This window comes from Rattus norvegicus, chromosome 3, assembly GCF_036323735.1.
Source record: "Rattus norvegicus strain BN/NHsdMcwi chromosome 3, GRCr8, whole genome shotgun sequence".
Taxonomy (NCBI): domain Eukaryota; kingdom Metazoa; phylum Chordata; class Mammalia; order Rodentia; family Muridae; genus Rattus; species Rattus norvegicus.
In genome coordinates, this window is record NC_086021.1 from 111,947,684 (window position 1) to 112,091,862 (window position 144,179).

General features: G+C 45.3%; 1 protein-coding gene, 1 long non-coding RNA gene and 1 pseudogene across 15 annotated transcripts; all 3 read left to right on the top strand.

The window, feature by feature from the left end:
• The first annotated feature begins 35,031 nt into the window (after nt 1-35,031).
• LOC103691852 (gamma-aminobutyric acid receptor-associated protein-like 2 pseudogene) lies at nt 35,032-47,151 on the top strand (annotated as a pseudogene).
• Nucleotides 47,152-57,308: 10,157 nt separating this feature from the next.
• Nucleotides 57,309-67,257, top strand: LOC134486416 (uncharacterized). 3 transcript variants are annotated; one of them, XR_010065282.1, is made up of 3 exons: nt 57,309-57,521; nt 57,666-66,531; nt 67,077-67,257. It is a non-coding gene; the product is annotated as an uncharacterized LOC134486416 (long non-coding RNA). The 3 variants fall into 3 exon arrangements; XR_010065280.1 differs by having other exon boundaries at nt 66,450-66,531; XR_010065281.1 differs by having other exon boundaries at nt 57,309-66,531.
• Nucleotides 67,258-72,037: 4,780 nt separating this feature from the next.
• Nucleotides 72,038-120,771, top strand: Wt1 (WT1 transcription factor). Of its 12 annotated transcripts, none has more exons than XM_006234621.5 (10): nt 72,103-74,779; nt 80,269-80,391; nt 80,782-80,884; nt 90,531-90,608; nt 91,556-91,606; nt 110,993-111,089; nt 114,382-114,532; nt 116,563-116,652; nt 117,454-117,537; nt 119,381-120,771. In XM_006234621.5, exons 1-10 carry the CDS (start codon nt 74,341-74,343, stop codon nt 119,500-119,502), a joined length of 1,338 nt encoding a protein of 445 aa, XP_006234683.1. In that variant the 5' UTR covers nt 72,103-74,340; the 3' UTR covers nt 119,503-120,771. The 12 variants fall into 12 exon arrangements, with proteins under 12 accessions (XP_006234684.1, XP_006234682.1, XP_006234683.1 ...); NM_031534.2 differs by having other exon boundaries at nt 74,326-74,779; nt 117,454-117,546; XM_063283110.1 differs by lacking the exon at nt 72,103-74,779 and adding an exon at nt 74,789-78,084.
• The last annotated feature ends 23,408 nt before the right edge of the window (nt 120,772-144,179 follow it).

Sequence of the window (144,179 nt, forward strand, 5' to 3'; positions counted from 1 at the left end):
AGTTTGTACACCCACACACATATATGAAAAAAATTAAGTGTGTAACCTTTTTGCATAAACACAGAAATCTTGAGTTAAGCATTAAGTTCAAAGACTTAGCTGCTGGGCTGAGGAAATGACTCAGTCAGTAAAGTGTTTCCTGGACAAGCATGAAGACCAAATGCCAGACATGGTGGCAGATATCTGCAATTCCAGCATTGGGGAAAGGGGGTGTGCAGATCTCTGGAGTTCACTGGTCAGCTGAATCAATGAACCTGGTGGAATCAATAAACTCCAGGTCTAACTCTGCCTCAAAAAAACGTGGAGTGGTGGAGGAAGACAGTTGATGCCAACCTCTGGCCTCCACTTGCACTCAATCCTATGAACACACACATACACACTTACTACTCACACTTCGTACACACACTCTTTCTAACATGCACAGGGATTTAGCAGAGAAAATGACTTTATTCTGTAGTCTCCCAAGAGCACAGGTTAGACATTTCTAGGGTTGCTACAGAAGCCTTTGAGTTTAAACAATCAATTCAAATCCAGCGCAAGTTTGGAATCTCTGTTGGCACACGGAGCTGCTGACTTTTTAACCTAATATAACTGTGACCCGTGAAACTCAGATCAGCTTCTTTGCAAAGTGGATGGAGGTTAACACAGAGAACCACAGTCCTTCAAAGTGAGGAGAATTAGTGATTGCAGAGAGCCCATCCCTAAACAAGACCTCCCTGCCCCGAGGCTCAGGCAACATCTACAGAGAGGGTAGACAGTGTAAGAGCCAGAGGTCAGGGAGGAAGCTATGAACAGTGTCTCCTGGGCGTGACAGGCAACCGTGCTCGTGAAGTCCCTGCAGCTGTGGTTGCCTGCAAACCTGCACAAGATCAGTCCAGCTGCTGTCCACCATGGACGGTGAGCACTCACAGAACCCCACTCTTAGGAAAAGCTCTAGGCAGTTGTGGTTGTTAGTAGAGAGAAGGTCAGATATCCACAGGGTTGGAGCCCCAGGTAGGTGGCCCAGGCTAATTTACCTCAGTATGTTTTCCACACTCATGCACACTCACACACACGCACATGGGCACAGACACATGAAACTAGGAGGGGACTATGAAGAGGAGATCTTGGGAGAATCGGAGTAGAATGAGGCAGGGATTTGATCAAAAAATGTATTAATGTGTGAAAGAAATAAAACTATGTATATAATACGTCAGTCAGGCACCTTTAACTGTTAAACTCAGCCTAACTGGCCGGAAGTGGTTGTTTACACATTCAACCCTCCTAGTCTGCTCACATTAACTAACATCTTCTATTAATATAGAGGACTCGCGTGTGTAGTTACTGAGGAGACCTTGTAAATTAGCTGCTGACCCTTGGAAGTTTGTGTTGGTTGACTGTCTGTCAGACTGACAGCAATCTCCTCCAACATAGTGTGCACCGAGACCACACTATTGGGCCGTGACAACACCTGGCACATTTTACTGTGCATTTCGGTTTTCTTCTGGCTTTGTTGGTTCTAGTGACATCAGTGAAGGACAGACATGCGTTCATTCAAGGTTACAAGGTATAAATAATATTCTCCAGCTCCGGGCTTTAGCAACCTTCTGTTGCCTGAACATCCAGGTGACTGCGAATGTGGACAGCCCCGATACACGCTTCATGTCTGTTTTCCCAGATTCTTATCTAAAATTTGACCAGGTGGCTCATGTTTTAAGGGCATAGTTTTATCAGTTGTGGCACGGAAAGATGAGAGGTTTGGGCCAGACCTCTACTTGGAACAGCTAGAGCTGCTGTGGTTTTCCATGAGCATGAGATGCGAATGCGATCAGTGGATTCCTCCCGCTAGCACCTGTTTGAGTCTGAAAGACTGATGCTCCTCTTGTAGGAGACCCTGTCAGCGTGCAAAGACAATCAGTGCTTGCCCTTCAAGGACTGTGCAGGTCACTTGATGATAAAAATCACCCTTGCTCTTGGACAGAACAGTAGTTACAGACAATTATTGCTGTCTGTAGTAATGGTGAGACAGGGACCGTGCTGCTCCCTCTGGTCTCTTACCTGCCTGGCCAGCTGGGCTCAGAAGAAATGGGAATGATTAGCCCGGGAGGGAAGCTGAGCATTGCCTCCCAAAACGTGTAATCATCAGTAATCATGAAAACTGCATTTAATCACTTCATTGTTTGATAATCCTCTTTATTAATTAATTTCTTTGTGTGTGTGAGAGGGCCTCACTATGAACACCTGATTGCCCTAAAACTTACCACCATCCAATGTCAGCTTTCTAGTGCTGGAATTCTAGGTGTGTGCCACAATATATGTTTTTGATCATGGTGTATTTGTGTGTGAGTACATGTTCACATGTGTCTATGTGGGTAGGCATATGTACATATGTGTGTGTCAAACCAGAGGTCAATGTGTCTTCCTCAATTGCTCTCCTATATTTTTGAGGAGACAAGGTTTCTCACTCAGTCTGGAACTCATCAGTTTAACTAGACCAATTGGTCAACGAGCCCTAGGGATTCTCTAGCCTTTGCCTTCCCAGCACTCTGATTACAGATCTACACTGCTGAGCTTGAATTCTTCCTTGGTTGTGGAGATCTGAACTCAGGGCCTCATGCTTCTGTGGCAAGCACTTTATTCACTGAACCATCTCCCTAGACCCTGGTCAAGCTGTTCTGTTTTGTTTTAAAGATGTGTCAATAAACAGCAGCTGTCTTAGATGGGATTTCCAAGAAACTGGCTCTGAATTGATATTTTTCCTGCAGGCTTTCTTTGGAGAAAGTTCTCAAGAACGTATCCTCAAGGGAGGATGGACTGGGTCTAGTGAGAAATGGAAGCTGGATATTGGTGCAGCCAAGCCTCCTCTGAGTCCACGGCAGTCTTCGAGCTGGGCTGAACTTTGCAGGGTTGCACTGAAATGAGGCTTTATATTTCATCCTGACTTCTGCCTTTGCCATCCACCCATTAGAGGACAAAGTCATCCCCAGGGAGGGAGCCTAACTTGGAAAGGGCAGCTTTCTGGAGATGGAGCCTACTGTGAGTTGTGAAACACTGTCAACAGCTCGGGCAACCAGGACACACCCTGAAGGTGGAACCAGGAAGTAACCCATAATTCATTATAGCAGCAATGGAGAGGGAGAGAAGCAGAGGGAGGAGTGAGGAGGAGGAGGGAGGAAGGAGGGAAGAAGGAGGAGGAAGACTCACTAAAAAAAAAGTTACGGGGCTGGGGATTTAGCTCAGTGGTAGAGCGCTTGCCTAGGAAGCGCAAGTCCCTGGGTTCGGTCCCCAGCTCCGAAAAAAAAAGAACCAAAAAAAGAAAAAAAAGTTACTACTTTTTACAGCTCAAACAAAAAAGGGTTTATTTTGGTTTACAGTTCCAGGGGGTACAGTCTAAAGCATTAAACATGTTGCCTGTACTCTGTGACTGGCAGACAGATTGATTATCAGACAAACAGACAGATATATTGGACTTTCCTTCCCTTCTCCTACCTCTCCCCCTCCTATCCTCCTCTTCCCCTCTGACCGATCTTCCTTCCTTCCTTCCTTTCTTTCTTTCTTTCTTTCTTTCTTTCTTTCTTTCTTTCTTTCTTTCTTTCTTCCTTCCTTCCTTCCTTCCTTCCTTCCTTTCTTTCTTTCCATTTTTTTTCTCTTGATATTGACTCTCACTGTATATTTCTGGTTGGTCTAGAACTTGCTATGTAGACCAGACTGGCATCAAATACACAGAGACCAGCTGCTGGGAATAAAGGTGAGTACCAGCGCACAGGTACCGTTGTTTCTCTTTTATGAGAATTGTGAGCCTACGGCCCACACACTGTGTTAGTGAGCATTTGCTGTGCGTTATTAACCTCATCGTGATATCGCTAACGAAAACTAAAGCACATATAGAGTGAAGAAAACATAGGTTACTTAATCATGAGGTTATATTTCTGTGTTATTCACAAAATAATGACTTTAAAAGTAATTCTAGGGCTGGAGAGACAGCACCCACATCAGGAAGCTCACAACTGCCAAACTCCAGCACCAAGGGATTTGTTGCCCTTTTCTGGTCTCCTTCATTACTTGCAAGTACCTAGCGCACATACAGACAATCAGACATGCACGCACACACATCAATAAAAAGAAATAACTTTGAAATTAATAAGTAGTAAATAAAAACTCCTAAATTGCCTACTCACTAAATTAAGATTAAAGGCAGATCAGTCCAAGAGCCTGACTCAAATATGTGAGTAGTCACCAAGAATGATTGTTTTATCTTGTTTGTAAATATTCACTTGATCAACATAACAAGTGATTAATTTTTGTTTGCTTCAGCATCCCTGGATATCTAAATATATATGAATACTTTTCAGTATTTTCTGAAAGTAATTTTAATAGAACTTTGAAAAAGACTTCCCTGTATACTAGAGATATGTTGGTCAGTAAATATTTCAAAAATAATATAGTTTCAATGATTTTTCTACTCACTTCCATTCTGTAATGTGCTCTGACATGGATGACAAATTGTTTGGTGACTTCTGTTAGGTATGCGTGACAGCAAATAGAGCCACATGCAAGGAACTGGTTCTACCGGGTTAGCCTGTGAAGCCTTCTTTGGCAGGGGTGGGGGTTGTTTGTTTGCTTTGGTTTTGTTATTCTTTGTATTGTTCTGCTTTGACTTGATTGCTGGTTGGTGTAGGGAATCCAGTTCATTGTGGGCGGTGCCACGGATGGCTTGGCAGATGGTCCTGGATGGTGGGCTACAGACAGCAGGCTAGTAAGCAATGTTCCTTTGTGGTCTCTGCTTCAGTTCCTGCCCTGACTTCTCTTGATGGTGGACTCTACCCTGTAAGATGTAATGACTCCTTTTCTCCCCAAGATGCTTTTGGTTATGGGACTGTCACAGCAAACGAATACAGCATATTATCCAACTCTTCCTAACTGGGTAGCCATACGTCTCCACTTCTGTTTCTGCTCCCACAAAATGGAATTGTTCACATTTCACATCCACACTTTGGATGCTTCCTCCTCTGGAAAAAAATTATGTTAATTCCCAGTTCTCCTTCTCACACCCAGGTATTCCCAGGAGCTGACTTCCCATCCTTCTCCAAGCCTTCTTCCCCATGAAGCCATTCCCTCTAGCCAGATCTCTGGACTACCCCACTTTAATCTCTTGGGCAGTTGACAACATTTTTATCTGCAGTTTTTAAATGCTTGCTTTATCTCTTCTTTCCCCCAAAGACTCGTTAGGCCAGAGGTTACAGTGAATCTTCACCCCACCCAGAATACCTACAACAAGGCATTACTCATTAAACGTCTGCCAAGTAACTATGTGAAAGGATCAATAAGCCAGTGAAGGAATGAATGAGACAATGAATTGTCAGCTCAGCATCAGTATTGAGCACACTCCCACCCATTACATTGGAGTCGTTGGCGTGCATGGTGTGCAGTAAAGCAGATTTGACCTTGACTTTTTAAATGTGATTAGGATCATTGACATTTCCAGGTTAATTTTAGGATGAGGTCTGTGTATGAAGCTCTTACAGATCCTTGCTTCCTACCCCTGAAAACAAGGAAGAGGAGAGTTCTAGAGAGCCTAGATTTAAGGTCCTATCCATAGCTTCTTTTCTCACCGGGACGGGTGGGTCTAGCTGGTAGTCAGGACACCCATGTAAACTGCCCATTGTTAGCAGATCCTGACCCCAAGGCTCTTCCAAGAGGAGGACCTTATCTTCCAAGAGCCAGGATCTTATCTGATGGTGATTCCACTGAACCTGGGTACTGGCACTGCAAGTCTAGGACTTTCTGTGTGTCTCCTCCATGCCACCTTACTCAGGGCACATGTTCATGGCTCAGAAGAATTCACTGTGTTAACAAATGAGCAAGCAATCTAATCATCGAAAAGTAAACAGGAAGGGCTGCCCTTTTGTCCAGAATTGTGAAATTGTGCCTTCCAGGGATGTGGGAGTGCTGTCGTGGGCAGCCTCCCAGCTTCCTAACTTTAGCTAACACTACATTTAGCTTCGGCCCCATGTATCTACCAACTAAGACTACCCTTTCCACACACACCCACACTAATGGCTCAAACTTACAGTTTAATTAAATCAGTGATGCAGCAGTCAACAGGCATGGATCAGGTACCAAGTAGATGTGTGTGCCATACTCCTAAGACTGACAATGAGTGGCTGGGGAGGTGTTTGAGTGGGTAAAGAGCTTGCTATTTAAGCATGAGGACATAAGTTCAGATCTCCAGAATCCACAGGAAAGCCAGATAGGGTAGCGCACTGTAATCCCAATACTCCTATGGACAAAGTGAAGACAGCTTGGAAGCTTACAGGGTAGCTGGCCTGACATGTGAAGGAGTGATGAAACTCTGTCTCCTAGAAGGTAGAAAGCCGGGAGTGACATTGAGAGATGTTCTCTGACCTCTGCAGGCTCCCTGTAGCACGTGTACATCCTCAATGTCCGGGAACACTCATGCCCCAACCCCTGCATGTGGACACACACACACACACACACACACTAAACCTGAAAAAATGTGAATGAAAAACAGGACGCCATATTTTGCTCTTTGTGTGTGCATGCGCACGTGCATGCATAGTATTGAAATCTTTGCAGAAACAAGACAAAAGAATTACAAAAACAGCACGATTTAAAATTGTGTGGCTTGAAAACATGGAGATGCAGAATTCAGAGAAAGAATAAATGGAGTTAAAGAAAGATTTGTTATGAGGTAGTTGGTGCTTTTTGGAGAATGCTGTGTAGATTGTTTCTACAGAGACGATTCAGATGTCACAGCCTCAGTTTCTCATTGTGGCCTCGGGGATGTATCCTTTTGAATCTTGCCACCTGTCTGAAACACAGGACGGGAAGTGAGCTCCTGGTGTGAAGCTCTCTGTCAGGAGAGGTTATCTAGAGGGCAGGACCAGCAAAGACCTTACCTACTGTAGGCGAAGGTATGGGGTGAGTCAGACAGGAACAGAGTGGAGACCGGACAATGTAGAGAAGAACAGTCTGGGGATAAGGAGAGGCCACAACCATGAGGATGTCCTGCAAGCCATCAGGAGATGCTTTGGCAGGTCAGCAGGGAGGTCGGGATAGCGTTGGACTATGGAAATTGTGGGGCTGCTAGAAGCCCGAGGTGGACAAAGGTGGAGAGAGAGGCAGGGTTTGGATGACGAGGGAATTAGTAAGAGAATGGGAATAATTTACACCAAAAAATAAAAAATCAAACAAAAAACCCACAAAAAAACCAACCAAACAAACAAAAAGATAGGAGTTAGTTGCTCAGTCAATGATCCTGAAAGAAGTGAGGATATTTAAAAACAAAACAAAACAAAACAAAACAAAACAAAACAAAACAAAACCCAGCAGCAAAGGGCTGACAGATGGTGGGACAACAATCTGCCAAGGGACTCTTCTGATGCATGGTGCAGTGTCTCAGGTTCAGTTTAGGAGCTCAAGAGGCCTTTGCAAGTGCCATGGGCATTTATCAGCAGACAGTGGGATGGCACCCAAGAATGTGGATGTAACCTTGAAGACGCTATAGACAATAAGCACTGGGGTGCACTAGTATATGGTCTCTAGAACAGTGGTCCTCAACCTGTGGGTCCTGACCCTTTGAGGACATGGAATAGCCCTTTCATAAGGCTCATGTATCAGAGGTTCTTCAGATCAGATATTCATGTTTCAATTCGTAACAGTAGCAAGACTATAGGTGTGAAGTAGTAACAAAATCATATTATGGTTGGGGGTCGCCACAACATGAGCAACTGTAGTAAGAGGTTGCAGAAGGAAGGTTGAGAACCACCGCTCTGGAAGATCCTCAACTCTGTTACTTTTTCAAAGATCTGTTTGCTTTTGTTTTACCTCTGTGAGTCCTCTGCCTCAAGTACCTATGTGCACCGTGTGCATACAGTGCCTATAGAGGTCGGAAGGTAGCATTTCGTCCCCTGAAGCTGAAGCTACAATGGGCTGTGAGCCACCATGTAGGTAGGTGCTGGGAACTGGAGCTGGGCATCGGCAAGAGCAGTCAGTGCTCTGCACTGCTGAGCCACCCCAGCACCAGCACCAGCACCAGCACCGGGGTTTTCTTACTTCTACAGCTCTCGTGATTTAGTTAAGTGACAAGTCCACAATTTCTGAAGCCCACCATAGGGTAAGGGACCTAAGCACAAGGGCCTGACCCTAGGATTCTGTCAGTTTTTATGACTTAGTTATCTAATCTCAATTTGTTTGTTTTTAGCAACTCAGGCCTGAGCGACTGTGCCAATGAGTGCCAATGCCAACTCAGGCCTGAGCGACTGTGCCAATGAGTGCCAATGCCAAAAGGTGGACCCACCTTCCATTTCATTCCTGTCTTGGCCCAAAGTTTGAAAAAACACAAAGCTTTTGTTAGGAACCCAAAGCATCACAGTTCTTTTCAAAGCCGTGCATCTGTAACCTTAATTTTTTCCAACCTTAATTTTAAGGATGGGTCTTAAACACTTTAACCTCCCTTTTGGCCCATCACCCACCAGGGGCAGTGGGAAAGAAAGGATATGGGGGCGGGGTGGGCCTGTTTAGAAAGGTTCTTTGGAGCAACTCCCATCTGAGTTGTCTGGAAATTGGCAGTTCAGTTCAACAGTCAGCAGAGGCAGCTCGATCCACTCGCAAACACTTCAGAGACACCAGCAACCCAGTTCGGTAGAGTCAGAATAGCAAACATGAATCAGCATCAGTTACACTACCCAGCAGAGGCAGCCAGGCCTCAGTCAGCAGGAAGGACCAGCAAGAAAGCCAGGAGAAGTTCTCAGCTGTGTCTCTCTTAGGGAAGCAAAGATCAGAGAAGACTTGAGGCCCACAAGCATTGCACAGCTAGCTCTAGAAGCAAGCCAAGCTCTCACTCTGTCACTGTCCATGGAGTCCTATTTGTACACTCCAAACACCACGTGATCTCCATGTGTCTTGCCTCAGCACGTGCGTCTGTCTCAGCTGACATTATTCTATCTGATGTCACCCTGAGTCTGCAGAAGTGGTGAGAAACTGCAGCACCCACCAGAAGGTTTTTGGTGCATTTCTCTCTATGGAGTCCTGACAAATGCAGCTCAACTCTGCAATGTAAGGTGGACCAGTATGTGAGTGTTGTTAACAAAGAATCCTTTACCATGTGTCCTTGCATGTGCTTGCTTTAGTGGAACATTCTTTCTCCTGTGTCTGCTTCAGTGAACATTCCTTCACGAGTCTGCCATAGTCTTTCACCTGTGTCCACTCACGTGTTTACCTCAGCAAAGCATCATCCAACCGACTTTCCAAAGAACCTTTAAGTTTCTACTTCATGCATTGCAGCAGTATTTGATCCAGAATTTAAAAACACGAGGAAAATGAGTCAGGAGGCCTAGGTGGAACTCTAAGCCAAGTCTATGTTCAACAACCGCCCTTCGTGTTTACTTTGTGTGAGGCACGCACATACATACAAAAATGGGGAGTAATCTTAAAGTTTCAGAGTCTGTGTGGCTTACAGGCCCATCTTACCACATGCTCCAGACTCTGTCAGCGTCTTTAGAGGTAAGATTAAAGCTTGGTTGCTCTTTGGGTGGGGAGATGGCTCATGTGGTAAAGTATTTGCTGTGTAGACATGGGGACCTGAGTCTGATCCTAGTGTTACACACATGCAGGCACAGGTACACACATCACACATGCCCTCAAGCTTGAGTATGTACACACACACACACACACACACACACACACACACACACACACACGCATTCACACATACACACACACATACGCACACACTACTTTACTACTTTTCTCTGTAGTTCTAGGCCATCTCTTTGTCTGTATTAGTAAACTCCTGATTTTAAAAGGCTCACCCTCTGCTTGTCTACAACAGGGTAGAGACCTAGAGGTAGGCCCGAGCCCGTGCTCTGAAGCCACTCTTCTGAGGCCACTTTGGGTTCCATTTCAGGGCCTCAAGCCAAAGTGGCCATGTGTGTGCTGCTGTTCACGGCTCTTCAAGTTCAAGGACAGGCCTGACTCTCTTTTGTAAGCTCTCTCAGATCTCTAGCCAGCTTACACACTTAGGAAGTCGCCCTGCCCTTGTGAAGATCAAACATTTACAAAGGATAACCTGGAATGCTGTTTAGGGAGGCCAGTTCTGATGAAGACGCCCTATCAACAGTGGAGAGGGAGGCGGGCAGTTCTTCCTAGCAAGAAGAACCTTGGATCTTCTGCAGGGATGACGGTCCCTGATGATCTAGTTAGCAATGCAAATGAGGTTGGTCTTTTCCCTTTCTCTTCTGTAGAAACAAGACCCACAGTCTTTCCCTCATGAGTGTAGTTGGTAGGGAATGTGTTCTTTACCAAAGTTCACAGCGCCATTCATCTTCATGTCCAGGGGTTCCCTTCAGAGCCTCAGTGATCCCAAGATGTGTCAGGAATGCACTCAATTATCAAACCCCAGTGAATCTGAAACCTGATTCTGTCTTCTCAGGATCCGATAAAAGCATGGGTTTTTATTAGGGTCACTAAAGAAATAGTTAACTCTCAGTGCGCGAGGTTGCCTGGATAGTTATTTTCTTCTCGTGACTGGGTATCTGCCGAGCCTCTCAAGTGGATCAGGGGGCTGGTGTTCCTCATGTGTCTTCAGGGGTTAAGATCTGACCATGAAAAACATTCCTTGTAACACTTGGCATGCACATTCCAAAAAAAAAAAAAAAATCCCATCAAGGGACTGGCAGTTTTAAAATTAATTATTTGAGCTTGAACAATTCAAAAGCACCATCCAATTAAAAAAGGTAATTCAGGACAGAGGTTATTGCCCATCATGCCTTCTAATTACTTTTCTGTATTTTGAAAAAACAAAAACAAAGCATTAAGTGCTGAGATAATGAACTTGGGAGCAGTGCTCTGCAGCAAATCCCTGGGAGATGGGAAAACAGCGTGACTTCCAAACAGGAGCATCAGGGCATTCCCAGAGAAACCTGGGCGGAAGTAGACAGCAACTCCAACAGCAGGCTCCTCAGAACCCCGTCACAACACAGCAGCCAGACCCACATCAGGTCAATACAGAGGAAAACAACACAAAGGCACTTCAAAAGAACCAGCTTTATTATGTTTTAATTTACACATTTAACAGCACCCACCTAAGGTGTATCCTTTAAATAATGCTTTTTACATTTTAAAAATTTCATTTAGTGTGTGTGTGTGTGTGTGTGTGTGTGTGTGTGTGTGTGTGTGTGTGTACACATTAGGCTCATGCATGTTGCAACACACTTTTGGAGGCAAGAAGACAACTTTCAGGAGTCGGTTCTCTCTCTTTCCATCTTGTGGGTTCTGGGGACCAAACTCAGATCCCCAGGCTTGACTTGCAGAAAGCTCCTTACCCACTGAGCCATCTTGCCAGCCTCTTGAGTGAGTTTTGATGAATACACTCAGTTGTGTATCCATCTCACCGCATGACCAGGATAATGTCGTATTTCTGTCATAAGAGTCGTCTAGTCTCCACCAGCATCCCATTTTCTCAGCCTCTGACAAACACAGGTCTGTCTTCTGTCACCTTAGACTAGAATTTCATATCAATGGAACCCTGCAGCCTGGATGCTCTTGTAGCAGAATTTCTCTCTTTCTTTCTTTCTTTCTTTCTTTCTTTCTTTCTTTCTTTCTTTCTTTCTTTCTTTCTTTCCTCCTCCTCCTCTTCCTCCTCCTCCTCCTCTTCCTCCTCCTCCTCCTCTTCCTCCTCCTCCTCCTTGTCTTCTTCTTCTTCTTCTTCTTCTTCTTCTTCTTCTTCTTCTTCTTCTTCTTCTTCTTCTTCTTCTTCTTCTTCTTCTTCTTCGATCCAATTGATAGATATAATTGCCCACTTAAACATACAAAGCCTGGTACCATCCATCCCTTAAGAACATTGATAACAACCTGTAAATACACAGAGCGAGATCTTTACATCAGCCCTTTACACCAGCCCATGGCTTCTTTCTCTCTCCCTCTCCTCCTTTCTGTTCCAGTCTCCTCCTCTTCCTTCAAACTTCTCTCCCACCCATCCTTCCTTCTCCTCCAATGACAGGCCTCCTTCTATCCTGTACCTGCCCCTCACCTGTATTTTCTTACTCAGCAAATTATTTTCTAAAATCCCTCCACAGTGCCCTGTGTTCTTACTGGGGACTGAGTCGCATGCCAGTGCATGGATAAACTGAGTTTGCTTAACTGTTCACTGACGATGAGTACTTGTAGGCTTTTTCCAGGAAAAAAAATCTTTTTGAGTGTACTGAATTTGCTTTAATTCACTGCATTTGTGTGGATAACAAAGTCTTTTAAAGACTTATTTATTTTATTATACGTTAGTACGCTGTAGCTGTCTTCAGACACAGCAGAAGAGGGCATCAGATCTCATTTCAGATGACTGTGAGCCACCATGTGGTTGCTGGGATTTGAACCTAGGACCTCTAGAAGAGCAGTCAGTGCCCTTAACCACCGAGCCATCTCTCCAGCAACAATGTCTTTTAAAACAGAATAAATATAACAAATCTAAAACACTTATCCCAAGGTCATATACTCAGGTGTCAAAAGAGTAGCAGCTGTCTCCTGGGGTGGCAGCACAGAATGCACACGATGAAGCCAGAGTCAGAGTTAGCCTGAGTATTTCAGAAATAAATGCCGACTGTCCAATATTCTGCATGGACTGCACATGGACATATTTCTTCCTTAACTCTCGTGAGTATGGCACCTGTACACACACAGGCGTGTACATGTTCATGTGTGTGAATGTGGGGACATGAACAAGTTAGGAGACAGATGGTCTTCTAAAATGCAATGAGCAGGGGTGGAGAGATGGCTCAGTGGCTAAGAGTCCTCGCAGTGCTTGTAACTGAACGCGGAGGTTCCCAGAATCCCCACCAGGTAGGCCACTTGGAATTCTAGTTCCCATGTCCACTGGCATCTGCAGGCACCTTCACGCGTGTGGTGCACATAACATATGCAGACATATATCTGTGTACATGAATTTAAAAAATAACGAAGCTTTTTAAGAAAGCAATAAACTTAGCCGGATCCTTCCAGGCCTCTACATGACTCACCTGTCCCAGTGCACACTAATTAATGGTTGAATTATGCTTATTGGACTTAACGCAGACAAGACTCAGACCATAGACTTTAAGACAGCACCTCTAGGATGAGCAGCCAGTCTTTCAGTGGAATCCTTAGACCCACTCCACACTGTGGTGATCCCTATTTCTTCTATCCACATTGTTGTTATTATATCTTTCCCACTTTACTCTTTTTTTTTTAAAAAATAAAAACATTTGGGTTTTTTCCTTGGACTAATAGAAAAATATGTCTGCTCAATTTAGTTCCTCTCCTGCTGATCTGATCAGAGTAACCAAGGGTCTTGAGAACCTGAGGAAAAACTGGCAGTGAGTTCTCAGATGATGTATTGTGAGGAGGTTCTCATTGGCTGTGCTTGCCCTCTGACCTCTCAAACAGATTGATTTATGAGGTGAACTGGCCATCAAGTGTTAGAACAATTGATAGCAAAATGGAATGGAGATGGTAGGAGATTCAAGTTGTTTGAATAGAGCCTGAAAAATATTATTGCCATCCCTATTCCCACTCCCACCCCCCAATTCCTCCCCTGGTTCCCTGAGACTGTGACTAGGCCCTTAGATGGTCCTGGAGGTTCTGTGTGAAGTCAGACAAACATTGCTAGTGCCAATCTGCAGGGGAGAAGGAAGACAGTAAGTCAATAAGCTGCATGATGTCTTATTTCTTCCCAGTTGTTCTCAAATCCACTATAGGAGTATGCATAGGAAAATTTCCTCTTTATCAGGAAAGTGATTTGTTCTCAACCTGCCTCCCAACACTTTTTGTTTATTGTGTGGTTATCAGGGTGGTTCTTGTGGGAGATGACTTCTACTTTAGAACTGCTGTCCTGGAGAGGTCAGAAAATCTCTGGGGTAGCAGTTCCCCTTCCCCCCGATCCCAAGAAGGGAGTTGGACTTAGAGGCATCATATGGGACATACGGTGTAATGTGCCAAGGCAAAGCGGTACAACTCCGTGGTAATCTATGGGGCTGGCCCTCTGTGCAGTCAGAATGACAGGCAGCCTATACTTGGTGATATTTTTTTCCGCTTCATATTACTTGTGAGATGTAAGTCATAATTCAAGCCCAGTGATCCATTCATAGGCAATGGTCTAGAAACAAGCGGAATGTTTCTTTGTACAAACTGCTACAGCTAGAGCGCTATTCCGGCTATGTGGCCAACCTACTAAAAACTCCCACCGTCTGTCTCTCAGCTAGGCAGAGTCACTGCCCAACAAGTTTCAATTATCCTTGGTCGTTAATGTATTAGTCTAATCAAAAGATATTGATTGAGAGTCTTCCATGAGCAGCTCCTCAGTAGGTGTCTGGATATGGTGGTTCTCAAACAGATGTGGGTCTCCCCCTCATGGAGCCTCAACGCTGTGGGAAAACAGGTGAACAACAGCCCAAACACCCGGGATTATATATTCTCACAAGAGTGACATGTGTGGAAAGAGAAAGAGACCAGGATACACTGCAAAAGGACAGGAAAGGGCGATTTACATACATGTAGCATGTAGTCACGGAAGGGGCCCCAGAGGATGTGACAAGTAAGCTGAGACCCCAATGTGCAGTTCCATAGGAACAGGTTTGAGTGAGTACAGTTCATGAAATGAAAAGATGGCTGAGTACACTTTCAACACATTTTCAGTGCATATCATATACTCTGAATGTACACCACATAGTCGGGGTGGTGCCCACCTGCATTTACTAAATAGGTGTGCCCCATCGTTAAATATTCTACTACATGATTTTTAATGACTTCGTAAAATTTCTAATATGGACATACTATAATGAATTTAGCTTCTCTACTTGAGATATTTCAGCCACCTATTGAAGCCAGACATGGTGGCACACACCTTTAATCCCAGCACTCAGGAGGTAGACACAGGCTCATGACACGGGATTAAGAAGTTTGAAGGCTGGCTTCGTCACCCACAGGCTCGGAGCTTGTGGCTCTAACTCTCTGAGCTCTTTCTTTCCTGTTGTAATAGAATAATATCACCTCTTAGAGGGGTCACAAGGACTCCAGGCACTAACACAGCAAGGGCGCATGACCTTTGCAGTATAGGAGGTTGGTAAACATCACCGAACCCGGGCCCTGGGTCCACACCCCAAGTAACTAGTGAGGAGCTGGTCACATAAAACACCAAGCCCTGATGAGAAAAGACATCTGCTTTGAGGAATAGCCCTCTCTTTTATTCCTATAACGATCAATCGCCTCTCCCTTTCATATGCTGTCTAAAAACGCACAGTGACCCTGACTTATAGCCAAGATAAGAAAACACAAATGATAAGGACACTCAGGAATCTCCTGACACGTCACAAGGTTACAAGAGTGATTAGCTTGACTCCCCATCTTCCACCTTTATCAGCCCAGAGAAACTCTGAACTGGTCAAGAGGTCCAGGGGCATTGGCAGCCCAGCAGACTGGGATCGAGGGAGTGTCTGAGTTCACGGTAGTTCTCAGAAGGTGTCAGTAGGCGGAGAGCCACAGCTTCTGTGGAACCAGCTGGGAGTGGTACATTCATCCTACTGGGAGCAGTGACCTTGTCATTGTGCCAGAAACCTCCACTTTGGTTTTAGATTTTTCCTGGGCTCACGTTAGGCAAGTTTCCCCCACTAAGCTGCACGCCAAGCCCTTAGTTTATAAAGAAAGTCTCACCAGCCACCAGGCTGGCTTTGAACTCTGTCACCTATCAAGTGCTGTGGTCAGGGGTGTGTAATTAGGTGACTAGCAAAGATTCTATTTGCAACATGAGAAGGAAGCAGCCAGGACTGGAAAGGGTCCAGATCATGAGGAAATAAGAAAAAGCTTGGGGGAATCAGAAGCAAAAATTCATAGGAAAACAAGATTGTGTAATTCCTTCACGATCATTTTCTAGCTCCCTTCTAGCAGAAAAGAAAATTATTTCATTCCCCTGCTTCTAAAGTAGGGACAAATCCAGTTATCGTGTTCTGAAGCCAATAGCTGGCACTGAAGCTTTGATCGTATTAATACCTATATCCAGTTGGTCCCGATTCTAGATTCTAACAGGCACTCGGGGCCTTCCACCTGGGAGCACCATCTCTATTGCACTGACTGGAACTGAAAACCCAGATATTCCTCATGTCTTCTTGTTTGCTTGTTTGTTTAGTTTCTTTTCTTTCCTCACACCTTGTTCATTTTGCTGGACAATTCTACTGATTACACCTTCATATCGATATGATCTTTGTGTGTGTGTTTACTTTGGGTGGTAAGAATTAAACCCAAGGCCTCATACACACTGCTTTTTCTCTCCTCTCTCCCCTTCCCACCTCTCTCCCACTAAGCTACACTTCCAGCCCACATGTATGACCTTTTATGACTTCACTCCCAAATCCTTTGTATTTATCTTGTACCTAATTAACACTTCCTCTTTGCCTTCCTTGGTCTGTGGCTGTCCCTCCCATCTCTTTCCAACAGCAGACAGAGGACCAGCCTAGTGTAGAAGAGATCATGGTAAAACTCTCTGCTCCATCCCTCTCCTTTGAGAAGGGACATGTGATCTCCAGCCCATTGTCCCGCCTTTCCTCAGGCTCACACCGAACTCTTCAAAGCTTTGTTCAACACCTACACTTTCTCCGGATAAAGCCTTCTCTCTTGCTTGTCTGTCTACCTGGAAGGTCCTCTCCACAATTGCATTCCTACCCATTCTCCTGAGTCCTTCCTAAGGTTTTCAGTTTTTCAGTGAAATCTTTCCTAGTTATGGCTTCAAACACTATCCCCAATCCTTTAATCACAGAAACAGAACAAATGGGTTAATGCTGGAGTCTGAGGGAGATTTTATTATTAGAGGTGAATTGTGTGATTATGAAGGACAGTCAGTTCCCTGATCTGCTGGCCACAAGCTACAGCCCAGGAAACCTGGTAGTATAATCAGTAAAAGTCCAAAGACCTTACCACAAGGAGCCGCAGTATCCCACAGCAAAGGATGCTCAGTTCATACAGGACGTAAACCCCTCTTTCTTTCTGTTGTTCTATTTAGGCTTTTGGGGTCGGGGGTGCATGATGCCCATTCACTCTCGGGAGGAGCTCTTCCTTTCTTCGACTATAAACTCAGATGCTAATCTCTTCTAGATATCTGGGATCCTGCAGCTTCGCCAAGTTAACATTAAAATAGTATCACATAGCTGGAGAAGCTGGCACATATCTGGACTCCCAGAGCTGGAGAGGCCAAAGAAATGGAAATTTCTGGTTTCTTTGGAGACTCAATTGGGTCATGTGATGATTTTCTGGAAAGTGTCTTATGAGAGGATGTATATAAGAGGATGTTTTGCTGAAGCAGACATGTGGGAGAATGTTTTGCTGAGAACAGACACATGGTAGTTTTCTGGAAGCTTCCTGGAAAAGGGGCATGTGATGTTTTGCTACAGCGGATGCTTGAGAGGACACGTGATATTTGGAAAGGGTATAAGTCTGACCCAACAGACAGTGGATGATGCTGTGGCATTGGTTTGCCTTGCCATTCTTTGCTGGTCTTTATTTGGGCTTTGCTGATGCTGGTCTTCACCGACAACACCATGGCTTTGGTTCCCCTTACCTTCTTCCCTAATCATTGTTTGGTGTGACTTTGTGGAGAGAAACACACCAAAGAACTCATGATATTCCAGTGGCTTCTTGCTACTTTCAGGGACTTAGGCCATTTGGCAGAGCCTTGCAGTTTCTACTGGATTGAACTGCCATTGCTGATTCATGAACGGTGTTTGCAAGTGAATCAGCTGCCACTGATGATCTGTGTGACCTGAATTGCTGATATCCTGACAATGAAGATTGGACTCACCCCAAACAGCTATTTCTAAACAGGTCTACATCTCCCTTGGCCTACTAACCTTTTCTTTCTACTACCTCTGTAGGGCTAGAAGAGAGGTTAAATTGTTTTTGAAAAATTGAAGCCTACAGGCCAAGGCGGGAAGATGGAGTGTTCAGTTAGACTTGATTACATAGTATGTTCAAGGGCAGGCTGAGCTACATAGTGAGACTCCGCCCCCTCACCAAAAAGTAGGCAGGGTGTTAGGGATATAACTCAGTGATGGAATGCCCATAGCACCACCTAAAATTTAAATAAGTAATTAAAAACATAAAATGTGTTGTCATAGAAACTAAGGTTTAAGTGGTGAGGACTAATTGGAAGAATGCATGACAAGTTCTATGGGGGAAGGCTACCACTCAGCAAGAGTTCAAGGAATGGCATCTATATCCAATATATCAGATATGTATACACACACACATATACATATCAGATATATACACACACATACATATACATATCAGATATATACACATACATACATGTATATCAGATATATCAGATATATACACACACACACATATATATCAGATATGTACACACACATACATATATATATCATATATATATACACACCCATACATATATATCAATATATATACACATGCATGTATATCAGATATATACACACATACATATATGTATATCAGATATATATATATCAGATATATATCAGATATATATACACACACATATATATAACACACATATATACACACATACATATATATGTATCAGATACATACACACATACATATATATCATATATACACACATACATATATATATCTATATCAGATATATACACACACATACACACATATATATGTATTTATTTTCTCTTGTCTCTAAGCTTCAGATTTTATACCACGGAAAATGGATTTTTGGAATGTGTTTTCTGTGGAATGCTGTCTATGGACCACTGTTCCTACATGTCTACAAAAACTTATAGTAAATTTGATGGTAGTGCTTTCAAATCTTTAAAGATATGAAAGAATACTTTTACAATGTTAAGGGTTCTAGGACAAATGGATGGATTTTGGCAGAAGTGATTAAGAAAAGCTTTTGATCAGTTTCCAAAAATTCCTGGGTGTTCATTATTCTCTTCTCTGTCCTTTCCCTCAAATCCCAAAGTCTTATCATAGAGTGAAGGAAACTGTGAGCACAATTAGGTTATTTGCTTATAGATAGATCTAGAAACACTCAAGTCTTTAATGTTCAAAACGTAAGTTTAATGTCCTTACTAAATATTAGTGGTCACTCCTGTGGGCTCTCTATTTTTAGCTTGTACTATGCACTTCATAGTTGTAGCATGACACAGGACCTTATGTTAAGATACTGACTGTCCTGCCAACCTTCCAGATGTGGGTTCTTAGATGTTGTATTATAATTGTTGAGGTTGTAAGTCAATATATGACTAGTGACCTAAAGGTCAACTCTTGGTTTTTGTGTATACATGCATATGCATTAAACATGTGAGTGCACACATGCATGTGTGTCACACACATACACACACAGTGTGTATAGGTGTTTTGCCTACATGTTTATCTATGCACTAAATGTGTGCTTGGTGCCTGCACAAGCCAGAAGAAGCCATCAGACCCCCTGGAACTAGAGTTGTAGGTCGTTGTAAACCAATATGAGTTTGCTAGGAATTGAATCTAGGTCCTCTGCCAGAGCAGCAAGTGTTCCTGACAGCCAAGGCATTGTTTCCAGCCTCCCTTTGGATATTTTATTGTTATTTTACTTATTGATGTCCAGTGATTGTTAGAATACTGTCCTTATTAAGACTCTGGAGAAATTGCCACCTAAAAGGGGTGTTTGCTTATATCTATATGTGTATATATGAATATATATGTATATACATTCATTTCTCACAAATACTTTTGGGAGATTTAAACTACCTTCGACTGTAGTTCTCATCTCTTGCTTACAGTTTGGGAAGCTGTGTTTATTTTGGTTTCATATGGTTTCATCTTTAAAAGTTAAGATTAAACTTTTGGCTTAGCACACAAAGGCTTTTCCTGTGGCTTTTCATCCATGTATGTCATTTTGTTCATGTTTGTCTCCCTCCCCGTTCTTCTTCCCCATTCCCTCTATTTTTTTTAACTTTATGTGTGCGAGTGTTTTGCTTGTGTGCACATTGGTGCAGCACATATGTGCCTGGTGTCAGCAGAGCTCAGAAGAAGGTGTTGGATTCTTTGGAGCTGAGATGGCTGTCGTCTGCCCTGTGGGTGCTAAGTCCTCAACCCTGGGTCTTCTGAACCGGCAGCCAAGGGTTCTTAACCACTGAGCCATCTCTCCAGCCCCTCCAGCCCCTTCTTGCTGATTCCCTTTCTCTCCATAAGCCATGCCCCCATTCTGGGTTCACATCAGTTCTATTACCCTCCCCTCTTCTGCCTCTCTCCTGTTAGCTTCCTTTCTTCCCTCTCATGGTTCCCTTTCATGTAACACACACACACACACACACACACACACACACACACACACACACACACACACACCTCTAGATTCCTCATATGGGAAAACAAGTGACATTTATTGTTTTGGGAGTGGCTTAGTTTACTTAAAATAATAATCTCCATTTCTATCATTTCTCCCAAAGTTGTGATTTCTATTTTTCTTATTAATTAGTTTGTTTTACAGATGAATCAAGTTCCAGTGTGTGTCTGTGTCACATTTTATCCATTCATCTATTGATGGGCCTCTAGTTCTTGGGTACATACCCAAGAGTGGGGCAGCCGGGGCATGGCAGTTCTATTTTTAGTTATGTTGAGGAAATGCTTCCATATGTTCCCCTTAGCAGTGAACAAGAGTTTCTCTCTCCCCACACCCTTACCAGCAAGGTATACAAATGATGAGAGCCACTTTTACTAGGGTAAAAATCAGTGTTTAATTAGCATTTCCTTAAGTTTTTTTTAAATGTTTTGTAGTGCTGGGTTGTAGTTAAAGGTCATTAAAATAGTAAAGTTAATTGGGTAAAATAATCTAAACTTTTAATCCCAGCACCCAAAACAGGGTTGTCACAGTTGGAGATTAGCCCAGGCTCCAGTGTGAAACTATATCTTAGGAAGGATTTTTTGTTGGGCTACAGTGCTAGCAATGAGATTGCTCAGTAAGTAGCACTTGTTCACAAGCCTGTTGGTGTGAATTTGATCCCTGGATCCCACAAGGTGGCAGGAGAGAACAGATTGCCTAGAGTTGACCTTCACATATGTACTGGGGCACTCTGTCCCCACCCCCCTTATACACAAAAATAATTTGATAAATTAAAAAAAACACACCAAAACATTTTAAAGTGAACTCCCGGGCCTCGAAGAGCATTACAACCTTTATATGTTGTAGCAGACTTTAATAACTAATATTTGCCAAGTGTTTTCTTGTGAAACTCAATAAACCTACTGGAAAATTTAAAGACTCTTTTTTGGCCCATAATGGAAGACATTTTTATCTAACTATGGTATTCTTCTCTGTAGGGCTGGGGACAGAATCAGAACATGAACAGTTATGCAAGTTCTCAATCATCACTGAGCAGGGGCTCAGACCTACTTCATAGTCGTTTTTCTCTAGGTGACCCATGTCACTCACAGGTGTGAATGAAGGCTAATGATCTCCTCAGCTTCATCTGTTACTTATATTTGCGGGGTTACTTTTGTGTCCTGTAGAACAGAGCTTCTCAGCGCCAGGGATCTCGATTTTGGGCTGGATGATTCTTTGTGTGCACCACAGTGGTGTATCACATCCCTGCCCCTCCCACACCAGACCGGCAGCACTCGCCACTCCAGAGGGGACAACCGAAGCCGGCTCTGGAGACTGCACAGTCTCTACCAAGAAGTGGGATCTCCACCAGTTGTGAGCGGGACTCTAGAATTTCAGGACATTTTAATCCTAACAGGGAAATATGTATTCTTAATCTGTTCCAAACTTTATGGGGAGTGATGCTTCTGATTTTTTTCCAGAAAAATAATCTATAAGTTTAGGTAGTTTTTATGACATCCAGAAAATAGAATTTTACTAAATAATATATAACAGCAACAATTATTGTTTTGTAGTGATGTAGAATACATTCTGAAAGAATTCCTATGACTCAGTGGCTCTCTTAGGACCAAGCCTACTAGATGGTGGTGGTGGTCGCGGTGAGGGTGGGGGGCGTGTGTGTGTGTGTGTGTGTGTGTGTGAAGAAGCAGGCTAGAAGTGTATAACCCTGAATCTGGCTCATAGAAGGTTAGTAAACAGCCCAGGGTTTTCTCCTCGAAGACAAGGAACCTAATACTAGACTGGCTACAGCTGAGGAATTGCCCTGAGGTATTCTGGGTAGATGGATTCTTCAGCACTCTTTCAGATGACAATTTATTTTTCTCTTGTTTTCCTTCGCCCACTTAGGCTCCTGCTCTCAACATCAAATACGATAGTTAAGAGCCCCTCCTCTGAGCTTCCCGTGGCCTTGAGAAACCAGGCTTTGAGGATAGAGGTGAGGATGGAGGCTTGGTAAGAAGCTAGGAGATTATGTTTGGACCTCCGCAGACACACTGGGGTCCAAGATCCCAGACAGGTGGGTCAGGTGAGGAAAAGGGAAGTGGACATTCCACACTGGAGCTGCTCAGACCCCAACAGTCTGCATGGGCCAGTGGACGGGGCTTGAGGCCCCTGGGTCTGGTAGATTTATGTCAGGGAAGCAGTGCAGTAGGAAGAGATTAGGAGTGATTTCAAAGGGTGTTTGAGGGGTCGCTTCTCCATCTGAGTGTCTGGGACACTGAGCTCTGTCTGTGAGGACCTGGGTAGGTGCCAGCAGAGGGAGTTGGAGAAGCCTGAGGAATGGAAGGTCACCGGCAAAGAGGGCGTTTGATAATTATATCCCTGTTTCCTTGAAGGTACCAATGTCCTTGGTTCTCCAGCTTCAAAGTGAGCTGCCTCTGAAGTGGGGGGGACACTCACACCTGCTGTGCTGCTGTGTGGCTGCAGACTCAACAAGACAATAAGTCTGTTGACATTTCCAAGGCCACATTCATAACACCGGCCCTGGGAAGTTTCTCATCTTTGTTTCTTTCTGAAAGAACATGAAGACATTGGTGTGCCCAGGACTGTCTCTGTACAGGATCCCATGGAAAGGTTTTACCTTACATCCCCATTCTCTGTGGGTTGTACAGTCCAAGCTACCACTTCACCCTTCTGCTTTACCATAAAGGGACACCATGGTGCCTTATAATGAATGACCCAAGGGTCTGTAAACACCATAACTGCCATAGCTACTCCTTTTCCTCCACGTCTTCCTCTTTGGAGATGCTACATCAATCATGTTAAGAAGGACCCATGAGGTTCTCTTGGCTGTTCATACTCCCCTCCTAGCCCTTGATTCTGATAGGCCTTTATAGAGAGGACGGAGGATCCTGTTTGTCTACTGTACAATGAATATGATCTCAAAGTAGACTTCCAGGGCTTAGGAAATGACTTGGTTGGTAAAGTGCTTGTCACACAAGCATGACGAACTGAGTTCAGATGTCCAGCACTCATGTAAAAAGCTGGGTGAGATGCACCTATGACCCTACTGCTGGGGAGGCAGAGGCTGGTGGATTCCAGGACCTCACTGGCCAGCTGGCCTAGCTGAATTGATGCCTTCAGTGAGAGAACTCCAGTGAGAGATCTCCAGTGAGAGATCTGCCCCAAAATATAGGCTGAAGAGCAGTTGAGGAAGACACCACATGTTACCCTGTGGCCTCCACCCGATCCACATTCATATGCCATATACACAGACCACATACAGATAACAGAATGCAAACAGAAGTTCTACTGACTAAATAAATGCCTGTGTTGCCTCCTCTTCCCAACATTCCACTGGCTGCCTGAACTCTCCCAGGGTGAAGTGGATACATTCAAAAACCATACTCTAATTTTAGAGCTCCATTTGCTCCAAGAGCAGATGACCAAGGACTGGGTCCCTGCCCCCTGAAGCTGTCCACAAAGTGAACTGAATAAATGGAGCCTGAACACAGATGTTTTCATGTGTGTGTGTGTGTGTGTTTTTAACACCCTTGTAGACCAAGACTTCTCCAGAAAACTCAGGTGTTAACCAACACGTGGGGGGGGGGGGGAGAAAATGTTTACTGTGTTTCTCTGGCCTGAAAGTGATAAATATTGGATCCATAGACAAAATGCCCCTGTGACACTGAGTTTTTCTCTGATATGGTGAAAATCTAGTGTTTTACAGATGACACTAAAGTAGTGGATCTTCTCATATTGAAGGGAGATTCCCGCACTCCCCTTCCCCCTCTACTCTCTTTATTGTTCTAAGAGTTTCTGCTCCCTCCAACAAGATGGGTGAAAACTATGTCACCTAGAACAAGATGAGTGCTCCCCACATTGGCTCCTGAGTCTCTTGGGATACTGGGATTCTGAGCTCTTGGCTGTGATTTAATGAGGGGACCCATGGGGACAGCCCCAGGTGCTATATCTCATACCCTTGCTGACTGCCAAGGGAACTAGTCTGTTGACTTTATTCAGTTATGCTAGTCTGGCAACGGTACCTGGGACTGTATATTACTCGGATACTTAATTTATTTGGTGTAGAAGGCGCTCTCTTTCACTTTAGCTGTCTCATAGCAGAAGATGAAAAACAATTTCATTTGCAAGTCGTAAAAACTTTAACAGACTTGAGCCTTAAAGAGCAAGGGACTCCTCTGACTTACAGAGTATTAACAGGGGCCCATACAAGCGTTGTTGATGTAGTTTTCCCTAGGAGGGAAATTATGGTGCAAACCTGATTGCAGTAAAGTCAGCAAGGGAAATAATGGCTTTCTCTGCGTGCTAACCAGTCTGAAGGGAACACAATAATGAACTGTAATTAGGGGAGGGGAGGAGGGAGTGATGGGGCCTTTGTCACAGCTCCCCTTCCCTTCCCCAAGTCCTTCCCAATAATCCTTGGGAGATAGAAGTATAACATTATAGGCAGAGATAGAGTATGAACCCTCTACTACATGAAATTACTATCAAATTAGTGAAACGTTTTTGTTTCATTTATCGACCTTACATTCAGTAGTGTTCACAAAGAAAGAAACCCAGCCCAAGTTTTGTTAGAACAGAAACGAACAACAAAAGTAAGTTCTGTATTGATTCTAGTGGTCTGATGGTCAACCTGGAGTCACTAGCTAACTAACTAACTAACTAACTAACTAACTAACTAACTAACTAACTAGGTACCAAGATGTGGGCCCAAGCAGCCTCCTGCTGTTTCACTCACCCTTCGTATCAAGGGTTGATCTGAAGCAAAACTAAGCACCACAACCCATAGAACATACAGGATAAAAATTCACGCTTCTTCTTTTGCTTAATGTCAGGCAAAATGTATTTATTTTAAATTTTCTTTCTTTGCTGGGAGGCAGTAGAGTTTTAATGAAGAACGTTGGTTCTGCAGTCTGGCTGCTTGGTTTGTTTTCTTGACTATGATTTACTAGCTGTGTGATCTTCATGAAGTTACTTATCTGTGCCTTGGTTCTTCTCCTCTGTGAACTAAGGATGTCATTGTCCTCACGGAGACCCTTGTGGCAATGTCCTTAAACTAGAACCTGGTACATGGTGACTGTCCCATGGGTATGAACTTTAACTGGTCATTTAGTATGTACTTGGTATTAGTTACCATATCTCGTTATAATAAACAATCCCACTAGGTAGTCATCCCTATGCCTATTTTGCTAAAACAAATTCCAGGTCTCCCTCTAGAAACGTAGAGAACCCAATTTAGAATTCAGGTCCATATGTGGCATGAATAGGACAAAACCTCCAGGAAGCAGGCTAAGGCTAGACCATCACGCAGGGAGTTTACTGGGGCATGCTGTGGGAGAAGCTGACCTGTAACAGCAGTAGCTATGCCTACAGTGAAAGCCTCAGCTCTCCTTTCATTGACGTGGTCCTTTATAGCTAGATCCATTGGGGCACAGGCCTGAGCACAGGGTGTGGCTTCAGGCAAAGCAGCCCCTTCATGTCAGGGTCTCAGTGGAAGGCTAGCAGCCCTCACATCACCAGCAGTGAGGAGGTGTAAGCACCTGGGCAGAATGAGCAGTGTCCATACCGGCCCTCGGCTTGGGGAAAGATGCTCACAGTTATCTTGTGGGTGGTGGACACATAGATATTTGCTATTTTTGCCATTTTTGTCTAAAATCTGAGTCAATTTGGGGAACTCTGAATTAATTGTTGATTTAAAACAAACATGGCTTGTGCTGGGGAGGTAGCGTAACCATTAAAATACCTGTCACGATGATATGGGGACCTTCGTTTGGTACTGGAATCTACATAGAAATCTGTATCTGGTGCATTTGTAATCCCAGCACATGGGAGGTGAGACAAGCAGAACCCTGGGCCTTGCTGAACAGCAAGTCTAGCCTAACTAGTGTGTCCCAGGTCCCAGGGGAAGGCTATCTCAAGATACAATATAACCACCCAAGGTTGATCTCTGGCTTACACATATAAACACAGCCACACACAAGCACCCTGTTCCCCCTCCAAAAAAACCCTGAACAAACAAACAAGTAATGCACATCAGCTGCTAACTAGCACCAAAACAAGCCCCCAACTGGCCATAGGCATCACAGTTAGGTGTACTTCACAGCTGGCTCTGACTGTGTACTGAACGCTAAAACATCTCAAGATTTTAAGAAACCTGATCCTGGTGAGAATTTTTTATGGTGTCTTCATGAACCATAAGCTAGAGTCACAGATTTTAAAGGTAGAAGGAACTTGGGAGAGCTGAGCCTTCCCTTTGGGTTGGAGTCAGGGCAGTGAATCAGTTCAGGTCACCCAGCGGGCCAACAGTTACACATGACAGGGTTGGACCTTCCGCACGAAAATGGATTTCTCAAGCGGAGGGTAGCTGTTTGCCAATGGCAAAGAAATTATAAAAACAAATTCTTGGCTGGAAACTTGAAAGGATAGGTTTGGAATGTTATCTTAATGCACATTTCAGTCTTGAAGTCTCTTGTCATGTCCAAGATAAAGCGCTCTGTTTATATTTTATTCATTTCTACGCAAAATGACTTCTGAAGCTACATGCCAAGAATCCTCACTGACAGAGTGTAGTTCACGTTCCTTTGACTATATTTCTTTTTTTCTTCCAACAATACCCTGTTTTATGATTAAAATACTGCTCTCCTGTGGTTGTAATTTCTCATCATATAACTGATACAATTACAGAAACACGGGATTGAGTTCAAAATTCTTAAGGAAACAATTTTCAGATTTGAGAGAAAAGTCTTATTATCGAAATACTTCCAGAAAACATTATCAGACACATGGAACCACTGGGTCATCAAACGTATTTCACGTTAACTTATTGTCTAAAGTGTAGTGTTCTCTGGCATATGACTGGATCCACGGCTGTGAAGATTAGTACTGGGGCAAAAAGCAATAAAATGCTTAATTTGTCATTGTCTCCTCAGCCCATTGTCTCCACCTAGCCGGAGTTAGACACTTAGAAACCCCAAGAGTTTATCTCTTCTAGTCCTGATAGTCTGAGATACACATGAGTGACCAGCCGGTGGCATCAAGCAGTTAACCCCCACTGCATGCAAGGGTCATGACTGCACAGAAAGAAAGCAATCAGAATTAGTCAAGTGTCCCGAGACTATAGAATGTTGCAGGCAGAAGGGATAAAAAAAGGGGTAAAGCTCACATAACTTTAACAGCACATGAACCTCATAAATGTTGTAGAGAAAGCAAGGCTCAAGTAAAATGCTACCGGGGTTCCAAAAGGGAGACTGCAGGCATAGTTGCTTGTGAAATAAATGCTATTTTAGATGAATCCCGAAGACCGTGTGTGAGATTCTTTAGTGAGGGTCTGAAGAGTTTTGTTAGCTTTAAATATCTGTGTTGCTCACCTTTATGCAATGCAGCATCTCTGGATGGGCAGTGGGCAGTCATTTTCCTTCCCCCCTGTGGACACTTGGTTTCCCTGTCCTGCCTTCTTCATGGATGTTTTCAGGAAATCTGTGGATGGTCAGGTCAGGTCCTGAATGGTCCTTCTTGTCTGGCCGGCTGTTCTGAGTGGTTCCCCTGTTTCTCTTTGTTCAGTTTCTCTCCAGCATGTCCAGGGTCTAACTTTCTTTTGTCTTATCTGTGGGCTTAGATATTTCACTCAGTTCAGAAAAACTCTCAGCTACTTCAAAGATCCTCTCCTACACTCTTTCCTTTCTATACAAAACTCCAATTAAATGACTACTGGGCAACCTCTTATTCTATTTCCATATCTTTGGCAGTTCCCTGTTCATCCCTTTGGGGTTTTTTTCTATTTCTTTTTATCTTGCCTTTCAAGATATTTTCTTCAGGTGGCTCTTCAGTTCACTAATTGCCTTCATTAAATTAGTTTTACTTTTCAATCTCTATCTCTCTCAAAATTCAGGTCTACCTGCGTACCCCAGAGGTTCTTTCATTGTTTGCTTTTTATAGGTTTTCAATCCTCATTTATTAAACTATTTTACTATTCCTTATTAGAAAGGCAGAAAAAATATAAGGTGAAGACTTTAAAGATTTAAATATTTTATTTTTTAATAATATGGATATATCGCTATCTGAGTATTTATACATGTAGATATCTATTGCATAACTAAATATCTATACACACATCTATGTATCTCCACACATATATGTATATATATGTATGTATGTGCCATGTGCACGCCTGGTGCCCACAGAGGCCAAAAGTGGGTGCCAGATTCTCTGGAGCTGAGGGAACCGATGGCTGGAAGCCACTGTGTGGGGGCTGGGAATGGAACCTGGGTCCTCTGCAAGAACAGAAGTGCTCTTAGCTGCCCCGTCTCTCCAGCCCCAGAGATGAAGACTTCAAGCCCTGAATTCACTCAGTAGCTCTCCACACGGAAGCTGATGGGAGACAAGTGACTCACTGACCCGTGCTTCAGCACCCGCCTGCCTCAGCCTGCTCCGCCTGCCTTTTAACTACACTTTCCCTGCTTCGAGGAGCAAGTTCAGACACGCCTTTTCATCTGTAAAGTTGGACAGCAATAGTACGTACTACTTGTTTTACAGAATGCTTATGAAAATTAAGTCGAAATTAGAAGACTCTTAACAGCAGTGCCCAGTACATAGCAACCACTGTGCACTTTATAAAACATTATATCTAATGATTCCAATATTTGCATACGTTGGAGTCTCAGCCAGATGCTGGTTTTCTGTCTGTGCTTAGTGAGCTTTGATTTGAACTCAGACTTGATGAAATACTCCAGACTTTCCCCTTTTGTTACATGGGCCTATTTCCAGAGTCTGGAGCCCGGTTCTCCACCTTCCCAGTGCTTTGACCCTTTAATACAGTTCCTCATGTGGCGAGCCCTGGCCATGAAATTGCTTTTGTTACTACTTCAGAACTGTGACTGCAACTGCTAGACGCAACTTTAATTTTTTAAAGTCTACTTTTAATGATGGTTCTTAAATGCTTTAATCTCTCCTTTAGCCCACCACCCACCAGAAGTAATGGGAAAGAAAGGATATGGAATAGGCGGTGGGGTGAGGAAGTGGACCTGTTTAGTTGTTCTTTGGAACAACCCTCATCTGTGCTGTCTATGTCAGCAGTTCAATTCACAGGTCAGCTGTGGCAGCCCAATCCACTTACAAATACTTCATGGATATATCAGCCGTCCAGCTTGATAGACTCTGGATAGCAAACACAGCACTACCTAGCAAAGACAGCTAGGCCTCAGCCTCAGCCCCTGCACTAGTCAGTAGGAGGGACCAGGAGGGACACTAGGAGGGGCTGGGCCTCTCTCAGGGAGGCAAAGATCATAGCTAGCTCTATAAGCAAGCCAAGCTCAGCCTCTGTCCATTGAGCCCTTTTTATACTCCCTCCAAACATCGCAGGTCCTCTTCGGGTCTTGCCTCAGCACACGTCTTGACTGAGTACGTTTGTCTGTCTCAGCTGACATCACTGGGTCAATCAGTCAGAGTCTGTGAAAGCAGCAAGAAACTGCGGCACACCACGAGAAGTGTTTTGATGTGTTTCTTTCTATGGAGTCCCTACAAGTGTAGCTCAACTACGCAATGTAAGGTGGACCAATACATGTCTGTCACTAGCGAGGAATCCTCATGTGTCCTTCTATGTGCTTGCTTCAGCAGAAAAACCTTTCGCCTGTGTCTGCTTCAGCAAAACGTTCCTTCTCGACACGAGTCTGCCTTAGTCTTTCACCTGTGTCCTCTTCAATGAAACGCTCCTTCATGTGTTTGTCCCAGCCAAACACCATCCAACACGACCGATTTTCCCAAGAACCCTGAAGTTTTGTAATGTAATTGTAATGTAAATGTCTCGCGTGCAGATTATCTGATATTTGGTCTCTGTGAGTCACAACCTATAGGTTGAGAACCGCTGGTCTAGTACACTGTGTCTGGATGGCGGATCTCTGTGGTTTTCCACCTGTGAAGATGTTTCTACTTCTGCTGGGAGATACGGGTGCCCTTCAACTGTTTGGGAGTGCCTGACCTAGTGGGAAGTCTCAGAATCTTCCTTTCCCACCTTGCAGACACTCAGGCCTGATGTGTTGCTCTGAAAGTTTTTCTCTCTGGGCAACCTAATTCCCTAACACTCTGCTCTTCACTCCGGTTTCAGCTGGTTTTCTTGAGGGACTGTTCTTACACTGTTTTGTTACAAACTACAATGCAGTTAAAAATGATCCCGGTCTTTTGTAACTGGCAAGGTCTTCCAGTATTTCGTGATCAGTACTGCTTGAAGCTACCTTCTGCTCGTATCGGTGGTCACACGCTGCAGCAACAAACAATCCCAGTCTTTAGCTACAGCTCAGAGGTAAAGGTGTTTCCTACTCATGCTCTGAGTTACAGGAGAGAGAAGGTAAGATTCCTCACACACTGGCCAGGAAAGACGTTTATCTGGAAGTAGGAGCACATGTATCTTTTCTGCTGACTGTTGGTTGGTCAAAGCAAGAGTGACGGGGCCACGGATTTGCCTAGGAAGAAGGGAGCCGGGACGTCAGTGAACGCTGCCAACAGCTCCTACATTCTTTTTTCACCCAGCCTCAGGAGCAGTTCTGTGTTTTGACATATTGTAGGTAACCACACATTTAAAATTATCATATAATGCTCAACCATCGCTGTCATTGTAAAATGCCAGTTTAATGGATCATGACCCAGCTTGGTGGGGGTTAAAACTAACTTTTATCATTCACGGTTTCCAAACAAACCAATTTGAAAATGCTCAGCGCTTTCCTGACTGTAGAACTGACACACGCTTATCATTCACAAGCTTTTCAATTTAGAAAGTGAGTAAAGTGTGAGCGGAGCTTTAATGGATGTGCACTCCACAGGGGAGAAGGATGCAGCAGTAAAGGGGTTGGAAGGTGTGGGAAATAGTCACAGAAGTGGTTGTGTTTCCCAGCACATGGCAAATGAGAAGAACAGGGTTTCAATGCCAACCAAACATGGAGGGCTCCTTACACGCCTGGAGAGAATGCCATTTAGTGGAGAATAAAAAGCCCCTGAAAACTCCTGGGGGGGGAGGGGAAGATAGAAGGGCAATCCAGTATTTATTGCATATTTCTTTGGGCACTACTTTAAGAATTAGGATTATGAAAGTGAACAAAACAGTTTGTTCCTTTACTTAGCCCGCTCTCCAGTAAGAGAATTGAAATGAACCTAGGAAGACTGACCCAGACATCAGAGAGATCAGATACATACCTGAAGAAACTACATTATGGCGTTCCCAGCCAGAGCTCAGGGCATCCTGAAGCAGCAGATTGGGGATGGAGATGACAGGGAAGGATTGTGTCAAGAGGTCTTTGGGGATGGCATTATAGAAGGCGCCAACTTCCAGATATGGAGACAAGGGAAAAGAAAGACAAAGACCATCTGAAGGTTGTGGATGTAACCATCAGGTAAAATAGCGCCGCTAAGTTTAATTAAAATGTCAGGAGGAGCACGTAGCTTGGGATGGAGAGCAGAAGGTGATGTCTGGTTCAATGTGTGCTGACTGTGAAGTTCCTCGAGTAGAAGGGATCCAGCAACAAGCGGATGCATGGAATCAAAACTCAGAAGATCTGTGGTCAGAAACCAGAGTCCTTGGCACAGCACTGATAGCTTCTTCCTGTCCCCTTTGAGAAGGGTTTGCGGATAGGTGCTGACAAGCTATGCTTCGAAACTGTAGAATAACCACATGCAAATGACAAAGCTTGTCTCTATAGGAGTACAACTATAAAACCATCCCTGCATGTAAGCTTCATCATAGTGAACAAAACCCTGTCCATCCAGATCTGGTTTTTCATGTCTTCAAGGCTTGTTAGTTTCTGGGGTCCTTGCTATGAACTAGTCACCCTTTGAACAGACAGTGCCACACCTGGCATGCTCTGGGGAATGCTCTGACTGGCTGGCAAAGGTGGCATCCAAAGCAGTCATCAGGCTGGAATGTGGTGGGGGTTGAGGTCTAATTAGATCAGGAAAGAGGGCTCTGAGCAGAAAGCACAGAGTCTGGCACCAGACCAAATGACTGAGGTCTTCAAGGGTTGCTAAGCTTTAGGATGGATATCCCTTCTTGTTTGTTTGTTTTGCTTTTGTGTTTGTGTTTTTGTTTTTGTTTTTGTTTTGAGACGGGATTTCTTTGTGTAATCTTGGCTGTCCTAGAACTCCATCTGTAGACCAGGCTGGCATTAAACTCATAGATACCTGCCTGCCTCTGCCTCCTGAGTGCTAGGATTAAAGGCCTGTGCCACCGCCTCCCACCTAGCATGGGTATTCTTACGTACAACACGTGCGCCAAAATTTAGTATGGACAAGTCAGTCTTCATTGGGAATGATAGTTAGAAAGTTGGTGTAGCAGTACAATTGGCCGAAATATTAAATTAATACCCTTTCTCTTCACATCAGCCAGGCATCCATACTATGTAATGCTTGGCATGGAGTTTTTAAGCGGGCAAAAATATCAGATGCAGCCACCTTTCTTTGTGAAAGTTTTGCCTTTGGTATCTTATGGCACAAGACCTAAAAATTGCTCAGGTGGGCAACTCTTATATTTGTAAATTTAACAAAAGAAAGTTTGAGTTAGATGCATTAATCATTCTGAGTATTGGTACGTGCATGTTCAACAAGAACTAATCACAGCACTCACATTATCATTTTAAAGAAATGTTGAGCCTTGAGGGACCATGCCATGGAAAGGGAGGGCCAAGGGAGGATGCCAGAAATGATAAGTCTTTTAAGGCAGGGCCTCACTGTGTAGCCCTGGATGTCCTGGAATTCACTATATAGACCAGGTCAGCCTTGAACTCACAGAGAGCAGCCTGCCTCTGCCTCCTGAGTGTTGGAATTTGAGACTGGTAGCACCACATAGGGCCTAATAATGACATTTCTTGTATAGCTGAGAGCCTAAAACAAACAAACAAACAACAACAACAACAAACTAGTCCCATGGAGTTTTACCAGGACCGTCTGTGTGACCACGGGGTTGGAACTATCAGTTGGAGCCTGTGGCAAGGACACAAGGACTGCCTCTTCCTCTGAGTCCATCAGTAGCCAAGAGTTCAGCACCACAACTCCCCTGGAATCCACCATTACCTGCTGACAGGCCCAGTCTTGTCTTGATGCAGGCAGCCTAGCTGTGGTGAGATTGCCATTGTGACAGCTTCGCGATGGCCTGAAGACAGCATTCCTCAGTGCTTCTCTGTGTCTTCAGCGGGGTATTTCCTTCCTTCTCCCTCTTCGGTGACAGTCCTTGAGCCCCATGGAGGGTGGTATAAATGTCCCATTTAGTCACTCAACAGCCCTGAATCTCTACCTTTATTGTCCTTGACAGGAAGGTAGGGAAGGAACTCCAGACATGAGGTGATTACGGGGCAATTTCAGGCAAGAGGGAGATAGATGGGAAAGAGTAAGTGAACTAAACAGGCTTTCTGCATATACGTAATCAATCAAAGAACAAATTTAATCAATGGAAACGGGAACCTTGATTCTACAAAAATCTGAAAAGCTATCCTGTGGCATCCATCACGTTATATCACTTAGTCTTATAAGCACATAGCAGGCATTTATTGACCAATGGAGAAAGCATTTTCAAGGCTAACTCTTGAAGAAAAATGGGAGATCTAATTCTGAGTGGAAGCACAAGGACTTGTGTCCTTGTGTCAAGCAAGACTGAAACACCATCCCCAGGGGCAGTCACCCCGGGGGGCGTGAGCAAGACCTAGGATAGACCTAGTCTATCCTAACATAGACTTCAAGGCCATGCCTTGCTCTGGGCAGAGTTGGAGCAGGAACTTTCTCCCTGCAACAAACAATGGGTTGGGTTTGGTGTCAGCTAAGAGCCTGGCCAACCCCTAATGTCTCTGAACATTGTCATTTCTGATTGGCACAATGGTTAAATGTTTTAACTATAGTCCTGCCCTTGGGTTTCTTCTACAGGAAGACAAGTCCTTAAAAGTGTTTAGAAGACAGGGGTAATTTGGTTTGGGAGAACAGAAGATTCACACAAATTCACTCACACTGTAGTTGTTTATTGTTTCTAAATATCCTCCTGGTTACTTCAGGTGCAGTTGCTGTGTGTGAATAAAGCCATCTTCCTCTCACTGGCTCTCTGTTTTGGTTCCCATTTGCTAACCTTCTCTGAACCTTCTCTCCCTCTACTCTAAATCATGAGCTGTGACCAATTTCCTTATCAGTGGGGAAAATAAGAAGGTTTTTATTCTTCTTCTTAGTGTCCAGGATTCTTTCCTGCTCCCTCCCTGTTCCTCCTTGGAAGAAAGCTGGACGTGAAGGGATGCCAAGCTCCCAAAGCTGGAAGTGGTAGGTATCCTCTCACTTCCCTGTTTTCCCTACACTCATTCTCTCTCCCACTCTTTAGCACCTCATCCTGCAGTTCTTCTGCTACTATTAGACTCCAGTGTTTGTGCAAAATCAAGTTATCATTTCATAAGTATTATTGTACCTCTCCCTCTTAAGGCCGGGAGATGGATTTTGCTTTCTTATGCACCACATTGTCCAGCACAGCACCTGACACAGAGAAGCCTGGTGGGCTCTAGCTGTCAATCATGTTCTACACAGCACTAGCTCTCCCTGACCCACCTCAAGGAACAACTGCATGAACCAGAGGATGCACATGTAACCCTTGATCTGGGAAGTAAGACTTCCATGCACAATTCTGACCAAAGAGTCTTAGGGACTAGGAGTCAGAAAGTTTGGTCACTGGAGAATCACATGGAACTATGGCCTCTAATTGTGACCTTGGGACCATGTCAGTGCAGGAAGTTCATCTCAGTCACTTGATGACTTCTAACCTGTGCTGGTTGTGGCTGCAGGTGCCTGCAGCCCAGCAAGAGAAATCGAGCAGAGAAACAGAAAGAGGTGAACATGTGAGGCATGTGATGACTGATCTTCACTGTCATCTTGACTGCATCTGGAAACAACTAAGCCCCAAGCAGCTGGGCATGCTCATGAAGGATTTGCTTGACTAGATTATTTGAGGTGAGTAGACACACCCTAATCTGGGCCACCGCTTCTGGGAGCAGCCTACATAAAAGGACACAGAACTTCTTGCTTTTTGCCTGCTTATTCTCATTCTCCATGACAAGTTCATCCTGTTCCTCAGGTTCCATTACTGGTGTTGGAACCTATGTCTTTGGGTCACAATGAAGATGGAAGGCTGGGACTGTGGTACCAGATGAGACATCCAGTCCTGTAGGATGAACAACTACCAGATCTTTAGCCTTCCGGCAGGAGACAGCATTGCTAGACTACCCAGCTCACAGCTTGTAAGTCACTCTAATAAATCAGTTCTGTTCCTTTAGAGAACCCTAACTAATCCCTAACAGTGCCCAAGGCAAGACAGAGGATCTAGGCAGCACACTGACAATGCTGTGCCTGCTGCAGTAACTCAAGGTCAACCCTAAGCCCAAATTCTGCTGTGGCCTAACTTGCAGAACCAAGCTTGCATCAGAGGAAAATGTGGTGGAGAAGCTGAAGCAACAGAGGACAGACTAAAGACCCAGGGACAGAGCAGAGGCCTGGCCATCACACCACTGTGTTTATCAGCAGCCACATGAGCCAGTTGGTATAGTCACCATGGAGACATGACCCAGGATTGGTCCATATCATAATGACTCTTCAGTTCTATGGCTATAGTTTGTCCCAGCTCCTGTTCATACAATTGATGGTCAAATCCTGAGCTGCTCTGACATGTATGAAACCCTTCATGATATCAAGACTCTCCTGTCCCCATATCTGCTTTTCCATGTCTTTGAAATGTCTGATTCTAAGTTTCAATGTATGTGCGCACACCCACACACACACAGGCATGCATATGCATACACGCACATACATGCACTTTCATGCACATGTGCATATATGCATGTACTCTTGTGCATACACACATTTTCCTTTATTTCTCTCCAGTAGTTCTGCTATCATCACACATACTAGTCTTGGGTCAAAACTGCTTATCCAAACAAAAACATGGTATCAGACCAGGAGGCTAGAGTAGAACAATGTGAATCACAGTGTGTCCTTGGCATGGTGTAAAGTGCTCTGTTCACTGGCTGGGAACTGCTGCAGGACTGTGTAGAAATGCTGAATGGCGGGGCTGGGGATTTAGCTCAGTGGTAGAGCGCTTACCTAGGAAGCGGAAGGCCCTGGGTTTGGTCCCCAGCTCCGAAAAAAAAAAAAAAAAAAAAAGAACCAAAAAAAAAAAAAAAAAAAAAAAGAAATGCCGAATGGCTAAGAGTAGCCAGTGTATTGTCTTTGCTGTATTCGTGTCTGAGTTCATTCTGCATTACTGTGATAAAATAGCTGAGGCAGACTCACTTTAGAGAGTAAAATGGTTTGCTTAACTCACAGTTCTGGAGTACCAAGAGCATGACTCATCAGCTGGTCCTTGCTGAGGATGCCAATGGTGGACAACAGTACCACTTGTCACAGGGTGAGGTCACATCCCTAGAACAGGAGGCCAGAGCCACTAGGGTTCCACAATCCCCTTTGAAAGATGCACCACTGAATGATCTAAAGACTTCCCACTGGGCCCTATCTCTTAAAGTTCCCGCCCATCTCAGTGTTCACACATAATGCACAGGGTATGTGTGTGTGGTTTCTTTCTCATATGAACTTTTGGTCATCACCTACATCCAGTCATAGGAAGCTATCATCTACCAAGGGTATTCGAAAGTTAAAACGATTTCCTTTAAATGTATCCCAGTGCTTAAATGAGAGACTTTCCATTTCTGTACTACCGGCCAATCATCACCTGTATGTCTCTGACTGGGGAGTGGAAGAGAGACTGATTAAGGAATTGGCTCACACACTTAAAGAGGCTAGCAAATCCTAAATCGGAACGGTAGACATACGGCTAGAGACACAGCTCAAATCTAAAGGCACTTGCTGACAGAATTCTGTTTCTTGGGGGGAGGTCAGTCCTTCTGCTACTAGAGACTTCAATTGATTGGATGAGCTCACCCATGTCATGGAGGGTGATCCATTTCCCTCAAAGGCTGCTAAGTTAAATGTTAATTTTATCTTCAATGCCTTCATGGGAGTATCTAGGATAATGTTTGATCATATATCTGGCTTCTAAGGCTTCGCCAGCTTGACACATAAAAATATCTATGGTACCAGCCATCTCTGATCCTAGCAGCAGTTTCTTGGTTTGTGTTTGTTTAATGAGCGAACAAGGGGCAAATCTTGCTGACTTTGTCCTTAAATTTAGGGATAGCCTTGACCTTTTGCTCAACAGACATGCTGAACTCTCACGTGCACCTTCACACACGTCCAAGAATGTTCTTCTGAGTCTCACCAGCAACACCCCCAAGCTAGAAGCACCCAGAATGCCTGTCAGCACTGTGGCTCCAAACACCAGCGTTACAATGAACAGGTGCTACGCTTGCATCCGGGCACCCAGGCCGGGAGGGCCTCACATTTACAGATGGAGACAAAGAAGCAAACGCAAGAAGAACGAGCTCTTAGTTCCATTTATATAAAGTTTCAAACAGATGTGTTGAACCTTATTCTGTCCATTAGTAACGTAGAACTGGCTCCCACTCAACTCAGGAGAATGATTTTTCTCTCAGGTACCAAAGAAACACTGACACCTCCTGACACTATACTGGCTAAGCTTCACATTTCTGTATGAGTGTCACACTTCAGGTAAAAAGACTGAACAGTTTTCTCCAAGGGTCCTCCATATCAAGTCCTAAAAATAAGACTGACCTACGCATCAAAGGACTTGTGGCTAAGGGTCTTCACTCTGGTCTTGCTGCCCAACAGCTTCTACTTGAGACTCTTTTCCATCTCACCTCTTCCTCCAGGACAGATGTCTCCATTTCAGCACTGTGGCTAGATTTACAATGTAACCAGTTTAACAGTTGGGAGTCCTGAAATTCAGCCCCAGCGGAACTTGCAAAACAGCTGCAAAAAAGATGAATGTCTCTCCTGGGATCAAAAGCCTGGAGGGTTTTCAGGGAAAAGTTCAGTAGTGTGTGCATGCAATGCCTATTTTAAGCAGAAGGCCCCATTAGGGTTGAAGCATCCGTCTATCTCATCATTAGCTGGGAGAGCCTTAGGCTCTGAAAGACTCCCCATTGCTGGTCAGAAACCTGGAGACAGAGGGCAGGCTGTTGGGATTCAGAGCTTCTGGGATTCTGAGATGGCAGCAGCTTGCAGGGCAGGTGTTCCCTTGAGCCTCTTTTCATACCTGTAAGTTAGTGCTTGAAAACGTGCAGTTAAATTCACTTTCTACACACTCCCCATCCACACACCCCCTCATTGACCAGAGATTAACAACTATCCCAGGGAAACCCAAAGAGAAGCTCTAGACAGCTCACATCAGATTGACTGTCACGGATACTGTCTTCACTGAGGCTGTTTAAACTCTTTTGGAGTAACATTTATCTACAATGGGGTCATTTTATAGATTCATTAAACCTACATTTTCTCTTAGGCTCCTTTCCCCCAGCTCCCCTCAAACCCTTCTTCTAGTCACACACTCTAAAAAACCCCTTAAGCCCCAGAAATAAATCTCTATAAACTGCCAAGCATTCAATCAGGCTTTTACTCTATCTCTTTGCAATTAGAATAAATTTACTGCTTGGAGAGATGAGGGGAAATATGTAAGGTACTCCTTGGATAAATATACTCCAGTGAGAAAAGTAGAGGCTCTGTTAAAATTATCTCTGTAAATTCAACAAGAATCAAGGTCACGGGAACCGCCACATACCAGGGAACGTTAATTAATGGGCCTGCAGCTGGTGGTACCACTTGGCTGCTCTGCTCCAGCTGCCTGCTCTATATTTCTCTCATTTGTAGGGCCATTCTTGGCCCAAATCCCATCTCTCTCTCTCTCTCTTTTTTCTTCCAAGTACATAAGTCTGTCCTGGAAGGATGCCAGCTTTTCAGAGCACGAAGGAGAGTGCTGTTTCTTCTGTGTTTTTTATCTCCCCGTTAAAAGGAAGGCCACTCTATCACCTCTGGAGCAGGAATACTGGCAATCAGTGATGGAGCTGCGGCCTGAGGTCAGTGTTCTGGCGTTGTGCGCTAAGCCAGCGAGGTGAAGCCCTCTTGTATCTTCTCCTCCAACAAACACAAATGACAATTGAAATCTCCTCTCTTTGTTAACTCTGTGGATTTTGTGTTAGGGTAGGCTGGAGGCAAGGCAAACTGTAGTCAGCATATACCTACCACCTTCGAACTTCAGAGGCAGGAGGAAGGAAGAAGGAAGGAGGAAGGAGGAAGCAGGAGCTAAGAGGCCAATGGAGAGGAAAGTTTTCCCAGGGTCAGAGGAGTATACACACCATTTAACCCTACTGGGAAGGGTTAAATGAGCAGTCATGTTAGCCAGAACCTGGAAAGGGGTTAATTACAATGTAATTCCACAATGTCTGGCCCTTCCTGCTATGCTTTGGAAAAGTTGCACACCCATAAACACCACACACACACACACACACACACACACACACACACACACACCAGAGAGAGTGGAGGGAGGTTGATTTAAGAAAATCTGTGTTTGAATCCTGATCAAATACTAAGTAGCTATGACAACAGGCAGTTTAGTTAGCCCGTCTACACCTTGATTTTCTCATTGTAATACAGAACTCTTTACAAGGTGTCCGTCCCACTGCTCTCTAAAGAGGTGCTGCATATGGAGTCTCAGGCACAGTACCGGGCGTGTCCGTGGTCCATGACTTTCTTCCTTGTGACTACTGGGGTCACTAGCTATAACTAAGTGTCTCCGTGGGCAGCAAAGGATGAAGAAGTGGGTTAGCCTCTGAGCTGATGGAGTCAGTGACCAAAGCACAGTCTCACTTGCAGCCTGCCTTGTTTGTCTTCTCCCTGGAAGCTCTCTCCCCTTCAGCTTTGCATTCTGGAAGGACTGGGCGTTCTTCCACACAGTGACAGACATGCGGATCTCGCCCAGAAATAACAGTGAGAAAGCCTGACTCAGCAGTTTGAAGGAATTCTCCAGGTAGTCATTAGGCATGAACTCAAGGCAGAGCCCTAGAGAAGGCTGTCCCCATCCCCAAGACAGGAGGGCCATCATCCACTTGGGCCAGTCTAGGGCAAGGGAGACTCAGCTTCACTGAGCCCCTAAAGGAAGGAAGGATGTTGGAAAAACATTAGAAGGTTCTCTGTTACTTCTTTCCAAAGTGTAAAATGATATTTGGGCCTTTAAATGACTTGGGAATTTTTCTGAAATTAAGGAATATGGATTTGATGGAGGCCTTCGGCGGATTAAAGTTTTCCTTTTCTTTGAAGCATTTCAAACAACTTTAATCTGCTCTCAGAGTGCCGCTCAATTTGCCACGGCATTCTAAAGTTTGCCTCTTGTTTTAAACGCATTTGCAGAAATATTCAGGGTACAACAAAAGGGTTAAGGTTGCTCACGTGAAGCCCAAGATCTTCACAGAGGCCTGGCCTCTGAATTGCTTAAAAGACATCTAAGATTTTTGTTTGGTTTACAGCATAAAAAAATTCACCAAGTAGCTGGAGAGCTGGTTCAGTGGTTAATGCTGTGAATGTTCTAAGTGCAAGGTCAGCTCCTGGTGTTCACATAGGTGGCTCACCTGCCTGTAACCAGCTCCAGGGGAATCTGACACCCTCATCTGGGCTCCAAGAGCACTGCATTCATGTGTACAAATTCTCTTTCTTCTGTGGGTCTGTCTGTCTGCCTGTCTCTATCTGTCTCTCTGTCTCTGTCTGTCTCTCTGTCTCTGTCTCTGTCTCTCTGTCTGTCTGTTTGTCTCTGTCTCTCTCTGTCTCTCTCTCTCTCTGTCTCTCTCTCTCTCTCTCTCTCACACACACACACACACACACACACACACACACACACACACACACACACACACAATCCCAGAGAAGAACCAGAGTTTGGACCCCTTCAAATTCTCTAACAGGATCATGAAATAACCAAAGTTGATGGGCTCCCTGCTCCTGTCCTTTTAGCCTTCTAGGACAAATGTTCCATAATCCTTGTGATAACTTAGAGGCACGAGCTTAAAGATTGAGGTAAATTCAGTTGAATGGCTGGCATCCTACTTCAATGTGTGTCTGTTCATACATCTGCAGGGGCAGCCATTCCTAGTCATTTTGAGTCTACGGTGTATTCTGACCGAATTTTCATCAAGCCAGAACCCAAAACCTACCCACGTCTACCCTCTTCATCTTCATAGTACACAGAAGCAGGATATTCAGACTTATTCTAAGGACACAATTATCTGCAGGGAGGTGACCTGCAGGTCTCTGACAAAATGACATGGTTTGGGGGCAGTGTGGCTCATATGTAGAGAATTGGACTGTAGTCTGGACCATCAGCCGTGAACCTTCATTACTACCTCTCGTGCTCAGCTTTGAGGTGAATGGAACCACACTGTATCCAAACCTGTGAGTGGCTACCCTCACTTTGTATGCTATTCCCAGTCATCTATGTGACTCATACCTTAGCTCTTTGTCTCTTTTTAATCCCAGGCTATTGAGTGGTATAGACACAGCACATTTTGTCAGTTCAACTGTGAGTGGAGACTCAGTTTTGTGAATTTTACATGATGACAGACATCTGTAGGAAGGCGTGTGGCTGCTCTTATTTTCCCTGTAGACTATACATGCTGTATCCAAAATACATGGTCTGTTTTCCTATTGGTGAGGATGGCCTACTGAGCCCCTACTCATCTTCTACTACCAAAGATGGTAGCACAATGGAGAGGGTTTTATGAAAATGGCCTTATTGTGGCTCACAGTTGTGATGGACCATGATCAGGGGAGCTCATCTAGTGATAACCTTGCTGGCAGAACCCCAAGGTAGGTGAATGGTGTAGCCTTAGCTTCTTTTCTTAATGATGTGACAAAATACACGACAAGAAGTCGCTTAAGGGAGGAAGGGTTTATTTGCAGTTCAAGGGGATACAGCCCATCATGGTGGGGAAGGAACAGCACAGGAGCTGGGGTCTACTGGCCACGTTGTACCTGCATCTGGGAAGCAGATGAAAGATAGAAGAGGGTGAACAGAAAGTGTAGCTGGATTCTAGAAACTCAAGGAACTCTCTCAGAGATGCACTAACAAGGCTCTGCCTCCCAAAAGATTCCAAAGCAAGCCAACTATTCAAATGTATATAGCTATGGGAACATTTCACATCAAACCACAGTATATTCCTTTTCTTAAAGCAACATACTTACAAAATCATGAGGACAGTCAACAGGCCCTTCACCATACCTCAAGTAGAATAGTTCTCAGATTTACAGAAATCATCTTTCATGGTCTTTAAAAGCAACTTTAAGAGGCTGCTTTTATTTATTCTATGCCCATTTTAAAGATGAGGAAACTAAAACCAAAGTTAAACAGATAATCAAAAGGGAGCCTAGATGCAATCATAGGAAGGCTGGCTGGTCTATGCTTGGAGTACTTCACTGGTAAATCCTGTCCCTGCCAGTCAGGGTGATTGTTATGTTGCAAAAGTTTTCCTGGGAAGATGAAAAACAAGTCTACTCACCCCAGATAGGGAGCCTATGACAGACCAAAGTACAGATACCATCAAAGTCTAACTTGGTCAACCAATGAGTTTTATTGGGCTTACCTACAGGAGTGTGGATTAGGAGCAGAAATGACTCACAGACAGTTGCATCAACAAAGCCCACCCCAGCATGGGTGACAGCTCACAAAGCTGGGACCTAGAACACACTGCACAGCCTGCAGGCAGCTCAACAGAGTGAAGAATGTGCTTTCTTTTAGACCAAGACACTCTGGTCTAAGCCTCTCCAAATAGCTCAGGGGGTTTCTGCTTCTTCCAGGCAGCTAGCTTGTCTGGTCTCAGCCTCCTCTACTCTCCATTTTATTGTTTAATCTGGTAGGGAGGAGCCTAGTGAATCTGGTCAGTTTCAGGGACTTCCTGAAGCTTTTTTGAGTTCTTTACCTTCTGAGCTTCCCTGAAGGATGGAATGTTTCAATCTTGAGGAAACTGTTACATGACAGAGATACAATCTCAGAATGGATACTGAAACTCTGAGAGCCTGCTCTCCTGAATCTGTTTTCACTTGTGAGAAGGCTAAGTATGTCTCTTGATGGAATGTCTGTGGGATTTAAGGATGCAAATGTGATGGCTCCAATCTTGGCACACCATAAAGGCTCCCCAGGTTGAGGGTGCAGGCAGTCAGCATGGTCTACCTGTGCCAGTAGGGAGAGAAAATCATGGTTGTTAGAAACAGATGAGCTCCTGGTGCTATAATATTCTGTATAAACATAGAGAAGAGAGACACTCAAGGTACAGCTCATTTCTCAAGGGGAAAAAAAGATCTACCCCACAGTTAACTGACTTCTGCACAAGCATGCACAAAATCATAATAGAAAAAAATTTAAAGCAACAGTTTATGTTATGTCAAGTATGTCTTGGGGAGAGGAGCAAAACCAGAAATTAAGCAATAACTTCCAATATCCTAAAACAAACACCAAAGGTTCCAAATGTTAAAAATAGCAATTTTATATTTTTCCCCATCTTCTATAATTTTCTACACAGCATAAATTGCTTTTTCAAAAGGCTTTTTGTTTTAAAAAGCATTAGCTATACGCAGGAAGTTGCAAAGATAGTAGGCCAGGTCCTAGTACTGGGTTTCCCCTCGGTGGTTATAATCTTACATTACTGTGTCCAAATGGAATCCAGGAAGTTGACATTGATACAATCAGTGTTTGCTATTCTAACCCTGAGAGACTTGTTAGTACTGAAACAAAGAATCACAGCCATTTCTTCCTCTAGAAGCTCTCTTTCCTCTGGGTCTTTAATTCATACCTCCACCTACCAATCTTAACCAATGGCAACTGCTGAATTTCTCCATTTCTGCCATGCTGCTATCTGTAGGCTGTTCATAACTATGTAAATAAAATCATAAAATATTTGACTTTGAGATCAGCTGTTTCCAGTCAGCAGGATGTCCTGCTGCCATTAGCACTGGTGGACAGATGTTTGTGTAGATAGGAGCTTTCATTACTCTGGGATAAAAGACAAATACAATTGCAGAGTCCTACCATGGATAGGGTATATGCTCAGTTTTTAAGAGAGTACCAAACTAGCTTCAGAGAGGCTAGACCATTTAATGCAGTGATTCCCAACCTTCCTAATGTTGTGATCCTTTAATACAATTCCTCATGCTGTGGTGACCCCCAACCATACAATTATTTTTGTTGCTACTTCATAACTGTAATTTTGCTACTGTTACGAATTGTAATATAAATATTTGTGGTTTCTGATGGTCTTAGATGATCCCAGTAAACGGTTCACTCAGCCCTCTAGAGCCCACAGATTGTGAACCACTGATTTAAGGTCTCAACAGCGACACAGCCATGATCCGGCTCTCTGTGTTCTCGCCATCGTTTTGGGGAGGGGACTCAATGATGTGATCTTGCTGGGTAGCCTAGGCTGGCTTGGGAGTCTCCATCCTGCTGACTCAGTCTTCTACAACTGGACACCCCTACAATTTTGCTTCCCCCATTCTAATGGAGACATAGTGATCTTTCCATTTCTCACCGGCGGAAGCTGCCGACAAACTTCGCATTGGCTTAGTTTTTATTCTGTATTTTTTCTCCTTCTAACTTTATTGTTTTCAATATCAAATTCTGAGAATTACATAAACACAAAATTGATTCTAGTCTTCGTCAGGACGTATGGTGTGCAGAGATTTCCCCATCCAGCTGGTCATCTCTCCATCTGTCCCTTTCAGCAGAGACTTCCTCGGGGAATTAAAAAAAAACTTTTTTGTGAAGTTTATTTTACCAATTGTTCCTTTTGTACATGTGGGTTGTACTTTTGATATTGTCTAAGAAATCCCAAACTTAGATCCCAAAGATTTTCTATGACATTTTCTTTTAAAAGTTTTATACTTGGGCCAAACATAGTGGTGCACGCCTTTAATCCCAGCACTTGAGAGGCAGAGGCGGGCAGAGCTCCATGAGTTCAAGGCCAGCATGGTCTACAGCGAGATTTCTAGGACAGCTGGGCTACACAAAGAAACCCTGTTTTGAAAAAAAAAAATCATAGTCTTTATTGTGAGAATGGAGGGAGGGCACGCGTGCCACGTCACCCGCATGGAAGTCAGAGGACATCTCTGGGGAACCAGTTCTCTCCTTCCGCCGTGTGGTTCCCGGGATGGCACTCATGTTATGCTGCTCAGCTTGCACTGTAAATGTCTTTACCATCTGAGCCATCGCACCAGCTCCTATGAACTACTTTTTGAAAAGGCATTTTTTCCCCTCTCTTCCTGAATATACAAGAAACAATGTGCACACTGCCGATCATTTGGACCATGAAAAGAAGTTTAAGGGAAAATTAAAATGTTCAGGCAACAATCTCCTGAAGCGTGTTTTGGTATTAGACTTCAATTTTAATAAAAATGTGACCTCTTTTTATAACAGACAACTGGAACCCTCCCACAGTGAATCGCACCAGGGAGAACCAGCCCAGTGCTGAGGGAGAGGTGCCTTGCTCAGTGCTGAGCTCAGCTGGGGGAGTTGCCATTCAGACAAGACCGAGAACTACTGACCCTAACGGTAAACCCCGTGTTTATGAACTGCAGCAGTTAGTCACAGACCGTAATTACTGCACCAGATAAAGAAGCTATTTAAAAGAGCAGGTTGCTACGGCCGAAAAAGAAACAGAAAAGTCTTTTTGAAAATCACCGGCTTGTAACCAAGGAGAACATCAGGTTTGAGGGTGGAATGGATTGGTGTGGGCTGCTGGCATGGAGACACAGGCTGACCCAGCACAAAAGCAGCCAGGCTTTGGCTCTGTTCTGTTTAATCGCAGAGCAGTCTATTGGGGTTTCCTTTCTCTAGCCCTGGCCTGTGGGGCCTTCCAACTGGTAACATCTTCCCAGCCGACTCACTTCTGATTTCTGGGTGTATGGAACTGCCTTGGCGTCATACCTTGACCTGCCTGCATTCTTGGCCAGAGGGTAGCATCGTAGATAAGAGCGATGAACTCCATTGGCTCTCTACACTTACAACAGAACACGATGGTTTCTTATTTGTTTGCTTGTTTTGTTTGAGATGGTACCTCGACATGTAGCCCAATCTATCCTTGAGTTAGTGATCTTCCTGCCTTAGCAACCAAGTGCTGGAGTCATAGGCATGGGTGACTAGGAATGCCTGGTTAGGTTAGTGGGTCTGGGAACATGGCGCAGTGATAGAGTGTATGTGCAAAAGTTCATGGGAACAATCTCCAGTAAACAAACTAAAATGAAAATCAATCAATCAATCAATCAATCAATCATGGGGCATTGGGAATCCATAGACATATCTCCCTAATTCCCATGAAGCCTTCCAGATAGATAGCTGATAATAAGTGAAACTTGACAAATTCTTTTCTGATGTGAATGAACAATTCTGCATTTTTGAGTTGTTATTTCGTGTGTGCACCCCTTGGAACATTATTCAAGTTTCTTGGCCATATGTCTGCAAAGAACCTTACTGTTAGTTACCGAGTAAGGACCACTGTTGTATGTTAGATATTGAAAAATCAAGCGGTTTAAGGAGGACCCCTCGCTGGAACACAGATGCGTGGAATCTGAGAAGATCAGAGAGAAGTACCTGACCAGCTTCCGGTGATCGCGGAAAATGTCTTCGGCTCTCAGATTGTTGACATTGACAAGAGGAAGTTCTTGGTCCCATCTGACATCACTGTGGCTCAGTTCATGTGGATCATCAGGAAAAGGATCCGGCTTCCTTCCGAGAAGGCCGTCTTCTTGTCTGTGGACAAGACAGTCCCACAGTCCAGCCTAACTGTGGGACAGCTTTATGAGAAGGGAAAAGATGAAGTGGATTCTTGTATGTGGCCTACAGTGGAGAGCACACGTTTGGCTTCTGAGCCCTTGCTGGGCTGGGTGCACCCTTCCTGCCTGTGTATCCTGTAAATAACTGGCTGCCCTCAGTTACTCTGCCAGAGCCTTCACACAGACCTACCAGTGCATTTGTAACTGGGTTTATTTCATACTAGAGTGGAAGGTTTTGTTTCCTTAGATCAGTAAATTATCATCCGAGTTTTTCTTTCAGTTTTCTTTTTGTGCACTGTCCTCAGGGCTATATGCTCCAGGCAACCTGTCCTGGGAATCATAGTTAATGAAGATATTTCATAATGAAGGGAGGTAGGTGTGGTTTCAAAGTGACAGGAGGGATGCTGCACTGTCCTGGATTGTGTTTGAAGTGTTAGACCACCAGGTACTATAGGCCCCAAATCCTTAGTGATCAGAACACTGCTTCACTAGATTCTGCCAACTGCAAATCGTGTTGGACTGAGTTAATCTGTTCTTCTTTCTGAGACTATTAAGGTAAATAATTAACAATAAAGCCTCTGTATAAAGGCAAAAAAGAAAAAGAAAAAAGAAAAAATCAAGCAATTTCCCTGGATGATGACAGGCGTGTAAAAATTCCACAAATATTTGGATACCAAGTTAATTACATAATGAAGAGTCACAAGCAAAATAAAGGTCGAGAAAGCATTGGTTAACTGAAATTGTGACTACTCATAAGAAATTGACATTGATTACCATGAAAAGGTACCTATATATATGGAATTAAGGATCAGGCTATCAATTGTCCTTTAAAATTTGATCTTATTTTTTAAAAAGATATTGAGAAAGAAGGGTCTTTAAATATTATCAATGGAGAAGAATATGGTGCCATACACCTGCAATCCCAGCACTCAGGAGGCTGAGGCAGGAGGATTTCTACAACTTAAGGCCAGCCTGAGCTACAGGGTTAGATTCTGTCTGAAGAAAACAGTAAATGAGCGAATGAACAAATTATCAAAATATTAGCAGTGATAATCTGCGAGATTAAATTCTGTCAATAATGTCCTCTGAATACCTTACATTTTGTCTCATTAAGCTTGTATTTCATAATAATCAGGGAGTAAAACCAGTCCCGTGACCGTGGTAATATGACAAACAGAGCTTATAGTTCCTTTTTTTTGTTTTTTGACTCTAGTTTAATTTACAAAATATGATGGCAGGGCTGGGGAGTTAAGAACACTTGCTGCTCTTAGAGGACCTGAGTGCAGTTCTAGCTCAGGCGCTCACAGCAGCTGTAACTCCAGCTCCAAGGGCAGCCGCCAATGCCTCTGCCCGCCATGGGCACCTGGGTGTTCATGTGCAGGAAGCCACAGCAGACATACACCTGCATATAGTTTTTAAAAACTGTTTAAAAAAATCAGTGGCTAAAAATATTCAAAAAGACCAATGCATGTAAGTTGAAATGTGAGAATTCTCAACGTTTTAACCTCCTGCTGGCCAGTTCCCCATCCTCATCACAGCATCTTCTTCTAAAGACACTGTCCAACAAGTGAAAGGAATCATTCTTTTTCCACTCTCAGCACGTAGGTTCCCACAGAGGCCAGGCATACAAATTACTATGCTCTCCAACTCCTGTGAGTCAATCCGAGTTCAAGCTGTTGTTCGTTTTAGCAGTGAGTGGCACAGGCAGCTGGCCCTGCTCCAGGTGCTTGGAATGTTCATCTCTCTGCTTGTGTCTCTCTGTCTCTGTATCTCTCTGTCACTGTGTCTCTGTCTCTCTGTGTCTCTGTCTCTGTCTCTCTGTCTTTGTCTCTGTCTCTGTCTGTATCTCTCTGTCTCTGTATCTCTGTCACTGTGTCTCTGTCTCTTTGTGTCTCTGTCTCTGTCTGTGTCTCTCTGTCTCTATCTCTCTGTCACTGTGTCTCTGTCTCTGTGTCTCTGTCTCTCTGTCTTTGTCTCTGTCTCTGTATCTCTCTGTCTCTGTATCTCTGTCACTGTGTCTCTGTCTCTCTGTGTCTCTGTCTCTGTCTGTGTCTCTCTGTCTCTATCTCTCTGTTACTGTGTCTCTGTCTCTGTGTCTCTGTCTCTGTCTCTCTGTGTCTTTGTCTCTGTCTCTCTGTCTGTGTCTCTGTCTCTCTGTGTCTCTGTCTCTCTCTCTTTGTCTCTCTCTCTCTGTCTCTCTCTCTCTCTCTCTCTTCTGAGTCGTTCCCTACTCCTTGTAGGATTTAATAGTTTGATAGTGACCCCCAAGGATATAATATGGCAAACCATAGTAGAATGTATGTCTGGCAGGTAAGTCTAAAAATTCGAGCCCCAGCACCAGGGGGAAAAAGTTAGGCCTGATCATCCCTGCTTTTTACTTTAACTATTCCTGGGAGGGGAGAGACGTTGGTTAAGCTGGCGTAGCCTCTCTATTCTCCATTATATGCCTCATTCTACTGCTGGCAGAGCTTGCTAGAGGTTTACATTTAGTTTACCGATGCCTAATCTCAGACTGTAAACCAGCAGGGCGGTTGTGTTTCAATTCACCCTTGTTTAGCATGCTGCTAGCCCACAGCAGCCACTTCATCTGGCCTGTGATAAGACGGAGTACTATCAGTGTTTTCCAGTCCTTCATTGAGATGGACTCTAATTTTATCAGTGTTTAGATGATGACAGGTCCAGTCATTTCTTCACTCACTCTTTCGTGGAGTACGAGGTACGTTTCCACTGAGCCAGGGGTTGCTTGGATTTAGCTGGGCACTGGCCATCGTGTTGACTTACTAGATTCTTCAGTCTAGCAAGAAAGACAAAAACAGACAACTATGATCCAGGGAGATGAGGGTTGTGATATGAGTCCCACACAGTTTCGAAGACACACAGATTTCCTGATCTCTCTGAGAACTGCAGCCACCCTGACATCCATTCCAACCCAGCCACTTCTGTCCTTAACCCTCAAGTGAGGCATCTCTAGGCTTGTATGGGGAGCTTGCAGCTCACTTTTTAGGCAGAGGGTACACAGTGGGAAAACTTAGGATGTAACAAAGAAGAGTTTTATACACTCTGTTTCGGGCTGGGGAGGCAAGTCGCTGGGGAGAATGCTCTTGGAGCTTGTACAAATCCCTACATCCTATCTCCAGACCTGCATAAACCAGGCAGGGTTAGCTCATGGTTTGTAATCCTACTGCTCAGGAAGAGGAGGCAGGAGGATCAGAAGTTCAAGGTCATCCCAGGCCTAATGGCAAAAGGAGACAAGCCTGGGATATGTGAGACAGCCCCACTCCCACCCCAGGAAAAAGGACAATTGCTCTTTCTTCGTCTTTCCCTCTTTCTTCCCTCCCAATTTTCTTCTTTTTACACACTCGGATCAGACACAAGACACGGACAAGCAAATGTTTTCTGACTGGATGACTTCAGCAGATTAGTGCTCCTTTGAAAGTGATATTGTTACAACCAGTGCATGTTTATGTGTAACGCAGACACGTCCGTGGGGGGAAGGCTCAAATCCTGGCTATGTCAATTAGTAAGGTAAGAAGTTCAGCCTGGAGCTACAGACCCCAAAGCTTTGGGGACTCTTGATATGGTATAAGGAAGGAACTGGAAAAAAAAGAAGAGACATTTCTTTAAAGGTTGTTTATCTTTTTTTCCCCTCTTCTCTCCAGATCTCCTGGGCTTAACTCCTTCTCCCTGAAAACATTTCCTTACCAACCCAGTTGGGATGGCTGTCAGGCAGGGGTACCTTGTTAATGATAGCAGTAATAAAAAAGGGGGTGGGGGCGTCCAGACGATTAGAAACTGCTGGTAAATCAGAAAGATACTGAGAAAGTTTCATTGTCACCGATGAGAAAACGTTTATTTCAGACTCTGCCAACCGTCTCACAGAAATGAATTAGGGGGGAGATTCTCACAGTGTCCTTGAGATTTCAAAAGATATTTTAGGGTGGCTCATTGTACAAGCAAGCATAAGAACTTGTGTTCAGATCATCGATCCTCTTATGTAAATAGGCAAACACATGGGGCATACACCTGTAACTCCAGCACTAAACAGGTGGACACAGGAGGATCCCTAAGGCTCGTAAGGGAGCCAGTCTAACCAATCAGTGAGCTCCAGCCTCAGAGAGAGACACTGTCTGGAAAGCCAAAGAAGTCAATCTACCTCTGACTTCCGTGTGTGCTTACCCTCACACACAGGCATTACATGGACACATATACATATACATACAACATATACATATATAATCATAGGAATTAACTTTGATTGAATGACTTAATAACCTTTATTACTCTTCATAAATGATGAAAGTAACCCACATGCGCTAAGACACGAATCAAACAAGACAGAAATATATGAAGTAAATAACTCTAAGCCTGGCCAGCCTCTCTTCCACTCTACTCCTAAGAGCAATGTGGTCCAGTGACAATACAAAGCCAGCTCACATGTGGCATTCAAAACAGGAAGGGGAAATAGGTGACATTAATTTTAATCACATATTTTATTTAGAGTAACATGAAAATGATCATTTCAATATGCAATCAAATTACTTATGAGCCATACAATTAGTAAGACTTGTTTGTCATCCTTTGTGCTGGCGTTAGTATCTACTGTGTAGTTTATACTTACACATCTCTCTGTTTGGATGCCTAATTATCTTCGGAAACACTTCACTGTGAATCATTAAAATGCAGTTGAAAATCAGTTCTGGCCAGGAGGTGGTGGCACACACCTTTGATCCCAGCACTTGGGAAGCCGAGACAGGTGGATCTCTGAGTTTGAAGCCAGCCTGGTCTACAAAGTGAGTTCTAAGACAGCTAAGGCTACACAGAGAAACCCTTTCTATTGATGTTTTACAGTTCCAAACATCCACATTTGAATATTTATGCTAGTATTTCCATATAACACAGCCTAAGTAAGGCCATTGCAGAGCCAAAGGGTGCGCCACTAAAAAACGAAAATGAACTCCACCCTTCCCCAGCAGCCTTGTCTTTTCTTATCAGACACTCATGCCTCGAAGTGTTCTCCAGCATCTGTAGATGCTCCAAATGCCTGAATCAAAGAATGTGGGGGGAAGAGGCCTTGAGCTCATCTGTTCCAGGCCTTTTACTTTAGAGGCCTGAAGCATCAAAGCCAAACGTAGGGAAGAGGGAACACAACATATTGGTGGCAAGGCTGGGACCTGAGCAGTTCCCTTGCCCTCCCCTCTCTGTGCGTACATCAGGGGCCGTCCTTATCTCCACAGCATCCCCAGGGAAGGTGGCTCTCCCTCCTGTTCCCAGGACACTCTGCCTATGGCACCCTATCAGTATCAGCCAGCCCGGCAAATCAGAAAACCTTTGAGCAGAGCATCCCACATCTTAGCAGTAAGCAAGACGGGAACAGAGGCTTTTCCTTGCTATTTGTATCCAGAAGAGAACACAATCTATTCAAAGGCTTGCTACAGTTTCAAAGTATGCCTTCCTGTCTCCCCTCTGCTGAGCAAGGCCAAGCCACAGACCCTGGCAGAAGTGCCTAGCAAGCTAAACATTTTGCCTTGAATAGAAGCCACTTTGGGAAGACAGAAGGAGAAGATTTTCAGGGTGGAGGGCACCCCCTGACTTCAGTAATTCAAGCAGGGGTATCAAGAGATAAAAAGGCATGGGGCATGCCAGCAAGGTGGGCTATCTCTGCATGACTCAGTCTCTTGAACAGGGAGAGATTTTCAGAGATTTCTATACTTGAGTCCATTGAGGGCAAATCTAGGGCTGACAACAGTTCTACTGCCTCTACTTCTAAAATGTTCTCCTCTTCCCCATAAATCCCTGCTGTTTTCCTATACCCTCTCAATGGGCCTAGAATGAATGGTCCCCACGTATTTCCTTCAGCTCTGCCTTACTCTCACAAGGAACGTTTTAAAAATCGTTTTTCACTCCACAGCGTGGGTTTGTCTGTCTGTTTGTTTTAAAACCAACCCAGCTGGACATGGTGCTGCTCATCATGATCAGGCTGGTCTCTGTTAGTTCAAGGTTAGCATGGTCCTCATAGTGCGTTCCAGATGAGCCAGAGCTACATAGTGAGGCCTTGTCTCATAAATAAATAAATAGATAGATTGTTAACCCAGACATTTTAATTCTATTTACTTTTCTTTTTTAATAGAGCTTTTTATTTATTGTTATTTATTATTATTGCTATTTATTATCGCCACAATTTGTGTGGAGGTCAGGGGACAAAATATAGGAGTTAGTTTTCTCTTTTCACCCAGTAGGGACTGTGGATCAAACTTTGTCAGGCTTGGTGGCATAGTAATCGATTGGGCCATCTCATGGCCCCTCTAATTTTTCCCTCGTCTTACAGTCCCTCTTTCTGTCCTATTACAAACTTTTCATGATTCTGACACCAACAAGCAGAAATACAGGTAAAGACTGAGCCTCTTGTTTTCCCATGCGTGCCAGAAAGTCCTGCCTCTAACCCTCCCTGGTGCTTTTAGCCCAGACTCCCTTCCCTCCCCTGCACTCTCTTCTCTTCCCCTTCCTTCCTTTTTCTGTTGTTTTTTATCTGAAAAGAAGAAAAGACGTCACGGTAGGAAAAAGAGCCGAGTAAGGCTCCACCTCACACTGTCACGGCACCATTAGGTTCTTTACTCTGTCATCCTAAGCACATGGGCACGTGCCATCCTCTGCATGTGATTCACCCACAGACCTTGATTTCACCTCTCAAGCTTCTCTGAAGTCTGCCCACTTCATTGCAGTTGAACAACTTACCTCATTCTCACTCATCTCCTGACTAGATCCTAGCAACTGGTGAGTGTGTATGTGTGTGTGTGTGTGTGTGTGTGTGTGTGTGTGTGTGTGTGCCCGCGCATGCGCTCCCATACAGAAGCTAATGTTTCCTGTCTAATTCGTCAAACCTCACAGTTCTCTGAGGCCGCTGGAGAGACACTGCATCACTACCCTCAAATTCAAGACAGAAGCATCCAGCCCAGAGGTGTACAAGGTGACCAAGGGTGTACAGCCATTTCAAGGACCTACTTACTTTAGGAGACATACTTAAAAGATTGGGAAAGAAAAGCTAAAGTAGCTAGTCTAGACTGTAATGCCAGGAGGAGCTCATTCTGGTGTAACTTGCAGTGTAGACCCTGCAGGATGCCAAACGAGTTGCTTCTTAGTTTACTGAGAATGGGCATCTGCCCAGTGTGAACCGTGAGGGATCAAAGGCACGTTCCTGGTCCTGGAGGGGGTGGGGACTGACCTTGTTTTCCAGTGCTGGCCTAACAACCAACCATCAAGTTGATGGTTTAAAACAGTGCAAATATAACTTGTAATGGACATGGAGACCAGAAGTCCTAACTGGGTCTCGAGTTAGGTTTAAGACGTTGGCTGCCCTGTGCTTCTTTCTCAGCCCCAGGGCTATCCTCATTCCTTGGCTTGTGGCTCCTTGAAACAACTGCATCTCTCATTATGTTTATGTCCTTGTATCTCAGCCTCTGACACTCCCTCACTGTCACAAGGATTCTTGTGACCACGTTGTGCTTACCCGGGTAACTCATGATGGCCTCCGTTCTCAATGTGTCAACTTAATTATCTCTGCAGCTTCTCTTTCGCTGTTACAAGAAACAAATTCTCAAGGGCCAGCTAGGTATCAGGATGGGCACATCTTGGGGGAGGCTATCATAGTGCCCACCACACGGAAAGCCTGTGTCCTCGTGGGAGCTGTCTGGAAATAGATCTTGCCCTGCGGCCTCAGAGATTTCTTTTACCTTTGTATCTTTCACATCTGGACCCTATGTGTATGTAGATCTGTGTGTGCATGTGCAGGGGTATAAGTCTGCCAGGATATGTGCACGAACACATATATGTGGAGGCCAGAGGATAAACTCTAGTATTGGTCTTCAGGGACCACCCATCTTTGAGACAGGGTCTCTCACTGGTTTGGAGCTTGTCAAAGAGGTTTGGCTGCCTGGCCAGAGAGCTCTAGGGCTCAACCTGTCTCTTCCTCCCTTGTTCTGGCTACAGTACCTATCTTTTTAAAAACCACATGGATTCTAGGGATCAAATCTTTACCCTCTAAGTTGTCACCCCAGTCCCCATATGCAAATCTTTGCTGGGTGAATAAAAATAAGTCACAAAAATACACCAGATAACAGGGTTATCTGTCTTGGCAATATAAAGAGACACTGATACAGTTACCATTTGAGGAGACTTATTTTTCTTGTTGGTTTTTTAAGACAGAGTTTCTCCTAGCTGTCCTGGAACTCACTCTACAGACCAGGCTGGCCCCAAACTCGGAGATTTGACTGCCTCTGCCTCCCAAGTGCTGGGATTAAAGGTGTACTCCATTTTAGTTTTAGTTCATTTTAGTTTTTTTTAAAGACTTATTTATTTGTTTTATGTACATGAATACACTGTCGCTGTCTTCAGACACACCAGAAGAAGGCATTAGATCCCATTACAGATGGTCGTGAGCCACCATGTGGTTGGCGGGAATCAAACTCAGGACCTCTGGAAGAGCAGTCAGTGCTCTTAACCACTGAGCCATCTCTCCAGCCTCTCATTTTAGTTTTAAATCTTAATGGTTATTATGGGACTCAGTGGTAGAAGTGAGGTTTATGTTAAGCCACTCTGAATTCTGAAGAGATCTGGGTGTTCTGGTCAGTCTTCTCTTGACTATCAGAGTATGAAACAGAAAGATGAAGAATTTACTTTTCCATTAAAGATGGTGCGGGGGAGGAGTGAGTTCCCAACTTTGCAACTGGCTCAAGCTACCATGGTGACTGTCTACTGTCCCCCATGCCAAACTTGCAAGTCAGGTCCCTTTTTAGAGGTGGGTAATGCTTCCAGTTTGCTCAGGATTTAGCTTAAGATTCCCAGGCCTTCCAGTGGGCAGGAGGGTGAACCTATTGCTCTAGGGATGGGCTCCATGAGAAAGTGCCCCTTTGTCAAAAAATAATATTATTAAAAACATTGTGAGGAAATTGTCAGTGGCCAGTTTCTGGCCCAGTTAATCACTAGACATCCCAGACTTTCCCTTCCTGGGGCTGTTCTCATGCAAAGCCTTGTGAGGCTCGTTGCAAGGCAGATTTATGAAACGTGGCCCAGCCGCTTACATTCCGTGCGGTACAATTTACACATTCTTGTGGGAGTCAGGGTGGGGAACGGCACGCACGCTAATAGCTCGCACGTAAACCTTTTCCCCAGCTCACTTTAGTGACACATTCCAATATACTTTATATATATATACATATATATAAATATATATACATATGTATATGAATGACATTTCAAGGCTATGAATGAATGCTTCCTAATTTCCATCTTTAGAGGACTACCGGTCTCAAAAGGGTAGCAAGAGGTTTCTTTGTCTATACCAGCTTCCTGGCCATAACTCTATTTGAGCCATTTCAGCAGATCTCTGAGAAGACAAAAGAACATTTTCCTATAAGTCTCACAATCTCCTTTTTCTTAAATCTCTGAGGTTTTGTGGTTGTATTGGCCCAAGCATCCATATTTTCTATAATTGTTTTTAAAGTCCTAAAATAAGGGCCTGTCAGGGTGCTCAGAGGAAAGTGTGCTCCCCGGAAAGAGTTCAAGCCCTGGAACCTTTTTGTCCTTTATGGACAAAGTTCTCTGGCCTCACAGACCCACAACAGCATGTGTGTACCCAGGTACAGACACGGACACAATAAAATAAATGTTTAAGGCTGGAGAGATGGCTCAGTGGATGAGAGAGAGCACTGGCTGCTCTTCCAGAAAACCTGGGTTCAATTCTCAGCACCTACATGGCAGATCTCCCCTGTCTGATACTCCTGCTGCAGGGGTCTGACACCCTCACACAGAGATACAGGCAAAACACCAAGTGCACATAGAGATAAATAAAAATAAAATAAATGTTAAAAAATTAAAAAGAGAAACAATATTTAACAAAACTGTTGAATTCAAAAGACCACCATGAAGCTGGTCCACCACCTTACGGGACCCAGGTCCCACAAAGCACAGGGTGTTGGCTCCTTGGCAGAAGGCAGAGGTCCTAAGTCTTTGCCTTAATTTTTTTTCTGACCTGAATGGTCTGTCAGAATCTGTCTTTGTTCCATTTGTCAAAACACCATTGTTCTCTCCTCACTGCAGTGGTTTCATTTCCATTGTTTAAAGTATCAGAAGTCAAGGCAGTGGCAGAGAGTAGATGGGAGCCCAGCTTGTTGACTGCATTTGTGGCCCTGAGCCAGGCTCATCTCTGGTGTTTAGCGGACTGTGGAAATCATAGCCTGCCAACCAACTCTGGCTCTATTACAAGGTTACAGCTCACAAACGAGTCTCTGTCACCAGTTACTCTGTGCCAGGGCCACAGTGCACTGGATGGCGAGCCCCAGGAGAGGGCAACCTTTCCTCCCAGATCTGCTATCTTTATGGACAACAATAAGCTCACCAGGAAGAAAGCACACCGTTCTGAAGAAAGCACACCATTCTGCTACTAGAAGTATCTGACAGACCTGTTTCTGGGGTGTGTGTGTGTGTGTGTGTGTGTGTGTGTGTGTGTGTGTGTGTGTGTGTGTGTGTATGTCTTTGTTTTTAAGAGATTGTGGTTTCCCATTGTTGTGAAAACACACTCACTGTTCAAAGTTAACCTGGGACCTTGTTTTCACAGGGAGCCAGAATAGCCTGGGGGCATCTTAACTCCTGAGAAGAAATAAGATTTGAATGATCTTCAGCTGTGAATTGTTTTATATTTGTCTTTAGCATTATTTGCTCGCAAATTGAATTGTGCAATAGGGCTTAAGATGCCATACTTATATCGGGTGCGGTAGGACAGGCTTATAATCTGTACAGTTGGGATATGGAGGCGGGAACGTTTGAGTGTAATACCAGCCTGGGCTACAGAATAAAATCTTGTCATAAATGAACTGAAAGTAAACCAAACACAGAACAACAACAGTGGAAACCCGGACTCTTATGTTAGATTGAGTCAAATACTGTGTGTAATGAAAAGGAATTGCTTTAAAAATTGGTGATTCCTTTTTCTGATCCTATAAGTTGTCACTTAATTTTTGGTTGGGGTCATTCGTTCGATATGCGAATATCTTTGAAAGTAATCATGGGGCTTCAGTTGGGCCATTTGGGGGATTCCTGAAGACAGGGTCCTGCCAATTTTCTGAGAGAAAATCCTGGCTTTATTTGTGGACTTGATGCAAAGGATGGCTTTAGATTTCTGAAGCCCAACAGATGTGGAAACGCAAAGAACAATCAAGTCTTCAAAGCCAGAGTAAAAATAATTGCTGTTCTGAACAGTTAGACACCAGTGAAGAGAAGGCTAAAGTCATCTTGAGACAGGTAAGATCTAAGTCCATAGCCCCTTTCTTGATTTTTCTGGCCCTGGACACTAATCTGAATGGACCATATCAATGGGACCCAGAGTTCCATTTCCAAGAGTCTGGCCAATGGTAAGTCCTGGCTGGACATGCTCAGTACCATTACTGAGAGGGAAGAAGAGAAATCTGCCCACCGTGTTCCTTCAGGAGGTCACCCTTCCTTGCTGATGGACCTCTCCACTCTCCCCAGTGACTTCATTTGCTCTGTCTGGGTTCTGGAAATTTCTCTCTCCTTTTTCTCTCTTCTCTCAGCCACCAGATGGGAACAGGCTCCCTGGTGGCCAGAGCCTGGAAATGTAGCACCCCTGATAGTTTTCCTTAGTCTTACCTACATTTTAAGAATTAGACTGTGCATTTAATATCTCTCAGTGGCTCTACGTGAATTCATTTCTGTCTCCTGCAGGATCCTAACCCACATGGATGACTGACTGGAGGACCAATGGGTTGCTTCACTTACTTCTTTAGCATGGCACAGTGGTTAGAATTACTTTAGGTTCACATCCTCCTGGGCTCTGCCACATCCCAGTTACAGATCCCAGTTTTCACAGATGACCAACTTTCTGTGTCTCATATGTTTAAAAAAGAGAGAGAGAGAGATTTAGTTGAGTGACCGAATGACTGATTGTCATGTACTCTACCACGGAGTCACATCTCTAGCTCAAACACAGGGTTTGTTTTTTACGACTTAATTTCTTTCTCATGTGTATGTGTGCCAGCATGCGTGTGGGTACATGCATGTGGGGTGTGTGTGCCTATGTATGCATGTGCATGAGGAGGCCAGAGGCTGACATCAGGCTTCCCCAGTTGCTCTCCACCTTGCTCACTGAGGCAGAACCTCTTAGTTGAACAAGTCACCAGCACAGCTTCTCTGTCTTGCCAGCTTGCTATAAGTATCTCCTGTCTCTGCCTTCCAAGTACTGGAATTACAAGTGGACCCCACCTGCTATCCAGCATTTACATGGATTCTGGAAATACAAACTCTAGTTTTCACGATTGCGTGGCAAGCACTTTAATCATGGAGCCATTTTCCCAGCCTTGTTTCTATGACATTTTACTTGGCACGTCTTTGAGGACCACACGATATAATCTTAGAAAGCACGTCGTACAGCGGCTGTCACTTAGCAAGTGCTCTATAAAAAGTAGTTATTGCTGTGTCCTATGATTACCTCTGTGCTGTGGTCAGCCTGCTCTGTGAAGGAGCCAAGTGACCAGAATAAAACATTATTTATACTTCTTAAAGCCTCAGAAGGGAGCTTCAATGAGGGGAAGCTTTATTGATGCCTCTGCAATATGCCTTCGGGGTGAGAATGGTGTTCACACTTCCGGTGGCCTCTGACAGCTGGCTTTGTGTTTTACCCACAGACCTCAAAAGGAACAGAACCAAGACACACTTTTAGAGGCTGGGTGATTCCCAAGTTATCAGACTACTCTCTGTTTGGAAAGAGAAAGATATAGGGTTGGGAAAACAAAACAAAACCACCATGGGATTCCTAAAGGATCAGATTCCTTTTGTGATTCCCACATGGTGGCTTGGTTTGTTCTTCATTGTAATTAGCAACACGGTAACAAAACATTACTTCAAGGATGCAGAACGGGGATGCCAGGATTTAACACAAATAGGAAGCGAGGAGCCCGACCAGTGCAAACTGTATGGAGGAAACATTCTGTGACCGGGCTTCCACTCTGGGCTGCTAGTCTGGCCACTCGTGATCTGGCTGGCTCACAGTTGTGTAAACGATGCCAGAGGCAGATGCTGGTGCACATCCCTTAGTCACCCCCTCTTCCTTTCCTTTCTGAATTCTGAATATTCTATTCAACTCAACAACTGCCGCTTTGCCTACACCATGGGGAGCGCAGTGGCTGTCCCAGTCCTTGTCAAGGACATAGGTATAATGACCTCTTCCTAAAATGGCAGCTTCCGAGAAGCGAGGAGAATGGTGGACAGCCTCCAGTGTGCAGTAGGTGATGGCCAGTAAGAGCGAAGGTTATATGAGAGGAGAAGGGGAGCCGGAAGGAGGACAGAGGAAGAGGAAAATCGCATTCTACTTCTCTGAAGCAGCCGCCCCACAGAGAGCCAGTTGAGACACGTAGGAGTGAGTTTATACACACTTTAAAACCCGAACACTCTCTTAAAGAGGATCACTCTTTCCCAGTAGGGCCGTTCCTGTTTATGAACTTCAGCTTAGAAACGCGTCTTGATTGTGGTAATATTTTAATTTGACATCAAACATTATCAGATTTTTTTTTTCTTTTCTAACTTCATCCACAGCTTTGGCCACTCTTGCCCAGTAATTCTGAGGTCACTCAAATACTTTTATTCCAAGGACCTTCCAAAGGCAGCCAAGGCAGTGGTTTTGAAAACTGCCCTTGTTTGTCGACAAAAGTACATTAAAACAACCAAGGGGCTGACTTCTGTCCAGGACGATTCTTTTTAATGTCTTACTGGACACGTTTAAAATGCTTTTTGGTCCTTTGGGAGCCCAGATGAGAGAAGTTGCTTTTTTGCCCTTGTATTTGGCTTTAAGTCTTGGGATGCGATCTTTGGTAAATGTCTGTGATGCTTGCACATTGTGTAATACTCCCTGCAAAAGCTGTTGAAATTTCATCAGTATCAAACAGGCAACAAAGACGCGGGGTGGAGATGATGAGCTGTTTCCTTGGGGTTTTCTGGTTATCTTCCTTTGACTACGCTACTCAGTGAAGCTATAAGAGCGTGACCTTTCGGGTTTGCCCAGCCTCTCATTCCCCTTCTTCTCCAAACCAGAACAACTTCTGCTTCAGGCATCAGTGACTAGACATGCTAAGTATCCCAGTGAAGTGCCACGATGCTTTTCTAGTTCTGACAACATTATGATTAGCTAATTATTCACACACCAGAGACCCTGTCTGTGAAACGTGAGTGGCTGTTAGTCTCCCTGAACAACACAGGGCAGAACTAAAAAGAGTCCCTGGATCTGGTATAAGTAAAGATTTTTCATAATGCTTCTTTTTTAAAACTATTATTATTATTATTATTATTATTGTTATTATCATTATTATTGTTGAATGTATTTTTGGAGGTCAGAGGTCAACTTTGCAGAATTAATTCTCTCTTCCACCATGAAACACAGGTTGTCAGGTTTGTCCATCACTTGCCTTGATCTAGTTCTGAGCCAGCTCACTGGTCCCCAAGGACACTTCTTATAGAATTTGCCACAGTTATGACCAGTCCTACAGCAAAACCAGACTCTAAAGGCCAGTATTATATGCTCCCAGATTGGGTGCTGGGCTTTTGAAAGTTACTTGGCAAGGGAAAGTGAATGTTCTCTGTAACACAAAGTGGGTTCTCCCTTTACACAAGCCAGGTTTGGGCAACCCATACAATCTCCTTCCTGAGATTGGGGAGAAAAAGAAAGGTGAGACTGGGTGTTCTCAAAAGTCTTTTGAATTTTGTCACTTGCTGCAAACAAGACTCAAGTTAGTGAAAACATGGTTTCTATATCCCGTTCAACTGGGCGATACTCTTCTTAAGAAGGTGCCAGGCTGAGTTGGGAAAAGGTGAGTGGGAACTTAGCCATACCGGGACTCCTCCTAACCACAGAAATACTAAGACATGGTGGTGTTTCCTTTAATACAATGAAACCCAGCTACCTCCAGGATTGCTCTTTCAAAAAAAGGTCAGTGGCTGTAATTCAGACGAGCCCTCCCCGTTCTGTGGGACTGCATGCACATACCCTCCCGCTGTGCCAGGTGCCTAGTGCTCTCTCTTTTGAAACCTAATTTCAGAGCACGGAGCTGAGCAAGGCGGGATGGGCTTCCCGCTCAGATTTATCTGTGATGGACACAGGACTGCATTCAGAAATGAAAGTTATCTTTAAGGAAACAGAGCGAGCTTGAACAGATGTCCCTGCTTCTCCGATAATAATAACGACACAATGTGTTTATTTGGAAGAGGATTCAATTATTCATTCTGACTCCAAGGTCCCTGTGCAGAATCCTGGATTCCGGTCCCGTGGATTTATCACACCCACTGGAGGATTCTTGCTTTCCAAACCTCTTCCATTAGAGTGGGTTTACCCTTCCCAAATGATAACATCTTTCTTCCCTGGACTGAATTGCCTTCAACTTCTTTCAAGACACGGTCTGTGAAAACAGTGCGTGAGAACACGGGACAGTGGGAAATGCTGGTGGGAAGGCCACAGTAAACATGTCAGGTGTACGAACTAGCTGATGATATTTATTTGGTTCTCAAGAAGGACGAATCGGGGTTTGACAAATTACGATCCTTTTTCAACATCTCGGATTTCTCTAGTAATGCATATACGCTGGCAGACCTCAGTGGACCTTGCTAATTTATTTGTAGATCATCAAAGAAACACATAAAACAAGTCTCTAGGCAAGTGAACTTCCTGGGAAGCTGTATTGGGTAACAGCAGGATTTTCCTGCATCGTGAGTAAACAGTCGACACGGTGACGAAGGCTTTTGTCTTACTCCTGGCTGAACTTTGAGGGGGCGAGATGTCTAATACCAAGGGACACAGCTCTGTAGTCTTTCCTCAGAGTGTCTCGTGATTCCAGAGAGGGACATTCTGCAACCTGACACAGAGAACCAGCTCGGAATATTTCTTAACAGAGATTCTTACAGTGTCATTGAATTACAGCGGGGGTTCAGGATTTTCTGTGCCTTGAGAGGTTGTATTTTAAAGTGGGCACACGTTTTTTAAAGTTAAAATGGAGTCACGGTGAATCCTCATTATTTAAGTGGTGAGAAAGGACATGGGGGAGAGGAAGCAAAATATATTTCCATGGATACACCACAAGCCAGTACTCCAGAGATGATCTTTGTGGACATAAAAGTTTATGCTGTCTTTGATTTGTGAGATTTCAAGACACGCTAGCAGTACTTAGGGATCTTGGAGCATCTGCCCTGAGTTTACATGTCTTCTGACTGCCTAATTCTTCCACAAAGAGTTTCTTTTCCTAGTTAAACTCGTGTCTCCGCAGTTCCCTTTGTGGACTGAACCGACCATGGGCCTTGCCTCTGTCACACCTTAATTCTTCCACAAACCTTTCTTTAGCCTAAGGAAAGGCATCTCCAGGCTCCACTGAGAAGGAGCTGGGGTGGAGAGACACGGCCTGAGGGTCCGTCTTTCATACCCCTTCTGATTTTACACAGCCCATCCCCCAGTAGAAAGGAAGTCTCCATGTCTTTTACTGATGGTACTCTAAGGCAGATTTTCAAACTCAGCCTTGCTTTGTGTTAGGCTAGACAGTTTCTTGTTCTCGGTGGCTGCCTTGTGCTCTGCACTGGGGTGCGTGATAGCATCCGTGGCCTCGGCCTACTGGACGGTGGCAACAGAAGTCTCTAGCAGGTGGTTCTTAACCTGTGGGTAGCAACCCCTTTGACAAACCTGTATCTCCAAAAGCATTTACACTGTGATTCATAGCAGTAGCAAAATTACAGTTAAGAAGTAGCAACAGAAATAATTATAGGTGGGGGTCACCACAACATGAGGAACTATACTAAAGTGTGACAGCATTAGGAAGGTTGGGAACCACTGGACTCAGCACGTAACATGTCCCCTGGGGAGCGAGTGGTCAGTTAAGAAACCTTGCCTGTACAGCTCCTCACTTCTTCCTTCAGTCCTTTTGAACCGGGATAAGGCGTTTAGCAACATGTGGGTTCACGTTCAGTTATTTGGTGATTAAGAACAAAGGAAGCGTTTTCAGACTGCATGTAGGACATTTCTAAAAAGGAACTAATTGGGATTGCTTGATTCAGACTGAGTCGAAGGAAGAGCCTACCAAGCAAATTGTCCAGCATCTTTAAATCACTCTTTCTTGTTCAAGCAAGTCCAGTGTGATACATTTTTCCAGAGTTTTAGTGACAGAAAAGTTTATCTCTTGCAAAAACAAAACAAAACAACAACAACCAAACAACAACAACCAAACAACAACAACAACAACACAACCAACCAAACCAAACCAAACCAAACCAGACCAAACTGAACCAAACCAAATCCCCAAACCCAACTCCTTTATGCTTGGCTGTCAGAAGGCTCAAGCGCAGATATTTATTTTCATCCTTTGATTTTAATTTCTTAACATGAGACAATCTTTTTATCTTACTAAACTGTGGCCTTTCACCCTTGCTAATAGCTTGCTTAAGACTTCCTTTCTTGTAAAGTAAAAAAAAAAAATTTTTTTTTTTTTTTGCTTTTGAAACAGAGTCTCACAATGTATATAGCCCTTGGTTGGTCTGGAACTCACTATGTGACCCAAGCTGGACTTGAACTCATAAAGATCTACCCGCTCTGCCTCCCAAGTGCTAAGATTAAAGGCCTGCTCTACCATGCCAGGCATAAAACAAAAATCTTAAATAAACAGCATATTCTTATTTACTTGCTACCCCAAGCAGGGTACTTTAGAAATACAGGGCAAGGCATTTATAATTAACTAGGATTAGCAGCTCAGACTGACACAGTCCGGCCCCAAATGAATGATCCTCCATGTATAGAGTAAACACCACAGATAATGACTATTCCGTTCCTGGGTGGGAGGTAACTAAAGACAAATATGCACCCGACACAGAGAACCGTGGCTAAGTTATGTGCTTCTTACTTATCTTGAATCGCACGTGTTGATTGGAGTGTAATATTTATTATCCCCTGGGACATTTTATAATTAGCCTCCATATCAGTAGAGGAAACAAACCATAGCACAATTTGGGTGTGATTTCTATAGTGATGGGTGCTGTCTCAGATCTGGAAGACTGATCGATCACATTAGGAGACCCACTGCACCATGATGTATGGGGTCCTGGGTACACGCACTACAGAGTAGTGTTAGATCTCCAGTGAGTCCGTCTTGTTTTTCCTGAGGGACTTCTTATAAACGTTTGTAATTCTCGAGCAGCGAGCTGATACTGTGCTTAAGCTTGCTTTCAGAACTATTAATAAATGTACATGGTAGTTCCAGGAAGAGGGTCAAGCTGCTTCTTCTCTGTTTGTTGAAAACACTTTCCTGCTTCTTTGGGGAAACGTGGGACTGGCAGAGTCCTTGAGAGATGCTGGGCCTTCTTCAGACATTGTAAATAGTACTTGTAATGGGGAAAGGGCGCAAAGTCAAAAGTCAGACACACAGTCAGTGCGGCGACACTACGGCACAGTGCTTTACACGTGAATGAATGAGATTGCAACATGGACTGAAAGCACACGGAAGGTGGAAATGCATTTCGGTGTGTTCATAGAATGTGTGCCTGTGTGCACAAAATGCACTGTTCCATGAATGCTGTAATTCAAGCTGTGGCAGGCCGACTTATTGTTTTGTCAAGGTTACTATCTGATTAGCCAAACTGAAAGTTTAATAACTGTCAGTAATTGAAGTCCTATTATATAGCAGGTACCTCACGAGCACTTGATAATATATATTTTAATGTACTGGTATTTTAGGATTACTGCCTGAATTTTTTCATTCACTCACTTGTTCCATTATTCAGTTAACATTTGTTGATCCTTTTTCCTTTGCCAAGCCTTGTATAAAACGTAGAAGTATAAAGGAATCATAATGCCTTTTATCATGGCTGTATCAATTTGTTCTCAGAACAAATCTATGGGGTAGCACTACCATCCACTCCAGTTCAGTTAGGAAAATGGTGATTCAGAGAAGACAGAAGTCACCCCAAATCAAGAAATAAGAGCATAGGAAATAAGCCTTAGCAGCCTGACCTGAAACACCAGCTCTTTCTGCTAATAGGTGTTGGCATCATAAAAGTCCATGGTGGGGAGGAGGGGACTCTAAGCTTCAGAAAGAAGATGGTGAGAGAAGAAGGTGTGCCAGGGACAGAGGCACCCGGAATGTTCTAGGTTCTAAAAGTTTATGTGTATACTCTCATTCACTCATTCACTTGTCCCACAAGGAAGGTACCCTGCTTAAGAAATGGAGCATGGGGTCCGGGAAGGTGACTCAATGGGTAAAGTGTTTACTTCAAAGGCATAAGGACCTGAGTTTTGGTCCCCCTCGCCCTCATGTAAAATAGCCAGTTTGCCATTCTAGCTAAATCCCTGAATGTCCCTCCCATTCAGGAGAGACGGTGCTTCAAAAAATAAAGTGGAAATTGATCAAAGAAGACACCAGTGTTGACCTCTTATGTCCACAAACATGCAGGTGAGCACACCATACACACACACAACACTTACGTGCACTTGCCCTCACACACAATACACACACACATTCATGATTATGCACACACACGTTCATGAGTGCACACACACACTCATAATTACATATACTCATACATGCATACACACACGCCTACACTCACACACACGCATAATTGCATGCACACACACACACACACACACACACACACACACACACACACACACAATGTAATATGCACCTTTCCTCTAAGTATCTTCTTTTCCTTATGTGCACGTGCAGCAGATGCTGGTTCTCTGCACTACCTAGCTAGCTCTTTGGTTTCTATATCATTCTTATGTCAGATAACAGTACTGGAAGATGAGAGGGTTTCCTTGTTTCCTCAAGGTCATGGTTTTATACCTGCCTCTGAATTCTTGTTATTAAGGACATACCACTCACACCTGATGTTTGGTTACATAGTCAGTGCAACCCCTACTTACAAGCCTATGTGAACTTCTAGTCTTAATAATTCTCCACTTGATTTTAAAATAAAATAACCTCTATTTCAGGCTGGAGAGATGACTCAGTGGTTAAGAGCACTGACTGCTCTTCCAGAGGTCCCGAGTTCAAATCCCAGCAACCACAAGGTGGCTCACAACCATCTGGAATGAGATCTGATGCCCTCTTCTGGTGTGTCTGAAGACAGCTACAGTGCACTTATATATAATAAATGAATAAATCTCTTAAAAATACCTCTATTTCCTGCTTTAGGACAAACTATTTCAGTTTCCTTTGAGATGCCAAGACTTTTGTTTAAGGTTAAACTCTTTTAACAAAGCTTTTACTTCCTGCCCTTTCTTCTACTCTAACTCATAATTCTAAGCTTAAAACTTGCCAGTTGGTAACAAACAAAGCAGGGCGAATTATAATATATCAGTAGGAAGAGTAGCCAGCCACTCTTTGGGCAGTGGCTTTTCACAACAGCGATAGGTAGTGGTCTCTCTCTCTCTCTCTCTCTCTCTCTCTCTCTCTCTCTCTCTCTCTCTCTCTCTCTGATTTTACCTTGGAGCTAGGACAACTAAGGTTTTTCACGTTTAAACGACTGTCGGAGTCACTGGGCTGGTAGCAGCGCTGATTTATCTCACTTTGCCTAAATTACTGTAACAAACTCTATCTATAAGGCTGTGAAGGCTGTGCAGAGACATTTCTAAACCTCGTCTTCCAAATGCTTCAAACCAGCTCTATTTATGCCCAGGGTAGAGCACCCTCAAATGCATTCAAACAGAGCAGAAGGTGACTAGAAACAAGGGCTCTACGCTATTCCCTCCCAAGCTCCTTCCATCAGATGTCCAGCCCTGTAGCACCCCTTTGTGTGTTTGTTTTGTTTCACAGGACTTAGATTGACTATGTGGAGGTATTTGATTTGTTTCATAGAGAACTGCCTGGGTGCTTCCTGGAATGGATGGTCCCCGAGGACACAGGAGGGCTATCTCCTGTCACCACTGAATTCTCAGTGCAACTACTTTGCCGGCAGGGGAGCCAGGTCACTGGACAGTCACGATGGGGTCCTTGAATGAGTAGCACTGGACAGATGAGCACATAAGCATCTTTGAGGGTGGAGAGGAGTGTCTTGATTTAAGAAAATCTTGAGGCTACTTGTTTCTAGAAGCTAAAGATACCATGATTTGCCAAGATTTATAGTCATGTTTATGAGCTGTTTGTTTTGTAAAAGACGATGTGATTGTATTTGTGTGTGTTGTGGGGTGCGTGTCACAGCTCCAGTGTGTGGAAGTTAGATAACTTCCCCAGCGATGGTTCCCTGTCCATTGCAGGCACAGAAGTCAGATGGTCAAGCCTGCCATTAAGCCCCTTTTCCAACTAAGCCCTCTCTCACTGGCTGAGAGTCTGATTTCTGTCTGGGTAACTTCTAGGAATTCTGTCACTAGCTTTTCCTGACTCCCCTGCCACTCTCCTCCTCCACCTCTGGGGAATGCATATGCCCCTGCTGACTAGCTGGGCACTGACAGAGACCCAGGTGGCTCCTCGCTAAAGCTCATCTGCGATCTGCAGGAAGCACTGGGGGCCTTTCTAACTAGATTTTTATGAAACTGGCTAGTCTTAGGAAAACATTGATTTTTTCCCCCTCTGAACCCCACTCCACCAAACATATCTTGTAGACATTTCTGCAATCCCCCTCCATGAATACTACTACTATTAATAATAATAATAATGATAATTATTATTCAATGCTGAAAACCAAAATGCAGACTGTACAGAATTTCTGTCCTTGACACAGACTGGAAGCACAAACAATGTTAGCCTTCTGCCCTGAAACCACCTTCATGTTCCTAATTCAACATTTGGATATTCTTACATTTTTACTTAGGGCGAGTGTGAGAAGAGATACTGTGCTTTATACGAACAGTTATACACCAGTCCCCTGGCAAGAGGCTGACTTCAGGCTTAATACGTCCAAATGATTTATAACTCGTTTTGTCTAGGCATTGATGCTAATAAATTTAACAGATTCCCCAGTTCTGCCTGGTCCTTCATTTCTTCTGGGAGTCGAGGTGAGAGGGAAAAAAGTAAAAGAGCATAAATACTAGAGGAAAGACGAGATTGCTCTGCTGAATCAGAACCCAATTACAAATACAATCTTTGATTAAAGTTAAACTGAAGAAAGGGCAGGAAAGGAGGGAGGGAGGGAGAAGGAGAGGGAGGGAGAGAGAGAGTCCTAGTCCATATATACTTCTGCAATTATACACTTATCAGAGGGGAAATCACAAAGCGATATTAAGATTTAGTTAGTTTTCTGAGAAATAATTTATTCATATTTAATTAAATCCAATGCTGACAGAAAAGTGACACTAAGTGTAGCCAGAAGTGAAGGGGTGAGATGAAACCCTGTCTACAAAGGATATTACCTTTTCTAGGTTAAAACACAAATACACTGAATTTTCTAAGATGAGAAGATTAAAATTTCTCTCTTTTACAGGTGTAGAATAAGTCGTGGTCGTCGTCGTCTTCTTCTTCTTCTTCTTCTTCTTCTTCTTCTTCTTCTTCTTCTTCTTCTTCTTCTTCTTCTTCTTCCTCCTCCTCCTCCCCCTCCCCCTCCCCCTCCCCCCCCTCCTCCTCCTCCTCCTCCTCCTCCTCCTCCTCCTTTTTTTCCACCCCCCCACCTTGTTTGCAAAGTTGAATCTGGGGTCAGGAGTTCTAATTGTAACCTCAGACTGGAATTCCAGATGGTGCGCTCTGGACTGGAAGCAACTCTCAGTTCATCAATTTCATGGGCTTCCATATCTGCTCTGGCCACGGCCTGGTCTCCATCCCCACTGTGGCATTAATGCAGAACAAATTGAGACATATCCTCTATATAATTAGTTCCAGAATTTAAAAAGATTTACGGGATAATAATAGAAGCAGCGCTGCTGAATCCTTTCATTGGGGGCTCTTGGGGAGCTGGGGAACCCGTGGTGTGGCGTCAAAACACTGTGGCTCCAGGCACCAGGATCTGGGGGAAAGGGCAAATTTTGCATCTCGCACCAGGCAGCGCTAGGTGGTTCTAGCCCCTTAACCAGCCCTGGGAGGAGAGTTTGAAGTCCAGATGGAAGGTTGGTTTTTTTAAAAAAAAGAGGAGGAAAGAAATAAAAAAAAAAAAGAATTAAATAAAGGATCCCGATGAAAGAAGCCTAGGAGCGAGCTGCATCACGAAAGTCCCTTCGATGTTTACATTTTTTTCTTTTAATTTGCAAAAACGAATCTGTGATTTTTTTTTTCCAACTGCGCCAGTCTGGAAACTGAGCCTCGTGCGCATTTTCCGCAGCCCTGGGCAGATTGCTTTCTTAGAAACGCTGGGAGAGAGGAACAGCGCTGGCGCTGGTGCGTTAGTCCGGCTCTTGAGGCTCGTGACGGCCGACCCTAAGGCAGCGGCTAACCCAGTGACTGGTGGCTTGGAGGTCGGGTCACTCTTCGCGCCAGCCCCTGGCTGTGGGCGCGGGCTGGCGGCTTCAGCCACTGACAAATCGGAAGGCTTAATCGTGTTTATTCAACTGTCAACAGCCTCGGGGTGACCCGCCAGAGCGCGGCCCTGGCGTGCGCTTTGGTCCCTGGGGCCACGGCTGTAGCCGCCAGGCTGTGCTCAGCCAGATGCAATTGACAGCCGCGGGATGAAAAGACCGGGTTGAGATCTTCGCTCCCCCTTCCGTCTAGATGCGATGATGTTTTCACCTGGAATGATTATGCGCCTTCTAAGACACGCACCGAAGTCACCTAGACTGCCAGTGTCTCTTTTCTTCCAAATTCTATCGGTACAAAGAAGCAGAGATGGTGGTTTAACCACCCCAGAACGAATTAGACGTCGAAAATTGTGGGGTTTGATCGAGCTGGGCAAAAATATTTCAAATCTGTCTTTGAACAATAATAGCATCGAAATCGAGTGGTTTTGTTGTAAACAGAACACTGCCTTCCTATGTGATTGATCTATAACCCCGAAGGTGGAACGCGACTGTCAGATTTTCTCCTTTGACCAACGATATGGAAACTGAGGCTCAAAAGCACTGCGAAATTCATCAGGGGTCATACAGCTACTGGTTGCCAAGTGAAGTGAGACCTCATTTTCAAGCTACCTTGCTTTTAACTACAGTGCTGTACCATTTGCTTTTCCTATCTCTGTTGGGTCTCAGTTTCTCCCGCTGGCTTGAGTTTAATCACCGGCTTTGCCTACGTACAGTTTGGAACGAGACCCTTTCGAGGCCCGAGGCTGTGCCAAGGAGGTGGAAAAAGGGAAGAGTGTAGAAAGCTCCTAGTTCGCTGTGACCTTTGTTTTTCTGGAACCCTGGCGGGCCTCAAATGAGGGAGGTTTAGGGTGGGCGTCAGGTGCGACACCCCCTGGCCAGGCTGTATGTATCTCTCATAAAGTAGAGTTCAGGGTACCCAAGTCAGTGTAGCTAGGCGTCTGCTGGGGTACCCAGAGGAGAATGATGGAATGCGGGAGGAGTGGGGTATCCTGTGACCCCAAGGCTTTATGTCCCAGAGCACTGGCTTACTGGCGCTTGGATTTCTAGACATGGGGTGGGCGAGGGGGAATCTCAGGAGCGTCTAGTTTGACCTGGGGTCCTCCAACTGCGCCGGCAGCTTCCCGAATTTTCCCCGCACTTAGTTCTCCAGCCTGATAGGAACTTCTTGCTACTTTTAAGCTCGGAGAAGCTGGAGGGAAAGGGGACCCGGAGTAGAAATGGGGGAATCCAACATATGCTTCCTGGGTTTCCTCAAAAATTCTGAGAAAAATAATGACAGAGGAGATCCAGTTCCAGAATGCCCCTTCCTCTCATGCTAGCCTACCTCACAAACCCACCCCCAGGCAAACCCAAAACCTTTGAATGTGGAGGCAAAGGTCTGTCCTTGTCCATTCTTGAAATACAACACTCCCAGGAGCTCAAATCAAACCTGGCCTCTCTACATATCACTTCCATTCACGTCTCTGTCCCAAAAATTTTGCAAGAGACTAAAAAAGAAACTATCTCCATTTTCCTTTGGTAACGAAACCCTGGCTCTTCATGAAGGGCTCCTCTTTCCCTAAGTTAAGGAAAACGATTTTGAGTAGAAATAAGAGGTCAGGAGGAGGGAAGAATGGACTGGGACGTGGGGCTTTCAGGGCTAGCTGGGTTTGAGACGTTGTGTCCCTAAGGGCCTTCTTCTCCAAGAAGTTCAATGGGCTCTATTACAGGTTTAGGAATAAAGAACAGGGGATTGCAGGCAAGGGTGTATGAAGAAGCTTGTCACAAGGGTCCTGTATTCTTTTTTCTTTTTTTAAGAAAGAAGGACAAGAAGAGAAGAAAAAGCTTCTAGTCCGTTACAAATCAGTCAAAATCCCAAAGCAGCACGAGCAGAGTCCAACGGATAATGTGCAGTGTTAACCTTCCTTAGGATATTATTTACCTACATAGATTGTGTAGCCCCAAGAGGAATGGGAAATTGCTCAAGACAAAACTTTCTGAGTCCTAATATGCCTTGCGTCCCAAATAAAATTCACGACGATTCTGGATTCACGAATCCGTGTGAGTTAAAACCGCTGTGCAGCAAGTGGAGAACGCACTAAGACCATTGAAACGCTAAGTTTCTTCGTGTTCAGCCAACATCCTTGGCTGTTGTTTCCCGCAGGTTTAATTGGGAAGCTTGGAGCCCGATTCCGAATCCGGGTGCAAGCCGCGGCTTCCCGGCCTGAGCGCCTGACAGTCCCAGGCTGCGCAGTCTCTGCTGCCTCCAAGAGTCCCCGAGTCTGCGCTGCGAAAGGCACTACTTGCCTACTGGTTCTTTTCTCCCTGGATTCCACTGCTTTAGGAAACCCAAACCAACACAAACCAATCCCCAAACACCTGTTCTAAGACGAGGGATTCTCAAACAGCTACAAGGTGGAGGGAGGAACTGGTTTTGAGAAGCCACTCTCTGGGAACTCCTTGGGCTAGCAGCGAGAACAAGCCTCTAGCCAAAGGCAATGGAGCATCTTCTCGGCGCACTTCTAGGTTAGCCTAACTGGTTTGCATCTCCTGATCAATCACCGCAGGTCCATTCTCATTCCCTCATCACTAGAGGAAGCCGTGCTTGGTGAAGCAGCTTTGCTTCTCCGTTCCCGTTTCTTCTCAACAAGGCGCCAAAGTTGGTTCTGGACATTTCTGCTAGGCGCCCCCCTCCCAGGGTACTCCCCAAAACAGCTGCAATTTTCCCAAGTTAACATAGGGTTTAAATATTCCTTGCCAAAAAAGGCCAGTAAGTGTTGTCTATACTGTAGGCAGCAACCACCCTCTGGGTTCCAACCATACCAAAGAACCAACCTCCAGATAACCCAAACGGTCCCGTTTGTCACAACTGACGTCAGACTTCATAATTACCGGTCCCGAACAATTTCACCTTGAATCTCAACCTATGAACCCGGAGGGACCAACCTCCGAAAGTGACCCCACGGTTAGGCTCTAGAGTTCGGAACATAGGGGGAGATAAGCCTCAAAGTTAGGCTATCTGCCTCAGAACCTAGGAGAGTTCTCTGGGCTCTCTGGTTCCCGCCCTCTTGGAGCCCACCTGCTCCTCCCTCCACCCCACCCTCTCTGATTAACAACCCGGACTCTTCTCTCACCGCCGTCCGACGCCGAGGGGACTCACTACTTACCTAGAGGGCCTTGCCTCAAGGCGCCTACACTCAAGGCTAGCAGGGGAAGCAGGGGGAGGCTTGCCATACAGGCCAGCTGAGAGCACGTGGCGGGCCAAAGAGGAGGGTGTCTCCGAGAAGAACGCTCCCTCGGGCCCGCCCCACACCCCAGAGGCGAGTAACCCGGACGAGCAGCGCGCTTTGCTGAGCTAAGGCTGCTGTGTGAATGGAGCGGCCGAGCATCCTGGCTCCTCCTCCTTCCCTGCTGCCTGCCCCTCTTATTTGAGCTTTGGGAAGCTGGGGGCAGCCAGGCAGCTGGGGTAAGGAGTTCAAGGCAGCGCCCACACCCGGGGCTCTCCCGCAACCCGACCGCCTGCCCGCTCCCCCTTTCCCTTTCCCGCCCTCCCTCCCACCTAGTCATTCACCCACCCACCCTGAGAGAGGACGGCAGCCCAGGAATCCGGGCCCGCCGCCTCCTCGCCGCGATCCTGGACTTCCTCCTGTCGCAGGAGCCGGCTTCCACGTGTGTCCCGGAGCCGGCGTCTCAGCACACGCTCCGCCGGGAGCCCGGGTGTGTTCAGCAGCCGGAGCAGCCTGGGGACCCAGGCCCGCGCAGCACCTGGGCCAAGTCTAGCGTCGAGAGTCCGCAGGATCGCAGGAGCGGAGAGCCGTCCGCATCCGAACCGCACCCCATGGGTTCCGACGTGCGGGACCTGAACGCGCTGCTGCCCGCCGTGTCCTCGCTGGGCGGTGGAGGCGGCTGTGGGCTCCCTGTGAGCGGCGCGGCGCAATGGGCGCCGGTGCTGGACTTCGCGCCTCCGGGCGCCTCGGCTTACGGGTCACTGGGCGGTCCCGCGCCTCCTCCCGCTCCGCCGCCACCTCCGCCGCCACCCCACTCCTTCATCAAACAGGAGCCCAGCTGGGGCGGCGCCGAGCCGCACGAGGAGCAGTGCCTGAGCGCCTTCACCTTGCACTTCTCCGGCCAGTTCACCGGTACAGCCGGGGCCTGTCGCTACGGACCCTTCGGTCCTCCCCCGCCCAGCCAGGCGTCATCCGGCCAGGCCAGGATGTTCCCCAATGCGCCCTACCTGCCCAGCTGCCTGGAGAGCCAGCCCTCCATCCGCAACCAAGGTAAGGATTCCGCGCAGCACGACCTCCACGCGCGGTAGTAGCTCCGCGACTTGGCCCCAAGCCGCTCCTCCCCTCCTCTCTTCCTTCTTGATGCCAGTTCCTATCCAGCTGCCTTCCAACGGAGTCTGAAAGTAGCGGGCAGAGGGGAGTGGGCTCTGTCAAATGCTAGCGACACCGCACCATCACCACCACTTACACACTGCTGAGCACGACCCCAGATAGTTCGCAGGACCCGGGAGGACATCTGGGACCCCTGGGTGTCTTAGAGGTTTCGGGACTCCACCGGAGGAGGAAGAGTGGATTGATTGTAGCGCGTGACTCCACACGGGAGTGGGGGGAATCTGGTGCATAAGGCCTCACCAGGCGTTGGCTTTTAAGACGACTAGTGTAGACGGACTAAGTAGAGCATTCCGAGTGGGACTGGCGTTTAGAAACGCCCTGTGACAAGCCCGAAGAGCTGACCTGAAGATCTTCCAGTTCTCCATAGGCTCTGGCTCATTCCAGGCCCACCATGAGCAGCAGAGAGCTTTGGAATGAAGGATTAAAACTTTGGGGAACCTAGTCTGTATTCGCGTGTACCTTGCGGAAGAGGTAGCACTGTTGATCTCCTGGATCGAACTGGAGTTCGGTAGTTCGGAGGCCGCGGGGATGGGAAAACCATCCTGGCCGGTCGGTCTCCAACCCATATGGAATCAAATCTCTGGTGCGAGACTGTGAAAAGGTGGCCTTCTTCCTTTCACTGCTCCTTGGGTGTTTCCTAGTCACGTACACCGAAGTTAGGCTGGGGAATGATTTCATAAGGCTTTGGATGTAGAAACAAGAACAAGTGTATTGGCGGATCTTCAGTTAATATACGAGTCTAATTTTTAATTCTCACAGGAGCCCCTACACCTCTCTTTCGTTAGCACCCTGGTGGAACCATGGTTCCTAAGCCGCTGTCGCTTTCTTCGTTTGTTCTCATTTGATTTCTTTGCTGTTGAGAATCGAATTTCGTTTGAGTGGATGTTTTAGGAAAACCTTTTCTGACACATGCTTTTCTTGGGCCAAAAATTCTGATGTCCTTGATCTGGGTGTTTTTGAAATGTGTGGGAAAGGGGGAAGGAGAGCCCGCACCCTTAGGGGAAGATGCAGAAGGTGCCCAAGGTCTCTCCAGGGCCTTTTGAACCCAGCCTGGAGCCGCTCGACCACCCGAAGCCCTAGTGAAACCGAAACCACTGAAGAACAGGGACTTGAGGAGAAAATTGGAGCGGACTGGGGGTCCATTTTAGGTCTTTGGTAAATGAAACTAGAGTTTTGAACTAGAGATGTTGGGGGAAGAACTTGGTGCCTTCGCAGAAGCTCTTGGATCTTGCCATCACTTTCTAGTAGGTAGGTGTTACCTTTGGCAAACCTCCAGGTCACTTTGCTCGCCTCCAAGAGGAGAACTGAGATGGACAGCCAGGAGTTTGGGTTAGGCCAGAAGTTATAGGCCAAACAGGAGGAAATCTGACCAGAGTGTAAATACAGAACATACAATCCGACCACACCTCCCTGGATCAGAAAAGGAGCCACTGTCAAGCATGTGTATGTCGAGAGTGAGCATGCCTGTTATTTGGAGAGGCTCTCACAGACCTATAACCCCCCTGGCCAGCAAATTCTAATGGACCACTATCTTTTTGAGACTTTCTAGGCTCCCTGTGAGGCTTAGCACTCTGTGCTGCGCGTCTAGTAGAAGAAACCCATTGTTGAAGGTGGGTGGGGCTGAGAATTTAAATCGGGAGGGCATTGCCAGTGCACTTGAGGTGTTAGGGGTGGGCATCCAGATTCTTCTGGAGTAGACAGGTCAGGCTACTACAGAAGCGAGAAAGCTTGGAAAATGAGAACTGGCGAAAGCTTCCCACCACACCAGCTCTTCTCAAACCAAGAGAAGGCCAATGGGGAGATGTCTTCCGTGCAGGGACATACCCTGGAAGCAGGTTCCCGTCAGGAAACTTGGCTTTTTCTTTCCTAGTTAAAAGGAGTGGGTCATGCAGGTGGCCCCTGTGGGTTCCCTTGCCTCCTGGGATCTGAAGTGGTGAGCATGGAGCTGCTTACCCACCCCATCCCCCAAGGCAACTAGGAGGGACCCTCAAGACCCGAAGTTCTTTGAATATTCATTCCTTTATTTTAGGAGTTCCTATGGATCCTTTCAGCAATGTAGGATATAGTTTGGAGCTTTTGCTTAGGAGAAGTTGTCTTCTGTCCCTGGAAAGTGTGAACATGGCCACCAGCTTGCTCCAGACTCGGCTGTCAGAGGAATTCAAGCTATCTCTGGTTACCTGTTGGCAAGCCTGGGAGAGCAACTGTGACACTTTCCTTCCTTCCTTCCTCCGTTTCTTAAGGACATTCACACACACAGCCATTTCTTATATAGCTGACATCATAATCTTGTAAAGATTAATTTAGCAAAAAGCAAATCTTACTCGGTGGGGTCAGTGGGGTTGTAGATTACCGATTAAGACAGCTAGTGGCTATAGGAATCTTCACAAGAAGCACTGAGATCTAAGGAGCCTCTTAACACTGGGAGCCTAAATCCAGTCACTCAGAGATTAGGGTTTTAAGAGTCCTCTTAGTTCGTGGCAGAGGTATGACATTTTTTTTTCTCTTGTTTTCTCCCAGAAATTTTGGCTCTCTGGCTGAAATGGGTTTTCTCTGCCCAGATGAATAGGTCCTGAACTTGTGAGTGTAAGATGGTTAGGAAGTCTGTCAGAACGCAGAAGTGGGGGTGAGGATTTTCCTAGTCTGGACCCAATGCAGGGCTTGCCAGTCAGCTTCTGACCCCCGTCCCACTCTAGCCCTGTAGTTCTCCTAACAGTGATAGCCTGGGCCTTGGAGATCTCTGCCCTGATGGTCGGTGACGGGAGACCTGCTGTGATGGGGCCAAAGGCGCCCCCCTCCGGTCATATCAAAGACAGTAGTTGGGTGGGAGTGAGGACTCCACCTATCCTTTGGCAGCTGGGTTTTCCGGAACACCTTCCAGGCTTAGCCTGCTGTAGGATCTCCCCCTCAGCTCTCCAGGGCCTGGCTGGAGCAGCCTGTTCTGGGCTCCTCCGCAGCGGAGGCAGGGGAGAGCTCAGAGCCTTATTCTCCTTCCAACAATGTCAAGGTTGCTCTCCCCTCCCTGGTCCAGATCAACCGTGGGAAAGTGGCTACCTTGGCTGCGAGGGCCTTTCCCTCCGAGGCCTGGACAAGAAGCCTTTGAACACTCTGAAACTTCGCGAAGTCAGCAATCTTTCCGCCGACCCCCACTCCCGCCCTCTTCGAGATGGGCTCAGCTCAGTCCCCAGGTACAGCGGGTTCCTAATCAGCCCGAGCTCTGATAAGCTTCTAATTAAAAGAGCTCTCCCTGCGTTCCTGCTGCTTCACTGCTGCCCCTCCCAGAAGACCCGAGGGAGGGGCTCAAGGTTGCCTCTGCCGGCCGAGGTTTGCGGGTGTCATCTATGGGAAGGAGGGTAAGAAGCCTTGCTGGACGCCCGCTTCCTCGAGCCGGGGTTCCGGACCGCGGAGCCGAGGTCCCTGGCGTGGGAGCTGCAGCCCGGGCACTAGCAGCTCTCGTTACCAGCGATTGAGCAGCGGGTCTGAGATTTTGCGTGGCCTGAGATCATTGGCTACTCGGCTCAGGAATGGAGAAGGGTTCGTTTAGAGACAATTTCTTTATTGCTCTACCTCTTTCCCCCTGTTTTGTTTAAGGATTCTTCCACAAACTCCCGTATTTCTCCTGGGAACACTCGGGTGGGTGCCTGGACCCAAATTTTGATTGTAAGCTGTAGGCCTCAAGCAGAGCCAGGCTTCATTTCTCAAAAGGGAGACTCTGGAAGGCTATATATACTTTTTAATCCACACCCAAGAGTTATTAGGGTTGGGGATTATCTTTCCTTGCTTCAGAAGTAAAGGACTCGCTCACCCAGGTTGAAAAGCTGGCTGATTCCTCAGTCACTAACCAGAGTTCTCCGGGGCACTCAACGCCTTCCAAGGTACAGCTTGGTGATTCCTATGGTATCCCATCACTCCCCTTCACTGTAAAGCGCCACCATCGGTAGAGTACATCGACTGCTCCGGAGCAATCCCGATAGGAATGAAGGCCGGGTTTTTGTCTGGACAGTGGGAGTCACCTCTGTATTTTGAAATTGGAGATAACTGTCTGTGTACTGAATGAAGGGTCTCAGCGACTCTTATTGAAGAACCTCGATCAACTGGTGGGTTAAAAACATCACATGACATAACTGAGTCTCCAAAGAAACCAGAAATTTTCACTTCAGGTGGTTACTTCCTAGAATTTATTGGGATTTAGAGACTGCGCAGTAGGAAGCCACCGGGGCTACTGCAGGATGGCCCTGAAGGGAGGGGGAGTAGCCACTCTGTGAGGACCAGCGCTTATTGGCATTCTATCCTGCAAGTCCTGGTTCCCCCTTCACCAGGAGGGGAGGAGGAGAAGGCCCTACCCCAATTAAGTCCCTAGAAGGATTTTTAAGATGAGGGCGTCCACAAGAACTTGAGATTTGGCAAACAGATGGGAAATGTGTTTATAGAAACTTCGTAACAATACCGTGAAAGAATATGGAATTTCAAGACTCTTGGTTGGTTTTCATCCATTGGAGAGCTAGGACTGATCATCACCAGCCTCAGCTTCTCAGCAGGGAAACTGAGGCAAGGGGCTGAAACACTGCTACACAGGGATAGTGTTAGGGACAGTGTCCTGACCTGTAGGGCAAGAAGGTTGGTCACCACAGCAGTGGACAGAACTGGGCCCCCTAGGCTCCAGGTAAGGGTAGGAGGGACAGAAGGATTCGACCTAACTGGAAGGGTCGTGCCCGCCCCCGCCCCTACAAGCTTTCCTGAAGGCTTTGGGTGTCTTGGTGTCAGGCTGTGCAGCCCAGAGAGGTAACATGCCCTGGTAATTACTCTGTCCATTTAAAGCGCAGACCGTTGAACTGGCTCAGAGTAATTAATGAAAGCTGGTGCGCGGGCCCTTGATTTACAGCCCTGAGTCAAAGCGGGGTCAGCGGAGGAAACCCGGTCCTCTGGGCCGAGCCGCCCCAGCGTGAGAGCCACGGTGTTGTTTGTTTTTTAAGAAAGACAGTTTCTCCGCCAGGCGGGCGACGGTTTTTACACCCAACTTGCTGGAGGTTCTATTCAACAGTGGAAGACAGGCACAGAAGAATTGGGGAAAGGCGCGGAGTTGGGGATTTTATTCGGGAAAGAGGATGGGATTAGTTTCCACCACAAAGTTTGGTGCACCCCCCGGGCCCCCCTGCCCCGTCCCCGCTTCAAGTCTGAAGTTCTAGAGGGCGGAGGGGGTAGTGGTGGTGGCTGGGATGGCAGGGGACTACAGGGGACGACAGAGGACGACTCTACTGCTGATGCGAATTCGGAGATCGGGTACTCGCTGCCACCCGGGTTCGAGTCCTGCCAATGTCCCTGACTTTTCAGGAACCTAATTGACTCTGTGCTTCTTTGTGCCTCTTCTTCAGGATACAGCACGGTCACTTTCGACGGGGCACCCAGTTATGGCCACACGCCCTCGCACCATGCAGCGCAGTTCCCCAATCATTCCTTCAAACACGAGGACCCCATGGGCCAGCAGGGCTCGCTGGGTAAGTGGGTGGGGAAAAAGCCGGTTTTACCGGATGTCTCCATCTATATTACCGCATCTTACCCAAATTTTGAATTCCTAGCAAACTGGGAAAGCGAGACAGCAAAAGGGATTTTAGAAATACTAGCTTGTTTTACTCTATTTGAAAGATCGAATCTCCTTCCGTTCAAAGTACACTAAGGAAAAACGTCCCTCAGGCAAGGCTTCCAATGCTAGATAGTGACTGCGATGCAACCTAAAGTGAAGAAGTAGTCCTTGAGTCGCGAGCCCCAAGTCACACAGCTGACCTCTCTGTCCGAGGCTCAGCAAGCTCCCCCACTCCACACCAGAACCCCTGCCTGTGCCTCACACTCTCGGGTCCCGCTCACTGCTGCCCTTGGCTCTCTGGCAGGCGAGCAGCAGTACTCGGTGCCACCTCCAGTGTATGGCTGCCACACCCCTACCGACAGTTGCACAGGCAGCCAGGCCCTGCTCCTGAGGACGCCCTACAGCAGGTAAGAAGGTGCAGAGCACCGGGGCTAAGGCCTGGAGATCCGGGAGGCGCAGGTGAGCCTGCGGCGGCGACGGAACGCCTGACTCTGGGCATCGCTGACAGCGGGAGACAAACGAAGTCTTCTTTAAGCCTAGACACTCAGTTTAAAGAAAGCAGGTGCCTTGGTTTGTTGTTTTGCATATAAACGAAGGTCACTGTGTTTGGTGATAAAAAGGAAACTGCTGCTTTGGGGGTTTCTTTTCTTTGGTTTTTCGAGACAGGATTTTTCTGTGTGTCCTGGTAGTTCTGTAGACCAGTCTGGCCTCGAACTGAGGGATCCGCTTGTCTCAGTCTCCCGAGTGCTGAGATTAAAGGCATGCGCCATCATGCCCGGTCATGCGTTATTTCTTAATGGTCTTTGCTGGGAGCCCTTTAACTTCCCCAAGACAAAAAGAAAAAAAAAATTTAAGGACCAAGTCCACTCCAACTCTGTCCATCTAGTTAAAAGCTTCCGCGTCAACTGGCCACACAGGCCAAACTACTTAAAGAGTGGGCCACATCCTTCCTCTCACCCTTGCCCTCTAGAGTTTTGGCCCGTGACAGTGTTTCGTAGACTTGTTTTGTGGCTGCCCTGTGTGCGCTCCGGGGCTAGACCCTTTGCTCGAGACTGTGATCACGAAGATGCGCAGGCACGCAAACCTTCTTGCTTCGGGGAGAAGGAACTTTTTTCCTCATTTAAACTCTGCTCCCTCCCCCTTCTCTGGTCTCTAGTTCCACTTTCCACCTTTTCTTACCCAAATTTATTCTTCAACTTTGGGTGAACTTGGCGGGCATCCCGCGTCGCAGATAGCGTTGCTTAGCAACTGCGATGCACACACACCGGTCCATGACAGCCTGGAAGGTGCTGAGCGCCTTGTCTTGGCTGTAGAGGATTGGGTGCGCATTACCTCACCGCTCCCCCTCCCCCCTGTACTATGGGGATCCTGACACCGACTGCCCCAAACTCATTCCCATCCTCCCGCCCCTCGACTCCGGGAGGCTGACGTCAAGGGAAGGAGGTAGTGAGGTAATGAAGGAAGGAAAAGCATCTGTCGTGGGAGATTGGGTTGGGGAATGGCCGCGCCTGGGACCTCCAGTCCCTGAGGTGGAGGAGGGGAACGTCTGAAGCCTGCACAGCAGCGGTGCAACCTAGGGCCTCAGGTGCATTGACCCTGGGACTGGTCTCTCTCTCCCATCCGGGTATCCAGGCGTAAAGCCTGGTTCCTTCTAATTTTGCCCTCTGGAGTGCTCTGACTTCGAAAACGTTTCTATTTGGCGTGAAAAATCCATCCAATCTAATCGAAGTTTGGGTTCCGCACCACTTTTCTTCAGGCAGGAGGGAGAGAAACATGCACAAGGGACAGAGGGGGGCATATTCATTTTTCCTCTCCCTATGTAGAAAGTGGTCCTGGACGAGCACTGCAGAGCCAGTGTGCTAAGGCCACAGTCTCAGTGAAGCCAGATCACCAGAACAAGTTCAAGAGTGGCAAGCACTCGAGTCTGGAAGACTCTCCCCTTATGGGGAGTAGTGGCAACAGCCACAGACATCCTTCCTGTCTATTGCCAGAGTATCATCGCTGTTATTCTAGTAGCTAAGGGGGGGGGTCTGGAACAGTTCCTGGTGTGAAGACCTTGGTCCCTCAGTCAGGAAGAGTGTGATGTGGGAGTGGGCATTATTGAAATGGGTCCTGTACATTCTTGGGAGCTGGGGACTGGCAAGATATAATTCTCTCTCTCTCTCTCTCTCTCTCTCTCTCTCTCTCTCTCTCTCTCTCTCTGTCTCCCCCTCCTGCTCTTGCTAGCCTCCCCCCTCCCCGTGTGTGTGTGTGTGTGTGTGTGTGTGTGTGTTCCAAACCTTGACCCATAAAGAGGGACTCTAAGAAGGGGGTTCATCAGAAGGGCTGAACTGCCACAAGAAGATATCTTGGATAAAGTGATCACAATCTATAATTTCATATCATTTCCCCAAACGACATTGCCGTTGTGGATTTTTGGTTTGTGGAGATTCTCTGATGGAATGTAACTTTGGGATGAATCTATGCTTGCTCTCGAGATGGAAAAAGCCATTCTGATTGTTACAGATTTTTGTCTCTGGGATCTTTTGCATGCTAAGCATTTCCTCTACCACTGAACTATATTACCCTACACCAAGATCATATTTTAAATACAAAGCACATATATTTTTCTAGCCCAGACTACTCATTGTTGAAAGTAATTTTGTGAGATTCACCTTGCATAAATATTTGCTTATCCTTTTATTCTTTCTGTGACGTTCTAAAACTTGCCTTGATCTTGTTTTTAACACCAATCTCCTAAAAATGCATAAATTTCCTAAGTAGAAACAAAGCAAAACCAATGGTGACTTCTGTAGGAAGAGAGATTGTTCCCTTGAAGCATTCCCTCATGTCTTTGATTCTCTGATCACCTTAGATTCGCAGTATTGGCAATCCCTTTTCCAAATACACATAACTTTCTGAAGGAACCACGAGGGCAAGTGTACTAAGGTAGTTCTATTTCTAAAAACATTTGAAGTATGTTCAATCACTTATGTGAATGTAATGTTTAAGTAGCAGAGAAAATGGGAGCAAACTTCAATTGCTGCATGGCTTGGCTTCTGAAGTTTAGATGGTCAGTGGTGTAGCCACTTACTGGCCCTTGGTTGGGTACCTTTTTCCTTCTAAAGTTGGGAGCACCTGAGAGAGAAAGACTTGTGTGTATTTTGTCTGCCTTACTGTGCTTGATACCCTGAAGCAGACTCTTCTTAGGCTTCCCCCATTACAGACCTCTCTTCCCTTTGTCTCCCCAGGCTTGGGGTCTAGTGTCATTCTCTAGTACTAATGGGAATCTGCTCAGAAGAAACTCTCAAAATGTCGGCTCTTTTGTCACCTACATCTTCTCCTGTCTCCAGTAGCATGCTCATTCCATCTGTTAATCTTACTATCTATGAGGTCGGTGCTATAACGTCCATTTTACTGATGAGGAGGTAAGCTTAGGAACTCGAGGAAGAGAGTGCAATTTCTACTCAGAATATGAGCAATTCTGGACTGCTCGGTTGCACCAGGCCTCTTTCTATGCCAGGGTCTTTCACTGATAAATAGTAAGCGCAAATGCTGGCATAGACCTCTCATGTGTCAGGTGTCTGTAAAATACCTTATGGGTATTTAATCCACATCACTATTCTTTGAGGTGGGCAAAGGGTTATGACCTCCATTTTACAAAGGAAGAAACTGAGAGGTAATCCCCACCCCATGGGACATGATAAGAAATATAATTTTGGCTTAAATTTCAGATAGTGAGGATCTAATCCATTCTTCGACTCTCTGCACCCCTCCCTCTCACACAGCTAAGTGCCACTCTCTGGGGGTGGCATATGCCACCACTCTGATATCTCCCATCCAGGGTGTTCTAGGCATTGCTTTCCCTAGTGGTTTTAGTCAGAAGCAGTGCCCTCCAGGCTCCTTCAAGTTCATCTTTACCATTGGGCATCTAGCATCGGGATGACGCTCAGCACAGTAGAAGCCCCCTAAAGACTTCTAGAGTACTGGCCTTTCTTCTCATCTGTGATGTTTTGTGAGGACTTTCAGGTTTACCCCCCCCCCCCCCCCCCCCCGTCTTGCTCAGAAGCCAGCCTGAGGGAAGAGTGAACCAGGAGATCTCCCAGAGTGAGGTGTAATGAAGTCCAACCTCACTCAGCAGAACCCATTGTAGTTTCTTCCCAAACAAAGTGGCTAGCTGAGCATTGTTTCCAGGGCTCACTGTTGGCTCTTCTGCTTGCTAACTTACTCCTAAGGTAGGAGATGCCACTCACTAGGGCATGGGGGAAGCCTCACAGCTACTTTGAAAAGTGCTGGGCACTGCGTTTGAAACATATTCCTGTTTGTAGTGGTTTCTCTTTCACACTGTAGGTTTTAACCTGTCCTTTTGCTTTTCTATTAACTTTATATGTCTTTCTTTTTAAAAGTCACATTTATTTGTTTTAGGTGTACGGTGTTTTCTCTGCATATATGGCTCTGTATCATGAACATGCAGTGACTAAAAGAGAGTATTAGATCCCCTGGAAATAGAGTGGTTTCGAGCCTCTGGTGGGTTCTGGAAATTGAACTCTGGTCTTCTAGAAGAGCAGCCATGTTCTTAATAGGCCAAGTTACCTCTCGGGGCGAGCCCAGTGTTTCTCAACCTTCCTAATGCTCTGGCCCTTTAATACAGTTTCTCATATTGTGGTGACTGCCCCTGTCCTAACCAAAAATTATTTCATTGTTCTTTTGTAACTGTAATTTTGCTGCAGTTATAAATTGTGATGTAGGAACTGGAGAGATGGCTCAGAGGTTAACAGCACTGACTGCCCTTCCTAGGGGTCCTGAGTTCAATTCCCAGCAACCACATGGTGGCTCACAACCTTCTGTAATGGGAACTGATGCCCTCTTCTGGTGTGTGTGAAGACAGTGACAGTGTACGCACATACATAAAATAAATAAATAAATTAAAAAAATAAATTGTGATGTAAATATCTGCTATGAAGACCCACAGGCCGAGAATCGCTGCTCTGGCCCATAGCTTTACTTGGCTGTCTTTAGCTATGCTACAGGCTTAAATGAGAAGATTCCTTTTGCTTCACGTTTGCTCTTTAGTAGGCAGCACTACTCCAATTCTAAAACAAAAACAAAAAACTTACGCATCAAATATTTTAATAGATTCTGAAGATTCTCTAATATTGATGTGTTCAGTAGAGCCTCTGACCTGTAGAATTTTGGAAACCATAGGTCAAAGGCATATTCAGTTAAGTCATAAATCAGATGACAGGTGTACTCAAAATAAAATTACCATTCATTTCACCTGTCTTCCCTTGGGAAACCATGGACACTGTACAGTATAATTTTTATATAGTACAAACTTCTGTTCATTTCCCACCGAGCAGGCAGAAGTGGAAGGTCTGAAGTGGAATCCAGGGTGGTGGGCCATATTATCAAAGTCACAGGCTTGAACTGAACCCGTATCCAGGGAGGGGGAAAAATCTAGTCCCAAATATTCCTGTGACTTGTATGCTGACCAAGTGTTTGTTATTAGAAATAGAATCCCCAGTGGTTTTCCTTTGGCTGGCTGGTGAGCTTGAGAGCAAATACAATACCAAGAGAGTGACTATGAAATAATTATTCACTGTAGCCTGCTGGGCAGAAAGTTCAGGGCAGTCAGCCTCCATGGCGCCATGGAGGGAGGATCTGTGCAGGAAAGGGGGCTCTGTGGAAGTCTCTCCACATGCACCTTGCTTAAGGGGTAGAGGCGAGGCCATGAACACCTCTCCCTTGGTCCAGTGCTGGGTCATCGTAGAAGAAGTTCTTATCTCAAAGTCTTACCTCTGATGATGCTGGGTGTATCCACTTAAAAAAAACCTGCCTTTCAACCTCACGGGGAAGCTTTACCTCTGTTGAGATTCTCTTTGCCCAGTCACAGACACAGCGGTGGAAGATTAGTTAGAGGATTCTGACAGGACCCTTTCTTCCTTGTTCTGTGAACGTAATAAACACATTTAAAGATGAAAACGTGCTGGAGTCCACTGCATTTCAAGAGTGGAGGAGTTCTAGTCTAGATAATAGTGGAGTTTTTTTTCCCCCTTCCTTTCTTTTGTGTAGAGGTCAAGAACACAGTAATTCTGCAATCCAGGCCAAAACAAACTATATGATCTACTGATTTCCTTTCAAGTTCCCCTTTTGCTGGGACTGACTTCCTTTTATTTAACTCCAACGTGCATTAATCCCAGCTATAGAAGTTTCTTTCTTCTCTCGCTTGCCTCTGACTTCAAACATTTCTTACATAGGAAGCAAGTGACTTAAAAAAAATCCACTTATAACTATAAAGGCCATCGTGACTTTGGGACTCTATTTTGGCAGCCTGTAGGTTCAGAGTCTACTTCCGACCAGGCTGCGCTTAATGGTTGGAGCTGAAATGTCTACGTGACCACTGGGGCTGTCTTGAGCCAAACCACCTGCTTATCTGATCCCTCTGGGGATGAGGTGGTGGACACCGACACCATGTCGTTTAGTAAGTAAATGCTTCATTTGCCAGAGGTCGATATTCTGTGAGTGGTGCTGTCTGTTTCAGCAGGCTTCCATGATGAGACCTGGGTGTTGAATGATTGCCCAAAGAGATCAGGATCTGATGATGGGGTGACCCAGTATTTTTAGTTCACATTGACATTCTGCCCTCTATTGTCATTGCTCCCATTGGCTTTAGAGGAAAGGCTGTGCCATTCAGCCAACCCACTGCAGAGCCCCGGCCAGCGGAAGGCAGGATATGGTTAAGGAAACCCACTAGTAGCTTGGAGATTTTCTGCAATCTCTTCTCTCCCAATCAGACTCCCTACCCTCCCTCTTCTGAAGCTCTACAGCTGAAATATCAGAATGACCAAAGCCTTGGGAGGCCAGTCACCTGACAACCAGTCATTCCCGAGAGAGTAGGAGAGGATACAACAGGCATCTTGTTCCCTGCAGCTTCCAAGAGCCTCTGGTCTTAGAGTTGATTATCTTTCACCTCCAGATTCACTCTGTACTGCTATTGTATAAATGATAGCATAGGTTCAGTTATTGAATCATGCCCAGGAACCTCTAAAAGGGCAGGGAAGAGGGTCATCAGTCATTTTAGTACCCTTTTGCATCTCAGTCCTTGTCTGACAAATGGGGGTGATGACTTCATGAAGTTGTTGGGAGTGATACCCAGAATGTGCAAATGTGCCAGATAAAGCTTGACAGGTTAGAAGACTGTGCTCTCCTTAACACCTTTGGAGAGCCACTATGAGCGCCAACCTCTCTGCGCCTTACCATCTTCCTAGAAAGTGAGGCCAAGATTAATTTTCTCATTTGACAGATGTGAAATCTGAGGTGCAGAGAGCCGAACAGTAATTTACTCAGATTTTCATAGACTCAAAACATAATACCACTGATTCCTAAGGGTCTCTATAGAGAAAGATCACAAAGAGAAAATATATTTTTAAAATTAGTAGTATTGGGCTGGAGAGATGGCTCAGCGGTTAAGAGCACTGACTCTTCTTCCAGAGGTCCTGAGTTCAATTCCCAGCAACCACATGGTGGCTCACAACCATCGGTGATGGGATCTGATGCCCTCTTCTGGTGTGTCTGAAGACAGCTAAAGTGTTCTTATATATAATAAATAAATAAATCCTTAAAAATTAGTAGCATTATTTAAAAATTATTATGATATGAACTGTGGGAGTATGATTACTATGTAAATGACAGAGAGAACTAGGCTCAGAGGCCAAATGTCCCAAAGGAGGACATATCAAGTCCCACTCATAAGCACACTGTCTCGCAGAAGCAGTATAAGCTGTATTTGGAATGTGCTAATAACCACATTAAAATAAGAAAAAAAGAAGCTTGTCTTAAAACACTGTCCTTAACCCAGTATAACCCAAACTTCTTCTCAATGAGCCTCTATTTCCAGTGTCCAATAGCCCCACCCAGCTAGTGGCTGCCATTTTGAATAAGTATCCTGTAGGAAGACGCGCATGTATGAGATATATGTTCTGTATTTGAGAAAATTCTTTCTGGGGGCCAGGGAAATGCATTTAAAAATATTGTCTTTGAGATCCTTTTGTATCGATGAAACTAGGAATCAATAGGGTTGTGCATTCAGTTTTAGGCAATCTCTAAATGTAAGGTTATGTATTTGGGAATCATTCATTCATCCTTTATTTGGCAAATCATTCATTCGTCCGTATGCACCGACCTCTGTCACTCACCCTTGAAAATGATCACATTCTGAGCCTTACATAAGGATTAAATCCGTCCAGAGAGACCCCACATCCCAGTGGGACCCAGGAAAATCGTCAGTTGCAACTCAGTGACTTTAGTTGGTGAACAATTTTTTAAAAATCAGTGACAAAAATATAGAGCCCCCTGGGGAATCCAGGGCCCGTTGGCTGAGATTAATGGCCAGATTAATAATGGATTGCTTGATGAAAAGGCACAGGAGAACAAAAACCAGCGGAGAGATTGTGGAGGAGGCCACTTATTAATGGACTGTCAGCCCCAAGAAAGTTCAAGAAACTCTGCTGTGGTAAATGCAGCAGGCTGCCCTTCTAATAAAAGTTGGGGTCTTTCAGGAATTAATTACATCAGCCTTACAGAAGGAATTCGCGGAATTGCGAAACACAGTGGCACAGACCAGCACAGGCAGCCGCTGCGAGCAGAGAAGCTCCAGGAGGAACTAATCTTTTTTTCCCTCAATTGATATGCGGGATATTGTGGTAGCATAATAACCAGTCAGACCCAGAGATGAACGATGGGCCCAGATACACACTGACTGATGAAGCTGCACATAATTGCAGTTCGAAACCGGCTTATTTTTCATATACAAAGATTTCCTCCTGGAAGCCGCTTTCCTCCTCAGCCCATGTTCTGGCCTTAAGGAGTTCTAAATAATTTGCAGAGATTATAGGAGAGTCAGATGGGCGCTTCTGTTATTTATCAAGCAAGGTTGAGAGGGAGCGCTCACAGCATTCAGTAATTCAGAGCACTGTCATTTCTGTCACCTCTCTACGAGTTCTCGGTTTGGTTTCAGTTGGCCCAGAAAACTCTTTCTGAATTAAAAACTCCGATTGCCTGTGCCAGATGAAGCAGCAGAAAGGAATGTTGGGACAAGACAGAAGATTGTCCAGGATTTGTGATCGGGTATCATGCATTAGGTAGCGAATGTTTCTTATCTCTGCTCACTTCTGCCGTGACGGTAGGGTGAAAATTCTCTTCTGTAATACATTTGGACTGAAGGTTACCAGACAAACCATTAATCTTTTGGGCCACAGATTTCATAATTAACCCTTTCTGTTCTGCCCTAAATGCCTTCCTACTAGGGCTTGGTCGTTGTAGATTTCTGGCCATTGATTTATGTATCAGTGAGAGAATGGAAAGAGAGCCGCTCTTGATTGGTTTACATGGAGGTGTATTTTCCCTCTTGAAGTACTAATGTAAATAATGGGCGGTTAATTTCTTTCCTAAAACCTCACTTGACTTGCACCAGGATTATAAAATACATCCAGAGTAATTTCTTAGCTGTGAGCTGGGATTATCACCCTGTTTCTTTTGGTCATCACATCTGTGGATATTAGCCCATTTGTCACCCATCACTCTGACCTTTTGGACTCTCATAATCCACATGATACTTATCCTTCTGATTAAACGAATGTAACGGCCCTTTCACGAATAATTAACCTGCTGTCGCTTTACTCTCAGCCTCAGGCTTTTAACTTTACTGCTGAGCTGTCCAGCCTGTGTTACCTTTCAAAGCCTACTCCCTCTGCCTCTTCCCTCCAAGGTTTACTATCTCTTTAGAAACTCCAAAGTTCATGATATCGAGGTGTCTTTCTTTAGCAACTAGATGCGTCTCATTTTCTCCTGCTGTGTGTGTGAGTTTGTGTGTGTGTGTGTGTGTGTGTGTGTGTGTGTGTTCTCTCTGTGGGTATAAGTGAAGAGATCAATGGTGTGAAGTGAAAATCATTTCAGATTCACATATTCATCATTGAAGAAGGCATGGGCTATAAAGTAAAAATGTCATTTCACTTAAAGAAACTGTTCTGTCCTTGTGTGCTGTGTGGCTGTTTCTAACTATGGGTGTTTTCACAGTGACAATTTATACCAGATGACCTCCCAGCTTGAGTGCATGACCTGGAACCAGATGAACCTCGGAGCTACCTTGAAGGGGTAAGGAACGTATACCTGCTTACATCATTCTCAGTCTATTTATAGCTCCTGAAGGGAGAACAGGCCTAGACTTAGAAAGGGGGGCTAGTTCACAGTGGCACTTGGAGACTTTCCCCCCTCTCCCAGTGGGAGGGGCATGTTTAACATTAAATTTTCCAAAAGGGAAATGGGATGTTTTTGTCTGGATCAAGGGAACCCTTGGCGTGGCCTTTCTTTGTTGAATGTTTTAGAATTCTTCAAAGATGTTGTGCCCATGAAACTTCGTTGGAAGTTTATGTTTTACTGGTGCTATCACAGATGTTAACCACTGCACTGTCTTATCAAGAGACACGTTGCATGTACAAAGTCTACAGTCTGAACTGTACTGGTGCGGCGTTGATCAGACAGTTGGACATTAGATGTGTCCACTCCTGGGTGCACTGACCAGGGAGGGGTCAGTGTCCACACAAGATATACAAGCACTGTAGGGAAGAGCTGCTATCAAACGTGTACAGAGCTTCTCTTTGCGCCTAAAAACAGAAGCAAGGAAGGCGGGTGGGGCTGTTTTTCCGGCAGCCAAGGCGCTCACATGTAGTTTCTAACAAGTCTGAGGAAATGACGTCAGGCGCTCTTCTAGGCCACCGCACCTTGGCTTCCTAACAGGCTTCTGGAATCTAGGCACTGTCACCTGTGTCGAAGATGAATACATCCTAGAGACAAACCACTTCCCGAGTTCCCATCCGGTCGGTGGGAGAGCTTGGGTTCCAAGCCCCAATCTGATTCCAAAGCCCGGTCTCTGACCAGCCTTTCTCAGGGTTCTTTTGACCTCAACCAGTGTGGCTGGGGGCATATTTCAGCACTCTTGAAAAGGCCATTAGCTTCAGAACTTCTGACTGGATTCTGGGCGCCAGGGGCTTGCCGGGATCGTGCGCCCTTCGTTCTCCATTCCTACTTTTCTTCTCTTCTAGAATGGCTGCTGGGAGCTCCAGCTCAGTGAAATGGACAGAAGGGCAGAGCAAGTGAGTGGACAATGGCTTTGTTGACTGACATCTGGGGCAATGCAGGAGTTAGGCCTGACATGGGGTTAAGGGTAGTCGGTGGGCAAAGGGAAGATCTGTCTACCCCCACCTCCACCCTCTCCTTGTTTACTGTAGACTTAACACGGACTGCATGGAGTTGGTCATATTCTTATCATCAACATCGCACAAAACAGTTTTTAAGAAAACCCACGCAGCAGGAAGCCGCTTGTTCCCTTGTTTCACAGAGCACTCTGTCTGTGGCGTCAAATGTGTTCTTTGTAGCTTAGTCAGGTCTTTGAGCCTGGGTTGACTTAACCTTGCATCTCTCCATAGATTTACATTTTTCCTGGCTCAGGGCAGAGTTTGCAAAGACATCCCCACTCTTTCTGAAGCTTCTGTGTGTTGCCAGTCCTACAGCTGTACTCTGGGGCATTTCTGGAGCTGTCTTTTGATTTTGTTTTCTTTGCTTACACACCAGGACCGACCTCATCTTCCTTCCTTTGTTGGTTCTGTCCTCCTCCCTGCATCTCCTTCAGCGGAGTCACTTTTTGTCGTCTGAGACCTGTCTCCGTCTTTCAAACTTTCTGCTATTTTATCCAAGCATCTCCCTTTTTCTGTGGTTCTGAAAACAAAGCAAACAGAAACCTCTCTAGTTTTGAAATGCGTCTCTCTCCACTGCCATTGACTTTTCCTAATTTTTGGGTTCTACCTTCCATCATACAGAGTTTAGTAATTCTCTCAGATGAAATGCCAGAGATTTTAAAGTAAACAGTATCTTTTAATTTTTAAGTAGTCTTCATGACAAAATACAGGTTTCGTGATTTGTTTGATCCCCAAAGTTAGGGATAAAGAATCTTGGTATGTTTCTGAGTCTTTCCATAATTGAAACAATTTTGATATCTTTTTATTTAGTCTGTTATTTTTTTGAGATAGGATCTCACTTTGTAACTCTGGGTAGCCTGGAATTCTTTGTGTAGACGAGGCTGGCTAGGAACTTACAGAAAGTTATGGAAGTTGTTTCATCAGGATGAAGGAACATAAGTGTGATTAGGTAACTTTTATGTATGTATAATATATACATATATAAATATATATGAGCTTTTCATAGGTTCATCACTTTCATCTTGGAAAAAACAGTTCTGACATAAGAATGGATTTCTTGAGTACCGATTCTATTTGGAGTGTTGTGTGGAAAGAATTGATTTTCTCCTCTGTGATGAGAAACACTGACTATTGGACTCATCATTTTAAGAAAGAAGTCACGATGCACATGTTACTCATAAAAATGCCAGTTTTTTATTAAAATACCATGTACCTCAGATTGAATCCTTGTTTTCTACTCTGGAGGAGATTACTTTTTATAATATTTATTTATTCATTAATTAATTTAACTCTTTTAGGTTTATTTTATTGGCCTGGCATGGTAACACACACCTTTAATCCCAGCACTTAGGAGGCAGAGGAAGTTGGGTCTCTGTGGGTTTGAGGCCAGCCTGGTCTACAGAGTGAGTTCCAGGACAGCCAGGTCTCACCCAGCCCGCCCCCACCAAAGAAAATATTTTATTTTATTTTATTTTATTTTATTTTATTTTATTTTATGGCTGCTTTGCCTGCATATATGCCTATCTGCCATATGCTTGTAGTGCCCACAGAGGCCAAAAGACGGCATTCAGTCTCCTGGAACTGGTGTACCGGATGGCTGCGAGTCACCACACGGGTGATGGGAATTGAAACCGTTCCCTGTGGAAAGAGCAGCCAGTGCTCCTCACTGCTGAGCCAGCTCTGCAGCTGCTCAGTACCTACTTCTGAGTTTTCTCTTGCCCCTTGGGGTCACACTGTTTTGATCACCCTGAAGGGGAGAGTCCTGTATTTCAGTTTCATTTAGAGAGAAGACACTCTGTGAGCCCCTTTCCTTTCTTCTCCCATTGACAAATAGAATTCAGTGTGTGTGTGTGTGTGTGTGTGTGTGTGTGTGTGTGCATGCATGAGTTGCACGTGCGTGAGTTGCATGTGCGTGAGTGCACAGGAAGTCAAAGCAGGATGTTGGACACCTTCTTCTCTCACTTTGCACACACTATTACCTTGAGAGAGGTTCTCTCACTGACTGGGAAAGCTCACCCCTCTTGATTAGACTGGCTTGCCAGCAAGCTCTCAGGCTCTGCCTGCCTCTGCCCCCAATGTTGGGGTTACAGGCACATGATGTCATGCATGGAGTTTTGTGTTGACTGTTAGGGATTTGAACTCAGGCCCTCATGCTTGCAGAGCAAGTACCCTTACCTACTATATCATCTCCTGAAGCAAGAAATAATAATAATTCTTCTTCTTCTTCTCCTTCTTCTTCTTCTTCTTCTTCTTCTTCTTCTTCTTCTTCTTCTTCTTCTTCTTCTTCTTCTTCTTTTATTTTAAATGTTGGTTTTTAGGACAAGTTATTTCTGAGGAGTCCTTGCTGAGCACAAAGCCTCCATTTTGAACACTTCTATTTCCGTCTCGTTCTGTCTACTTTGTATTTGTTTGAAAACATGTTCTTTGTGTATTCTTAATGGCTGCTGACTTCCTAAGGCTGCTGACAAACCTCAGCTACCCTGTTGGCCTCTGTTTTGTCTCTTCTGAAGAAAATAGCCTACAGAATGTAGAAACACATCAACCTTGACTGTGGTCCAAGTTATTAGAACAAGGAGGAAGTTACTCTCTGGGGACTGGGTAGGGAGAGTGGGAAATCCAACACAATAGAAACTCAAAAGGAGCGCTGAGCAAAATCAATGTCCCTTTGCTGGTCCAAGAAGTTCACAGACTGTTGAGAACACACAGTATTTGACCCGTGGATGCTGGAAAGGAAAACCCAGAAGACTCTGCAGAAGTGATGTATGGGGAAACAGCTCTGTGTATTTTGGTGTGGCCAAGGCTGTCAAAGCTGGAGAAAATCCCCACTAGACATGGTCTCATCTCTGAGAACCTCTGCCAAAAGAGATAACTGAGGCTCTGGCTGGGAGCTCCAGCACATCCCCGTACCTTCCCTCGGCGCATGCTCACACAGTACCTGTTCCGGGAGATTTACTTCTTGAAAACAGACCAATAGCTCATAAGTAGTTCCTGGCACTTCAGATGCCAAAGCAAAGGTGGGGAGACATGATTCCAGGAAAAAGAGCAGCTCCGTGAATAGAACATTCCTGAGCTTGTTCTTTTACCCCCTGCCCCAAGCTGTTCACTTCCCTTTTCCAAATGGTTCAATTTATGCTGCTGAAAGCAATCCCCCTCCCTTTGGGGTTGCTGGATGGAACGCCTATCTCACACATGCTAAGTAAGTCCTCTGCCACCCTTCTTTGTTTTTGCCTTGCCTTGGACCTGGCAGAAGAATGGACTCCTGAGTTTGCTGGAGAAGAGACTTCAGGGTACTGTCCTCGTCCCTCTAGCTACGGGAGGACGGGAAGACTTGTTCTGCTTTCTTGGTTTTACACTCCCCCATCCCTCTCCCTTTGAGCATTTATCAGTCAGTGCATTTAATTTTTAAAAATTTTAAGTAGTTGTGAAAATTGGAGTATTCAAAAAATGCGGTGTTGTGGGAAAGCAGCCGTCCCCGTTCCCCCCACCCCCCAGTGGTCCAGTGGAGTGTTATGAACGCCGTGCTGCACGCTCCTTTAGAATTCCTATGTTACACTTACCCCTGTGCCGTCTTCTCTCTTAAGAAATCATTGACTCCACCTATTGAGTCCAGCAAATTCATATTGACAAGGCATCATCAAATTAGAGTTTCACACCTCACAAGAGTATTGATTATGCGAATGTAGTCCCTTAAACTTATCTTAAAATTATTTCTAATTTAAAAATGTTTTTGAGCACTGTAGGGTTTTTTTTTTGCCTCAAAACTATGTTTATAATGGTTTAGTTTTAAAGTCAGAATTATGTTTCGTCTCGTAAACAGGAGAGGGAGATGACAGGTTTGTTTAGATCAACATAAGACAGGAAGGGAAGTGGTACCAAGGAGCCAATGTGAAATGAGGATGGTGGTGGCTTCCACACTTGGAGATGAAGTGGGGTTAGCAAGGGTTCTGGTGGGTGTGGTGGGAGAATGAACTATGTGTTCTCAGAAGAGAGGGCACAACACACAAGGGAAGGATACCTTAGGACTCAAGGAGTATTTCAGATCTGACTCCTCCTGCCTGTCTGAGACCACCCCTCCCATCCCTTTTCTTTGCCATCTGCCCAAGACAAGATAATAATCTCCAGCTAGGAAAATGAAATCCAGACTTAGAATGTACACTATTAAAAAGTCATCCAAACGTTTCTCAGAAACAACGGGCTACTGCATAGTTTAGTAGGTGTTTCTCTACTGAAAACAAACACATTCATTTGTCTTAGCTTTCTTCCCAATTCCTCACTTTTGAAACAAAGCACAGATGGAGCGTCCCATAAAGCCAAGATATTCACTTTTTCTAAGATGAAATCGGGTCTCCCCCCTTGATTAGAAAATAACACAAGTTTCTCGTTAAAAATAATTCAGGCGGCACTAGGACATTACAAAGAAATCACCTGTCATCTCACTGCATAGATAAATTAAAAAAAAAAAGCAACATTTGTTTTCCTAAAGCAACATTTGTTGTGTGTGTGTCTGCAAAAAGAAAATGCTGGAGACACATCTCTATTAACAGCAATTATCCCTGGATGGCTTGGAGAGAGCAGGGGCAGGAAGACTGATAGATGGGTTTAGAGATTCTCTGGAGCTAGGGTGTGGTTCAAGGATGCTTGCCTAGCATGACCAAGGGCTAATGGGAGGAGATGAGTGGAGATAGCTCATAAAGACTTCTTCAGGCAAGTCTACAGAAAGCGGGCTGTACACCCAAAGACAAGGGCTCTGGTTGACTGGGGAAGCAGGTCAGGAGAGGGTGCTTTTCTTTTCTTTCTTTCTTTTTTGACTTTTAGGTAACAGGAAGTATAGCGTATTTGTTTGCTGATGGGAATGACTAAAAAAAGACCAAACTGATGTTGAGAGGGGAGGGTGGAGCAATGTAGGTGATGGGGAGAGGCCTCTTACCTCTGCTGAGAGGTGTAGTTAGAAGCTGGGTTTTTTCTAGTAATGGTGTTGCTTTGCCATTGCTCTCGTCTATAAACGGTCTCTTTCTTGTCACATGCGCAATAGAGGTTTTCTCTTTTGTATTTTAACTCTTGCCAATGGCTATTTTCTTCCCATTAAACATTTTTTTATTAATCAGGCATTGGTAGTGTATGCCTTTAATTCCAGCACTAGGAAGGCAGAGACAGAGAGGCAGGGGTGCAGAGAGGCAGAGAGAGGCAGAGAGGCAGAGAGAGGCAGAGAGAGGCAGAGAGGCAGAGAGGCAGAGAGGCAGGGGTGCAGAGAGGCAGAGAGGCAGAGAGGCAGAGAGGCAGAGAGGCAGAGAGAGGCAGAGAGGCAGAGAGGCAGAGAGGCAGAGAGGCAGAGAGGCAGAGAGGCAGAGAGAGGCAGAGAGGCAGAGAGGCAGAGAGGCAGAGAGGCAGAGAGGCAGAGAGGCAGAGAGGCAGAGAGGCAGAGAGGCAGAGAGGCAGAGAGGCAGAGAGGCAGAGAGGCAGAGAGGCAGAGAGGCAGAGGCAGAGTCAGACAGGTGGACCTCTGGGTTTGAAGCCAGCCTGGTCTACAGAGTGAGTTTCAGGACAGCCAGGGCTACACAGAGAAACTTTGTCTTTTTATTGTTAGAGTACAAATCACAACCTCATAAGAGCGTGGCTCACTTGAACCACTGCATAGGGGTTCCTTTGTTTCTTTGCCTTGAGGTTTGTTGTTCTTGTTTGTTTTTCTGTCCTGGAGATGGAATCCAGACCTTCCTCATGATAGTGCTATTCAAGGTCATTCTGCCTGCATGTCTGCCTGCACACCAGAAGAGGGCGCCAGATCTCATTACAGATTGTTGTCAGCCACCGTGTGGTTACTGGGAATTGAACTCAGGATCTACTGGAAGAGCAGCCAGTGCTCTTAACCTCTGAGTCATCTCGGTAGCCCATCAAGTTCCTTCTGAAGGATGATTTGGAAAAGATTTTTTTTTTAAGTTTTCATCTCCCATGTGCCTCTATTGCAGCCTGAAATGCAAGAGTTTCCAGAACCCTGTGCTGATCCAGAACCTGAGTTTTGAGAACCACTGGTTCTTTTCTAGAAGTTTTCATATAATTGCAATAGCTTTTCTGACATGGCTTCCCTATCAGGTTTAGGGCACTGCTCTTCTGGTAGTGCCAGTAGAAACCACTGGGTATAGAGTCAAACCATCAAAAATACAGAAGAACCCAGTGAGTTAGATGAACTAGGGCTTCACCCCATTGCACTGATGTATAAGGAGAGTCTAAACCTTTCATGTGTGGTATGAGGGGTGATCCATGAGACAATGAGTTCCTGAGTCTGTGTGTTCATGCAGGAAGGAAAGTTCCTAAATGTTCTAAAAATGTTCTGCTAAGCATCCAGGGCCAGTGGGAACTGAGTAATAGAGTATCTCTTAGCTCTGTTCTGTGTGAACTGTGATGAGGTCAGCTGGGAGAGGTATGAGTACCATTGCATGTGGTGAGGGTTTTGATGGCTCCTAAGGCTGGCTTATGTATTGGGAGGGCTGACTGTGGACCACCAAGTCAGTGCCTCTTATTAAGCAGTGACCCAAGACTAGGCTGCGAATGGAGACAAATCCGCCATATTTATAAAGAAACTTTCCAAAGGGGAATGTAGTCAGGGTTTGATGAGAGCAGTGTGGTGGGATAAACAGGATACATACTCCAGTTACCTTTAGATGACTATTGAATAATTCCCTTTCATGCAGGTAGAATCCAAGGGGGAATTCAGTAGGTTCCTTTACTGCATTTTTAAAATGCTGATTTTTATTATTCTTTAATTATGTGTACATGTGCATATTAGTGCAGGTGCCTGCAGAATCTAGACGGTGTGGGGTTTTCTACAACTGGCATTATAGGCAGTCATTAAGTGAGTTACATGGGAGCAGGGAACAGAGAACAGGTTATCTTAACCACCGAGTTCTTTCTCCAGCCCCAGTTTCAATGTATTTTAAAAGGCTTGTGTGGATTCCTGGATTTGGGCAGCCTTTAGAATACTGTCTTTTGCCTGTCTGCACTGGTTGCCTCTTCAGACAGGCTCTCCCCACTGTGGCAAAAACCAGCTTTGGATTCCGGCACCTATACATTCCTAAGGAGGATGGCTTTCCTATCCATTAACAAAAAGACTCAGGAAAGGGTCTTGTCTTTGTCTGGATTGGTCTTGTGACTGGGGCATGCAGTGGTCTGGTTGGTGAGATCTGAGCCATGGATTCTCTCTCTGAGAGTGTGATTAGAAGAGGCGTCTCCCGGAAGGGAACAGAAGACCCTGTTATTCAAAGGCAGGGCAGGGCCAGGGAGGGATATCTGTAGGCAGCGAAACAAGAGGCCAGGGTTGATGTTGGTGGAGTGAGTGCGCTTGCTCTCCAGTGGTGGAGCTGGATGCCACAGGATGTGTCATCCAGAATGGAGTCGTAGTGGGGGATGGGCGGCAGAGCATGCTTCTCCCGTCTCATAGGGAAAGGACTACTAGTAAGTTATTAATATAAGTTATTAAGTGTGGTAGGTTGGAGAGTTGGCTCTGGAGTTAGGAGCACTGGTTGCTCTTGCAGAGGACCCAGTTCAGACGCCAGCACCCACATGCTGGCACACAATTGTCAGCAATTCCCGCTCCCCATTTGGCCTCCTAGCCACACAGACACCAGGCTTACTTACAGCCAAACACTCACACACATTAAGTAAACAGAACTGCTCAGAGCTGGCAGTGGTGGCACACGCCTTTAATCCCAGCACTCAGGAGGCAGAGGCAGGTGGATATCTGAATTTGAGGCCAGCCTGGTCTACAGAACAAGTTCCAGGACAGCCAGGGCTCCGCAGAAAAATTCTGTCTTAAAAAACAAAATGTAAAATGTATTCAAACCTACACAAAGGGCCACAGGCAACTGAGGAATAAGGAAGCAGGAGAAATGGTCTTTCCAGAGACGAGCGCACCAATTGTTTACACAATACCACGCGGTCAGCACTGAACTGATTCATTTAGTAGTGTGTGTGTGTGTGTGTGTGTGTGTGTGTGTGTGTGTGTGTGATTAGACATTTGCATATGCAATAACAATTAATGAAAAAAGAGTTAATGGATTTGAAAGAGAGCAAGGAGGGGTCTCTGAGGGGTTGGAGGGAGGAAAGGGAAGGAAGAAATAATAAAATTATATCATAATTACAAAAATATTAAATGAGAGGCTAGAGAGAGCTCACCAGTTAGGAGCACTTGCCGCTCTCACAGAGGCTGGGTTTGGTTTCAGCACCCAAGTGGTGGACCAAATCTATCCAGGCCTCCAGGTCCACAGGATCTGATTGGTTCCCTCTTCTGGATCAGGCTCACACGTGCTTCCTGTTCACATGCTAGCTCAGTAGGTAAAGGTACTTGCTGTCAAGCCCAAACCCAACTTCAGTACCCAAGACTCAAGAGAACTAATTTCCACAAGTTTTCCTTTGACCTCCATACACCAGCCTTGCCCCTCTCATGTGCGTGCGTACACATAAGCCAACAAACTGATTAATTCATACTTTGTTTTCATGAAAAACAAAAAATAATTACCTTAATCTCTAAGTCGAATCAACACTTCCCAAGTTAAAATAAAACCTGGTTCTTCTCTAAGGCTATTTTTGAGGAGATTCTCTGCTTTTGAATTATCAGATAATAGGGTTGTGTGTAAATTCAGTTCGATTGGCTTGGTTGTTTTATTTTTAGTTCTTATGCTCTGTGCTGTCTAGTTAAAGCAGGGTCATCTCTCTGGCGTCCTCCTTATATGCATAGCACAGAACAATCTTTTTTGGTTTTTCTACTTGTGTACTGTGTTTGCACAATTTCTCTTCCCTTTCCTCCGTCCAAATCCACCCATGGCCCTCCACACATTGTTTTCTAAATTCATGGCCTCCTAGTTTTTAATTATTTACACACACACACACACACACGTATGCACACACACACAAGCAAACTGCTGAGATCACTTTGTGTTGCTCATATGTTCACGTGTATATGTATTTACGGCTGAAGCATCTTTCAGTTTCTGGAGAAGACTGATTCTCCCTCTCTCAGCAACCTTTAAGAACCTGTAGCTGTTCGTCCCAGGCTGAGACCTGGAACATGTCCCCCGTCCACAGTGGTGGGTCAATGTCATTTTGAGGCCCTGTCTATGAGATCACATTGAGACTTCATGTGCACAGCTTTCCTGTCACAATAAAAGGCAGTACCTTGCAGCAGACGTCTTGTCCACTGGCTCCAAAGGTCCTTTCTGCCCTTTTCCTAAGACGGTCCTTGAGCTTTTGGTTGGGGCTGTGTTATAGATGTATCAGTTGGGGTTGGGGAATACCATACCACTGGTGTGTCCAGCATATTATACATCAATATGTTATAGTCCCTAGAAAAACTGAATTGAACTTCACAAAGAGGTGAGTGTGGTTCTATGGCTTTGATTTTAACACCTGTGTATAACTGTGGGCGCTACCTTGCTCTCAGGTGAGCACAGTCAGACAGAATGAAGTAATACTCACATTGATCTATACGCTTCTATGACAGGTTGTCACTAGCTTTGAATGTGGATAATCAGGGGGCCCTTCATTTCCTCACTAAGATCTTGTCTAAATTCATGAAAGTGAGTTTGGGAATTCCTTTGACTCCAGGAATCTGGATTTTAATTCAGTGATGTTCTACTCGTAAGCATTCTGTGGCGGCTACCAGGACTACCAGATTTGGTTCCTGGGCCTTTTGGCTTGAGGTGCTCTGGGACTGGTCAATTTGAGCTGGCTATGGTTCACCCTGCTTTGGGGTGAGCATTCCTTAGGAGGCTTGGGTTGTTTGACTTTGTTGCGTGTTCCCTTTTGAAGCCTTTGTCTCTGTTGATGTGGGAGACAGCAGCCAGGAGCTTGGTAGCTATTTGGCAGGCTGCTACCTCTGTCAGACTTGCAACCCCAGACCTTGAAGCCCTGTGCCTCTACAATCAGATAATTACATCTCGAGGCTTGGCTAGTTGTGGGCTTTTTTTTTTTTATCTTCAAGCAAGGAGATTTTGGTAAGTGAGGCAGAGCTCAGTCTCAGCTCCGTGCTTAACCTTCAAGGAGTCCACAGTTTCTCCTTTTTTCCACCCTCGATTGCATGTTAGACAAGGGAGTGATGGGGCTCAAGGCTTGCAGCAAAGTTTATTGTCAACACCAAAAGAAGACAGGCACTTTATTTGCACATCTCATGATTAAGTCCTGGGTGTTGAGGATGGAGAGAACACAGAGCCTTCTGGGTAAATTCCACAGTCTGATATATAAGACCTAGAGGTTGTCTGCACATTTCCCTGATGAGCTCTGTAGATGTGAGAAGACAAAGATGATGATTGTATGTGAGCATAGGGCCTCGCACACCTGGTCAATAACTAGAGGTGGGGGAGAAAAATCACAGGCCACCATCCTTGATTTTATATTTATGTTAAATGCTAATTGCCTTCAAAAAGCTCATTTTCTCTTTTCCCTCTCTTTCTTTCTTTCTTTCTTTCTTTCTTTCTTTCTTTCTTTCTTTCCTTTAAACTTCTGTTGATATGGGATTTCAGGGAAGCTCTGGTTTTCTTCATCTGTAAAACCTCAATTCCTTTTTATTAATCTTCTTGTGCCTGTGGAATATCAGAATTAATCATTTCTTAAGAAGCTTCTCTTTGAATGTTTTGTGTCTTTCCTGAGCCAGACCACAGTGTACACACTTTTAGAAAGGAGAGGGTTTATAATTTGTGTTCTATGACGGACACTTTGCTCTTTCTGTAAGCTTTCCAAGGATGTGTGTTGATGCATTTTTTAAAAGCCATGTATGAAAAGCAGACTGTCTCAGGACACATTTCATTCCTGTGAAAGCTGCAGTATAGTCTACACTGCTCCTGGGAATGAAGGCAGGAGGTGTGTGCTGGGCTGGTAACTGCTTCTGTATGGCTTGATGGAAAGAAAAGAGGTTGGTTTTGGTTAGAATTGTACAGTTTGGACTGCTCAGTCAGCATCAGCATCTCTCTCTCTCTCTCTCTCTCTCTCTCTCTCTCTCTCTCTGTGTCTGTCTGTCTCTCTCTCTGTGCTTCTCTCTCTGTGTTTGTGTCTGTCTCTCTATGTGTCTGTGTGTGTCTCTCTCTCTGTGCTTCTCTCTCTCTCTCTTTCTCACTCTGTGTGTGTGTCTCTGTGTGTGTGTGTCTGTCTCTGTGCCTCTCTCTCTCTCTCTCACTCTGTGTCTGTTTCTCTCTCTGTCTGTCTCTGTGCCTCTCTCTCTCTCTCTCTCTCTCTCTCTCTCTCTCTCTCTCTCTCTCTCTCTGTGTGTGTGTGTGTGTGTGTGTGTGTGTGTGTAGGCCAGAATCCAACATCATGCATCTTCCTCAATCACTACCCACTTATCTTTTGAGAGCTGCTCTCACTGAACCTAGAGCTCCCTGATTCAGCTAGGTTGGCTGGCCAGAGAGTCCCAAGGATGCTCCTGTCTCTGCTTCCCAAAGGACTGGTGTTACAGTTACACTTTGTCATTCTGGATTTACATTTTTATTTTATTTTTTACCTCAGTGCTGGAGATCTAAACTCAGTTCTCCATGCTTCTGGAGCAAGCACTTTACTGACTGACTCATCTCTCTTCCCTCAGTATTGGGCTTATTTTTATACCCAGCTAAATACAATCTCAGTAGAAGCCACAGTGTGCTGTACTCGACTTATTACACCCATTCCCTTCTCTTCCCCACCCCTTCCCCTGGCTACACTGTTAAAACATCAAAACGTCTGACTTGAGTCAGACCCTGGAGGAAAGAGCTGGAGGTCATTCAAGTGTCACGATGATAAAAGATGACACTGTACCACAAAAACTGCCCTGCTTATTGTAAAGGGAGCAGAGATGTACTGGGCTGGACTCATATCTGGGCTCTGCCATAGGCCCCTTCTATGACATTGGACATATAATTCCTTAAAATCCAAAATATTTTGTAGCAAAATGACATTGATAACTATGGAAGCATCAGTGGACATTTATTTAATGTCTATCCTGTTCCAAGTGTTGCACAATGCTTCCCTGACCTGGTTTGGGCTTCTAGCAGGCATATAGGGCTGGTGTTGTTATTTTCACTTTACATGGAGCAGGAGCCAGGGAGACTAAGCACTGGACTAAGGTGATGGGCGCATCTTTAACGGTTTCTAGATCTAGGTTGTATTCAAAATCAAAAATACAAGTTTTATTGGTCTCCATCATCAGGCTCGTATGAAACATGGAGTAAATAATTTTACGAGTCACTGAGTGTTACAGCCACAGACCTGGATATCACTGGGATATGGTGATATTTAACTTTTGCTCCCTGAATAGTTCACCTCTTTAATCTTCAAAATAGGTAATTAGCTTCATCCTGCAAATGATGAATCTTGGATGCGGAGACAGTGAGATGACTCACTAGCCATGGGGGGAAAATTAGTGGTTAATGTAGGTCTGGGACTCAGACTTTTGGATTCAAGAACAGTGTGTCCTCAGAGTAATCTGGAGATGTAGAATCCAGATAAATTTAGCTTTTCAACTGTATCTGCAAGACCTGGAGATGCACACTGGCTCCCTCAGTTTGATATGCTGACCACGTAGAGATACCCGGATCCTGATTTCCGAGGCTGTGCATGCAGACTTACATGGTAACAGGCAGAACGATTCAGTTAAGGTCTTGAGGTGGTGAGAGTGGGATGAGGCAGGGTTATCTGGGATTGGGGGAGGGGCTCAACTGTCTACATATAACCACAGTGTCCTTAGATGAGGGAGACAGTGAGAAACTGGGCTAAAGGAAAGTAGTAGGAGGTAGAGAGAGGGTACAGTGTGAAAAGGGGTGGGGGGCATCAAGACATGTGGACAAGTACCAGAACTGAAAAAGACAAGGGAAGGAACTTCCCTTGGAGTCACTGGAAGAAAGATGTTCACCCAGTCCCTTGAGATTTAGGTTGATTTTGAACCCCCGACCCCAGCCCTTTGTACTCACTGTGTATCCCAGGTTATCCTGAGAGTTGCAACCCTCCTACTTTACCCTCCCAAATGATGGGGTTCTGTGGCCTGGGTCTGTGAGAGGATAAATCTGCGTTGATTTAAACCCCCCCAAATGTGCTACTTTACTACAGCAGCCATGAGAAACTAATGTTCTTGAACTCGTGGTGTGGCAGAGACGGCTTTCTGTCTGTAGTGTCAGAGTTTAATCCTGTCGTTTAATGGGCTGGTGAAACTGAGAAGCTAAGAACTGACTTCAACAGTTGAAATGGTTATTCCTGCTGTGCACACATAGTATTCCTGGGGGCTGGAGAGACGGCTTGGTAGGTAAGAGCACTTGTTCTTGCAGAGGACTTGGGTTTGGTTCTCAACACCTACACACTTCTCACAGACATTTGCAGCTCCAGTTCCAGGGGACCTGGCCCCTGTTCTTACCTCCATAGGCACCAGGCATGCATATAGAACATATATATTCATTCAGCCAAACACTTAGACACACAGACAAAAGTATAACATCCTTTCAAGTCTGCAGGGATGAGAAGAGGCTGGCATCCAGCATCAGGCTTGTCTCTTCCTTTAATTGGCATGCAAGGAGAACACAGCAGGACCAAGATGGAGATTTTTTTTTTTTTGGCTGATAGTTTATGCTTCACTGATTGGCCTTGGAAGCAGGGGGGGGGGGGAAGCAAATTGGTAGCTCTTAGAACGGAAAAGGGTTTTAAAAGGGAAGTTATTTGTATGAATGCAAAATTCAGGGGATCTTGGAGAAGTCCTTCAAGAATGGGAACCTATGCCAACACTAAGTTCACGAGACAATGATGGGCTGAAGAGATGTGATACGTAGGCCACGTGGCCTGTCACCCTCAGCTGAGGTACTGTTAGTTCCTAGGAGTCTTTATCATTTACTTCTAACTCACCTGGGCCCATTAGGGGTGTTGGGGTTTGTGGTTCTGCTTTAAGCAAAGAAGAAGCAAGCCCACATTGTGTCATCAAACAGCTATCCACTTGTCCGATTCTCTCTGAAACTGGTGGACAGTGAGAGAGGTGATGGAAGACTCGAGACCAGTAAGTGCCAGGAATTTCAAGGAAGAGAAAAGCCATTGCTTTCTGGAAACCCAGGAGCAGCAAGGCAACGTTACCAAGCTGGATCTTTCAGAGGATTTGAGGAAGGAAGCAGATCAGTAAGAACCAAAGTTGCTCAGGCACACACAAAACAGAAGCCCGAGTCTGTTCCTTTTAGGATTGCCATTCTGAGAGGAGAGGGTAACTGCCCTGGTGAACCTGCATTACGAGATCTTTTCACAGTTGGTTAGAAGTTCTGTGATCACGATGGAGAGGGGATAAGTGCTTCCTAGGTGGTTTATCATTGGCTGGGCAATAGTACCAAAGATGGTCTAAAGTGTCTTCATCAACCTAATGTGTGATTTCTAGAACTGAGCGAGCTCTTGCAGGCTGGGAAAAGTAACCACATTACCCTAGTTTCCTTTCTCACACCCTTCACCTGTCTGTACCAAAGACACCGCCCCTTTCCACCTGGACCCACAGCTGCCAATCACGTCTTACTGCAAACCTCTGTGGCCTTCTAATGACATTAGCCATAGAGACTCCCAACTCTTTTCCTCTGTCATTCAACTGAATCAAGATCTTATTCTTAGGAGGAAGATTAAGAGGTAGCAAAATTGTTGCTGTTTAATGAAGCAACAATTTCTTAGCCTAAGGAAGGCCAGGCTTACCCATGCTGGTTCATAGACTTGGCTATGTGCACATCTCACTTCCCTTGATGTCCTCTGTTAGCTGGATTGGACTGTGGCAAAGAGAGTTGTCCTGGTCTAAAGCTTGGCTTCACCTGTCCATCGAAGCCGTCAGGTGGGTTGTAGCACTCTGTGGTTGTGTTGATCATCGTCTTCTCAAGTCTTTCTGTCTCAGGGTAACTTCTGCCCTGCCAGACTAGACCCTAATTACAAGACTTATTTTTCTATAATGTCATTCTTTAAATTGTCCTGTGGAGAGATCTCCTGAAATCCCATCACCTCAATATCCCAGAGAAATATTTGTCATATGTTATATGACATATACTATGTATCAACAGCTAGTGAGGGCATCTTTTTTGCTCATATGTGTCTATGAATGTACGTCTGGGTATACTCACGGAGGCCAGAGGACTTAGTGTTATTCTTAGAACCATCCGCTTTGTTTTTCCAGACAGAGTCTCTTCATCGGCTTGGAGTTTGTTAACTAGGCTAAACTGGCTGGCCTGTTAGCCCCAGGGATCTGCCTGTCTTTATCTTCCTAGGGCTGGTCTTACAAGCATACATCCCCATGCTAGATTTTTCCATGGCTTCTGGGGATTGAACTCAGTTTCTCCTGCTTGCATGGATGAGTTATTTCCTCAGCCCTGGATAGGTGCTTTCCAAATGTAGACATGATAGGGTGATGGAAAACAAATGCTTTGTAAGCGGAATCCAGAGTCTGAAAAATTTCAGCAGCTGGAATGACTCCCTGAGACAAGACAGACAGAATTTGAAGCACCAATGTGTGGTGCTCAGTTCCTCCCTCAAACATTACATCTTCGAGTTCAGGCTATGGACACTGTCCTCAGTTCATGCTAGTTAGGGATGAAATGAGGGAGATTTTATTAGACCTAGAAAGAACACTGTAGACGAGTGCCACTGAACTACTCAATTTTAGTCCTGCTAGAATGGTCTTATTTTCATGCTAAGCTGAGCAGCCCATGCTCCTGCCCAAGGCCTGAGCACAGGCAGTCTGTGGACCACAGCCACAGTGATATACGCTTGACTAACACATCGATTCTGGGTGACTTGATTTGGATATAATTCATGAGGTCCACATCGTTAGGCTCTTGTATTTATGTCACAGTCCTGATTCTAAAGTTCTTTAGACCCCATTCACCGGTTACAGTTGATACAGCTCTGTAGCCGGGAAGACCATCTCCCCCAAATGGAATGATTATCCTGTGGAAGAGGGTTTAGACCTTCAGGCCGCTCTGGGAATGCTTATGGGCCCCGTGCCTGCTACAGTTACTAGGGGTGCAGCACACAGAACGGAGAGCAGAGTCTATACTCAAGGTCAAGTTTAGTGTTGAGCAGAGGAGGTACACAGAAATGGCTCAAACTTAACCTCCCTTACTCTGTGGGTTACCAGGAGGCAGTAGTGAGGAACATTCCAGCCAACTGACCCCAAATGAAATGGTTATTTTTATAACTAGTTACCAGTCATGGGCGTGAACTAGAAGAGAGTCCTCCTTTGAGTGGGGAAGAAGCAGATGATCTTCCTAGGTGCTTTTTTAATTTTTTTTTTTACCTCTTTTGATCTATGATTCAAGATAGCCAGCTAGCTTTCCGTGTTGAGAGAGGTGGGGGCGGGGAGGGAGGGAGGGAGGGAGGGAGGGAGGGAGGGAGGGAGAAAGAGAGTAAATGTTCATGTATTGTACTTGGTGTTCTGGGAAGACCACACTGGGAAGCAATCTGGCTTACAGGAGTTCTACCATGTGGAATGGTATAGGGACAGAAGAATAAATAGGCAGGGACCAACTGTTTTCCTTATTCACAGACTTGGTAGAAGAATAGAGTGATAGGGGTAGGCATGGTTGTGTTTCTAGTGGAGTCTTTTGTTTACTGGCTTGCATGTGACTCTGAGAGTCAGTGCTCAATGTTTTGGACAAACGTCTTGATGAAAATTTGTTCTCCACGCTCCCTGTTTCCACCGTTGAAGAACTCAGCTAATACAGGGAGAACAGCTGTCAATACAGATTGCTAATTCTTCCCCAAGAAAATGTGCTTCATGCAGATGGTGAATCAAGTAAAGCCAGTGTCACCCAGCTGTTGAGGCAGTGTCCTGTAGCTCACTCCAACCCTCTCTTCTTTGTGCTACTACAAGTCACCGCATCCACACTTCTTCTCCTGTGCTTGGAAGAGTATGTTAGGAAAGCATCCCTTTCTCACTTTCCTGCTGAGCACATTCTGAGGGTCAGCAAGGCAGATGCTGACTGACCTTGGTGTTTCTCCCCAACTTTTGTGTGCTTGACCCTGATTTAGTTCTCTGAGGCTCCCCCTCTTTTGGCAAGATGCATCAGATCACTTGATGCAGGATGTACAGACATAGTACAGTACAGGCTTGGGAACAGAGCAGCCACCTCCTTCCACAAACTGTCCAAAAAAGACAAAACCTTTCTTTCTGAAATGCTCGAATCACAGCTCAATGTGAAACCCCACAGCTGGTGTGCCCCTGGGCTGTGTGGACAGTATAGCTGTCCTGGCAAATACTTCTCTTTTCCAGGAATTCTTTCCCCTGGGGAGCTAGGGATGAGTCAGCCCTAGGCCTTTCCCAAGTCCATCAGACAGAGTGGACTGATCCACTAGGTCACCTGTCTATCCCCTGGTATCCATGATGCTGGAGTAGCAGAGGTGGAGGGGGCAGATTCCAGTTAGTTAATTTTACTTGGAGGTTTTTAAACGATGCTACTACAACGTTTACCATCATTGTCATTATTTTGTATGTTGGTTTGTTTGAGAAAAGGTCTCATGTAACCTAGGCTAATCTCAAACTCCTGATCCTTCTGACTCCGCCTCCCGAGTGCTGGGGTACAGGTGTGCACTGCTGTGCTCAGCTTGCTATGAAGCATTTCAAGGAAGTTTTATTGCTTTCACACGCCATGTAATCCCACACTTAGAGTGTATAGGGCAACAATTTCTGTTAAAGTCACAGACTGTGTAACTACTGGCTGGATTTATTCCTACATAGTTAGGGCATCTTTAGTAATTACTCCCATGTTTCGCCAACTTGCTTTGTTCTAGGCAACGCTACTTACTCTGAACGTTCTGTGTACATGGAATTCTGCAGGACATGGTCTTTTGTGCCTTCGTTCTTAAACTCACTATAGCAAATCACTCCTTCACTTTTTCTTGCCATATAACATTCCACGGTGTAGATATACTTCATGACTTAGTCCCTTATCAGTTGATTGGTGCGCTGATTCTCGTTTCTGGCTTGTGAGAATAAAGAATGCTAGCGAATGATATAGAAAAAGTGTTTTTTTTCTTGGACATCTGCTTTTATTTCTCTCAGGAATACACCTGGGATTTCTGGGTAATATGGCCACTCTTTGGTTATATTTTGGTGGGGTTTCTGGGTATTTTTGAAGTAGCTGCTTCCTTTCACAGAGATGGGCAATGCTCATTCACCATCCCCACAGTGACTCTCAATGTAATTCTTATCTATTGCAAATGCCAGAATTTTTGTGCTGACTGGATTGGAAATAAATCACTGCAGAAAAGATTCCAGGACTGTGCTAGAGGAGAGAGTCTTTTTCAGAGCAGAATGCCCACAAGGGTTAAGTGGCCATCAATGAGTGTTGGACAATTGTCCTTCACTGCAGGCTGACTCAACTCCTAGGAAATGCATTGCTTGGGGGGGGGGTATCTTGGAAGTACGTTGAAGGCTGGAGGGATAGAAGTACCGGAAGGCTGGAGACCTTCAAAAAGGACAACCAGAGCCCCCAGGGGTTTGGGGTAGGGGGAAGGCTCAGTCAGTAAAGTTCTTGCCACAGAAACGAGAGGACCTCAGTACAACCTCCCAGAACCTATCTAAAACAACCCAGGTGTGTTTGTAATCCCAGGACTGGAGCCGTGGAGATGGGGGAATCTCTGGGAGTTGCTGGGTAGGCAGCCTAGCTAAGCTGGTGAGATCTAGGCTCAATGAGAGACTCAGTCAGGAAAAATAGAGGGCGGAGAAACCAAGGAAGATACTGGATGTCTACTTAGGGCTCCACATGAGCGCTCACACTCATGCTCATGCAGCTGTGTGTGTGTGTGTGTGTGTGTGTGTGTGTGTGTGTGTGTGTGTGTTCTGGAAAACTGTTCTGTGGACTGAGTGGAGCCACAGACGTGCACCCCCACACCCCCCTTCTGAGGACGTGACATCCCTTCTTGTAAATGTCATCACTTTCTTGGTGCTATCTGGTAAGAACTGAGTCATGAGGTGCCGACAAAACCCCAGTGTACTTCACACGAAGCCTGAAGCATTCTGTGCATTCCTGAGATACTCCTGCTTTCAGGCTGCTGCTCAGATGGTAAACAACTTGCCTGGGATGAGATCCCGACACTGTGGCTTTTTTTTTTTTTTTTTTTGTGGCTTGTCTGAATGAGGCACACACAGCACCAGACAATTTGTCTCTGAGGTGAATTTTGGGGCGGGGATGGGGAGATGGCTGCAAGGCCGTAACATGCAGATGTAATGGCTTAGGATTTCACAGAGCCCTGTTCCAGGGTGAGCCCATGGAGGGAGGTAAGACTGTATTTCCAGAAGGTGGTCCTGAACCAACATTAACCTTTTGTTCGCAGCCACGGCACAGGGTACGAGAGTGAGAACCACACAACCCCCATCCTCTGTGGTGCCCAGTACAGAATACACACCCACGGTGTCTTCCGAGGCATTCAGGTGAGTGTAGGATGCCCAGCCAAAGGCCACCATTTTCTCTGCTCACATGCCTTGCACACTCAGCTGAAGGATCCACTGACCCTGGCAAACTCCCAGGGGTGGGGGTGGTGGGGGGTGGAAAGGAGCTCCCCAGAAATGTTACCTTGCCCGACTGCCACAAAGATAATTCCTACAGAATCTCCTCTCTCTTCCTTTACTGTTTTCTGCTTCTCCGTGGCGGGTGGTACATTTCTTGTGTGTGGGTTATCTGCACTTGAATTAGTGACCTGGACTCTTGATGTCTAAGATTTGATCTGTGTAGTAAAATGCTCAAAGGTAGACTGGTTTGTCCAGTGTTGACAATAGCATTACCAATAGCACCACTTGTGGCTAGACATGTTTTATGTGCTGGGATTTAGACACAGACTTTAAAAACATGGACTTGATCTAGCTTCAAGGCTTACAGAATATTCACAAAACTGTAGTATTCCTATGTCCTCCTGCCTATGATACATATCCCTGCTATGATACACTCGATAGAATGAATATTGCTATATTATCCCTAACTGGCCAGGCAGTGATAACACATGCCTTTAATCCCAGCACTCAGGAGGCAGAGGCAGTCAGATCTCTGAGTTTGATGTCAGCTTGATCTACAAAGTGAGTTCTAGGATAGCAAAGGCTAAACAGATAAACTCTGTCTCAGAAAAGAAAAAAACAACAATAGCAACAAAACAAAAAGAATATTATTCATAATTGAATTGCTTTGTCATATATTTCTATGGGCTTTGATATACACATGTCTGTCCATCCATCTATCTGTCTACTATTCAATGGTCTGTCTTCTATCTGTCTGTCTGTCTGTCTATCTATCTATCTATCTATCTATCTATCTATCTATCTATCTATTATTTGGCAGTCTTTCTATACATCTAATCTATCCATCCATCCATCCATCCATCCATCCATCCATCCATCCATCTATCCATCTACCTACCTACCTACCTACCTACCTACCTACCTACCTACCTACCTACCTACCTATTATCTGTCTGTCTATCCATCTAACCTATCTATCTATCTATCTATCTATCTATCTATCTATCTATCTATCTATCTATCTATCTATTGTCCATCATCTATCTATTTAGTATTAACTGGCATAGTTTACTGTTTCAAAGGTGCTCATACCACCTGCACATCATGACCCTTTCCTATCCATTTCTCCCCAACAATCACCACCCCTTTCTCAGAACGTTCTTGGATATTCTGTGTTGCATTTACAGGTTAATTTCTTTAACTTCATGTCTTGCTTTTATGATTCCTGCATGTCTATGCAGGCCTTTTTTCTCCCATGTGACCCTCACTGTACACTTAAGAGAGAAGACAAGAGACCTATCTAAAACCACATAGCTAGTAAGTGGGAACTGAGATGTGCAACACACATTTTATCAGACTCCACAATTGGCTGATTAATATTGTTTATTGGTAGAAATAAAATAATATTGTTGATCAGTGGGAACAGGATGGAGAGTTCTCCAGGGTGAGTGAAGAATCTCAGAGAATATAGATTATTCAAAGGGAGGCCTTACATGGCCCCAAGCCTCTTTTGGATAATCAGAACCATGATTACCAAGGACTCACATCTGTTATTTACAAACACAACTCAATGGCTGCCACAAGACAAGTGGCTAGAGTGTCCTTTGGAGGGCAGCTGAGATCCTGGAAGTAAGTTGCATGTGGGCCAGGCCCTATGTGCTATGGGCAAGGAGCTCTACTTCATGAAATCAGTAAAATGTCATCACAAGACTCTGGTGAGAAATAAATAAGTCTCAGAAATGCAGACATGACAGAAGGAGTCATCCGAGTGTCCCACAGTAGACACCATCAGCATCCTTCAGCAGACTGAGGGCTAATAGTAATGGCTGCTTTTAGCCTTATTCCTACCTGGTCTTCATGTCTTCTCACGGGAGACGAAGAGGCTCATTGTGCCTTCCTTCCCATCAGACTCTGTTTATGAGACCCACTGTCAGAGCCTTTAGTGGATGCCACACTCGCTGTACAGGTGCTATCTCCCTACTTATTCCTTTTCTTCTAGAATATGCTAAACAAGCCTCTGGCCTATGACTCACTTGTATACCACCATTAGCCCTGGGGGAGAGGCAAATGTTGACATACACTATGGCCTACCAATACAGTACTCTATAACAACACAGAACTTTTCCTTATGGAAAAACAAGTGCCCTCTCGTGGCAAGGCAAACCAGTAGCAGGAATGTGAGAGTGTGAGTGGGTACATTGGAAGACACATAGAACTAAGCTTATAGCAGTGGTTCTCAACCTGTGGGTGATGGCCTCTTTGGGAGTCATATGTCAGATGTCCTGCATATCAGATATTTGCATTATGATCATAACATAGCAAAATTACAGCTATGAAGCACCAATGTGCTAACTTTATGGTTGTGTGTCACCATAACATGAGGAAGGGTTGAGAGCCACTGGTTTAGAGTTTGTCCCAAGTCTTCATAGCATCACAGATGTGTTGCTGTGTCAGCTGCCTATGTCTTCGGCCTTGATGAGCGCATCTGTAGTTGAACAAGGAGGAATCATTCCTAATATCAAGGCATCACAGCCCGAGGGCAAGAAAGATTTGTCCTCCCTGTGAGATGACAGGAAACAGTAGGTGTTATGGAAGGGACACTCAAAGTCACAGAAGGTAGACAGTGCCCAGTGTTTTTTGTGTCACTGCTAAGGATCATGGTCACTGTACCACAGGATTCTGGTGGATCCAGAGGCCCCAGATCCAAAGGCTTATTTATCATCTATTTTGGCCTCATTCAATGTCTCATGTCTTTCTCATGTAAGAACTTTCTCATCCATTTTCTGGTTGAGTCATAATCATATGGTCATATGGTCATGTTCCCAATTGGGATGGCATACATACCATCTGGGGCTCTGGAATTCTAGACCTCACTATCTCAAGTGAGAGATAGATTGGGAACTCTGCAGAAACCAATGCGTCTTCTCTAGAGGTTCTGTGTAAGGGACCTCAAAGAACGCTTCGCTTCAAATCCAAGTCCTGTAGATCAGTTGTAGTGACATCAGAATACTGCATCATAAAGTTTCCTAGCCTATCATCTGTTAGTGATGCCTGCCACAGGTATCTAGGGTATGGAGGTGAACATTTTTTTTGTCCCATACCATACCTGCCTTCTCTTCTTTGGGTGCATTTCAGTGTTCAGTTTCCCATGGGAATGACATTAATGTTCACATAGGGCACAAGGTCTCCACTCCTCTTATATTTTTGCCTGCAGGATGTGCGGCGCGTATCTGGAGTGGCCCCAACTCTTGTCCGGTCAGCATCTGAAACCAGTGAGAAGCGTCCTTTCATGTGTGCGTACCCAGGCTGCAATAAGAGATATTTTAAGCTGTCCCACTTACAGATGCACAGCCGGAAGCACACTGGTAAGTGTGTCCACTGTCCAGACTTGAGCCATGGTGGTTCATGAGCCTCACTCTAGACTCTAACACTGCTCAGGACACAGGTGACTTGTGGGATGGAAAGCTTGCACTTTGAAAGTTCAGGCCACGGTGACTCTGAGGCCACGGGGCTGTTTGCCTATTGTTCTCCCATCCTTTATTAAAGAAACCAGTAAGGCATTTCCAGGAAAGCAGAACAGGGCGGTGAAAAGCAAATGCCGTAGAATAAAAGTGACATCTGTTTGAACGGTCACATTCACCATCAACTGATGAGACCTTGAGCCATCATCGCTTACCATACCTCTGAACTCCAAGTGCTTTGTAAGGACAGTGAGGATGATAATGCTATATATTGTATTGTGTAACACTATACAATTCGCAAGCCTTGTGCTTTAGATCAAACTGTACTAAAGGAGTTGTAGCTATGACACACCTAACATAGGACCCGTGTCTCCAGGACTGAATAAATGATAGTGTTACTCCTGAAGAACTATTAGCACCTTTAGCAGAGAAGATGAGCCTGGGATAGGACAATCTGATGGCGCAGAGATTGATGGGTAAGGTCACCGTAAACTTTGAAGGGTAGGTTCAAAGACACACATAGACGCTCTGGAGTCAGTTCTTCGATAAAGGTCACAGCTTCCCAAGCAGGCTGTGCCAGGTGCTTCTTTCCCCACCATCACTGAACACCTGACAAGTGGATTCATTGTGGCTCGCTGTTTGGGAGCACAGCTTATCATGGCTGGGAAGGTATAACGTTGGGAACATCCTCAAAGCTGTAGCAATGGGAGCACGAGGCTGGTCATCTCTGGATGAAGAAGCAGAGGGAGACAGAAGATGGGAGATAGGACCAGGTTATAAGCCTCCAGAACCATGCCCACAGCAGTCCACTGTTTCCTGTTAGGATTCACCTGAAATGGTCCACAAGGTCTTAAGCACTATGAGCTCGAGACCGAGGGGTCTGTGGGAGACATTCCATACTCAAACCGTAAGCCAGCATTGCAGAGCACGCGGCATTTGTGAAGGGTGTGTTCTTAACATTTAACATTACATTTCGATGGGTAGGAGTGGGGGGGATATAAAGATGAAGGGTGAGGGGGGCTCGGAGTAGTGAGGTCAGCTACAAGAGACACGCAGAGCCAGGGAAGCACCAGAGGTTTTGAGACGTGAAAGGAAACTTGGAGCTGTCCACCAATGGAAAGACCCTACTGACCCTGGAGTATCTAGCTCTCCATCCCAGAATCCAGTGAGTCAGAATTCTAGGAGGTGGGGATACTTGCAGAAGCTCAGTGCACTCTTGGGGGCTCTTCTCCCAGCTTTTGGCTGAACTTTTCCTGTGGACACAGGGGTGGGGCTCTTCTTTCCCGAGTCCAGGGTTGCACAATCCTACTGCTGACTTGGTTCAGATTAAAGGACAACAATCTTGCTAAATGTTTCTTTCAGCTTCTGGTTTAATTGGGGAATCTTACAACCATCGAGTCATTTATGTTGGTCCCAGGAACAAGAAGTCAGTGGCAGAGAACACCAAATCTTCAGGCCATAAAACACAGAACAGTTCATTCACAAGGCCGGCCTCAAGGCACACTATCCAAAATTCTATCTCCGATTCAAACATGGACTTTGAAACAAACCTTTTTGGTTTTTTGGCTTCTCCAAATAGTCCATGCTAATGTTTGTGTTTTTCTGATCATCGCCTCAGTGCTAGGCACCAGTCTGCTCCTTCTACTTGGACGGTCTGGTCTAATCTGTTCATAGACCCTTTGATGTTGTCAGATTATTGGTTCCATTTCACAGTGAGGGAACTTCGCCAGGGTATCTGCATTCACTCCTTCCTGTGTCCATGGGCATGTGTGTAAGTGGGATTTTCTTTTCCCAGAAGTCTACAGCACTACCCTAACTAGCTCCCCTTAGTGCTCTGGGCATTTTGGGATCCCTTCATCTGCATTTAGGGGGGTTTCCTTGTGAAGAGGTTTCCTTCCAGCACTGTACTCAGAATGGCATGTGTTTTCCCTAAGGTGAGAAACCATACCAGTGTGACTTCAAGGACTGCGAGAGAAGGTTTTCTCGCTCAGACCAGCTCAAAAGGCACCAAAGGAGACACACAGGTTTGTAGGTTCACTTTTCATTGCCAGCAGTCACAGGCCCTTGGGTTAGAGCCGATTTTGTGACTGTCTTCTCTGTTGAACACAGACAAGAGGGTGATCTACCTCCATTTTCCCAACTTTCTTCCCCTCACCTGGAGACTTCTTTTAAAAAGAAGGGCTGTAGAGATGATGGCTCAGCAGTTAAGAGTACTTGTTCTTGCGGGGCACTCAGCTTCGGTCCCCAGCATCCACACCAGGTGGCCCGTCACTGCCTGCCACCACAGCTCCATAGGGCACTCTCTTCTGGCTTCTGAGGGCAATGCACACACACGACATACATTCACACACACACACACACACACACACACACACACATCATAAAAAGTCTTCCTTTACAAAGGAGAAGGAGAAGAGGAAGGAAACATCTCACGTTCGTGACGAGAGCCACAGCGGCTGTAGGATCCCTCAGCGGTAGACTGTGGTGACTGATGATGGTCAGTCAGGAACCAGGGCAATGGCGAGGATCCTGTTTGCAGTGATCTACCTTTCTCAGTCTCTAACACTTGTCTACTGGCGAGAACTGGATGTTTGTAATTAGGAAATGGTTTTTCCAAGTCGGGAGCAGCTCCTGGAGGTTGCTGTACAGAATCAGGTGGCTTCTGCTGAGTCTGGGGATCAAGGAAGCATGAGGTCCCAGTAGACGCAGACCTGGCTGATGTGAAAGATATGCCGGGCTTCTCCAGCTGCCAGAAAGCCGGCCTCATGTGTCTCACTGTGCCCCACATTGCTAGGGCCGAGGCTAGACCTTCTCTGTCCGTTTAGGTGTGAAACCATTCCAGTGTAAAACTTGTCAGCGAAAGTTTTCCCGGTCCGACCACCTGAAGACCCACACCAGGACTCATACAGGTAAAACAAGTGCGTAAACTTTTCTTCACATTTATTCTTCATTATTTTCTAAGCTACTGTTTAATGAAACTGTTTGCAATGCGAGAGACTCGTGTGCAAGTTCTAGAGTTGAGAATCCATTCAGAGAATGGCTGTGTCTGGCTATCTTTATATGATAAATGATAATGTTTTTCAGAGAAAGGGTCAAAGAGCATGGGGTAGGCAAGAGATGGGCAGAGAATGCCCAGGGGGATTCACAGCAAAGATAAGGTCGTCTCCACTGTCCCCAGTTTGCTGTATTACCAACTGAACAATCAACCCGATAGCGTGATCAGAAATTCAAGATATTCTATTCTACCGAGAGCCTAAGTTTCATACCCGATCAGAGAGCGTACCCCACTTACTTAAAGCTCCACGAGGAGTCTAGGTTTCTGTCAGACTAACACAAGCACATGGATATACCAGCACAGGGAGGAGAATGGGGGATTGATGCAGCCTCTAGCTGCTGAAGCACTGTGTTTGCCCCCAAGGCTATGAGATTCATGGTGAAAATAGCACTGCCCTTTTTGCTCATTTGCTTCCTTAGGAAGCAGAACCATCTCTTAGATTAGCTCTTCATCTTCACGGCATCCCTGGAAGAAGACTAGGTAGGTGGTTTCAATCCTCTTTGAACAGATGAGTCTGTGGTGGGGAGTGATTAAATAGTTTGCCCAGAGCCACAGAGCAATTGAAAGGCAACCTCAGTGGCAACTGCCCCACCTCTGCCCCATTGTTCTTGGAGAAAGAGCTTGAGTTCAAACAGCTATCTCGAGAAGCCAGGGAGTTAAGGAGGGAGCCAGACTCAGCCAAGCCGGGTGCAGCTGAGAGGACCAATATGAAAGGGAGTTGAGAAGTGCCTGTGAGGAGGTGGAGGAGCCAGTTTAGGAAAAATGGATGGCCAGTGAACAGGACGTGAGGAAGCCATGTTATTGTAAGTGTCCAGGAAAGTCCTCACTCTTCAGGACAGACAGGTTATCAGTACCCTCGGAAGATCCTCCAGGCAGCACTGGGCTTGTTTCCTGTGGTATTTTCTTCTGCAAGCCTTGGGGATGTGACACAGGGATGAGAGTGGGCTTTGAATTAGGCATGTCTAGGTTCAAATCCTGCCTGCATCTGTGGAGTGAAGATAATGATTCTTTGTGAGGCTGTTTGAAAGGCAAGGATCATATACCTCTAAGTGACGCCTGTGTGATAGGCATTACACGCAAGGTATTTATTGTCTTCAATGAGGATGGGAGCTCCCAAGACAGAGCAGTCTTAATCATTTGCAACCAGACCCTCTGCTCTGACACAGTTTGTTTCTGAGTCAGACTCTGCACTAAAAAGAAGCAAAAAGAATACAAATTGATATCCACGATTTATTTTAAATCATCTATATATAAAGAGTAAAGCTTTGGTCCTAGATCTATTGCTGGCCAGTCATCAATCAACAGTACCCAGGGTGGTGGTTCAGTGGCCCTTGCAGATCAGGTCCTACTTAGACAGCAACAGAAACATTTGCACAGGTCACAGAGCATCCTTAGAGATAAAACAGAGGTTTCCCAAACCCCCTTAATTTATGAGTTGCTTAGAGATTCCCACAAACTAGACTTCTCTCCCATTTCCCACGTTTTCCATTTTGTTATATTTACAGTGCTTCTGGTTATCAAGCCCTCAGAAGGCATTGCTAATCCCAGGCTGCCAGTGAAGAGCCAGTTGGCTAGCTTAGGGAACGACCCATGGGAGTCCAGGGCGGGCTGTGGTGATTTAACGCGGGCCTTTGATAGTTGAACCTGTGCCCAGTCATTCTGTTGCAAGTGTCTCTGACTAGCAATTGTGTCAACAGGTGAAAAGCCCTTCAGCTGTCGGTGGCACAGTTGTCAGAAAAAGTTTGCGCGGTCAGACGAATTAGTCCGCCATCACAACATGCACCAGAGAAACATGACCAAACTCCAGCTGGCGCTTTGAGGGGTCCGACCCGGAGACAGTCCAGCGTCCCAGGCAAGAAAGTGTGCAAACTGCTTCCAAATCTGATTTTGAAATTCCTCCCTCTCACCTACAAAAGGACATGATGGTGGATCTTCATCCGACTTCCAAGACAGCACACCTGTTTGACTGCGTCCTATCAGGTTTGCCGGAAGGAGTCGGTGCTCTGCCCACTCTTGATTAACTCCCAGGCCTGAAAAAAGTGGCTCACAGTGTCTAGAAAGCCCATTGACATTGTCTGGATTTTCTACCACTAGAAGAACCATTGCTGATAATGTCCCCTGACTTTCCTCTTTTCCTTGTGCTCATTTCGCTGGGATTAGAGCGGTTGTTCCATTTTCTTTCATGGGATATTTATAGGCCAGGGCATGTGTATGTGTCTGTTAATGTAAACCCTGTCATGGTCCCCATTTACTAACAGCCCTAGAAAGAAATAAATCAGAGAGCAAGGTACCAGGGGCAAGTATGGCGCAGAATTCCAGAGGTCAGGCTGCAAACCTGGAAACCCGGAAGGCCGGATGTAATTCTACCAGATGGTTTTTAAAGCTCATAGGTTTCGGAGTAACCGCATAGTGGATTAGAACCCCTAACTAGAACCCCTGTATAGTTAGGACAGGAAGGCACCTTCCTGCTCATCTATTCACTGTCGTTAACGTTAGCACTGTGCTCTTAAGAAATGATGTTTTAAGAGCAGAGATTTTTTTTAACGTTTCTGATTTATTTTTTAGTTGTAATTAGGTATATCTTCAGAGATCTACTTTCCTCCTCATGTGAAGGAAGTGAAAGATTCATTCCCATCATCTGGGGTGTCTTTAGAGTGTACAGTCCACACTGGCTATGTGGCTTCAAGTTGTAAAAATTAAAATGACTTTAAAAGAAACTAGGGGCTGGTCCAGGATCTTCACTGGTAAGACTGTTCTTAAGTAACTTAAGTATCTTTGAGTCTGCAAGTATGTGGGGAAAAAAAAAGATATATTATTGTGAGGCAATCCATTGTTTAAAGGTGTGCGTGTGTTGTTGTTTCTTTTTTTTAAAGGGAGGGAGTTAATTATTTACTGTAGCTTGAAATACTGTGTAAATATATATGTATATATATGATGTGCTCTTTGTCGACTAAAATCAGGAGGTGTATGGGTATTAGATACATCACTGTGTGGATGTCAACCTTACAGTGTATCAATGATAATACTAAAAATGTAACCTGCATTTTTTTTCACTTGGCTGTCAATTAAAGTCTATTCAAAAAGCAAACGCAGGAGTCTTTTGGTTGTATTGTGTTCAAATCTCAAGGTCTGTTGAACCTCTGTTAAACAGATAATCATGTCGTCAACAATGATAGCTACCAGTAACGGCTGATCCAGGCCCCTGACCATAGTTGACCTCTTTTTGTTGGGCCGGGAATGATTTGTCTTCAGAGTTTCAGGGGCCACCTTCACTGTTCACCATGAAGCAGCTGTCCTTGTGTGACGCTTGGGTGGCTTGCCCATGGTGTGGTATTGTGGTTCAAGCCTTATTTTAGTCAAAATAATCACTGCATCAGGTCCAGAGCCACAGAGGGGATAGAGAGGCTGTACTGATATCTAGTCTTTTTTGAAAAGTTCGCTGACATCTTCCAGGTATCAGAAGGACAGAAGCTGAGACACCTAGTAAACTGTATTTACAACTGTAGCTTCTGTGATTCATCTCAGCAGGGGAGGAAAGTGCTTAGACTTCCCAGGGCAGCTGAGGCTAAAGGCAGCGATCTACACCCTTGGTAACCTGTGGACCCCTGCTCTGGTGCATGGTTTTGGATCATAAGGACATGAATTTGCTCAGCCTCTCAGCACCATTATCTTAGAACACTTCAGGTTTTGTTTCTTCATTTAAAGGGCTCCTGGGCACAAAGGATCTTAGCCGCAGGGGACTCTTTGCAGCTCAATGTCCCGGGACAGCCTTAAAGAGGGGTCTGGAGATGCCTCTGCTGCTTCTGGCCCTTGCACCACCGTTAATTATAGCGAGTGCGGTGACTCATGGGTATCAGCCGCTTTTTATCTTTTCCCGCCAGAAGACAGCATTTCTCTGGAGAAGCTCAGGACAAGCATGGCAGACATCAATGAGTCAGAGAGCAGGTTTCACAACAAAAGTCCAACCACAGTGTTCCCACTGCTCAGAGCAGGTCAGGGATTCGAAGTCTGCAGCAGTGCAGCTCACAGGGAAGAACATGGACTTCAGAAAGGAGGGCAGTCTGGATTCAAATCCTATGTCTGTGGCCTTCTGCTTTTTTTCCCCGTCTATTGAGACTCCCCCCACCCCCAACACAGGACAATTAAATGAAAACAAAATCTAGAGTACCAAAAGACTTACAAGAATCGTCTAGAACTCTTGCCCACGAGCTCACCTGTTGATTTGCTGTATCTTCCATTCTCTGCTCGCAGTGTCTGGGTGTGCTCACGAGTCAGCCCTGTACCCTGACAAGCGGCCTTCCCCTTGTACCTTGAACCACAGTGATTATTTGCAACGGCCGGGCTTCTTGCCCAGCCTCACCACAAAGATCACATCAGTGTGTCTTGTGTCTTTTGCAAAGCCCCAGTTTGACACTGTGTTTCTGAGACAGTGGTGCTGACACTGCAGACTGGTAGGCAGCTGGTGGGTGGTGGGAAGTAGGTGATCTCTATGGCTCAGGGCTGGAGCCTGGCAAAGTGTGCAGTTCTCCAGTGTTTTACTCCAGTTCCAGCCTCCCCCCTCCCCGCCCGGTGACTGGATCTTTCAACACTATTCCTAGTTTCCCGAGCTCTCTCATTTATGAATTTCTTTAGCATCAAGAGTACGTATCCTTGAACAGTGCCTTGTGTTGTTGTGGTACTTTTCCGTATTCTGTGTCAATCTGTAGGGCAATCCTGTAAGGCAGACAGGGAACATGTCCCTGTTTTATAAATGAAGACACTGAGTCTCAGTGACCATGCTTAGGTGATGAGAGCCCACACTCTGCCCTGCTGCTTCCTCTCTCTCTCTCATGTCTTCCCAACCATGATGTGAACTAAATGGGTGTTCTTTTCCCTCCCCTGAATGACTTAACCACGGGTCCAAACCCAGCTTTAATGTCCACTGAAACCACCCAAAGAGTTTGCTGAGGCCCAGGCTGTGTTGTAGAACGGCCAGCAGAGAGTCTGAACTGGCTCCCAGATGACTCCTGCCACGGTGGGCTGTGGACAGCAGATGTGTAACGAGGACCTATAGGGTGGGCTCAGCAAGTATTTGCTGTGAGGCACTCAAAGGTGACTGGTGACACTTGACAATCCTAAGATGGCACCGAACTATACTGATCATTCGTAATGACCGCGGAGGTGGCCCAGGGTTCTGCTTTGGGAGTCTGTGGGGCCGAGGGCCAAGGGGACCATGCAGAAGGTACCAGAGGAACTGTGCATACTAGCCCAGGAAATACGTTCCATGGGGAAGTTACCTTCAGACCCTGTCACTCCATCCTGTCTAGTCGACAGTCCCAACATATCCCACACTAACCCCAAACCCACATGTTGGGCTGTCACAGCAGGAGTCAGCCCCTTGGTACCAACCTCTGTATTAGTCACTTTTCTGTTGCTATGGTAAAACACTATGACCAAGGCCAACTTATGTTTTCAGAGGGTTAGAGCCAATGACGGCAGAGAAAAGGCACAGTGGCAGAGATAGCTAAAAGCTCACATTTCAAAACTGCAAGCGAAAGGCAAAGAATGCACGAGGGATGGTGGGAAGCTTTTGAAGCCTCAAAGTGAGAGCTTCCTTCAGTGAGGCCACATCTCCTAATCCTTCCCAAACAGTTCAACCAATCCAAGAATGGGGGCTGTTCTCATTCAAGTGACCATAGCACCAACACCAAACTCAGACTTGCCAGCGCGTCTTTGAGGATGTATGCGTGTGCACATGTTCCGTTAAATAATAAAAACAGGATGTACCATCCCACACTAGTGCCAGCTACTCTCTGGCCCCAGCAGTTTTGCCACCTCCATGGCTAACCCCATGCAGTGACTGCCCATCTTGTGGTTAACACTTATAAATCCCTGTAACCCAGTAAAATCAAAACTCTAGAGGCTTGTAATTTATCAGTCGGATTTCTATCACTAAATTCTCAACCCACAAAACGCCCAAACAGAGAACTCAGAGCCAATTGATATGATATAAGCTGTCCACTTAGATTGGACGAATTATCCTGTAATAATCCATCCCTTATATAATATTCATAGCTAACTGTGGCTATTTAAAGCCACACAGATCTGGGTCCTCCTTCTCTCCCTCCATCTTCCTTCCTTCTCCTTCTCCATCTCTCTCCAGCCTCCCCAAAACTCTCAGCCCGCCTTCCCTTTCTACTGCCCAATCATAGGCTCTAGCCTTGTCTTTCACCTGCCCTCACCTGCATATAGACAGCCATCTACGTGCGCACATGTATAGAACCAGAGCTGTTTTAATTAGTTTTTTTGAACACTTATTTATTTTTATAAATGTGAGTACACCATTGCTGTCCTCAGACACAGCAGAAGAGGGCATTGGATCTCATTACAGGTGGTTGTGAGCCACCAACCATGTGGTTGCTGGGAATTGAACTCAGGACCTCTGGAAGAGCAGTCAGTGCTTTTAACCGCTCAGCCACCTCTCCAGCCCTAGTTTTCTTTTTGATTGCAATGAAATGCTATGACCAAGAAGCAAGTTGGGGAGGAAGGGTTTAGTGTTTTACACTTCCATACTGCTGTTTATCATGGAAGGAAGTCTGAGTAGGAGCTCCAACAGGGCAGGAACCTAGAGGGTGCCGTTTCCTGGCTTGGTTCACATGGCTTGCTCGCCCTACTCTCCTGTAGAACCTAGGACCACCTGGCCAGGGATGGCACCACCCACAATGGACAGGGCCTCCCCCCCATCAATCACTAATTAAGAAATCGCCTTGTGGAGGCATCTTCTCAATTGAGGTTTCCTCCTTTCAGATAACTCTAGCTTGTGCCAAATGGACATAAGACTAGCCAACAGGGCTTTTATTCTGGGAGTGGCTTTGCCCTTTTAGGAGCTTATTAGTCAGGCCTTGGGTAATCACGACAGAGATGCATTGATGGACTTACACCAGAGATACAGCTAAACAGCCCAGGATACTCATCCTTTCTGCCAAAGACTTACCCATCCCTGACTGTCAGTGGACTCGGGTTTGAGAGATCCTGGTACAGAAGAAGGGAGTCACTTTTACCAGGAAGAGTTGTCACCAGCTAAGAGAGGAGATCGGGTGCTTTACAATTGATATCTAAATCCACCTATTTGAATTAGCCACTCTGAGGAGACATTTTTCTTTGAAGTGTCTGAGCAGGCAGAGTAGCTTGTAAAGGAATAGGAAAAACAAATCTTGAAGACCATCGAAGGCCTCTTGCTCTTTCCGCTGATGTCTTTTCTTCTAGTGACCACTTATCAAGTGATTGAAATCTAGGTAAATATGTATTTGCTAGAATCATGCAGAAGTTAATGAATAAAAACAAATTTAGGAGGGGATGGTTCAGTCAGTAAAATGCCTATTGCATCCACATAAAAAGCCCCGAGAGGCAGCCCACCTCTTAACACTCAGTACTAGGGGCAGAGACGGGTAGACTTTCAGAGCTCTCTGGCTAGTTAGGCTGGCCAATCGATGAGCACTGGGTTCAATAAGAGACCAAGTCTCAAAAAGTAAGGTAGAGAGTCCTGGATACAGATACTCAACCTTGACCCCTGATCTGCACATCCATTTATACTCACATGCATGGTGCAAACACACAAAAACACATATAACAAAAAATAAATCTTTATGATAATGATCTCAAACCTGGTGGAATGTCCGTCATCACTAGAGACATGCTGAGAGGGAGGGAGGGAGGGGGGAGAGGGAGAGGGAGAGGGAGAGGGAGAGGGAGAGGGAGAGGGAGAGTAGCTGCTTCTGTGGAAGGCTCTGGGACTTTCCATTTTTCAGATCAAAATCCTGATTCTGTTAGTTCTTGGGTTTCAATGGGACTTAGACAGAAAAAAAAGCAGGATGGAGTCTCAGAAGGTTCAAGATCACCAGAAGAGCCTACAGGAGGCTTTACACAGTAGCACCGGTGCTCAGGTTCTCCATAGACTTCCCATGGGAGTAGGTTCCAGGGGCTAGGGAGTGGGAGACAATGGCGCCCCTGAAGTTAAGGCTTTGCAAGGCAGGGCCAGTAAGCACAGGCTGAAAATCAGGCCATCATCAGGAAGCCTCGGGCAGAGCTTGTAGACAGACATAAGCAGCGAGAGCAGACCAGACTCTGAATGTGTTGAAGAGACACTGAGTGATTTTCATGGAGCAGAGGAGGGTTGAAGGGTGGCCCAGGGGGATGGGGCTGAGATAAATGTCAGGGGGTGAGGGTTGGAACACGAGGGTTTCCTCTCTTGCATCATCCCTGGAGCATTGGTGATGCTGACAGTGGTGGAGAAGGATGGTCTGACAAGAGGGACTCCAAGGTCCACTGAGAGGACAAACAGACTCCTGGGGGAAAGATGGAGGGGTAGAAAGAGGAAGACACAACCAGGAAGAGAGATGAGACAGATGAGAAATGAAGTGTGGATGTCAGGGAGGTCTGACAAGGCTGACCCTTGTGTGAACCTGGACCTGCTCTGCTAGCACCACCCCTGGGACTCATATACAGGGTGCTCAAGGGACACAAGGGGAGCGATTGTGCACATCCAGTGCTGAATCTCTGTGCACATCAGCACCACTGTGTGTGTGCGTGCTCTCTCAGAGAGCGATCTCCTTTTGCAGATGAAGAACTGAGGTTTAAGAAGCCCCTCATCCTCACCCAGGTTCTTTCAGTTTGTGCTTATGGGACATTGGCATAAATAGCTCACAGTGGGCTCTTAACTCTTCCTTGTCCTGATCTCAGGGCTTGCTGAACCCCCTACCACAGCTGTAGGTCTATGCAGAGAATGGCACAGCTGCCCTGCCCACTCACTATCTAGGCCACTGGAGACAACTGTCCCATTCCCAGAGACAACAGGCATGACTGGCAAGATGGTCCCTCTCTTACATTCAGGTATAGGGCCTTTTTGCTTAATAGGCTCATTCAGTATTTTATATCACATACCAGAACTCAAGGACTAATGAGAGTATAATGTTAGCCAGGTACTGAGAAAAGAGGAAACTGAGAAACACATTTGAAAAGTTCAGGGTCAATGATTTCGTTTTGAGAGCCGCATCTTGCTTTCCCAAAGAGCTCTACATCAGAAGGAGATGACTGGGAGGAAGCTGTTGGTTTCTAGTAATGATGGGGCTGGGAGTAGAATCATCTGGACCCAAGGATAGAATTACCCCTCCCCCCCCACACACACCCTTTTAGCAGGAGCAGGCATCCTCCAGTTTTGTAAGGTATATCTGAGTTCTTGCCATCCATAGTAGGAAGGCTAGGCTTGGAGAATGACCTAGGAAGACACTTGAAGTTGGCCTTTGGCATCCGCACACAACGGCACACATGTATATTCACATACTGATGCATGTGGATATGCATGAACATGAATACATGCACATAAATAATGAAGGCCTTGAGCCTTCAGAGATATGTCTTGCCCTGACTTCTGAGCTCTTTAGATGTAGAACCCTATAGTGGCCTTTATCATTCAACGACGAGGGCTTAGCCTTCCTTCTATCCTGGACCCTAACAAACCTCTGTCCTAGCAAGGGATCATCTGGTAAAAAGGTCATGATAATGTTGTGGCAAGAGAGATGACAACAAGCAGATCTAGAAGGATCAGCATCTGTCACCACCCCAGAAATAGCTATGAGGAGGAGTTGACTGACCTCTTCTTGTGGATGCTCATCTGATAAACACGCCCTGAGTTCACTGAGTGGTGAGCAGGCTGTGGTGGTCTTATGGGAAATGTTAGTCATTGACAAGCAGGCCCGGCCAAAAAGTAGTCTCTGCCTTTCTCTCTTGAAGTGCAGCTGTCAGTGTTTTCTAGTGACTGCGGTGACCAGGCATTATATGACTTTGCATGGGGAAATGGGAACAAGCATGTATTTGCCCTCAGAAAGGCAGTGATGACAGATTAAAAAGAAAAGATTTCATCCAGTCTAGCTAGTGAACCAATAATTTTGAGTGAGTTTGAGGAACACAAATGAGGGGTTATTTACAGAAGAAGCCTTGGGACCTTGGACAACAACACCACTGTTACCCACCCCCAGCAATGGTTAGCCACTCCTATATGCTCAGGGAGAAGCCTCACCTGCCTCATGAGGCACCTCATAATCTTCCTCATGAACCTTGAGAGCTGCCCCTCCATCCACAGTGGAAGATTAGTGGGCCTGGCCTTATGAAGCTCTGGTGTGGGTACTCACAACTGCTTTGTTTCTATGACAGTGACCCAACCCCTTCTCTGGTTCTTACATTCTTCTACCTGCTTCTTTCAAGATGTTTCTGGAGGCTTGGAGGGGTGATAAGATACGTGATTGATTGTATTTATATTCTCGTCATTTTGCTATTTGTACTTTGACTAGCTATGAGTCTGAAGTAACCTCCACTCACTTCTAAAAGAAACTTCTTTAACCAAGGCCAACATCATAACAACCTAGAGGCATAAACACGGGCATTTAGAAGGCCATTTGGCAGGCACACTGCATGTAATTGACAAAACGAAAGCTGCATTTCCCCCACTAGTGCTCATGATCTTCTCAATCACAAGGTTTTATCTGTCTTGTAACACTAAATGCAAATTCCTTTCTGTGACACGGGCCTTAAATGCAATGAGGAGACAACCGTATCCATAACGTCATGCCACTACTACACCAGGGAACATACCTCGCCTGGCATGCTGGTGACATCAACAGGCCATCTTTAATAGCTGAACAACCCCAGGGAAGTGAGGGGCAGACTGTATAGATGGTAGCCTCAGATGGACTAACCTGTGCTAATGGCCTTTCTCATTCAATGAATATTCTTTAGTGACCCAAACAACCCCTTTGACAGGAAGGGAGAATCCTGTTTCTTATTTCTCTATGTGCTCCACCCAGAGTATGTGGTGACTTCAGTAACAGAGATAAGTAAGATGCTCTTAGCATTTAGTTCTGGCACTCAACCAGCAGCTGCAGCACTGGCTTTTATTGTGTTAGGGCTTTTAGAGACGTTTCTGGCCCACAGTTATAGGGAGGTAACTTGCTCTTGATCTGGAGCTTTCATTCAATAACCTTATGACTCCTGGGAGTATCTCTTCCCTTCTGTGCAGGCTATCTCCATTTAAACTCTTAAGCATCATTGTAACATTTAATCTGGGCTGTTGTAAGTTTTGTCTTTTTCTCAACAACTTTGTTAAGTATCATAATATGCCTCACCCAACCATAAAAATCCCCAAAGATTTCACAACTGTGCCTGGCTCCTCACTCTGTGCACCCTGACCTCCTCTCTGCTCTCTTAGGTGCACTCACACATGGTCTGCATGTGTTTCTGCATCTGTAAGACATGCAGAGGGTAGCATTACTAATGAAACCTCCTGCAGATAGGTGGGATCTCTGAAGGCATAGACCAATTGATTCCGACTTTCAGCAACCAGAAAGATACGTTTTAAAACCCACTCAGAGGAGAAGGGGAGGGGAGATGGGGAAGGGTGGCCAGAAGAGGGATAATGAGCCGGATGTGTGTAAAGTGAATAAGAAAAAAAATGTTAAATTAAATTTAAAAAATTCAATAGAATGAAAAAAAATCCCACCACTTGTATCAATTATTTCCTTAAAAAGTAATGTCAGTTAGTCATTCAACGCTCTATGATCCATAATCATTGATCATGGACCATCCAGCTTTCTCATCCCGGGATGCTTCTTTGGGCTGCCATCTCTCTCCCCAACCCATGGCTAGGTCTGGCCCGCTTTGCTCGGCCCAGGCCCGATGGGAACAGGGCCCTGCTCTTTCCTCACATGATGCTTAGGTCAAGTCAAATCTCTGGATCTGCCAGGCTCTCAGGTTCCACTGCAGTCATTATCTCTCAATCAGGCACATCTGGCTGCTGAAGATGCCCTGGGCTGGGGGAACCCTCTCCACACTCAGTCAATGCACTTGTCTCAGTTAGGGTTTCCATAACTGTGAAGAGACACCGTGACCAAGGCCACTCTTATAAGGACAACATTTAATTGGGGCTGGCTTACAGGTTCTGAGATTTCAGTCCATTATCATCAAGGCAGGAAGCATGGCAGCCTCCAGGAAGGCATGGTGCTGGAGGAGCTGAGAGATCTACATCTTCAATCAAAGGAAGCCAGGAGCACACTGTCTTCAGGTAGCTATGAGGGTCTCAAAGCCCACCCGAAAAGTGACACACTTCCTCCAACAAGGCCACACCTCCTCCAACAAAGCCACACCTCTTAAGAGTGCCACTCCCTGGGGCAAGCATATTCAAATCACCACAGCACTTCTTGCAGGGAAAGATGTATGTACACAGCCTGGGAGCTTTGTTCCCTCTCCTGGGACAAACTCAACTTCCTTGCACTACTGTGTCTCCATCTCCACCGATGCTTGTTGTTTCTGAGGCTCCCAGGGGCTGCCAGGACCCAGCACATATGAACCCAGAGTCAAACATCCTGAACGTTAGCACGGAATAAGTAAATTGGTAGGGCTTCTGCATCCTGCACAGTCCTTGCATGCAGGCAACCATCGTTACCCAGTTAGGGGGAAAGTGACTCTCACTGGGGAGAGCACCTCCCTCCGTCAAAGCAGGTACCGTGAACATCCCCGGCACCTCTTCTGGTAATTTGCTGGTCAGCTTTTACCACCTTTCAGCATCTCCCAAGTACTGACTGTGGCTTCTCATTTGTTTTCCCTCAGAACTCTAGCTACACCCAGTAGTGTCTTTTCATGGTCCAGGCAGGTCTCCTTGTGTGACTTATCTCTTCTTCATTGCATTAGCGTTTTGTAGACCTGATTGACACTCTGGCTTAAGTCATTCCAGAGCTTTTCCTGCTTCACAAAGATCATGACCCTCCATGGAGTTTGACAAAGCCATCAAAGTCTTTCTTAGTTCCAAGGTCTCTGCTGAATTAACTTCCTTCTTTTTTTTTTTTTTTTTTTTTGGTTCTTTTTTTCAGAGCTGGGGACCGAACCCAGGGCCTTGCACTTCCTAGGCAAGCGCTCTACCACTGAGCTAAATCCCCAACCTTTAACTTCCTTCTTAACCATCCAGTGAATAGTCCTACCCAGCCTGGTTAATCGGGTATCAAATCTGCCTCTCTCACACCCAGTTCCTTCACTGCCTTAGCTCCTTTTTCTTATTGATTTGATAAAACACCCCACAAAAGCCACTTAAGAAAGGAAGGACTTCTGGCTTACAGTTGGGGAGGTTACAGGTCAGCAGCGCTGGAAAAGCATAGTGCTGGAGTTTGAGGTGTCTGATTAAATGAGGCAAAGTGCTTCTTATAGTGCTTGGCACAAAAGGAAAAGTTAGGTGTACATCAGCATTTTCTTATTACTCCAGATATATGGGTCGTCTAGTATGGTTTTGTGTGGGAGCATCTTGACCTTCCTGGGCACCTTCTACCATAGCTGGAAGGCAAAAAAGACCAATACACCATGGCCTTGGGAGGGACAGGTACTTGGCTCTAGGAGGGGCTCATGTTCCTTTCCTGCTGTTTGCATTTCTTGTGGACCCTGTGGGGCGGAAGACAGCCACCCTGCATGCTCAGTCCAGTGCCCCAAAACCCCGGATGCACTCCCAGAAGCAGATATGTGTCGGCTCCAAGCACTCGGAGGAATTCTTTAAGACATAGTGTGATATGGCGTTGAAACCAGAGGCTCGCTCTTTCGGTCCAGGGTTGGGCAAGTCTCATCCCCGCTGAACTTCTGCAACTGATAAAGGCAGGGTCTGCTGGCAGAATTCATTTTTCACTGGGCCATCTGCATCCAGTCAAACATAACTTGTCTTTCTAAAAAAACTACCCGGCAGCCTCGACCCGACACAACCTCCTCCTGACGTTTCGGGCGCTGCTCCTGGTGCCCGGTCGGGGGGTTGGACGGTGTCAACCAACTGGGGTCATCATAATATACATGGAAGCATTGAAGTGGCCTAGTGTTTATGTGGCTGATGCCCTGTTGCTTTTTTATCAGTTCGAGTTATTGCCAACGAAGCTCCACGTTAGCTCGTCTATAAATCTTCTGAGCAGTGTTTTTATTTTCTGAATTTTGCCATTGCTGTTATCAGCTTTTATCACCTGTTTATGTAGAGCCCATTACTACTCTTCCGAGCCGCCTATTCTCCGCCTTTCTCATCCACTATTCTCCTTCCCTTGTCTCCTACTGGGAGTGCATCTGGGGCTTTAGGGGCACAGTACCGAGCATGCGCATGCGCGATGGTGTGGGTGGCAGTCTTCTGCCCCACAGGATCAACAAGTACAGACAGCAGAAACATGAGCCCCTCCCAGGGATACGTCTTTTGCAGGTCGGAAATCCTCAGTTGAGGTAATTGGGCTAGAGCCTTACACTGTCATCTACAAAGTTCATGGTGAAGAACCTTATAATCTAGTTGCAAATAAAACAAACTACACCAAAATAAAAAATACTTGCAACCTCTCCCCCACACCCCATTATGTTTTAAGTAAGTTTATGATTTTTTCCCCTTGGGCCATATTCATAGCTGTTTTTGGAGCGCATGAGGTTCGTGGGTTTTAGGTTGGAGCTATCCGTGTATGCTCCCAAACGCAGAGCTTTGTGCGTGCTAAGCAGGTACTGTCCCTAAACTGCTCCCTCAGCTCTGCCTCCGGTCCTTTTGATGCTCAAGTTCTCTCTCCCCGAGGGGACATCCTGCAGGATACTTTCTCTGCCTGCAGCCCTTCATGGAAAGGACTACAGGATTCAGGCTTTGGGGGGAACACAGAAGATGGACCAAGTATTAGTGACAAAATTCACCTCTCCCACCTGGTTGGATCATCATAAAGTCAGCACCCAGGGCAGTGCCCCACGTGTCCCCCAGAACATGCTTTCAGAACTGAGAGTGGCCGAGGGGGCTCTGTCCCCTGACATGATCAGCTGCAGTCTGGAGTTGGAAGAGAAACATAAGCTTGTTCCTGTTCTGCCCAATTCTATCCTTAGTTTTAACTGACATTCGGGGACATAGATATTTAAAGTAGGCCAGGGAGTGATATCATTCACTCCTTAACCTCACATCAGAGAGGGCTTCAATCTCATCTGTTGAGCAGACATTTGATGCAAACTTGCTGAGTGTCCAGACTCTAGTTGAGAGTTGAGTCAGGTGTCACTGTCCTCCTTGGGGCCTCAGTCTTCTAGGAGAAGCGGAAACACAAGCAAGTGATGCACACATTTACTGAGGATCAAAAATGAGCTTCGCTTGCAGACGCACGGGAAGCTTCAGTGTGTAGTTTTATAAACGCTCAAAGATGCCCAGGGGCTTTTTGTTTTTTTAATTATATATTTACTTTGCATCATGATTGCTCCCCACTCCGAGTCCCCCACTTACACAGTCCCTCCCACATACCCTTCCCCTCTCCTCCGAGAGGGTGGAGGACACCCTCCTCAGTCCCCTCACCCTAGGTATCCCCCATCAAGTCTTTGCAGGGCTAGGCTCATCCATTCCCACTGAGGCCAGACAAGGCAGAGCAGTTAGGGAAACACATTCCAGACAGGCAACCGCTTTTGGGACAACCCTCGCTCCAGTTGTTGGGGGACCCACATGAAGACCGAACTTCACATCTACTACATACGTGAGGAGGGGCCTGGGTCCAGTCCATCCATGCTCTTTGGGTGGTGGTTCAGTCTCTGAGAGCCCCCAAGGGTCCAGCTTAGTTGACTCTGTTAGTTTTCTGCACACAAACTGTTTATAAAAGGGAAAAAGGAAAGAATGTTTCAGATAGAGAGAAGTACAAAATTTAAAGGGACAGGCGACTTCTTGATCTGCTCAGATGAAGAACCATGGTGCCAGTGTCTATAAAAGACTGGTTTTTGTTTTTGTTTTGTTTTGTTTTGTTTTTCAGGGCCAGCACCCTAGGGGTCTTCAGAACCACCTTCCACAGACTTGTTAATAGGAGCCAAGCTACCTATTCTCACAACTGGCTCAGGAAATTACTCAGCAGAAACAACTGGCCCAAGAGAGGCCATCAGTCAACTCAAATTGGAAGTGTTTACACAATTATTGGTAAATGCTCAAAAATGGGATTTCTTTTTTGTTTGACAGCCACCCACACCCCAGAGCCAGGGCAGCCTAATCTCAGGGGTGCTTTCTGTACAGTGGGCAATTCCTGAGAGTCTGGCCAACAAGTCTATTTTAGTAGAGTCAATGATTCCCTCTGTCAGGAAGGGGATTTCTTTTTTAAGCACATAGTCTTCACAGAGAGAGCCAAAGAGGCATGTGTGTGTGTGGGTGGTGGTGAAAAAGTCCAATTCCTTCTTTCTTTGAAGATGTGTTCAGCAGGGCTTGTGTTTCGGCCTAACACCATGTGTCCCTGTACTCCCTCTAATGTGCCGTCCTGATACCTCCTAGGTGTTCAACCCATGAGACGTTTCCTTTGACAGCCATAACTCTTGAACAGAAGAGCCTCTCCCAGCTGGGTGTGGCTGGTCCCTCATCACCTCAGCTCCATCACTATACAGGAAAACACCAGTTTGGCAAAGAAATGCCTTCCACCCTTTCGGAGACACCAGTTGTTTCTCTGAAACCCGACATGACCTTGTCCTTAACAGATGTGAGCCTGGGTCTTGGAATCTCTGGCCACAAGCAATCAGTTTTGCCAATCCAATATGATAGAAGGAGTCAAAGATGCTTAATTCTGGTTCAGCTGGTGATCAGTGGTGTTCAGGGGACACATCTCTTAACCGTCCCCAGAAACTTTGTTTTTGCCCTATACCATGGTACAAGCAAACTCATCGAGGTGAGGGTGACCCCCGTTAGGGTTTAAGGAGGCCTTGTGCAAGGCGTACAGCCCTTCTTGTCAAGGTCAGTTTTTCTTTCTGTCTCCTCTCACTATACCTGACCACTTCTGCTTCCTCTCCCATCCTCACTCAGTGCAGAGACTGATGTTGACTTAAAAAAAAAAAAACACCTCATAAACCTTATGTCTCAGTCTGTTTTCTGTTGCCATAGCTGGATGCCACAGACTGGGCAGTTTATAACAAAGTTCTTCTGAAGGTTGATCTGGTGAGGACAGGCTGGCTGGTGGGGACCTGACTGAATCCCAGTCTGGTACAGGGTTTCACACTGTTGAACCCAGAGCCTCCTGCTTAGTTCTCTCCTTGTCATAAAGCTGATGTATCAGACAGGGTTGTCTAGAATAATGAAAATATATTTATGACGGATTGATTAAATCAGCACATGCAACAAGGTTGGACTAGTTCAACAATGCTTCCTTACATCTGAAAGTCAGAGAACAAGGTAGTTACTTCCAGTCTTTGAGGCAGGGGAACCTTTGAAGTCTCAATCTGGTGCTGAAGGTCTGGAGGGCTCTTAGAGAACCATTGGTCCTTGGCTCATGTTGGAAGCCCAGAACAGTTGCTTCTGATATCAGCAAAATCATATCATCATGGTCATCATTGTCATTGTCACCATTGTCATCGTCATCATCGTCATCATCGTCATCATCATCATCATCATCATCATCATCAGCAGCAGCAGCAGCAGCAGCAGCAGCAGGATAAATTAACTCAGCAGGGAGAAGAAAGAGCAATCAAGCAAAAGGCATATAATCTTCCATGTCTTTTAAGTCTGGGCTGCGACGAGAAGGTGGCATCCACATTTAGGGTAGATAATCCCATATCAACTAAGGCAAACAAGACAATTTCCCATAGAGGGGCCCACAGTCCAATCTGATGTACACAGTTTCTCAACTGAGACTCTCAGAGGATTACAAGTTGTGACAAGCTGACATTAGAAACTAATCATTGCAGTCACAGTTTCATTGATTGGGGCCCCATCCTTGTGGCCACGTTTAAACCCCACACAAATATTGTAGCCAGAATAACATCTACCCTTCTAAATCCTTCTAGTGGGGCTTGAATGGTGTGTACCATTTACCTACATTTCCTTGTGGAATCCCATGGGGAGAACACTTGTCAGGCAAAGGCATCACACAGTGACCCTTGAGGACTCCCACAGTAGCTTGTACTGCCTTATTCTATAAGCTCTAAGCATTGTAAAGCAGTGGACAGGAAGAGAGATGACATCATAGCTCTGTGGGGGGGATGTCTTAAAGGTGTTGAACAATTTGCATGTCCCATTGTGAACTCTTGGCCATGGGGAACCACTACTATTTTAAGTTGCTAGAATTAAGCAGAACTGGAAAGATTCTGAGGGCTAAAGGATTGGGGAGTAAAAGAAAGCCGGTAGCCTAGTCTCCTTGTACAGAGAGAGACTAAGGCTCCGTCATTAGTAGCACATCCAAGAATCAAGTCTAGCCTTCTGAGCTCAGTGCAGAGGTCAGGTTCGAATCAGTAGGAAGTGGGGACTCCTTGTTTTGGACTCTTTTCCGTCCTCGGAAAGCAGAGGAGCCATTAACACTGGGAGGTTGTTTAGAGCTAACCAGGGTCCACATGGTTGTGCTGCCCCAGGGAGTGGCTGTGAGGAGCAATGGGGCTTGTTTCCGGGAACACGGAGGCTGCTGCATGCTGCCTTCATCACAGCCTCGAGGGGATCAGAGCCCCCAGAGCCGACGGGATATACGTCATGCACAAAACTAGCTCTGTCTTGAGCCAAGTACATAGACAAGACTCAGAGCTGGGATTTCAGGTCTCTCCAAAGTGAAATGAAGCATTGTAGAGATAAGACAAAACCTGGGAAGTTGGCAACAGTCAAATAGCTTCAAAATGGATGTGTTTGGAGCACAGTGTTGACCATATGTAAAGTATATAAAAACACTGGAAAAATTTATGGGGTGATTTTTCTCTCTTTGTCTTTCCCCATGTGTTTATTCTGGCCATTGCCTTAATGGCTTTTGACATTCTTGACCACTGAAAAGTCTTTCTATAGGTTCTGGCTTCATTTGTACGTGTGTGTGTGTGTGTGTGTGTGTGTGTGTGTGTGTGTGTGTGTGTGTGTGTGTTTGCCTTTATTTTAATCTAAAGCATGCCGCACGTGTGGGTGTGGGGAAGGAAGCATGAAGGGCATCTTGCCCACTCCTCTGTCTTCAGAGGTATCTTTACACTGATTCCTAGTTAGTGTGTAAAAGAAGAGTGAAAACAAAATTACTCAGAGCTAGGCAGTCCTGGTTTGTGTCCAGCTCGGCCACGGCCATGTGATCCTCAGTAAGTCACTTAGCCTCTTGAATTCTCATCCAAAACGGAAATAATAGCAGTACCTGTCTGGATCCATCTGGATCCTGTCAGGAGACAGAAGCCACACAGAGATGAAACAGAGATGGTTTGATCCTAAGCTATATTAAAATATTACCGTTGATTAACCATAAGATGTGAAGATAACTCGTCCCAAGAAGGACAACTTGGAATGTGGAGTCCTCCCATTAGGCTAGAGTTCAGAACGGACTGGAAAAGGCATGATTACAGCTCATCTGACGGAGGGGTTTCCTGGGTTGTCTGGGCCAGAGCCGATTTAGTTCCTGGGTACAGGAAGCAGTCCTGCCAGTCTGAAGTGAGGGGGTTCAAGGAGTCGGGATGCTGAGAATCCCCTTCCTGACAGGAGACATCTGGTCTAGGAACACAGTGCTAGTGTAAAGGTCATCATGGGGAGCTGGGAAGAGAGTTTAATTGATAAAGTACTTGGCTCAAAAGCATGAAGGCCACTTGAGTTTCCAAAACCCACATTCAGAAGAAGCCAGGTGTAATGGTGCTGTAATCCCAGCATTGAGGAGACAGGAGAGGCCTAGGCTTCAGTGGTCTGTTGATCTGGTGTAATTTGCAAAATTCAAGCCAGAGAGAGAGAGAGAGAGAGAGAGAGAGAGAGAGAGAGAGAGAGAGAGAGAGAACACATTAAAAATAATAAGAGGATCGTGGGAATCAATGTCCCAGAACACAGAGAGATAAAAGCTGGTGTGTGTGTGTGTGTGTGTGTGTGTGTGTGTGTGTGTGTGTGTGTGTGTGTGTGTGTCTGAAAATGTACTGCTGTACCAGTAAGGCCATGACAATGTGGTCTCTGGGTTTCAGCCAGCAGTGAGAGGTTGCTCAGTACCTGGGCATCCTGGGAGGCTGGAATGGGCAGAAGGTCAATGGGCACCCCTCTTATGAACCCCCACTTATGCAAAGGGAGGATTCTAAAGTGACATAAAGAAGCGCACCAAAACTCATGCCCTCTCTCTATCGCCCTCTATTGACAAAGTATAACATTGCATGCTATAGAAATGCTGAAAGTGTCCAGTCTCATAATTCAAAGCATGTTCTGAAGGGAGAACTCAAGAGATGAGAGGCAGCGAATTAACTCATGGCTTCCTAGAATCTTTGGGAGGCAATTAGAGTCTTTATCATAATGACCAATAATATTCCAGGCTAAGGAATCTGTTCTCTTGACTTCTAGGGCTTGTCGATCTACAATTTTCAAAATATGTACTGAAGTCTTTACCTCAAGTGCATTTTATATGGTGATAACACACAGATTCTATCCACAACTCTTGGGAATAATTAAGTAATAGGTCTTATGATTGCAAGACACTGTCTGCATCCAGCATGGATCAAATGAGACAAGCTTTGTAAGTGGAATTAGTTTCTGAAGAGGAGTAGGGACTTTTGTACTGGTTCAGGTCATGTTTCCCATTCATGGTCTTCCCAGATGTTAGATTGCATCTTTATTTGGGAATAGGCCATTGCAGATGCTGTTCATTAAAATGAGGTCATAATAGAAAGAGATGTGTACTTAACTCATTGTGACTGGTAATTTTATAAGAAGAAAAGAAGTGGGGAGGAGGAAGGGATGGGGAGGAGGGGGAGGAAGGAAGGAGGGAGGTCAGAGAGATACACCTAGAAAACAAGAAATGCCAAGATTGCCGGTAACTGCGAGAAACCAGAAAAGGGCACAGATAGATCTTCCCTTTCTGCCAAGAAGGACTTAGTCCTGATGCTATGCTGATCTCCAATTCTGCTCTAGGAAATGATCCTGGTATGAAAAGACAAATGGTTAACAGCTCTGCTTCTCGGGGGTGTGCTCCCCGAAGCATCCATTTCAGGGTCTATTTTATTTCAAATCTAGCTTTTTCAGGTGTCCGTCCTCTGTCTTTCCTTCGCTTAGTGCTGTGGGAAATGGCGAAGCCCCAAGAGGCTAAATAATTTGCCAGGTTCCAAAGCTGCTGTGTGATCTGCTGTGCTGTGTTGACCTCGTAGAGCAGTTCTGCTGTGTCCCGAGATGTTCTTTTCTGTGTTCAGTAGGTGGAATTCTTCCACGGTGCTTGCAAAGTGGGATAGCCTGTTAATGGAGGCTGTCATGTGATTTGAGTTCCTTTTTGTGCTTATTCCTATTTTGAGAAACTATGTAGCCCAGGCTTGCCTAGAACTCATAGTCTCCCTGCCTAGGCCATGCAGGCAGCTAAGACTAAAGGTATGTGGCACTGTGCCCAGTGTCAATTAATTTTTGATTCTTACATCTGACAGTGACCCAGCAATACCTCTAGCCTGATCTTCCTATTGCCAAATAATTTCAATGAATTCTACCCAAGGTGGGGGAAGGACATGACTATATAGCAAATTTAACCAATTAAAGTAAAATAGCATAGATTCAACAAATTATCCACTACAACATTATTGGTTTATTCTGGGAATAACAGATGTAACTTTTAGGGCACTATTTCCTACTTAACAGGGAAAATAATTATCTTCGTAAATTTAAAACACTGTCAACAAAGCAATTATAACATTTTCTTTGATCAAACATAAAACAGAGTGTTTTCTCATGTTTTTATTTTACTCTTTTCAGACATACATAAGAGAACATGCTGGTTGGTAACTTATAAATACTATAGGTTCATTCCCCATTTCTCAGAGGCTGAAATGTCCCAGATAAAAACTCAGCCAGGTTTGGCATCTGGAGAGAGACAAAACAATTTGTATAATCAAACACTTCTAAGAGTCAAATGCAAAGCCCAGAAGCATTTTTTATTCCCTCTTTGAAATAGGATATCACTATGATGTTCATAAACTTACAATCCTCCTGCCTCTGCCTCCCAAGTGTGGAAATCATAGGTGCCACCGCCATGGACTACTGCCAATGGCATTCTTTTTTCAAATATACAAAGCTAATCAATTTGTACTTGTATGTGTATATGTATGTGTGTTTTTCCTGTACATATGTCTGTGTAGCACATGCATGCCTAGGGCATGATGAACCCAGAAGAGGGCTGAAGTTGCAGACAGTTGTGAGCCACTATGTGGGTGCTAGAAATCAACCCCTGGCCTTCTGGAAGAGCAGCCAGTGTTCTTAACTGCTGAGCCAATTCTCCATTCCCTAAAAAGGTAAAACTATTTAGTGTCCCTATTCAACATTATTTACAATAAAGTAAGCAATATGCTTATGTGATATAGATTGATCAGGTCATAGTTATGTATTTAGGAATATAAATGTGTATGCATATACATGCATGTTCATAACAACAGTTAATGAAAAAAGAGGCCACAAATTTGTAAGACAGGAAGGAGGGGTTTGTGGGGAGGTTTGGAAGAAGGAAAGGGAAATAATGTAACTATATATAATCTCAAAAAAATAAAAGAACTAATTTTTTCTCTTTTATTGTTTTTTTTTAATCCCCATTCCCAGTTTCCCCTCCAGAAACCCACTATTCTGTTCCCCCTCCCCCTGCTTCTATGAGGTTGCTCCCTCACCCACCCACCTACCCACTCCCTCCCACCTTCCCGCCCTGACATCCCCTACACTGGGGCATTGAACCTTCCTAGGACCAAGGGCCTTTCCTCCCATTGATGCCCAAGAAGGCCATCCTTTGCTACATATGCAGATGGAGCCATGGGTCCATCCATGTGTACTCTTGGGATGGTGGTTTAGTGTCTGGGAATTCTGGGGGGGGGTCTGTTTGTTTGATATTGTTGTTCTTCTTATGGTGTTGCAAACCCCTCAGCTCCTTAAAGTCCTTTCTTTAACTCCTCCAATGGGGACCTCATTCTCAGTTCAATGTTTGGCTGCAAGAATTCACCTCTGTATTTGTCAGGCTCTAGCTGAGCCTCTCAGAAGACAGCTATATCAGGCTCATGTCAGCATGCACTTCTTGGCATCCACAATACTCTGAGATTCCACCTCACACCAGTGAGAATGGCTAAGATTAAAAACTCAGGTGACAACAGATGCTGGCAAGGACGTGGAGAAAGAGGAACACTCCTCCATTGTTGGTGGGACTACAAGCTAGCACAACCATTCTGGAAATCAGTCTGGCAGTTCCTCAAAAAATTGGACATAGTACTACCTGAGGACCCAGCTATACCACTCCTGGGCATATACCCAAAAGATGTCCCAACATATAAAAGAGACACGTGCTCCACTATGTTCATAGCAGCCTTATTTATAATAGCCAGAAGCTGGAAAGAAACCAGATGTCCTTCAACAGAGGAATGGATACAGAAAATGTGGTACATCTACACAATGGAGTACTACTCAGCTATAAAAACAATGACTTCATAAAATTCATAGGCAAATGGTTGGAACTAGAAAATATCATCCAGAGTGAGGTAACCCAATCACAGAAACACATATGGTATGCATTCATTGATAAGTGGATATTAGTCCAAAAGCTTGGATTACTCAAGATGCAATTCACAAACCACATGAAGCTCAAGAAGAAGGAAGATCAAAGTGGATGCTTCAGACCTTCTTGGAAGGGGAACAAAACAGGAGGAAATATGGAGACAAAGTGTGGAGCAGAGACTGAAGGAAAGACCATCCTGAGACTGTCCTACCTGGGGAATCCATCCCATATGCAGAATCAAACCCAGACAATATTGTGGATGCAAAGAAATATTTTATTTTAAATTCAATACATTAGGGGGTGGAGAGAAGCCTCAGTGGTTCAGAACACTTTCTCCTCTTGCAGAGGACCCAAGTTACTAACACCCATGTAATAACTCAACTCTATATAACCCCAGTGCCAAGGACTCTGATGCCCTCCTCTGGAAATAAGTGGACCTTAAATAATGCATTAGTTATTCCATGAGCTTCCAAATATTGCTTATAAGTAATTTATTAAGATATTACAATGTATAACTCTGACTAGTGCTTTAAAAATTGATTTTACTCTCTTCAACCTTTAAAGACGTATTTACGCACGACATATTCATGTAACACTCTACTTATCTGATTCGACAAAGAAAACCTTTCTGAGAAGTGCAATGGTTTAAATCCAGTAGACTCATAAAGATGCTGAGTCCAAAGCCTTCTTAAAACCTGTGCATAAACTTCAACCCTGTTGTGAACATTAACCATTCGTTATATATTTTAGAAACAACCATAAGACTGACCTGCCAATTATAACAAGCTAAATTCTCTGTTAAACATCTATTTATTTATTCACTTTACATACGAATCCAAGCCCCCCTCACAGTGCCCTCCCTGTCTCCTTTTCAAAGGGGGAGTCTAGGCAGGGATTTGAAATGCTGGGAATAGTTAGTGGCCAATGTTCCCCGTGCCCCATTTTCTCCTATGTTTCTACCCTCTGGATGATAATACTTAAAAGAAGTAAATGGCCTCTGGTGCTTCATAAGTCACAAGACTTTCTTCTACCAAATGGCACTTCTCCCCGGGAAGACCAGCTCTCTCTCAAGGCATGAGTACTAATATTAGAGCATATGGAGAGATTGCTCTGGTTTATGGGTGCCCTCGTGTCCCCTTGTGGCAATGAGTCTCTTCAATGACAGGGTGAGGCTGAGATCAGCACCATTTACTTCTGATCCTGTCCCCCACTCCCCTCTCCCACCCCCACCCTGGTCCCTCTCTCCCTATTTTGTTCTCATCACTCATCACTATTTTGTTCCCCCTCTTTAGTGGGATTCAAGCATCCTTACTTGGGCCTTCCTTCTTGTTAAACTTCTTACGGTCTGTGGGTTGTATCGTGGGTATTCTGTACTTTTTGGCTAATATCCTTTTGGGTCTGGGTTACCTCTTTCAGGATGATATTTTCTAGTTCTACCCATTTGCCTGCAAAATTTGTGATGTCCTTGTTTTTAATAGCTGAATAGTATCCCATCGTGTAAATGACCTGCATTTTCTGTATCTATTCTTCAGTTGAGGGACATCTGTGTTGCTTCCAGCTTCTGGCTATTACAAATAAAGCTGGTATGAACATAGTGGAGCATGTGTCCTTGAGGTATTGTGGAACATTTTTTGGGTATATTCCCAGGAGTGGTATGTAGGTTGAGTTCATTATGAGGTGAAGGCAGGTAAGGATAGAACAAGGCCTGTCACTGAACAAGAAGGAAGGATGGGCAGGAGAAAAGTTTTAGAGAGGAGAGAAGACCGGAACGGGTTGGGGAGAGCAGTGGGAGAAGCAACATGGAGACAGATTTAAACTATCCTTGTCATGCATCTCTACATAGATACAGTTTGTTATGACTATTCTTAAGGGATGTATGTGTATAGGATTTTGTGTGTCTAGATGAGCAAATTATATCTTATCTAGGTGGGCGGCTTGTATCCTTATCAATTGGTTGTAAGTTAATTGTGTGAATATATTGTACATTGAACATTTAACATATAAATCTGGTTGTTGGGTTCCAGTCTGTTGAATCATAACTTAACTGGGTTGTTGGGAGTGTGAGTAGTCAGTGACAGGAAGCCATGCTAGGCTAAAGAATGCTTGGGGTGGGCTGGAGAGATGGCTCAGCGGTTAAGAGCACCCGACTGCTCTTCCAGAGGTCATGAGTTCAATTCCCAGCAACCACATGGTGGCTCACAACCATCTGTAAAGAGATCTGATGCCCTCTTCTGGTGTATCTGAAGACAGCTACAGTGCACTCACATAGATAAAATAAAATCTTAAAAAAAAAAAAAAAAGAATGCTTGGGGCTAGCGTGGCATTGGGCCACACTAGCACAGCCGGTGGAGCATGATGTGTGTGTCAGGCGTGGTAACAGCCCACAAAGGGGACAGTGTGTGAAAGCGGCTGACGGAGAAACAGCAGGAGCACACAGATCTGTGTGGAGTGGGAACCTTTTAATTATACAACAGTGGCAGAGCTAGGTCCTCAGGTAGAACTATTTCCAATTTTCTGAGAAACCTCCAGATTGATTTCCAGAGTGGTTTTACAAGTTTGCAATCCCACCAGCAATGGAGGAGTGTTCCTCCTTCTCCACACCCTTGTCAGCATGTGCTGCTATCACTTGTGTTTTTGATCTTAGCCGTTAGAATCAATGGAAATATGCCGCTTCCAGGGGTTGGGGATTGGGGGATCCTCTAGGAAGTCCCAGAGACCCTGGATAAGGGAGGCTCCCAGGAGTCAATGCAGGTTACCTTAGCAGAAACGCACAACTGTTGGGATATAGAACCTGAAGAGGCAGACAGGACGCCCAGTGGAGTGATGGGGACACCAACCCACCTATAAAATATCTGACCCAAAGTTGGTCCTGTCTAAAAGATGGAGCAGAGACTGAACGAATGGCTGACTAGTGACCGGATCATATTGAGACCCGACTCATGGGCAGACACTAATTCCTCACACTGTGGTGCTATGTTTTGCTTGCCCTGCGAGAGGCTCTACCCAGAAGCTGACTGAGACAGATGTAGATACCCAGGGACAAACATTGGATCATGATTGG

What these genes read in the sequence shown, in the direction of transcription:
- Wt1 (NM_031534.2), top strand. Translation starts at nt 74,341, where the DNA reads ATGGGTTCCGACGTGCGGGACCTGAACGCGCTGCTGCCCGCCGTGTCC. An exon ending in GCCCTCCATCCGCAACCAAG is followed by an intron (nt 74,780 to 80,268) that starts GTAAGGATTCCG and finishes CCTCTTCTTCAG; the next exon opens with GATACAGCACGGTCACTTTC. An exon ending in CTGAGGACGCCCTACAGCAG is followed by an intron (nt 80,885 to 90,530) that starts GTAAGAAGGTGC and finishes GTGTTTTCACAG; the next exon opens with TGACAATTTATACCAGATGA.